The following is a 144,179-nucleotide window of genomic DNA, read 5'->3' as shown; positions in this document are numbered from 1 at the left end:
GATGGGGCCCAGTGTTCTGTTTATGGGGCCCAGTGGTCTGTTGATGGGGCCCAGTGTCATGTTGATGGGTTCAGTGTTCTGTAGATGGGGCCCAGTGTTGCGTTGATGGGGCCCAATGTTCTATTGATGGGGCTCAGTATTCTGTTGATGGGCACAGTGTTCTGTTGATGGGCCCAGTGTTCTGTTGATGGGGCCCAGTGTTCTGTTGATGGGGCCCAGTGGTCTGTTGATGGGGCCCAGTGGTCTGTTGATGGGGCCCAGTGTTCTGTTGATGGGGCCCAGTGTTCTGTTGATGGGGCCCAGTGTTCTGTTGATGGGGCCCAGTGACCTGTTGATGGGGCCCAGTGTTCTGTTGATGGAGCCCAGTGTTCTGTTGATGGGCCCAGTGTTCTGTTGATGGGCCCAGTGTTCTGTTGATGGGGCCCAGTGTTCTGTTGATGGGCCCAGTGGTCTGTGTATGGGGCCCAGTGTTCTGTTGATGGGGCCCAGTGACCTATTGATGGGCCCAGTGTTCTGTTGATGGGGCCCAGTGGTCTGTTGATGGGGCTCATTGTTCTGTTGATGGGCCCAGAGGTCTGTTGATGGGCCCAGTGTTCTGTTGATGGGGCCCAGTGTTCTGTTGATGGGCCCAGTGTTCTGTTGATGGGGCCCAGTGTTCTGTTGATGGGGCCCAGTGTTCTGTTGATGGGGCCCAGAGTTCTGTTGATGGGGTCCAGTGTTCTGTTGATGGGTCCAGTGTTCTGTAGATGGGGCCCAGTGTTGCGTTGATGGGGCCCAATGTTCTATTGATGGTGCTCAGTATTCTGTTGATGGGGCCAGTGTTCTGTTGATGGGGCCCAGTGTTCTGTTGATGGGGCCCAGTGTTCTGTTGATGGGTCCAGTGTTCTGTAGATGGGGCCCAGTGTTGCGTTGATGGGGCCCAATGTTCTATTGATGGGGCTCAGTATTCTGTTGATGGGCACAGTGTTCTGTTGAAGGGCCCAGTGTTCTGTTGATGGGGCCCAGTGTTCTGTTGATGGGGCCCAGTGGTCTGTTGATGGGGCCCAGTGGTCTGTTGATGGGGCCCAGTGTTCTGTTGATGGGGCCCAGTGTTCTGTTGATGGGGCCCAGTGTTCTGTTGATGGGGCCCAGTGACCTGTTGATGGGGCCCAGTGTTCTTTTGATGGAGCCCAGTGTTCTGTTGATGGGCCCAGTGTTCTGTTGATGGGCCCAGTGTTCTGTTGATGGGGCCCAGTGTTCTGTTGATGGGCCCAGTGTTCTGTTAATGGGGCCCAGTGTTCTGTTGATGGGGCCCAGTGTTCTGTTGATGGGGCCCAGTGTTCTGTTGATGGGGCCCAGAGTTCTGTTGATGGGCCCAGTGTTCTGTTGATGGGGCCCAGTGTTCTGTTGATGGGCCCAGTGTTCCGTTGATGGGCCCAGTGTTCTGTTGATGGGCCCAGTGTTCTGTTGATGGGGCCCAGTGTTCTGTTGATGGGGCCCAGTGTTCTGTTGATGGGGCCCAGTGTTCTGTTGATGGGGCCCAGCGTTCTGTTGATGGGGCCCAGTGGTCTGTTGATGGGGCCAGCGTTCTGTGTATGGGGCCCAGTGTTCTGTTGATGAGGCCCAGTATTCTGTTGATGGGCTCAGTGTTCTGTTGATGGGCTCAGTGTTCTGTTTATGGGGCCCAGTGTTCTGTTGATGGGCCCAGTGGTCTGTTGATGGGGCCCAGTGTTATGTTGATGGGGCCCAGTGTTCTGTTGATGGGCCCAGTGTTCTGTTGATGGGCCCAGTGGTCTGTTGATGGGGCCCAGTGTTCTGTTGATGGGTCCAGTGGTCTGTTGATGGGGCCCAGTGTTATGTTGATGGGGCCCAGTGACCTGTTGATGGGCCCAGTGTTCTGTTGATGGGCCCAGTGTTCTGTTGATGGGCCCAGTGTTCTGTTGATGGGACCAGTGTTCTGTTGATGAGGCCCAGTGTTCTGTTGATGGGGCCCAGTGATCTGTTGATGGGGCCCAGTGTTCTGTTGATGGGACCAGTGTTCTGTTGATGGGGCCCAATGGTCTGTTGATGGGGCCCAGTGTTCTGTTGATGGGCTCAGTGTTCTGTTGATGGGCCCAGTGTTCTGTTTATGGGGCCCGGTGGTCTGTTGATGGGGCCCAGTGTCATGATGGGCCCAGTGTTCTGTTGATGGGGCCCAGTGTTCTGTTGATGGGGCCCAGTGTTCTGTTGATGGGGCCCAGTGTTCTGTTGATGGGCCCAGTGTCCTGTTGATGGGGCCAGCATTCTGTTTATGGGGCCCAGTGTTCTGTTGATGGGGCCCAGTGTTCTGTTGATGGGGCCCAGTGGTCTGTTGATGGGGCCAGCGTTCTGTTTATGGGGCCCAGTGTTCTGTTGATGAGGCCCAGTGTTCTGTTGATTGGCTCAGTGTTCTGTTGATGGGCCCAGTGTTCTGTTTATGGGGCCCAGTGTTCTGTTGATGGGCCCAGTGTTCTGTTGATGGGCCCAGTGGTCTGTTGATGGGGCCCAGTGTTATGTTGATGGGGCCCAGTGACCTGTTGATGGGCCCAGTGTTCTGTTGATGGGCCCAGTGTTCTGTTGATGGGCCCAGTGGTCTGTTGATGGGACCAGCGTTCTGTTGATGGGACCAGTGTTCTGTTGATGGGGCCCAGTGTTCTGTTGATGGGGCCCAGTGGCCTGTTGATGGGGCCCAGTGACCTGTTGATGGGGCCCAGTGACCTGTTGATGGGACCCAGTGACCTGTTGATGGGGCCCAGTGACCTGGTGATGGGCCCAGTGTTCTGTTGATGGGGCCCAGTGGTCTGTTGATGGGGCTCATTGTTCTGTTGATGGGCCCAGAGGTCTGTTGATGGGCCCAGTGTTCTGTTGATGGGGCCCAGTGTTCTGTTGATGGGCCCAGTGTTCTGTTGATGGGGCCCAGTGTTCTGTTGATGGGACCAGTGTTCTGTTGATGGGGCCCAGTGATCTGTTGATGGGCCCAATGTTCTATTGATGGGGCCCAGTGTTCTGTTGATGGGGCCCAGTGGCCTGTTGATGGGCCCAGTGTTCTGTTGATGGGCCCAGTGTTCTGTTGATGGGCCCACTGGTCTGTTGATGGGGCCCAGTGTTCTGTTGATGGGCCCAGTGGTCTTTTGATGGGGCCCAGTGTTATGTTGATGGGGCCCAGTGACCTGTTGATGGGCCCAGTGTTCTGTTGATGGGCCCAGTGTTCTGTTGATGGGCCCAGTGTTCTGTTGATGGGACCAGTGTTCTGTTGATGAGGCCCAGTGTTCTGTTGATGGGGCCCAGTGATCTGTTGATGGGGCCCAGTGTTCTGTTGATGGGACCAGTGTTCTGTTGATGGGGCCCAATGGTCTGTTGATGGGGCCCAGTGTTCTGTTGATGGGCTCAGTGTTCTGTTGATGGGCCCAGTGTTCTGTTTATGGGGCCCAGTGGTCTGTTGATGGGGCCCAGTGTCATGTTGATGGGACCAGTGTTCTGTTGATGGGGCCCAGTGATCTGTTGATGGGCCCAATGTTCTATTGATGGGGCCCAGTGTTCTGTTGATGGGGCCCAGTGGCCTGTTGATGGGCCCAGTGTTCTGTTGATGGGCCCAGTGTTCTGTTGATGGGCCCACTGGTCTGTTGATGGGGCCCAGTGTTCTGTTGATGGGCCCAGTGGTCTTTTGATGGGGCCCAGTGTTATGTTGATGGGGCCCAGTGACCTGTTGATGGGCCCAGTGTTCTGTTGATGGGCCCAGTGTTCTGTTGATGGGCCCAGTGTTCTGTTGATGGGACCAGTGTTCTGTTGATGAGGCCCAGTGTTCTGTTGATGGGGCCCAGTGATCTGTTGATGGGGCCCAGTGTTCTGTTGATGGGACCAGTGTTCTGTTGATGGGGCCCAATGGTCTGTTGATGGGGCCCAGTGTTCTGTTGATGGGCTCAGTGTTCTGTTGATGGGCCCAGTGTTCTGTTTATGGGGCCCAGTGGTCTGTTGATGGGGCCCAGTGTCATGTTGATGGGTCCCGTGTTCTGTAGATGGGGCCCAGTGTTGCGTTGATGGGGCCCAATGTTCTATTGATGGGGCTCAGTATTCTGTTGATGGGCACAGTGTTCTGTTGATGGGCCCAGTGTTCTGTTGATGGGGCCCAGTGTTCTGTTGATGGGGCCCAGTGGTCTGTTGATGGGGCCCAGTGGTCTGTTGATGGGGCCCAGTGTTCTGTTGATGGGGCCCAGTGTTCTGTTGATGGGGCCCAGTGTTCTGTTGATGGGGCCCAGTGACCTGTTGATGGGGCCCAGTGTTCTGTTGATGGAGCCCAGTGTTCTGTTGATGGGCCCAGTGTTCTGTTGATGGGCCCAGTGTTCTGTTGATGGGGCCCAGTGTTCTGTTGATGGGCCCAGTGTTCTGTTGATGGGGCCCAGTGTTCTGTTGATGGGGCCCAGTGTTCTGTTGATGGGGCCCAGTGTTCTGTTGATGGGGCCCAGAGTTCTGTTGATGGGCCCAGTGTTCTGTTGATGGGGCCCAGTGTTCTGTTGATGGGCCTCAGTGTTCCGTTGATGGGCCCAGTGTTCTGTTGATGGGCCCAGTGTTCTGTTGATGGGGCCCAGTGTTCTGTTGATGGTGCCCAGTGTTCTGTTGATGGGGCCCAGTGTTCTGTTGATGGGGCCCAGTGTTCTGTTGATGGGGCCCAATGGTCTGTTGATGGGGCCAGCGTTCTGTGTATGGGGCCCAGTGTTCTGTTGATGGGGCCCAGTGACCTGTTGATGGGCCCAGTGTTCTGTTGATGGGGCCCAGTGGTCTGTTGATGGGGCTCATTGTTCTGTTGATGGGCCCAGAGGTCTGTTGATGGGCCCAGTGTTCTGTTGATAGGGCCCAGTGTTCTGTTGATGGGCCCAGTGTTCTGTTGATGGGGCCCAGTGTTCTGTTGATGGGGCCCAGTGTTCTGTTGATGGGGCCCAGAGTTCTGTTGATGGGCCCAGTGTTCTGTTGATGGGGCCCAGTGTTCTGTTGATGGGCCCAGTGTTCTGTTGATGGGGCCCAGTGTTCTGTTGATGGGGCCCAGTGTTCTGTTGATGGGGCCCAGTGTTCTGTTGATGGGGCCCAGTGTTCTGTTGATGGGGCCCAGAGTTCTGTTGATGGGCCCAGTGTTCTGTTGATGGGGCCCAGTGTTCTGTTGATGGGCCTCAGTGTTCCGTTGATGGGCCCAGTGTTCTGTTGATGGGCCCAGTGTTCTGTTGATGGGGCCCAGTGTTCTGTTGATGGTGCCCAGTGTTCTGTTGATGGGGCCCAGTGTTCTGTTGATGGGGCCCAGTGTTCTGTTGATGGGGCCCAGTGGTCTGTTGATGGGGCCAGCGTTCTGTGTATGGGGCCCAGTGTTCTGTTGATGGGGCCCAGTGACCTGTTGATGGGCCCAGTGTTCTGTTGATGGGGCCCAGTGGTCTGTTGATGGGGCTCATTGTTCTGTTGATGGGCCCAGAGGTCTGTTGATGGGCCCAGTGTTCTGTTGATGGGGCCCAGTGTTCTGTTGATGGGCCCAGTGTTCTGTTGATGGGGCCCAGTGTTCTGTTGATGGGGCCCAGTGTTCTGTTGATGGGGCCCAGAGTTCTGTTGATGGGCCCAGTGTTCTGTTGATGGGGCCCAGTGTTCTGTTGATGGGCCCAGTGTTCTGTTGATGGGGCCCAGTGTTCTGTTGATGGGGCCCAGTGTTCTGTTGATGGGGCCCAGAGTTCTGTTGATGGGCCCAGTGTTCTGTTGATGGGGCCCAGTGTTCTGTTGATGGGGCCAGTGTTCTGTTGATGGGGCCCAGTGTTCTGTTGATGGGGCCCAGTGTTCTGTTGATGGGGCCCAGTGTTCTGTTGATGGGGCCCAGTGTTCTGTTGATGGGGCCCAGTGTTCTGTTGATGGGGCCCAGTGTTCTGTTGATGGGGCCCAGTGTTCTGTTGATGGGGCCCAGTGTTCTGTTGATGGGGCCCAGTGTTCTGTTGATGGGGCCTAGTGGTGTGTGGGTCACTCCTGGAATAGCCTTATCTGAAAACTGGCCTATTTGATGGTTGAGTCTTGTGCAAGCTATCCAAATGTCTCCCACGACCCCTACCTGTCACTGCCTTAATTTGGTGCCTTAAACAAAGAGCTCAATATGTTATGGGAGTCAGTGAGATAACGCAGGCCTACTCTCAAAAGGGATATGAGATATTAGAAACACCAGAGATCAGCACTGCTGTCGAGAAGAAGGGAAACCGACCGAGTATCTGAAGAGAAGCTACAAACAGAAGAAGCTGGCCACCTCAGGGTGATTGTACCGAAAAATATATTTGAACATTTCAGTGCATTCTATTGATAGGTACTGTTAGAGCAGTCTAGTGCTTGGAGAAGAGGCGTTAATCTATCATCATGAGTTCAAATTTAAAAATGCAAACCTTTTGCTGTTGTTAATTTATTCTCTTGTAATTTGTGGGTCAAAATGAACTCGAGGTTTGGGTATAAAATGCATACAGAACCCATTTATAAATGACAATATTTATAAGGAAGTTCAATTCTGACACTTCTTGCCCACCATCCAACTTGTCTGCGATCCTGGCCAAACTCCCAGCTTGCCCCTTCTGCACCTTGAATCGATCCAGAACTCTGCTGTCTCTGCTAACTCATACCAAGGCTCATTTATCAGTCTCCCCAGTGCTTCTTGACCCACGCTGATTCCTGATAGAGCAGTGCATCAATTAAAAAACTCTCATCCTCCCTTTAAATAACCCTCATGTCCCCACCCCACCCATGCCCTGAACCCTGTGGTGTTATGTATCACTGTAAATACAATACACAAGGGGTTAATGTAAATATACTAAGACTAAGTAAACACTAGAGGGAGCACCAGAGACACCATGACATGCAGACATACAGCTAATGAACACATAAAATAGGACACGACCAATGGGCAGTCAAGGCACCCAGAGGTGACACTACCACAAGGGGGCATTACACAACCCATATATAACGACAGGGCACACATGCTCTTTCTCTTTCCACAGGCGACACTTAGCGAGAAGGACAGGGGCAGATCAGAAGCATCACACCCACCACGTGGCTTGGAGCAGACTGGTTAGTTAAACTGAGTTACTATAGCAAGATTAGCAGGAGAGTCGAACTCAAGTAGGAGAATTTTTAACTGTTCAATAAATGTGTTAAACCTATCTCCAAGTCTGAACCTTCCTTTGTCAGAGTATACATCAAGGAAGCAGCTTATGCGACATGAAGAAGCATGACACAACAGAGCCTTTCAAGATTTCATCGCCTCTCCAATTCTGGGCTCTTGAGCATCCCTGGTTTTCATTGCCTCATTATTGTCGACCTTTCCTCCGGCTGCCTAGATCCCAAGCACTGGAATTCCCTCCGTGGACCTGTCTGCCTCTCGAACACCGGCTCTTTGACCAAGCTTTTTTGGTTACTTCCCTAACTTCGCCGAATGTTACTAGGTGTTAAATTTTGTTTGAGAGAGCTCCTGAGAAGCTTCTTGCCATGTCTCGATATATTAACGTCACCTTACAAATACAAGTTGCTGTGAGCATTTGGCTCAAAGGAGGAAGAGATCGCAGTGCTGAAAACATTCTCACCATTGGAAGGCTACCAATTTTCCCAGGGTTAAATTAACTCTTGTGTCAATCAGGCGCCTTTTTCTTTCTGTATTACCTCAGTAATGGAAATGTTTTCCCATAATCAGTAAAAAAAAATTACCAGGAGGGAAAGCAGTGTAACCATCTGAGCAATTGATGTGCTTCACCCTCCCTGGGCGACACAGCAGGAAGGCGATAGGAGATGGAGACTGTGGAGGTGAGCCGCTGATAGCAGGTTGTTGAAGGCAAGGACTGTCTACAGAAGCTTGAGTAGTCACAGCTGTTCACCTGAGTTGCATTCTCGTCTTGCTCAATTATTTATTCCAAGTCACGTGGCAGTCTCTTCGTGGCCCCTCAAGTGCACAGCCTAATGTCGTTCGCTCAGGAATGCAGCCCAGAGCGAATGCTCCTGCACCAGCCTCACCCTCTCCTTAAACTCAAACCCAGATGTGCCCACTTGCAATGAATTAATAGCAATACTGCAGCCTACAGCACCTCCGGTACTGGTCTTGTGACCGATGGGTTTAAATCCCAGAATGACACGTTGTGAAACTGATTTCAATAAATGCTGTCACTTGTGGGCTGACCCCAACGAAACAAATAATGATGAAAGCTGTCAGCTTGTCAAAACAATCCAACTGGTTCAACAAAGAGAGGCTGGTATTCAAGGAGAGAATATAACATGTTAGAAAGTGTCTGTATGTTTCTGACAGGGATTATCCCCAACCTGCATCTACACTACCATGCAGGAAATACGCCAGCCTTTGTTGCCCATCCCTAAGTGCTCCTTGAGAAGTGCCCTATCAGGGAAAGCTGTCTGAGGACAGTAGGAACAATTACCTGTGCTTTCAGAAGTGTAGTGTGTACAGCTTTAACAATATAATTTCCCAAGGAACCTAGGTGTAATGTTCTTGCCGGATGGCTTGTATTGTATTACAAGAACACTTGTAGCCAAAGCTATATATGATTTATTAACATTAACTATTGGTCAGGCTGGAGGAGTGCCTCCTGAAGGTGATAGGTGAAGATCAGACAGGGTTCGTGAGAATGAGGCAGCTCTTTTCAAACGTTAGAAGGGCACTGATCGTCGTTATGGCACCGGCAGAGGGAAGGAAACAGAGGTGGTTGTGGCATTGGATGCTGAGAAGGCGTTTGACCGGGTAGAATGGGGGTACTTGATGGCAGTGCTGGAGTGGTTTGGGATTGGACCAAGATTTGTGAATTGGGTAAAGCTATTATATAAGGAGCCAAGGGCGAGTATCCGCACAAACAACATCAGCTCGAGATACTTTTCTCCCCACCATGGGACTAGGCAGGGATGCCCCATGTCCCCCTGGCTGTTTGCACTTGCGATTGAGCCATTGGCCATCGCATTAAGAAGTTTGGGAGTATGGAAAGGAATAGCGCGGTGGGGGGTAGAGCATAGGGTGTCCTTATATGCCGATGACTTGTTATTATACGTGTCGGAACTGAGTGTGTCGATAGGGGGAATATTGGAGCTGCTTTGAGTGTTTGGGCCTTTCTCGGGGTACAAACTAAATCTAGATAAGAGTGAGTATTTTGTGGTGTCTCGGCCGGGAGTGGGGGCAGGGGTGGGGTGGCTGCCATTCCGTGGGGGTGCAGGTTGCCCGGGAGTGGGGGTGGGCTCCAAATGTACAACATTTCTAGTTTGGTGGGGAGAGTGAAAGCTAATCTGGCAAGGTGGGATGGTCTCCCTCTGTCACTGGCAGGTCGGGTACAGGCGGTTAAATAGAATGTGTTGCCACAATTTCTGTTTATTTTTCAATGCCTGCCAATTTTCCTGCCAAAGGCTTATTTCAGAGAGATTGAGGGAAGGATTACGTCGTTCATATGGGGAGGGAAGGTGGCCAGAGTGAGGAAGGTGCTGCTACAGAGGGGAAGGCAGGCAGGGGGTTTGGGTCTCCCGAACCTGATGTACTACTACTGGGCAGCGAATGTGGAGAAGGTGCGGGGCTGGGTCAGAGGGGTTATTCCCAGTGGGTCAGAATGGAGGATAGTTTGTGCAGGGGGTCAGGATTGAAAGCACTTGCAACAGCGCCGCTCCCAATAGCCCCAGGGAAATACTCAGGGAGTCCGGTAATAATAGCTTCATTGAGAATTTGGGGGCAGTTTCGCCAACACTTCGGTCAAGGGAAATGCCGATTCGGGGGAACCACAGATTTGATCCAGGGAGGTGGGATGGAAATTTTCAGAAATGGGAGGAGAAGGGGATTAAGACACTAAAAGATTTGTTTCTTAGGGGTCGGTTTGCAGGATTGAAGGAGCTGGAAGCGAAGTATGGGCTGGAGCAGGGGGAAATGTTCAGCTAATGCAGTTTCGCGATTTTGCCAGAAAGGAGATACAGAGCTTCCCGGTTGAGCCAGCCTCAACATTGCTGGAGGAGGTGCTGACGACAGGGGGACTAGAGAAAGGGGTAGTGTCAGCGGTTTACGGAGCTATTTTGGAAGAGGAGAAGGCACCGCTAGAAGGGATCAAATCAAAGTGGGAGAAAGAGTTGGGAAAGGTTACAGAGGAGGGGGTCTGGTGTGGAGTAAATGCCTCCACCTCGTACGCGAGGTTGGGGCTGATACAGCTGAAGGTGGTAGACAGAGCACACCTCACAAGGGTGAGGATGAGCCGATTCTTTGAAGGTGTTGAAGATGTGTGTGAGCGTTGCGGGGGAGGGGGAGGGGGGGGTTCTAATCATGTTCATATGTTTTGGTCCTGTCCAAAGCTAGAGGATTACGGGAAGAATGTTTTTAGGGTAATTTCTAAAGTGGTGCACGTGAAACTGGACCCGGGCCCCCGGGAGGCCATATTCGGGGTGTCGGATCAGCCAGGGTTGGAAACGGGGGCGGAAGCAGATATCGTAGCTTTCGTCTCGTTGATCGCCTGAAGACGGATCCTGTTGGGATGGAGAGCAGCCTCTCCACCCTGTGCCCTGGCATGGCGGGGGGACCTGTTGGAATTCTTGACTCCTGAGAAGGTTAAGTTTGAACTGAGGGGAAGGACGGAGGGGGTCTGCAAATCATGGGCATTATTCATTAAGCACTTTCAAGAACTGGATAACATCGAACATTAGTTGGGAGGGCTGGGGGGAGGGTGGCGGTGGGTGTTAATGGGGGCTATGGGGATTCCTGATTCCTTTTTGTCAGTTGTTTATGTGAACATGTGGGCGAATGGTTTGGGTTTGGTTATTGATATGGGGATTGACATACTTGTTACTGATTATTGTTTATTGTTGGTGGGTGTAAATTTGGGAGAAAATGCCAAAAAGGAGGAGAATAAAGAAATATTTTAAAAACATTAACTGTGGGTCAAATATGTACAAAACAACAGGTGAATAATAGTATGAACATGCACGAGTGACCTCTCTCCCAGCTCCCTAGTCAGTCTCAGGTCACTTGGCTCTAACATTCACTTATATACTACTGAGACACCTAGTGGTCAGTCATGAATTACAACACAACTACGATATTACGACACCAGGTTTCAACTGGGACTAATATACTAATAATAATCTTTATTGTCACAAGTAGGCTTACATTAACACTGCAGTGACGTTACTGTGAAAAGCCGTGAGTCGCCCAGGTACACGGAGGGAGAATTCAGAATGTCCAAATTACCTAATAGCGCGTCTTTTGGGACTTGTGGGAGGAAACCCACGCAGACACTGGGAAAACGTGCAGACTCCTCACAGACAGTGACCCAAGCCGAGAATCAAACCTGGGACCCTGGGGCTGTGAAGCAATAGTGCTAACCTCTGTGCTACTGTGACAGTGACTCTTTGAAAGGTTGAGCCCATTCTCTGCACCAGTTGTGCTCAGGATACTGATAATGAGGCCACTTCATTCCAGCCCCCCTGTAACGCTTACACTAAGGAAACTTGAAAAGGCTAATTCTCTGTACCAGTGCGGTTTGAGTTTTCCAAGGGCCTTACTGTATCTGTACTGTGCTGCTAACCTTGGCTGCCAGTTGGCCAGAGCTACAGGATGAATCCTGGATCTCCCATGAACCAGCCTTGGTGCAATGTTCTTGCTCAGCAACGCTGATATAATTGACTGCATGGATTATGGAAGCGTCCTGAGTTCCATGCAATGGCATACAAAATTAAGATATGGAGATACAAGATCAGGGATGTACTTCTGAGGCTGTATAAGACCCCATTTGGAATATTGTGAGCAGTTTTGGGCCCTGTATCTAAGGAACGATGTGCTTGCCTTGGAAAGGGTCCAGAGGAGCTGGTTTAGCTCAGTGGGCTAGACAGCTGGTTTGTGATGCAGAACAAGGCCAGCAGTGCAGGTTCAATTCCCTTACCAGTTTACCTGAACAGGTGCTGGAATGTGGAGACTTGGTCTAGGATCTGGCAGATGGAATACAATGTTGACAAATGTGAGGTTATCCATTTTGGTAGGAATAACAGCAAAAGTGATTATTATTTAAATGATAAAATATTAAGACATGCTGCTCTGCAGAGGGACCTGGGTGTGCTAGTGCATGAGTCACAAAAAGTTGGTTTACAGTTACAACAGGTAATTAAGAAGGCAAATGGAGTTTTGTCCTTCATTGCTAGAGGGATGGAGTTTAAGACTAGGGAGGTTATGCTGCAATTGTATAAAGTGTTCGTGAGGCCACACCTGGAGTATTGTGTTCAGTTTTGGTCTCCTTACTTGAGAAAGGACGTACTGGCGCTAGAGGGTGTGCAGAGGAGATTCACTAGGTTAATCCCAGAGCTGAAGGGGTTGGATTATGAGGAGAGGTTGAGTAGACTGGGACTGTACTCGTTGGAATTTAGAAGGATGAGGGGGGATCTTATAGAAACATTTAAAATTATGAAGGGAATAGATAGGATAGATGCGGGCAGGTTGTTTCCACTGGCGGGTAAAAGCAGAACTAGGGGACATAGCCTCAAAATAAGGGGAAGTAGATTTAGGACTGAGTTTAGGAAGAACGTCTTCACCCAAAGGGTTGTGAATCTATGGAATTCCTTGCCCAGTTAAGCAGTTGAGGCTCCTTCATTAAATGTTTTTAAGATAAAGATAGATAGTTTTTTGAAGAATAAAGGAATTAAGGGTTATGGTGTTCGGGCCGGAAAGTGGAGCTGAGTCCACAAAAGATCAGCCATGATCTCATTGAATGGCGGAGCAGGCTCGAGGGGCCAGATGACCTACTCCTGCTCCCAGTTCTTATGTTCTTATGTTCTTTTCACAGTAACTTCATACTTGTGACAATAAGAACATAAGAACATAAGAACTAGGAGCAGGAGTAGGCCATCTGGCCCCTCGAGCCTGCTCCGCCATTCAATGAGATCATGGCTGATCTTTTGTGGACTCAGCTCCACTTTCCGGCCCGAACACCATAACCCTTAATCCCTTTATTCTTCAAAAAACTATCTATCTTTACATTAAAAACATGTAATGAAGGAGCCTCAACTGCTTCACTGGGCAAGGAATTCCATAGATTCACAACCCTTTGGGTGAAGAAGTTCCTCCTAAACTCAGTTCTAAATCTACTTCCCCTTATTTTGAGGCTATGCCCCCTAGTTCTGCTGTCACCCGCCAGTGGAAACAACCTGCCCGCATCTATCCTATCTATTCCCTTCATAATTTTAAATGTTTCTATAAGATCCCCCCTCATCCTTCTAAATTCCAACGAGTACAGTCCCAGTCTACTCAACCTCTCCTCATAATCCAACCCCTTCAGCTCTGGGATTAACCTAGTGAATCTCCTCTGCACACTCTCCAGCGCCAGTACGTCCTTTCTCAAGTAAGGAGACCAAAACTGAACACAATACTCCAGGTGTGGCCGCACTAACACCTTATACAATTGCAACATAACCTCCCTAGTCTTAAACTCCATCCCTCTAGCAATGAAGGACAAAATTCCATTTGCCTTCTTAATCACCTGTTGCACTTGTAAACCAACCTTCTGTGACTCATGCACTAGCACACCCAAGTCTCTCTGAACAGCGGCATGCTTTAATATTTTATCGTTTAAATAATAATCCCGTTTGCTGTTATTCCTACCAAAATGGATAACCTCACATTTGTCAACATTGTATTCCATCTGCCAGACCCGAGCCCATTCACTTAACCTATCCAAATCCCTCTGCAGACTTCCAGTATCCTCTGCACTTTTCGCTTTACCACTCATCTTAGTGTCATCTGCAAACTTGGACACATTGCCCTTGGTCCCCAACTCCAAATCATCAATGTAAATTGTGAACAATTGTGGACCCAACACGGATCCCTGAGGGACACCACTAGCTACTGATTGCCAACCAGAGAAACACCCATTTATCCCAACTCTTTGCTTTCTATTAATTAACCAATCCTCTATCCATGCTACTACTTTACCCTTAATGTCATGCATCTTTATCTTATGCAGCAACCTTTTGTGTGGCACCTTGTCAAAGGCTTTCTGGAAATCCAGATATACCACATCCATCGGCTCCCCGTTATCTACTGCACTGGTAATGTCCTCAAAAAATTCCACTAAATTAGTTAGGCACGACCTGCCTTTTACGAACCCATGCTGCGTCTGCCCAATGGGACAATTTCTATCCAGATGCCTCGCAATTTCTTCCTTGATGATAGATTCCAGCATCTTCCCTATTACCGAAGTTAAACTCACTGGCCTATAATTTCCTGCTTTCTGCCTACCTCCTTTTTTAAACAGTGGCGTGACGTTTGCTAATTTCCAATCCACCGGGACCACCCCAGAGTCTAGTGAATTTCGGTAAATTATCACTAGTGCATCTGCAATTTCCCTAGCCATCTCTTTTAGCACTCTGGGATGCATTCCATCAGGGCCAGGAGACTTGTCTACCTTTAGCCCCATTAGCTTGCCCATCACTCCCTCCTTAGTGATAACAATCGTCTCAAGGTCCTCACCTGTCATAGCCTCATTTCTATCAGTCACTGGCATGTTATTTGTGTCTTCCACTGTATAGACCGACCCAAAAAACCTGTTCAGTTCCTCAGCCATTTCCTCATTTCCCATTATTAAAACTCCCTTCTCATCCTCTAAAGGACCAATATTTACCTTAGCCACTCTTTTTTGTCTTATATATTTGTAAAAACTATTACTGTCTGTTTTTATATTCTGAGCAAGTTTACTCTCATACTCTATCTTACTCTTCTTTATAGCTTTTTTAGTAGCTTTCTGTTGCCCCCTAAAGATTTCCCAGTCCTCTAATCTCCCACCAATCTTTGCCACTTTATATGCTTTTTCCTTCAATTTGATACTCTCCCTTATTTCCTTAGATATCCACGGTCGATTTTCCCTCTTTCTTCCGTCCTTCCTTTTTGTTGGTATAAACCTTTGCTGAGCACTGTGAAAAATCGCTTGGAAGGTTCTCCACTGTTCCTCAACTGTTCCACCATAAAGTCTTAGCTCCCAGTCTACCTTAGCTAGTTCTTCTCTCATCCCCTTGTAATCTCCTTTGTTTAAACACAAAACACTAGTATTTGATTTTACTTTCTCACCCTCCATCTGTATTTTAAATTCCACCATATTGTGATCGCTCCTTCCGAGAGGATCCCTAACTATGAGATCATGAATCAATCCTGTCTCATTACACAGGACAAGATCTAGGACCGCTTGTTCCCTCGTAGGTTCCATTACATACTGTTCTAGGAAACTATCGCGGATACATTCTATAAACTCCTCCTCACGGTTGCCTTGACCGACCTGGTTAAACCAATCGACATGTAGATTAAAATCCCCCATGATAACTGCTGTACCATTTCTACATGCATCAGTTATTTCTTTGTTTATTGCCTGCCCCACCATCTCGTTACTATTTGGTGGCCGATAGACTACTCCTATCAGTGACTTTTTCGCCTTACTATTCCTGATTTCCACCCAAATGGATTCAACCTTATCCTCCATAGCACCGATGTCATCCCTTACTATTGCCCGGATGTCATCCTTAAATAACAGAGCAACACCACCTCCCTTACCATCCACTCTGTCCTTCCGAATAGTTTGATACCCTCGGATATTTAACTCCCAGTCGTGACCATCCTTTAACCATGTTTCAGTAATGGCCACTAAATCATAGTCCTTCACGATGATTTGTGCCACCAACTCATTTACTTTATTCCGAATACTACGAGCATTCAGGTAAAGTACACTTATGTTGGTTTTTTTACCTCTGTTTTGAATCTTAACATCTCCAGTTTTATTCCTTTTGTTATTACTGGGCCTATTCACTGTGCTCCCCTCAGTCACTGTACCTTGTACTGTCGCCCTTATGGATTTCTGACTATGTCTTCTCTGCCTTGCACTTTTCCCCTTACTTCCTTTTGTTTCTGTCCCTGTTTTACTACCTTCCAACTTCCAGCATTGGTTCCCATCCCCCTGCCACATTAGTTTAAACCCTCCCCAACAGCTCTAGAAAACACCCCCCCTAGGACATCGGTTCCAGTCCTGCCCAAGTGCAGACCGTCCGGTTTGTACTGGTCCCACCTCCCCCAGAACCGGTCCCAATGCCCCAGGAATTTGAATCCCTCCCTCTTGCACCATCTCTCGAGCCACGCATTCATCCTATCTATCCTGACATTCCTACTCTGACTAGCTCGTGGCACTGGTAGCAATCCTGAGATTATTACCTTTGAGGTCCTACTTTTTAGTTTAACTCCTAACTCCCTGAATTCCGCTTGTAGGACCTCATCCCGTTTTTTACCTATATCGTTGGTGCCTATGTGCACCACGACAGCTGGCTGTTCACCCTCCCCCCCTAGAATGTCCTGCAGCCGCTCCGAGACATCCTTGACCCTTGCACCAGGGAGGCAACATACCATCCTGGAGTCTCGATTGCGTCCACAGAACCGCCTGTCTATTCCCCTTACGATCGAGTCCCCTATCACTATAGCCCTGCCCTGACAATAAAAGGTTATTATTATTATTATTATTCGAGGAGGTGCACAAGAATGATCCCCAGGCTGAACAGCTTGGCGTAAAAGAAACGGTTGAGGACTCCTCATCAGTTTGGCTCAGGTGTTTTGAAGGATGAGGGAGGATCTTATTGAAACTTACAGATAACGCGAGGCCTAAATAGAGTGGATGTAGAGAGGATGTTTCCACTTGTAGGAAAAACCAGAACCAGAGCACACCATCTCAGACTGAAAGGATGATCCTTTAAATCAGAGATGAGGAGGAATTTCTTCAGCCAGAGGGTGGTGAATCTGTGGAACACTTTGCAGCAGAAGTCTGTGGAGGCCAAATGACTGAGTGTCTTTAAAACTAAGATAGATTGGTTCTTAATTAATAAGGGATCAAGGGTAATGGGGAGAAGGCAGGAGAATGGGGATGAGAAAAATATCAGCCATGATTGAATGGTGGAGCAGACTCGATGGGCCGAGTGGCCTAATTCTGCTCCTATGTCTTATGGTCTTATGTTCTTATGCCAGCGCTGGACTGGGGTGGGCACATTAAGAATTCACTTCACCTTACGAAGGAGCTGAGCTCCGAAAGCTTGTAAGTTCAAATAAACATTTTGGAGTTCAACTTGGTATTGCGAGACTACTTACTGTACAAAATTAAGGCCACGATATTTCAGGCCCCTTCATCGCAGGCGCAAATCCCGTAATGACTGCTAACTCTAGTGGCAGACCAAAAACAGGATGAGTGTCAGCAAGGACTCAGAAATTGATATTCCCGAACCTTCCCCGCTGATAATTAGGCTTGCATCCAATGAGGGTGTGACCCTGATTATCAGAAATTTGAATAATTTAAAGATGTTTAAACAGCTTAACCCCCTTGCTTCTGGTGAAGTCAAATTTCACCCCTCCCCTATCTCCAAAAAAATGGTACACAGTCATGATGACCAGGCCGGGAGGAGGCCATTCGGCCCATCGACTCTGCACCGACTCTCCAGGAGAACACTCGACCTAGGCCCAATCCCCTGCCCTATTCCCATAATCCCCACCTAACATTTGGACACTGAGGGGCAATTTAGCACGGTCAATCCACCTCACCTGCGCACCTTTGCACTGTGGGAGGAAACCGGAACACCAGGAGGAAACCCATGCAAACACAGGGAAAATGTGCAGACTCCACACAGACAGTCACCCAAGATTGGAATCGAACCCGGGTTCCCTGGTGCCATGCTAACCACTGTGCTACCGTGCTGCCCCACTTGCGCACAATTCGACTGGCATGTGTGGGAGACAGAAGCACGCCCGCTGAAAATTAAATGGGCAATTGCGTCCATTAACAACCTAATTAATTTGACTTGATGTTATAACAGGACTTGAAGACCCCAAAATGGAACCCAGGCTCAAAAGACCTTACGTACTTTTTTTAATCAAATGTGGAGAAACAGGGTCACAGGACTGCTAATTAGTATTAACAACAAGATAAAGACATTTATTGATCATTAAAAAATAGATAATAATACAATACTCATTTAGCTTAACAAATACACACAAGTTTTCCAAAAGACTCTTATGAGCAGAACTTCCTCTCCGCCTTTACCAGCGAATCCAGTCCCGGATTTAACACCAACTCTTTCCAGGATTCCTTTCTCTCAACTGCTCAACTCTTTTTTCTAAACGATAGTGGCGTTTAAGGGGCAGCTTGACAAATACATGAATAGGATGGGAATAGAGGGATATGGACCCCGGAAGTGTAGAAGATTTTAGTTTAGATGGGCAGCATGGTCAGCACAGGCTTGGAGGGCTGAAGGGCCTGTTCCTGTGCTGTACTTTTCTTTGTTCTTTGTTCTGCCTTCCAATATCACACATAACACTGACATCCAGCCAATATTGTCTTGTCAATTACTTTATATTTGTTTAATAGGATTTCCAAATTTATGGGTTGCTTTAGTAACTTTTAGGATTACTTTAGGAACCTTTAGAAGCCTTGCTTCTCTCCAGCCAATTCCTTCTCAATTTTCTCTGTAATGCCCATGAACAGTTCTATTTCCATGTGTCTAGAACCAACCGTCCTTTAGTTTCTCTGGAGTTTGTTTTCACGCAGATTATTCCATTGTACTGCTTCGCTTGCCTCAAGCAGAGCTGAGAGATGTTTCCTCTTCAGCTCCCTATCTTCGATTTAAATTGTTTTTTATCTTAACAAGGCCCAGTTGCTAAGCAACCACTTCTCCTCTAAGATTCGATTTATTTTTCACACCTTAGTCCGCTCTAAGTACAGTAGAATCCCAGTTGGAATTGAAACTAATGCCCACATACAAACAACTTTGTCCACCATAAATCTAACTGTAGGTCTCTTCCAGGGACAGGAACATTAAATTAAACTCACCCAAAATAATACCTTATTTCCAATGTTTACCCATACATATATAAATCCCTTAAAACTACCTTTGGCTTCCTAATAATCCTACGCTGCCAGTTCGATTTGGCACTCATCCCACTTTCCATCTCGTTTTCCCCTTACCCCAGTCTCCCCTCCCCTCACTCAACCCCACTAGTGCCATCTATTCCCTGTTACAGGTTATCCTTTGACACACGGCTTACCTTTCTTCTGCCGTTAACACATTCTGATCTCATAATGTGCCACTATCCGCACCCTTCTTAGCCTTGAACACCACCATTTACATTCCCTTTGTATTTTTATTCATGATGTGGAGATGTCGGCTTTGGACTGGGGTGGGCACAGTAAGAAGTCTTACAGTACCAGGTTAACGCCCAACAGGTGTGTTTCGAATCACTAGCTTTCGGAGTGCAGCTCCTTCCTCAGGTGAATGAAGAGAAGGGTTCCAGAAACATATATGTAGACATAGTCAATGATGCAAGACGATACTTTGAATGTGAGTCTTTGTAGGTAATTAAGTCTTTACAGGTCCAGATGGAGCGACTGGCGATGGGATAATCACAAGTTAAAGAGGTATGAATTGTCTCAAGCCAGGACAGTTGGCAGGATTTTGCAATAGTCGCTCGCATTGTCATGGTCTGCTGTGCGCTGCACAACATCGCGATGCAGAGGGGAGATGGCCTGGTGGAGGAGTCGGAGGGAGAAGCCACTGGCAGTGGTACCAACAAGGGATCTCCCATTTAAGAGAAGGGGAGGAATTTCTTCTCTCAGAGGATCATTGGTCTTTGGAATTCTCTACCCCAGACATCAGTTGAGTCTGCGTCATTGAATATGTTCAAGGCTGAGTTAGACAGCTTTTGATCTAAATGGGAGCCAAGGCTCACGGGTGGCAGGTGGGAAAGTAGAGTTGAGCCCATAATGAGAGCAGCCATGATCATATCAAATGATAGAGCAGGCCCGAGGGGCTGAATGGCCTACCCCTGCTCCAAAATCTTAAAATATGGTTGGCGTGCCAGGTTTAAACTTGAAGAAGAAAGGTTTGCCAAGCTTCTTTGGAAAATCCATTCAAGAGCAGATGCTTTTTGATAGCCAGAAGAAAGAAAGCCTCCCAAAATATTTTAACGCAGAAAATGTGCCTGACGAGGCTGTGACTGAGGATGACAACTCAAGCGACAGCTGAAGACTGTGTGCGGCATCCATCATGATGAAAGCTGAAACCATCAAGATGGGGACAAAGTGCTTATTCAGTTTAAACCTAGACTTGTCATCAATAGAAAGATTATTAACATTGCTACTGAAGTAAATGTTAAACAGCGTCATTGATTTTTCTTCAAGGGATGTTAACTCACAAATTTCACATTTTCAGCTGAAGACTTGTAAAACCGTGGTTCAGAAAATATTTATCGACATGAACTCAATTGAGTTTATGTTAAGCATTGATGCGACCATCAATTCACGTGAAACAGAGAATGGATGTAGCTGTGGCTTTAATCGACTAGAACAGTGCCTGCCTGTGACTGATCCACCATTCGGTCCCGTTTGTGACGCCGAAGGGACCCGGAGGAAGTGGAAGAGGCGGCCGTCTGCCTCAAAGGCCGTGTAGTGGGGGTCCCCTGGGCGGATTGGGAGCTGGTGGTACGCAGACTTCAGATCCACCGTGGGGAACACCCGGTAGTGTGCGATCTGGTTAACCATGTCCGCTATCCGGGAAGGGGGTACGTAGTGAGGTGTGTGTACTGGTTTACGGTTTGGCTGTAGTCTACAACCATCTGGTTCTTTTCCCCGGTCCTGACGACCTCCACCTGAGCTCTCCAGGGGCTATTACTGGCCTTGATGATCCCCTCCCGCAAGAGTCGCTGGACCTCGGACCTTATAAAAGTGCTGTCCTGAATGCTATACCGCCTGCTTCTGGTGGCGACTGGCTTACAGTCGGCGGTGAGATTTACGAAGAGCGGGGGAGGGTCGACCTTCAGGGTCGCGAGGCTACATATGGTGAGTGGGTGTAGGGGCCCGCCGAACATCAGGGACAGGCTCCTGAGGTTACACTGGAAGTCCAGTCCCAACAGGAGAGGAGTGCAGGGGTCGGGGAGTACATATAATTTAAAATTGGCCTACTCTGCGCCCTGTATTGCGAGGGTTGTGGTAGTGCAACCCCGGATCTGCAACGAGTGCGACCCGGAAGCGAGGGAGATGGTTTGATGCGCCGGGAAGATTGGGATGGAGCAGCGTCTTACCATGTCTAGATGAATGAAGCTCTCCGTGCTCCTGGAGTCGAACAGGCAAGGCGTTTCGTGTCCATTTACCCGGACGGTCATCATGGAGCTCCGGAGGTGTTTGGGTTGCGACTGGTCCAGTGTGACCGCGCTGAGTTGCGGGTAGCCAGCGTAGTCGGAGGTGCTGGGGTGGTCCCACGATGGCTGCACCCGTCGGTCACACGTGTCGTGCGGCATTGCTGATGGTGGCCAAGGTAGCGGCCCCCGTCGGTCACACATGTCGGACGGCGAGGAAGATGGCATCTAAGATGGCGGCCCCCGTGAGTCGCACACTTTGTGCGGGCTTGAAGATGGCTGCCCCCACGGACAACCCGAGGCCGATGACGTGTCAGGGGGGGAGGGGAGGTGGAGCCGGCAGGCAAGCTGCCACCCTGAGGGGTCTGCGGGTCTGTGAGTCTGAGAGTCGGGCCTGCGATTTTGAAGATTTGGACCTGGCCAGGCAAACTTTAGCGAGATGTCCTTTCTTACCTCAGTCACTGCAATACGCATTCCGAGCCGGGCAGTGCTGCCTGGGGTGTTGATGCTGGTCACATAAATAGCAGGGTAGCCCCTCCGTGTTGGGCGGGCAGCCGCGTGGCACAGGACTGGGGTACTCTCTGGTCGGGAGGCCACGGGGGGGTCGCATGATCAGATGGGAACACGTTGAAGCTTTGGAGTGCTACTTCAAGGGAGCAGGCTAGCTTTACCGTCTCTTCCAGGTCGAGGGCACCTCTCTCGAGTAGGCGCTGTCTCACGTAGTTGGACCTGACTCCAGCCACCTAGGCGTCCCGGACGGCGAGGTCCATATGTTGATTGGCGGAATGGCCTGGTAGTTGCAACTTTGCGCAAGGACCTTGAGGTCGCGTAGGTACTCCTCCAGCGATTCCCCGGGGCATTGGCGGCGAGTAGTGAGGAGATGCCGCGCGTACACCTCGTTCACTGGTCTTACGTATAGGTGCTTCAGCATTGTGAGAGCATCTGCCTAGGTGGAGGCTTCCGTGAGTTGTACAGAGATTCAATGGCTCACCTGGACGTGGAGGAGGCTCAACTTCTGGTCGTTGGAGATGGAAGGCAAGGAGGAGGTGGCCAGGTAGGCCTCGAAACAACGGAGCTAGTGCGAAAAAAATCCTTTTCGCCTCCGCGGCTAGCGGGTCGAGTTCCAGTCGGTCAGGTTTGAAAGCCGATTCCATTCTGGTGTTGTAGTCGATTAAATTGATGTGACCATCAATTCACGCGAAACAGAGTGTAGATGTAAACTGCAGCTTTAATCGACTAGAACAGTTCCTGCCTGCGACTGCTCTGATACTGAGAGCTACCTACAGGGCTCCTGCTCTTTATACCTCCCCTCAAGGGGGCGGAGCCACGGGCAGAGCCCACAAGGGCACCAACATGATACATTCCAGGTAATACCTTTCAATGGTCCATAGGTGGAGCCCAGATGCACAACAGCGTGATACAGTGACATACATGGTGAATGGTTAATGCAATGCGTTCACCACAAGCATATGTTCTTTTTCCTCAGGAACAATGGTCATTTTTGGCCTTGAATGATTTTTTTTATCTGGGAGCAAAACCGGTCTTCACTCAAAAGCAGAAACTCAACGGGTGAAATTCTCCGCAACGGCCGACGCCTATTCCCCCCCCCCCCCCCCCCCCCCCCCCCCCCCCCCGGGGGGGGCTAGTAGCGGCATTGCGGGGAACTCGGCCGTCGGGTCTTGACGCTTGCGTCAAAGCGGTGCGCCGATAATGACGCGGCCGGCGGCGCCTAAGTGACGTCAGCTGCGCATGCGCAGGTTGGCCGGCACCAACCCGCACATGCGCGGTTGCCGTCTTCCCCTCCGCTGCCCCGCAAGATGTGGCGGCTTGATCTTGCGGAGGGGAAAGAGTGGGGAAAGAGTGCGTCTCTTAGAGACGCCGGCCCGACGATCGATAAAGGTCTACAAGATTATGAGAGGCATGGATAGAGAGGATAGGCAGGCACTCTTTCCCAGGGTAGAGGGGTCAGTCACTAGGGGCCATTGGTTTAAGGTCCATGGGACAAAGTTTAGAGGAGATACGCGTGACAGGTCTTTTACACGGAGAACACGTTGCCAGGGGTGGTTGCGGAAGCAGATACATTAACAGCGTTCAAAAGGCATCTTGACAAATACATGGATGAAATGAAAAATGAAAATCGTTTATTGTCACGAGTAGGCTTCAAATGAAGTTACTGTGACAAGCCCCTAGTTGCCACATTGCACCTGTTCGGGGAGGCTGGTACAGGAATCGAACTGTGCTGCTGGCCTGCCTTGGTCTGCTTTAAAAGCCAGTGATTTAGTCCAGTGTGCTTAACCAGCCCCTAGGATGGGTATAGAGGGATACATCACTAGGAAGTGGCCATGTATGGTATCATGACCAGTACAGGCTTGGAGGGCCGAAAGGCCTGTTTCTGAGCTGTATTGTACTTTGGGCGCGATTCTCTGCAAATCCGGCGTGCCGTGAAGGCTGGCGTGAAACTGGCCGTGTTTCATGCCAGCCTCGGAGCTCCGTCCCGGGACCCGATTCTCCCCCCCCGGGCGGGGCTAGTATCGGGGCCGGGGGAATCACGGCGACGCGGAGTTAGCGAACGTCGCTAACTCCGCCCGCCAAGAGTCACGGCGGCTGACGCGCACGATGACGTCAGCCGCGCATGCGCGAGTTGGACGGCCGTGCCAATCGGTGCCATGGTTGTCCGGGACGGGCAGTTTGCGGCTGTTTTCACGAACGCTGAAAGCAGGTGTGATCACGGCCGTGAAAACGGCCGTAAACTCCGCGGTATTCGGCCCATCGGCCTGCGGAGAATCGCTGTTCGCCGTAAAAAACGGCGAGCAGCAATTCGTGTCGGGGGGCGGCCGGAGGGGGGGGAGAATAGCGGGAGGCTGTGAAAATTGTCAGGAAGGCCCTCCCGCTATTCTCCTACCCGTCGTGGGCAGCGGAGAATCGGGCCCTTTGTTCTTTGATTCTCCCTCAGAACTGAGTTTTATAGCATTCTGTTCTCATTTCAGATTTTCAGCATCCGCAGTATTTTGCTTTTATTTGTGTCATCCACCTGATGTGGGGAAATGTGAAATTGTCCATTCTGGAATAAAAAAGAGCTGTAAATGGTGAGAGATTGCTAAGCACTGAGATGCAGAGGGATCGGAGTGTCTCAGTGCATGAATCACAAAAGGCTGGGGTACATGTGCAGCAAGTAATTAAGAAAGCTATTGTCTTATTGAACGTTATTGCTTATTATGAGGGGAATTGATTGCAAAAGTAGGGAAGCTATGCTTCGGATGCACGGGGATTGGCTAGAGCAGATGTGGAGGATTGTGTACAGTATTGGTCTCCATATATAAGGAAAAATGTGAGTACGTTAGAAGCAGTTTAAGGTTTATGAGACTAATACCAGGAACAGATGGGTTGTCTTATGAGTAAAGTTTGGCGAGCTTTGTACGCACTAGAGTTGAGAAGAGCAAGAGTCAACTTGATCGAAACCTTTAAAAACATGAAGAGGGTGGATGTGGAGCAGGTGCTTTCTCTTGTGGGAGAATCTAGAACTGGGGGTCACTCATTTAAAATGGAGATGAGGAGAAATCTTCTCTTAGAGAGTCATCAGTCTCTGGGAACCCTTTTTAAAAAGGCAGTGGAAGCAGAGCCTTTGAGCATTTTTAAGGCAGAGCTGGATAGATTGTTGATTAAGAAATGGTTGAAAGATTATTGGGGTAGGGCAGGAATGTGGGGTTGAAGTTACATTCAGATCAGCCATTGTCTTTTTCAATGGAGGAGCAGGCTCAAGAGCTGATGGGCCTACTCCTGTTCCGTGTTCATATGTTGAAATGAATGTGTAGTTTTCCTGCTGGCAATAGTCATTTAGATATGAAAATATAGAATAGGGTAATTGGGGAAATAAGGGGCGGGATTCTCTCAGCGCAGGCCGGGCCAGAGAATCGATAGGACGGGCACGAATCACACGATGCCGCCCCGACGCCAGTCTGCCGATTCTCCAGAGAGCGGAGAATTGGTGCCATTGGTGTCGGCGCGGTCGGCGCGGTCGGCGCGGCGCTGGTCGGGGGCCACTCTACGCGGTCCCTCCGGTGATTTTCCGCACGGGATGGGCTGAGCGGCCGCGAAGAAAATCCGAGGCCCGCCGGCATCGTGCACGTGTGGTCATACCCGGTGGGACCTCGGCGTGCATGCATTCAGAGGTGGCCTGGTGGGGGGGGGTCTGACCCCACTGGGAGCCTCCGCTATGGCCTGGCCCGCGATCGGGGCCTACTGATCGGCGGCCGGCCTCTCGGGCTGGGCACAATCGCACAATCGTGCCGGATCCACTGCGCATGCGCGCATTGGTGCCAGTCACACTGCGCATGTGCAGACCCGCGGCGCTCATTTGATGCCAGAATCAGCGGCTGAAGTGGCATGGATCGCTCCAGTGCCGTGCTGGCCCCCTGTAGGGTCAGAATCACTGCCCCTGAGGGCATGTTAATGCCACAGAGAAACGCGACGGCGTTTACAACGGCGTGAACACTTAGCCTCAGGATCAGAGAATGCCGCCCAAGATACTTGTTGATCCATTTTCCAATTTGGAAGCATTAGTGGACAACAGTAAAGCTAGTTGGATGGATGTGGATTTTAACTAATAAACAATGATGCAAGAAAAAGACTTTCACTTGTACTTCACTTTTCATGTTTGCCAATCATCCCAGAGGTCTTTCCGGCCAATGGAATACCGTTGCCGTGCAGTCACTGTTATAATGTGGCAAACATGGCAGTGAATTTGTACACAGCAAACTGCCACAAACAGCAACACAATAATACATACGGATGAAGGGCAGCATGGTGGCGCAGTGGCTTAGCCCTGTTGCCACACGGCGCCAAGGTCCCAGGTTCGATCCCGGCTCTAGGTCACTGTCCCTGCGGAGTTTGCACATTCTCCCCGTGTTTGTGTGGGTTTCACCCCCACAACCCAAAGATGGGCCTCACGGTAGCATGGTGGTTAGCATCAATGCTTCACAGCTCCAGGGTCCCAGGTTCGATTCCCGGCTGGGTCACTGTCTGTGTGGAGTCTGCACGTCCTCCCCGTGTGCGCGTGGGTTTCCTCCGGGTGCTCCGGTTTCCTCCCACAGTCCAAAGATGTGCGGGTTAGGTGGATTGGCCATGCTAAATTGCCCGTAGTGTAAGGTTAATGGGGGGATTGTTGGGTAACGGGTATACCGGTTACGTGGGTTAAGTAGGGTGATCATTGCTCGGCACAACATCGAGGGCCGAAGGGCCTGTTCTGTGCTGTACTGTTCTATGTTCTATGTGCAGGCTAGGTGGATTGGCCATGTTAAATTGCCCGCTTAATTAGAAAAAATGATTTGGGTACTCTGAATTTATTTTTTTAAAATACATACAGATGAAAAAGGATAGGTCATTCGGCTCCTCGAGCCTGTTCTAGCATTCATGAAGATCACAGCTGATCTGTTTGAGTTTCGAATTCCACATTCCCATCTACCCTGATAGCATTTGATTTCCATGGCAACAAGAATCTGTTAAGCTCTGCCTTAAAACTACTCAATGACCCCGCCTCCACCTCCTTCTGAGGCAGATAGTTCCAAAGTCACAGAACCCTCTGAGAGAAAAACCTTTCTCCTCATCTCTGCCTTATAACGGCGACCCCTAATTTTAAAACAGTGCCCCTAGTTCTGCACTCACCCACTAGAGGGAATATCTATTCAACATCCACCATTTCAAGACCATTCTGGAGGTTATATCCCTTCAATCGACTCATAAGACCATAAGACATATGAGCAGAATTAGGCCACTCGGCTCTTTGCGTCTGCTCCACCATTCAATTATGGCTGATATTTCTCTCACCCCATTCTCCTGCCTTCTCCACACAACCCCTGGTTCCTTATTAATCAAGAACCTATCTACCCCTGTCTTAAAGGCACTCAGTGATTTGGCCTCCACAGCCTTCTGCGGCAAAGAGTTTCATAGATTCACCACCCTCTGGCTGAAGAAATTCCTCCTCATCTCTGTTTCGAAGAATCGTCCCTTTAGTCTGAGATGGTGTCCTCTGGTTCTAGTTTATCCTACAAGTGGAAACATCCTCTCCATGTTCACTCTATCCAGGCCTTGCAGTATCCTGTAAGTTCCTAACAGTGGTTAGCACTGCTGCCTCACAGCGCCAAGGACCCGGGTTCAATTGCGAACTTGGGTGACAATGTGGAATTTGCACATTCTCCCAGTGTCTGCGTGGGTTTCCTTCGGGAGCTCCGGTTTCCTCCCACAGTCCAAAGATGTGCAAGGTAGGTGGGGCTACAGGGATGTGGCCAGGCGGTGGGCCAAGGTAGGGTGCTGTTTCAGACGGTCAGTACATGCTCGATGGGCCAAATGGCCTCCTTCTGCGTTGCAGGCATTCAATGAATTACCAGTGTCCTACCATTCATAGTGTAACCCTTTACCTCCTTAGCCCTGCTAAAGTGCATTACCACACACTTTTCCAGGTTGAATTCCATTTGCCACTGCCTTGCCCTCCTGACTAGTCCAAGTCTGCCAGGACATTTCTTCCCGAGGTGGGTCTGCTGAGTAGAAATCTTTCCGACTGGCGGTACCTATCAAGGTAGCTAAAATCCAGCCCTATGTTTCTGCCTTTGAACGAATCGCTGAGGGTATAAGAGACACTTGAATTTTTATTCTACAGTCATGGAGGCTCCCTGAAAATAGAACACAGCTGTCAGAATATTTTGCTTCTGCATTTGCCAAGTGGCCGAGACATGCAGAAGCCTATTCACAAGTCTTCAAACCAACCTTCTGGGAACACTGTGCTGGTAGAGTTCCTATTTATTTATTATGGATTAAACCCTTTCTCAGTAACTCATTTGCATCACACCAATTCATTCCAGAGAGCTGAGATGCGTGCTGGCATAGGCCCAGAACTACTGACTTCAAAGTTATGCAGAGGAACTGCTCAAGGACTTAAGATAACATGAGTTTATTATTTAAACCTGCGTGGTGAGACACTCGTTCATGCAATGAACTAATTAATTTCAAATTATTCATTTAATAAAGGCTGCATTCAATCTTGAGCTTTGCGTAAAATTGAAGTCATGATGTGGAGATGCCGGTCTTGGACTGGGGTGAGCACAGTAAGAAGTCTTACAACACCAGGTTAAAGTCCAATAGGTTTGTTTCAAACCACCAGCTTTCGGTGAAACCTGAGGAAGGGGCAGTGCTCCGAAAGCTAGTGATTTGAAGCAAACCTGTTGGACTTTAACCTGGTGTTGTAAGACTTCTTACTAAATTATTTTTTTTTAACTTAGAGTACCCAATTCATTTTTTTCCAATGAAGGGGCAATTTAGCGTGGCCAATCCACCTAGTCTGCACATTGTTGGATTGTGGGGCGAAACCCACGCAAACACGGGGAGAATGTGCAAACTCCACACAGATAATGACCCAGGCCGGAATCGAACCTGGGACCTCGGCGCCATGTGGCCGCAGTTCTAACCCACTGCGCCACCGTGCTGCCCACTTCTTACTAAAATTGAAGTGGCATCAGTAGAAGACAATATTTTTGAGAATCGCGTGTCTCGGTACACAGCATGCATTTTCCTGTACAAAACAGGGGAGGCAGTGACACAGTGATATAGTCACTGGGCTAGTAATCCAGTCCAGAGACCCAGAATAATGCTCTGGGGACCTGGGTTCAAATCCCACCATGGTAGATGGTGAAATTTAAATTGAATGAAAATCAAATTAAGTGCCTACTGATGACCATATCACCATTGCTTGGCCCAAAACCGCAAGAGAAGTCAGAGTCGTGAATACAGCCCAGTCCATCACACAAACCTGTCTCCCGTCCATTGACTCCATCTACACCTCCCGCTGCCTTGGGAAAGCGGGCAGCATAATCAAAGACATGTCCCACCCGGCTTACTCACTCTTCCAACTTCTTCCATTGGGCAGGAGATACAGAAGTCTGAGAACACGTATGAACTGACTCAAAAACAGCTTCTTCCCCGCTGTTACCAGACTCCTAAATGACCCTCTTATGGACTGACCTGATTAATACTACACTCCTGTGTGCTTCATCCGATGCCAGTGTCTATGTATTTACACTGTGTACCTTGTGTTGCCCTATTATGTATTTTCTTTTTATTTTCATGTACTAAATGATCTGTTTGAGCTGCTCACAAAAATATTATTCACTGTATCTCGGGACATGTGACAATAAACAAATCCATCCATGGTTTGTAAAATGTAACAGGACTGGCAGCAACTGTGGAGAAAGCTGAAGGAGAGTCATCCAGACTCGAAACATTAACTCTGTTCCTCTCTTCGCAGATGCTGCCAGACCTGCTGAGTTTTCCCAGCATTTATCTGTTTTTATTTCGTATTTCCAGCATCCGCAGTATTTTGCTTTAATGAAACCCTTGTCGATTGTAAGAACAACCCACCTGTTTCACGAATGAAGGAAATCTGCCACGCTTGTGCAGCCTGGCCGAAATGTGACTCCAGACGCAGAGCAACATGATTGACTTTGAAATGGCCGAGCAAGCCACTCAGTTTATATCAAACCGCTAAAAAGTCAAAAAGAAACGTAAGTGAAGGACCACCCGGCATTGACGTAAGCCCCAGAAATGCCAATCGCAAATTCAGTCTGTCAACACTGCAAAGTCCTCCTTATCAACATCTGGGGCTTATACTCAAATTGGGAGAGCTGTCCCTCAGACTAGTATTCTGGGCCAGGGTTTAGAGAACCCCAAAGTATATCATGGAGTTCACCTGACCCTCAATTTTAAATAGATTTTGGTTATGGGAGCACAATGGCCCACTTTACAGGTGTGATGCAACAGAGATCTAGGGCGGAATTCTCTGCAAGGCCCGACGCCGTTGTGAAACCTGGAGAGGTTCACGACGGCGTCGGAAGCCTCTCCCGGCCCCCTATTCTCCCCTACCCGAGGGGATAGGCGGGCAGTACCAGGACACTCGGCGGCCGGGCCTTGTCCCTGGCTTCAAAGCCCGGCGCGCCAAGAATGACACCGCAGCGGTGCCTAATGACATCAGCCGCACATGCACGGGTTGGACAGCTCAAACCCGCGCATGCGCGGTTGCCCTCTTTCCCCTCAGCCGCCCTGCAAGACGTGGCAGCTTGATCTTGCGGGGCGGCAGAGGGGAAAGAGTGCGTCCCCTTGAGACGCCGGCCCGACGATTGGTGGGCACCGATCACGGGCCAGTCCCCTCCCGAGCACGGTCGTGGTGCTCAATCCCTGATCCGCCCCCCCGAGGCCCCACACTTACCTGGCGCGCCATGTTCACGACGGCAGCGACCAGGTGTGGTTGCCGCCGTCGTGAACAGGTCAGGAATGGCAGGCCGCTCGGCCCATCTGGGCCAGAGAATCGGTAAACCGGACACCCCATTTTGGGGGGGGGGGGTGGGGGAAGAATAGCGGGAGAGGACCTCCCGCTATTCTCCCACCCATCGTGGTTGCGGAGAATCGCGGCACTAAAGTATGTTTAAAACAAAACAATGTATATTCTATGAATCCAGTTAACATTTTATAAACACACTAAACAGTTTATCAACTTCCAACCCTGACCACCCCCCAAAAGATGCAGTACACGATAGATTACATAGATTACATAGAATTTACAGTGCAGAAGGAGGCCATTCGGCCCATCGAGTCTGCACCGGCTCCTGGAAAGAGCACCCTACCCAAGGTTAACACCTCCACCCTATTCCCATAACCCAGTAACCCCACCCAACACTAAGGGCAATTTATCATGGCCAATCCACCTAACCTGCACACCTTTGGACTGTGGGAGGAAACCGGAGCACACGGAGGAAACCCACGCACACACGGGGAGGATGTGCACACTCCGCACAGACAGTGACCCAAGCCGGAATCAAACCTGGGACCCTGGAGCTGTGAAGCGATTGTGCTATCCACAATGCTACCGTGCTGCCCTTAATAACCCTTAATAACTTTCCAAACAACATCCATAAGTTAAATCTTTTTTAAAATAATGACAGCAGGTTTAAATGCTCTACAGAAACAGGTATTACTTTGAAATCATCAATGATCTTGTGACATTCCTTAGCATGTAGAGAGAGAGAGAGATCATTATACAGCTGCTTGCTTTGAATGCAGCTATCCACCTCTGAAAACGAAACCAAACACAGACTGCCGCTGGCAGCTCAAAAATTAAAGTGAAAGACAGACAGCCCAACTCCACCCACACACTGACATCATTGCAGCTATTTGATAAACACCCATTTCTTAAAGCTACATCCACCTGACACGAGTCAAGCAACACCTTGACAGAGTCATACTCATGGAATCATACCTTACAGACAATGTCCCAGACCAGGAGTGTAGGAGGGCATTTTTGTTTTCTATTTGTTCATGGGACGTGGGCATTGCAGGCTCTGCCAGCATTTATTGCCCATCCCTAATTGCCCTTGAGGGGTCAGTTAAGAGTCAACCACATTGCTATGGGTCTGGAGTCACATGTAGGCCAGACCTGGTAAGGATGGCAGATTTCCTTCCCTGAAGGACACGAGTGAACCAGATGGGTTTTTATGACAATCAGCAATGATTTCATGGTCATCATTATACTTTGAATTCCAAATTTTCATTGAATTCAAATTTCAGCATCTGCCATGGTGGGATTTGAACCTGGGACTTCAGCGCATTACCCTGGGTCTCTGGGTTATTAGTCGAGTGACAGTACCACTAGTTGAGTGACAATACCACGATACCACCGCCTCCGCTACTCTTGATCATCGCTAAGGCGATGGAAGGGGTCATCAACAGTGCAATCAAACGGCAATAACCTGCTCACTGATGCTAGGCTTGGCATCTGCCAGGGCCACTCAGCTCCTGACCTCATTACAGCCTTGCTTCAAACATGGACAAAAGAGCTGAACTCCAGAGGTGAGATGAGAATGACTGCCTTTGACATCAAGGCAGCCCTAGTTAAACTGGAGTCAATGGGAATCAGGGGGAAACTGTCTGCTGGTTGGTGTCATGCCTGGCACAAAGGAAAATGGTTGTGGTGGCTGGAGGTCACCATCTCGGTTCTAGGACATCACTGCAGGAGTTCCACGGGACAGTGTCCGAGGACCAACCATCTTCAACTACTTCACCAATGACCTTCGTTCCATCACAAGGTCAGAAGTGGGATAGTCACTGCTGATCACAGCACCATTTACAACTCCTCAAATTTTGAAATTGTGCATGTGGAAATGCAGCAAGACCTGGACAAGTGATAAGTAGGTAACGTTCTCACCACGCAAGTGGCAGGCAATGACCATCTCTAAAAAGGGAGAATCTAACCATCTCCCCTTGACATTAAATGAATTACCATTGATGAATCTCTCACTATCAACATCATGGGAGTTACCACTGACCAGAAATTGATGGACTATCTTAGAAATACTATGGCTACAAGAGCAGTTCCAAAACGAGGAATTGTGCAGCAAGAATAGAATCATCACAGAATCATAGAATTTACAGTGCAGAAGGAGGCCATTCGGCTCATTGAGTCTGCACCAGCCCCTGGAAAGAGCACCCTACTTAAGTCCTCCTCCATCCCCCCCTTCCCCATAACCCAGTACCCCCACCTAACCTTTAATAATAATAATCTTTTTTTTCACAAGTAGGTTTACATTAACATTGCAATAAAGTTGCTGTGAAAAGCCCCTAGTCACCACACTCCGGCACCTGTTCGGGTGCACAGAGGGAGAATTCAGAATGTCCAATTCACCTAACAAGCATGTCTTTCAGGACTTGTGGGAGGAAACCGGAGCACCCGGAGGAAACCCACGCAGACACAGGGAGAAAGTGCAAACTCCACACAGACAGTCACCCGAGGCCGGAATTGAACCAGGTCTCTGGAGCTGTGAGGCAGCAGTGCTAACCATTTTGCCACCTCGCCGTCCCTCCTGTAATTCCCCTCCTGACTCTCCAAAGTGTGTCCAAAATCTACAAGTCAGGAGTATGATGGATTACTTGTTTGGAGGGGTGTAGCTCCAAAAGCAATGAAGAAGCTTGACACCATACAGGACAAATAACCTCACTGATTGACACCCAAACATTTCTATGGGAATCAATGTAGCCAGAGAGAAATTAGTTTAATGTGTCAAGGAAAGGTCATAGTGTTAGAATTAGAGCCAAGTCTTACAGGAGTGAAATTAGGATACATTTCTGCACAGGAAGGATTGGAGACGTTTGGAACTCTTTTGCAAAAGGAAATTATTTTAATTTATAATTTCATGGGATGCAACCATCACTGGCAAGGCCAGAATTTGTTACCCAAATGAGCAGCTTATTAGACTATTCCAGAGGGAAGTTAAGAATCAACCATATTGCTGCAGGTCCGAAGTCACATGTAGGTCAGACCAGGTAAGGATGGCAGATTTCTTTCCCAAAAGGGAATGAGAGAACCAGTTGAGGATTTTACACCAATCGATGATAGCTACATGATCACCATTACTTTCAATTCCAGATTAATTAATATAGCTTATATTCCACCAGCTGCTGTTGTGAGGTTTGAAACTCATGTCCCCAGTGCACTTTTCAGGTTAAGCAGCGGTTCACCTGCGCCTCTTTCAACCTGCTCTGCTGTATTTGCTGCTCCCTACATTGGGGGAGACTAAATGCAGACTGGGTGAGCGCTTTGCTGAACGTCTTCACTCCATCCTCAAGGATGATCCCAACCTTACGGTTGCTTCCCATTTCAACTCAGCATCTTGCTCTCAGGCCCACATGTCCATCTTAGGCCTGATGAAATGCTCCAGTGATGTTCAATGCAACCTGGAAGAACAATACCTCCTCTTCCGAGTAGGCATGGTGCAGCCTTCTGGACTCAACATTGAGTTAAACAACTTTCGACTTTGACCTTTCCCCTACATCTTGGTTCCCCCCTTTTGTACTTTATTGTTTTTTAAAGAATCATAGAATTTACAGTGCAGAAGGAGGCCATTCGGCCCATCGAGTCTGCACCGGTTCTTGGAAAGAGCACTCACGTAATCCCACACCTCCACCCCATCCCCGTGACCCAGTAACCACACCTAATCAAACCTCAGGGCAACGTAGCATAGCCAATCCACCTAACCTGCCCTTGTTTGGACTGTGGGAGGAAACCGGAGTACCCGGAGGAAACCCACGCAGACACGGGGAGAATGTGCAGACTCCGCACAGACACTGACCCAAGCCGGGAATCGAACCTGGGACCCTGGCGCTGTGAAGCAACAGTGCTACCACTGTGCTACTGTGCCACCCTTAGTTCCCTTGGCCTTCCCGAACATAACCCAGCCCTTCCCCCACATGGCCACCTGTTCCTTGTTCAGATTTTCTCCCATTAAGACATTCTGCTGTCACACATTTTGCCATTATTAGCATTCTCCATCCCTTAATTGCACCATTGACACTCTCCTTTGTTTTGTGCCCATGACAAATTTGTCATTATTTCCTTTGCCCGACCTATCCTTGTTCTTTTATTCGGTCCCACCTCTTCACCCGCTTCTGTGTTAATGTAATTCATTACGCTTCTACCTTTCTGTAGAAGGGTCATTTGGACGCTAAACGTTAACTCTGATTCTCTCTCCACAGACGCTGTCAGACCTGCTGAATTTATCCAGCATTCTCTGTTTTTATTTCAGATTTCCAGCATCCGCAGTATTTTGCTTTTATCCCCAGAGTATCAGCCTGGGCCTCCTAATTTCTAATCTAGTGACATTACAACGACATCATCTCCCCTTAAGGTGATCAATTATTAATTTTAACCGTGAGATTGATTGATTATTTTGTAAAGTGAAGGGTGTTAAGAGGCATGGGACAAAGGTGGCATGCAGAGTTAGATCGCAGATCAGCCACAATCTCATTGAATGGCGGGAGAAAAAGCTCAAGGAAATAAAGCACCCACTCTTGTTCCTATGTTGACAGGCCCATTGGGCTTTCTTTGAAAGAGGGCATCCAATTAGTTCCTTTATATGCGGCAGCACTGCTGTCAGAATCACTCCACAAGGTTAATTATGAGGAGATGTTCTGCTTTGATTGTGCAAAAAGTACACATTTTCAGATACTACCAAACCACAGTCCATAGACATTAGCTCACCCCACTTCATCCACTAACTAATGAATCTGAGTTTCAGGCTAATCAGTTCCATTGACTGGAATGAAGCTTGTATCTGTCTCTCCTCAGGTTTGAATGGGTAATTTAGCTCATGGAGGTTCCCTGCCTGAGGAATCATCGTTCTTATTGCGTGGAAAACTGAGGCAAACAGTTAGGATCACCACAGGTCAGAAAGGTTTGCACATTTACACAATATTTGATACCTCACTGCTTGTCCATTTCTATGTCTTACCCTGGAGAAAAAGTTGAACCCTTTTTCAATTTAAAAGCAAAATACTGCAGATGCTGAAAATCTGAAATAAAAATGCTGGAAAATCTCATCAGATCTGTCGGTGTCTGTGGAGAGAGGAACAGAGTTAACGTTTCGAGTCGGCATGACTCTTTTCAGACCTCTGTCCCAAAGTGTTTTACACTCAATGAAGTACTTTTAAAGTATAGTTCCTGTTGTAATCACAGAATTGTTACAGTGCAAAAGTAGACCACTCTGCCCATCCTGTCTACACCAGCTCACCGAATGAGCAATTCTCCCACCTTCTCCCTGTATATTGTTCCTTTTCAGAAAGCAGTCTAATTTCCCTTTTGCTCATATTGCTCTTGTTTCTTTTGCCAATCATTTTCCTTTTAAATTCTCGAACAGTTTCTCATACCTACTCTGTCCAGCCCCCCCCCCCCCCCCCCCCCCCCCCCACCTCATGAGTTCGAATATCTCTATTGTCATAATATACACCAGTATATCATGGTGCAGACACACACTGATGGACACACACAGGGACCAATCAACATGTCCAAACACCGCAGCCAATCACCAGTTAGAATACACACACTATAAAGGCAGAGGGCACCACGGTTCCCGTTCATTCTGGGTGCTGTCTCTGAGTGTAACAAGAAGTTATCCAGCCCAGCACGGACTCACACCACGTGCTGAGAGAATCAACTGGTTCAGACAAGGCTTAGGTTTCTAGTTTAAGTTAGCATCATTTAGACCCACAGTCGTCGTGTGTTAGTTAGTTAGAAGTAGTTAATAAAATTGAGTTGAACCTTCATCAGTGTTGGAAGTGTCTGTTGATCTCTCAAGTCTACACTAGCCAACACTCCTTTCAGCCTTCTTTTCTCAAAGGAAAACAGTCTGAACTTCTCCGCGAACCGGCGGGGCAGGCAACTCCGGCGCGAAGGAGTGGCGTGACATTAGCTCACCCCACTTCATCCACTAACTAATGAATCGGAGTTTCAGGCTAATCAGTTCCACTGACTAGAATGAAGCTTGTATCTGTCTCTCCTCAGGTTTAAAAAAGCTGAATGAGTAATTTAGCTGAATTCCGGCCGGTGCGGAAGGGGCTTGGCGCCACACCAACCGGCGGCGAAGGGCTTCCGCCGGCCGGTGTGAGTTGGCGAATGCGCGGGAGCGCCAGGTTCTCACCAGGTTGTAACACAGAAATGTGATAATTTCCAGATAATCTGAATTAGGGATAAATATTGGCCAGGACACTGGGGATAATTCCCCAGATGGTTTTTGAGTGTGCCGTGAATGGGATCTTTGCGTCCAGCTGAGAGGGGGAGGTGAACCAGGTGTAGCCTCTTACTTGAAAGACTGCACCAGCCAACAGTGGAGCATTCCCTCAGTACAGCACTGAAATGCCAGCCTCAATTTTGTCCTGGAGGTAAACCCACAATGTTTGGAGTCAATTGCCAGAATGCTCTCACTGGGACACAGCTGATCGCTAGGTAGCACGTAGATCGGGAACTCCAAGATATATTGGCCCTGTGACGATGAAGGTACAGCGATATTTATCCAGGGCTGGAAAATATGTGACATTGGGGACAATATGCGGTCAATGATTTCCCCACAATGTTGCTGCTCTGGTCCTCTTCAGCAGTAGCAGTTGGCCGGGGGGGGAGGTGATGTTGAAGTAACCTTGCTGGAGCCACTGTGAGCCAAGGAGAGGTCCACTGGTAAGGGGAGTAAATCGAGTGGACTGCTTTCTCCTGATTGGTATCAAGATTGCCAAGTATTTTTTCTTTCATATTTGCCCAGGGGATGTGGGCATCATTGGCTCAGCCAGCAGTTACTCCCCATCCCTAATTGCACATGACACGGTGGTGGTGAGCTGTTGGTGAGAGAGTTTCAGAATGGACCCAACTGTGAGTGTGAGTACAGACAGTGAGGAACTTTCTCAACTTCCTGAGCATTAGTTGACAATCCCTTAGAAATGGTGTTTGAACCAAAGTATTTTTAACAGAAGGGCTCCGCAAAGATAAAATGGAGCCTCTGGCAGTGGATAACCATCCATCGGTATTAGTGTCAACGACCTGGCCTTCTATCAGTTCCTATTGACATTACGCTTGTGATCTACCCCTTGGTGAAGCAGCCTGCTGTTTGCCCTTTTCATTTCTACCTCAATCAAGATTGCGCCTAAAGCAACATCTGTGCTGCATTGTCTTTCACTGTTCCAATAATAATAATAATGCAAATCATTTTTGCATTACGGTGGCTATTTCATCCAGGCAGGCACAACAGCTACTCTGGGACACCAACGTTGCACACAGATCAATGTGATGAATAATAATTTTGTATATTTTTGATGCTGTTGATTGTTCAGCTGTTAATGACGGTGGTTGGAAAACTCTCTACTCTGCAAATAGTGCCATACAATTAGCAGATCGTTACAAGCCATTGAAGCCAAGAAGTTTTGGAACAGAATTAACTGCCAAACTGGATTATGCATAATCACACAAAGTTTACATGCATTCCACTAACATGGGATTTACAGCACAGAAATAGGCCATTTGGCCCAAGGGCGTGCTTCACATCTGCACACAGATCTGCTTACCTCTTTGAGAATGTGTTGGAAGGGATTGCAGGCTGATTGTGAACCAGTTGAATCCAGTCATGAACACACTCTGTAGATGGAAACGGGGGCTTCTGGCTCAAAGGCAGAGACAATACCTACGGAGTCACAAGAATGCCTAAGGCCAACTGGTCTGTCCCCATGTTTATGCTCCATTTGACCCTCCTCCCAACCTACTTCGTCGCACCCGATCCAACATTTCCTCCTACTCCCTCACCCTCATGGGCTTCCTCATAAATATAATAATAATAATCACTTATTGTCACAAGTAGGCTTCAATGAAGTTACTGTGAAAAGCCCCTAGTCGCCACATTCCGACGCCTGTTCGGGGAGGCCGGTACAGGAATTGAACCCGCGCTGCTGGCCTTGTTTTGCTTTACAAGCTAGCTGCTTAGCCCACTGTGCTAAACCAGCCCCAAATGTGTCCATGTATTACCTCAAAGTTCCTCATTCACACCACTCTCTGAGTAAAGACGTTGGGCGGGATTCTCCGATCACCGACGCCGAAATCGCCTTAGGCGATCAGCCGAAGAATCTCCGTTTGTGTCGAAATCGGGGGTGACGGCGCTTTTGCAATGCTCCGCCCCTTCAAAAATGGCGTACATACGCCGCATCCCGTCGGGACAGCCTCAGGACGTCACCTGAGGCCCTCCCCCAGTGCTCCACCCCGATGGCCGAGTTCCCAACTGCGTGGAACACTTATGGTCTTTTTTTTTCAATAGAGCCTGCATGGCGGCTGCGGACTGTGTCCAACGCTGCCACAGTTGGGGGGGAGTCCTGCCGCTGGTCGGGGGTGGGGGGGGGCTTCAGCGAGGGCTGGGGGTCTGGTGGGGGGGTGACCCGGGGGGTGGCGAAGGGGGTTACTGGGGGTCATTATTTGGCAGGTCGGGTCCGCGTGCGGCTGACGCCATGTTGCACAGCGCGGCTGCCACAGGCCGCCGCCGTGCTCATACGCGGCCACGGACCCGGCCATTCCCCAGCCGTTTTTGACGTGGAGCCGGGAGCTTTACCCAGCATGGCTGCAAGCCCCCCAACAGTGCCGGAACCGTTGCGCCGTTTTTCTGGCGTAAAATGCCACTGTTCCCAGCCGGCGTCAGCACTTAGTCTGCAAATCGGAGAATCCAGCCCGTTACTTCTGAATTCCAATTTCTTATTGAATTCATAAATCCACCTTATGCCCGTCAGATATTTATGGCCCCTTAATTTTGGGCGACCCCACAAGTATACACATCTGCTCAATCTCTACTCTAACGAGCCCTTACACAGTCTTAAAGAACACCATCAGATCACATCTCAGACTTCTCGTTTCTAGAGTAAAGACCCCCAGCCTGTTCAGTCTTTCCATACAGACACGGTCCCAGCTTCATAGCACCCCCCTCAATCTTGCACTGGTGTGCTAAAGTTCTGGCATGCCACTTAAACCCACAATATACTCTCCCAGCGGCAACTAACGGAGGTTACCAAATAGTAGTCATGCTCAGTTACATCTTTGATTAACCAATTCCTCTGACCAACTAATACTACCCAGCGTGACTGCCCACCCAGTCTATGTCCAAGCAACCTTACTTTGATATCTTGAAGAGAATAATGAGTGGCTGTACGACAAGATGATTCAAGTAGGAAAATGATACCTCAGGCAGACACATGAACTACCTGTCAAAGAATCTGAACACATTCCGTCCAAGCAGATTATATCTTGTGGATGTTACATCTTTTCAAACAGCAATATATTTGGATGTTAACTTGTAGTTTGATGGATGACTTGTTGCTGCCTTAGTTAAATCCTTCAGGAAGATGGATGAATCAGGCAATCAAAGATAGGGGAATGAAAAGGACAAAGTGCACCTTCAATTAGAAAAGACTTGAATGTAAGTATCACAGAGCAAAGAGATGCTCCAATGTTCAACGATGAGTAAGATTGGTTCCAATAGATAATCTAATCCACCCACCTCCTTAAGCATTGCTGTTTCTCTCTCACATTCATCCCAGTTAGGTACAGGAGTCGGCAATGTTTATTCACCACGTAAAATTAAAAACAGAAAGTGCTGGAAAAACTCAACAGCTCTGGCAGTAGAGAGATAAGCAGAGTTCATGGGGTGGGATTCTCCGTTGCCTGATGCCGAAATCGTGTTCGGCGATCGGGCGGAGAATGGGCTCCAACGCCGAAATCGGAGCCAGCGCTGGTTTGACGTCGGTCCACCATGCTCTCCAAAATGGCATCACGTGTCGTGCGCGCCATTTCAGCGCCATTGCCGTGTCATCGGCCGGCCCACCAGCGATGCTCCACCCCCGATGGACTGAGTTCCCGATGGCTCGGGGTACATGTGGTTTCAGCTGGCGTGCTGGCTGCACACTGTGTCCAGCGCCGCCACACTCGGCCGGGATCCATGCTGCTGGCTGGGGGGGGGCATCTGTTAGGGCTGGCGGGACTGGTGAGGGGTGGCCAGGGGATGGGCTGTGGGGTTGCGGTTTGCGGGTTAGGTTACGCACATAGCCGGCGCCATGTTGTACGGTGCGACCGGTGCAGGTCATCAGCCTGTGCGTATGCGCGGCCCGGGACCCAGCAATTCTCCAGCCGTTTTTGGCATGTGCGGTGAGAGTTTCAGTTGGCATCGGTGCTAGCCCCTCACTGGTACTGCAATTGGTGAGGGGCAGGCGGCAAATTTCCTGTCATGAAAGTCGACACATGCTGGTGTCAGCACTTAGTCTCCAGAACGGAGAATCCAGCCCCAGGTTTTGAGCACAAAATGACTTCTTCAGGACTCAGACCAATTTATCTTGCAGTTACAATTGAATAATAGGAGATAAATGGCCTATTCCTGTCCCTGTGCTCACAAGCACAAAAGAAGGAGCAGGAATAACAGATAAGACCTTATGGCTGATGTCCTACCTCAACATCACTTTCCTGCTTGCTACTCTATGTCATCGCGATGGCATTCCCACAATGTTATTGGATAGAGAATTACAGGATGTTGATCCAGTCAGGATGGTGGGTGACATAAAGGACTGGATATTAGGCATGTAAAATATGGTCGGTGGCCTGCCCCATGCTATCCCCCATAATGTGCTAGTTAGGCGGGCACGGAAATCAGTAACCTGCCCCCTAATTTTTAAAAAGATCATTAATGGGCAATTGGACTTGTGAACAACCCAATCAACCCAAAGAATACACTGCCCACTCCATAAGACATTTGGCATGGGCAGGCAGGTGAGATAATTAGGCTGTTTTTAAATAACTTTTTGGTAAAGGTTGGAGCAAAGGGGAGGGGTGCATTTATGTGTGGTGCTTTATGCACACCAATGGCATCTTTGTTCCTCCCCACCTGGCCTTCAAAGTCCCGCTCCGCCATCTAACCTAAGGGGCAATGTTACCATGGCCAATCCACCTGACCTGCACATCTTTGGACTGTGGGAGGAAACTGGAGCATCTGGAGGAAACCCACGCAGAAACGGGGAGAATGTACAAACTCCACACAGTCACCTTAGCTCGGAATCGAATCCGGGTCCCTGGCGCTGTGAGGCAGCAGTGCTAACCACTGTGCCACTGTGCTACCCTCATACAAACCTGTTTTATGTTTGAAAAGCAATTCCGACTTCCATTTATCTGATATCTTTTCACTAATTAAATAATCTTTATAATCACAAGTAGGCTTACATTAACACTGCAATGGAGTTACTGTGAAAAGCCCCTAGTCGCCACATTCCGGCACCTGTTCGGGAACAAAGAGGGAGAATTCAGAATGTCCAATTCATCTAACAGCACGTCTTTCGGGGCTGGAGGGAGGAAACTGGAGCACCCGGAGGAAACCCACGCAGACACGGGAGAACGTGCAGACTCCACACAGACAGTCACCCAAGCCAGGAATCGAACCTGGACCCTGGAGCTGTGAAGCAACTGTGCTGACCACTGTGCTACCGTGCAGGAAATGCTATTGAGTTATTTAAGAATTTGACCGGGTAGGAAGAAAGTATTCCTCTGGTGGCGAGGTTGGAACAAGGGGACATAACCCTGCCATTAGAGCTCGCCCGTTCAAGGGTGATGCCAGGAAAGAATCTGCAGAACGGGTGGTGGCCAGTGCGGTCGTAAGTCTCCTTTCAAAATTCAGCCTGAAGGGGAAGTTGTAGGAGATGCTGTTATTCTTGCATCACTGCTCTCATTGCTTCCAAGGATGGAAGGAGCCGCTGAAGTAATTTCGATAAGTTGCAGTGCGGCATCTGTCGAGGCTCGTGGTCAATTAAAACTTTCAAAATTGAAACTGATGGATTTTTTTTTCTCGGCAAGTGATTGAGGGTTACGGAACCAAGGTGAGCGGATGGAGTTGTGATACAGAATCACCTTCTTGAATAATGTAATTAAATGGAGGAGCAGGTTCAAGGGCTGAATGACTTGCCCTTGATCCCTGCGCTACTCTATTCCTAAAAAGGCAAGGTTATTTAATTTAATATGAGCAATTGATCAGTGCTGTGCATGTGCCCAGCACTATCCATAATCATACTCGGATCTTTACTGACAGATCAAGTATTGCCCAGTGGAGCTCTGATTCAAATGTGTTGTACATTCAGCGTCAGCTTCCTGTTATCCTCAGAAATCTGAGACACTGCAGTTTATAAACAGGTATAGGAAAAAAAGACATGATTCGCAATTGACAAGACAACTTGCATCAGCAAAATTGAAAGAGATGAGTTAACTTGTTTGCACTCATGACAATGTCAGCACAGTTTTAGACATGGTGGTGTTCAATATGAATTTTATTGGAGCAGAATGTCTAGATCAGATCAGGGGGAGATGGTCGCGGTAATGGGGTGAATTCTCCGCCGGAGGCATTCTCCATTCCGCCAGCAGCACACTGATGTACCATCAATTGAAAGCGAGACGAGTTGCTGAACAAAAGTATGGCTTTAATCTACTAGATGTTAGCCCTAGATGTTACAGTAGAAAGGACGACCGCCGGGAGTACTGGGTATTTATACCCCGCCCTGGAGGCGGGGTTAACTTAGCCTCTCGACCAATCGGGGAGCCGTCACATGACTGGTCTCAACCAACCGGTCGAGAGGCACACGACCGACCAGGGCCAATGGTAAGCCGGTGTTCTGCACCAATGGCAGGCAACTATGCTAATCATACCACCACACACACCCCCACCCGTGGGTTTCCCAGTGGCATGGGGTGGCTACAATGGGAAGTCCCATTGGCTGGCGACTGGAACGGAGAATCCCGTTGTCAGTGATGGCACGCCGCTGAGGAACATGCATCTGGGGAGGCGGAGAATGTCACTGAACTTGTAACGCAGAGGCCCAGGCTAATTCTCTAGGAATGTGGTTTTAAATCCCATGACAGCAGCTGGTGGAGTATATATTCCTTGAATAAATGTCGGATTATAAAGCTAGTCTCCTTAACGGTCATCATGAAACTATCATCAATTGTTGTAAAAATCCATCTGGTTCACGAACGTCCTTTAGGAAAGGAAATCTGCCGCCCTTACCTGGTCTGGCCTATCTGTGACTCCAGACCCACAGCAATATGGTTTACTCATAACTGTTCCTGAAATAGCCTTGCTTCACTTCAAGGGTAAATAGCGATGGGTATCAAATGCTGGCCTGCGATCGATGCCAAATGCCATGAAAGAATGATAATTGTTAGGATAACTATAATGATCAACTCTGAGTGAGGAGTCTTGCCAGTCAGGAGCAAGGATGTAGATATGCTGAAGAAACAGGGCTTGTCAAGACCTGCACCAACTCTCGCCCATGTGATTCCCGGCCCAGAGGACCGGAGAATCACGATGGCCTGGAGAATATGGGGCGGGATTCCCTCACCCCGGGGCCAGGCCGGAGAATCGCCGGGACCGGCACGAATCGCACCATGCAGTCCCGACGCCGGTCTGCTGATTCTCCGGATAGCGGAGAATCGCCGCCATTGGTGCCGCCGCGGTTGGTGCGCACCGGTCGGGGGCCGCTCTACGGGCCCCCCCCCAGTGATTCTCGGCCCAGGATAGGCCGAGCGGCCAAGCAAAAAAAGCCAAGTCCCACCGCTGCCGTTCACACCTGCTCTTACCCGGCGGGACCTCGGCGTGAATGCATCCGGGGGAGGCCTGGTGGGGGGGTCCGACCCCGGGGGGGGGGCCTCCGCTGTGGCCTGGCCCGCAATTGAGGCCTATCGATCGGCGGGCCTGCCTCTCGGGCTGGGGGCCTTTTGTGTTCCGTGCCGGGCCCTGTAGCCCTACGCCATGTTGCATTAGGGCCGGCGCGGAGAAGGGAGCCATTGCACATGCGTGCATTGTGCCAGTCCCATTGCGCATGCGCAGACCCAAGGCGCCGTCAACACTTAGTCTCAGGATCACAGAATCCCGCCCACGGTGTCCGTTAACAGGATGAAAATGGGTCTTGATGACCCAACTGCATCCTCCCACTGGTGCGGGGCGCGAACCTCGATCCCGAAGCCAGGAGGGGACTGGAGCATCGGAATGAAATCGACGCTGGGTGCCAGTCCTGTTGTCTGCCCAATGTTGGATTCTCCGCCAGCTGCCGCCGATAGCGGAGTTCCCGATGAGGCGGAGAATCCCGCTGTTTGTGATCAGCAGATTATGGACTGGAAGGCTTACAGTGCTCTGGATTGTTGCAAAAAGCCACCTGGTTCACTAGCAAAGGAAATCCGCCGGCCATTACATGGTCTGGCCTATATGTGACTGCAGACACAGCAAAGTGGTTGACTCTTAACTTCCATCTGAAATGGCCCAGAAAACCATTCAATTGCCAAGAATGTGGTTCACCAGCAACCTCTGAAGGACAACAAAAAAAACAGGTAATCAACACTACCCTTGCCAGTGAAGCCCATTCTCTCAGTATTAATTTTAAAAATATACATAATCAATGGTGGTTTCAATGATTGCCACAATTAACCTCCAACAGCGTATTGGGTATGGTTACGAGCTAGCAATCTGAAGGTTCTGAGTTCAAATCGCACCCACCATCAAGGTCCAAAGTTGAAATGTGGGCTGGGAACAGGAAAATTACCACAAAAACAGGTCAGCTATGAGGAAAATCAAATTGGTTAAGTCATGTCCTCAGAGGGAAGGAAAAATACCACCCTTGCCTAATCTGGCCTACACTGAGATCCAACTCTCACGTTAAATCATCACCCCTAAATGACAAGAGATTAGAGATCAAGCAACAAATGGTCAGAAATAAATGTTGCCTCGTCAGTGTTCCCTTGTCTCAAGGTCAAACTTTAGAAATATTTACATCCCCAAAGAATGAAACAATCCTCAATTTTATTTATTTAATTTGCGACCCGCGAATAGGGTGAGAAGAGAAACCAAAGAATAGAGCTGGCTTTGAGGAGGGAACCAATTGGAGGGCCTTCTCCAGAGAAGCTGGTTCAGGGGTGGCCAAGGAAGAGGGACTCCATTTAAGTGAGTGGAATACTGAGGAGAGGTGAAGGGGGGAGGGGGTGGTTGTTAGTGAGGGGGTGGGAAGAGGAAGAATAAAACATCCTGTTGTTGGGATGAGAGGGGTCAGAGTCAAAGAATCTGCTCAGGAGGGAAAATGCCATTCATGAAGGAGCAAAGTCACCCTGTAAGATGATAGGAACATAAGGATCAGGAACTTTCCTGCCTGCCCCACTGTGGTGATTGTCTCACAACATTCTCCCACAACAACCATGTGAAGTCCTCTCAGAATCTTATAGTTTTGAATAAGATCACCTCTCATTCTTCTCATCTCCAGTGTTTATGGTCCCAACCTACTCAAACTTTCCTCACAAGACAACACCTGGTTTAGGGTATAGAGGGATTGTTCAGGAGGAAAGACCACATTGTAGGAAGAGTAATTGAGAAGCGCCTTCTTGAATAGAGGTTGGAAGAGACAGGAAGTGATGCTGTATTGAAGTTCTGGGAAGCATCTATGACTTAGCCACCTGGAGGAACCATTTTAGAAAACAGCATCTACCATGCAGAAGGCCAAACAAGAACCTGACATAACTATTTCAAAGTATAGAATAGCTTTGTTGGAGCAAATGATAAAGAAGCCTCATTAACTGGCAGTGTGTTGGAAAAAAGCTTCACATATACAGTTGTAGCTATAATCCCTGTATTTTAAGGGAGGAGAAATGGTGAAGTACCAGCATCCAAAAGAAATGCTGTAAACCCTTTGGGCTAAGCTGCACTAACTAATCGTCCGTCAAGGCACCATGGCAACTATGTTTATTTATTCTCAGAAAAATATGAATTGTAGTTAATCCAACAAGATTCTACGTCAGTCTGTGCACAACAGCCCAAACACAGACTGACATAAGCAGGCTTTTTCATTCACACCTCTTCATATTATGAGTGACTAAGCTTGATAGTCCTATTTAGTTTCGTGTAGCACATCAGGACGTGTGAAATTTATACAGATAAAGCTACATTGCTCCACACAATGGCGTATCTCTGCTTAAGTTTAATATTTTCAGTGCCTAGGTGTCATTTTTGTACCATTTCCGCAAAACCATTTGTTCTCATATTAACGAGGCAGTGATTGAAATTTGGATGTTACCGAAAGCTACCTAGATCAAAGTTAACTTGATCCATGTTAACGAGATCAATTCAAATATTCTTTCCGAGGACTTGACGCTAACGTTTTGAATATTGTCTTTGGATGAGTGCCCACAGGCAGAATGTTATGCTTGCCCCCAAGGTGGGTTCTGAGGCAGGGGAGAAGCGTCAAATTGAATGGACGGGTTCCTTCCCCCCCCCCCCCCCCCACCCCCGGCCCAAACCCAGGTGCAATTTTGCACTTGGGCGGGCAGAGTCTCAGGTGGAAAACCCGCCCATTCACTTATTAAGGCCCTTAAATGACCACTTAATGGTCACTTTGGGCCTTATCCCCCCCAACCTGAATTTTTAGGCTGGTGGGAGCGGGTGCGGGTCGGGTGGAAAAGTGACATTTACACTTTTCCCCATCCCGGGCGGGAAAAGGGGGCTTACCTCACTCTGAAGTTCCCTCAGAGTTGGGGTGCCCTCCCTCATGGGATGTCAGAGTTCTGGAACCCCTCCCCCCAGGCTAGCCCCCTCCAACCAACCCGTCCAACACCTCCCCTCCCCCAAGCGTTCCCTACACACGGCACTGGGACCCAGGCACTCACCTTTTCGGGACTTAGTGCCAGGTACCACACCACTGGGTCAGGCTGGATTGAAGAACTGTTGGACAATCTGATTGGCCAACAGATCTCATGTCCTTCCAAAGGTGGATGGAACCTCCAACAGATACAAGCCTGTCCAACCTTTCCTCCTAAGATAACCTGTTCATTCCAGGTATTAGCTGACAAAACCTTCTCTGAACTGCTTCTGACGCATTTGCATCCTTCTTTAAATAAAGTCAACAATACTGTACGCAGTTTTCCAGTGTGGTCGTGCCAATGTAAAGTAAGGGAAAGTCACCATAGCCCCAAATGACCGCAGGCTGCTTTCCACTTTGAGGGAGAGAGCTGACTGGTGCTGATTTAAGCTGAGGGTCACCATACCTCAGGCGAGGGGCAAAGTTGAGAAGGCCTTCATGGATAACCTCAGCCGGTAAGGGATTTTAACCCACGTTGCTGGCCTCGCTCTGCATCATGAACCATCTGTCTGGCCAACAGAGCTAAACCAGCCCCTGGTCTCACCAACGCACTGTACAACTGAAGCTTAACCTCCCTACCTTTGTGTTCAATCCTCCTCGCAATAAACAATAACACTCTCTTAGCTTTCTTAATTACTTATGCCCTATTCATAACTTACAACATCTATCTTTGTGTCATCAGCAAATTTAAGAACCACATCCAAAGTCATTTATATCAATTTGTAAAAAGATGAGGCCCCACCACAAATCTCTGTGACACACCACTCGTCACATCCTGCTGTCCAATGGATTCCTATTTATGCCTACACTGCTTCCTGTTAGTCAATCTTCTATCCATGCCAATAACTTACCACTAAACCATGAGGTTTTATTTCCTGCAATAGTGTTTGATGTGGCACCTTATCAAATGCCTTCTGAAAATCCGAGTGCAGTACATCCACCTGTTCCCCTTTATCCACAGCACATGTGATTCCTTCAAAGAACTCCAATAAATTGGTTAAACATGCATGATTTCCTCTCACAAAACCATGTAGGCCCTGCCTGATTACCATCCTTGATGGGCAGAGTCTCAGGTGGAAAACGCACCCATTCACTTATCAAGGCCCTTAAATGACCATTTAATGGTCAATTCGGGCCTTATCCCTCCCCCCCCCCCCCCCCCCCCCCCCCACCTGAACTTTTAAGCTGGTGGGAGAGGGTATGGGTAGGGTGGAAAAGTGACATTTACACTTGTCCCCATCCTGGGCAGGAAAGGGGAGCCTTCTTAAACTGTTGCAGCCCGCATACATTCACAGTGCTGTTAAAAAGGGAATTCCAGCAGTAAAGAATTTTCTTTCAATAATTTCCATTTATGTCCTCAGCTTCTACTTTCTTTCGCCTATTTGCCCGTTTTCTTATTGCACCAAATCATATTTCACATTTTCTGATGTGGTCGCCTGCTTTCTTGTAGAACTGTCTTTTCGCTAAATTGTGAAATGTAAATGTTCCTGATCTGTTCTCATAGCTCACCACCTCGTTCAGGCTTGCTTCTCACATCCGTATCCTCTCTGACGCATCCATAGCTTATGCTGTGGTGACCAGAATTGAATCAGGTTTTGAAGTATTCTAAATGTGCTCTCCCCAGTGCATCGCAGAACCTTGGCATTATATCTGTACGACATGTCATCCGGTGTTCTGACTTTATATACACTAACGTTTGCCAGCATTTTAATTGCTCCATTCCCTTTGCCAAGACATTGAAAGTAATGGGAGTAATTTTGGTGATAGACTGAAAACAGGCATTAAATGAGTGCTGTGTTAATAAGGCACACTGTGTTAGAAAATGAGGATTCAGCACATAATTTTGGTCCTAATTGCTGATTACCATAATTTGAACTTGCCTGAAGACACTAAAATAGAAACGCCCACAGGTTCAGTCCACAAACGCTGATCATACAGATTTTCTCATGCGGCAGTGTATGTAGGTGACAGATGTGAATGATGTTGTCTGACAGCGTGGCTCATTTCAGGATACTGGAGTGAATAAGAGGGTCCACAGGTTCTTACAGAAGACACTAGAGCTCTTGGTAAAGGACACCTAGAGAAGAATGGATGTAATGTGCTCAGAGACATGCTCTTCAACCCCCTATATCCATCGTGTCCCTCTCTCTCCTGCAGCAGCCGCTGTGCCTGGCATCTTGTCCTCCTCCTATTCCTCCTGCATACCAATGGGGGCACAAAGCCAGATGCCCATATTCAAGCACTCCCTTTCTCCTGGTGTGCCCCGTAAGGAGTCCGGTAAGGTGGTAGAGCACAACATTCACTCTTTTCAGTTGAAGTTCTCAAACAATTTCACGGAAAACCTTGATAGAGTGTTGGTCAAATCCTGATGAGTGGAGCTTGCGACCTTGTAGATCCCTAGGAGTTTGGTGCGTGGGAGAGTTTAAAGTGATAATCCTTATTCTTGACAAAATCTGGGGCACAATTTAATGGAATGAAACAGAGTTCCGTGTGGAGCATGTTTAGCCGGGTGTCTCCCCACACTCAGAGCGTTGAGAAAGGCCCCACTGTCTAACATGACTCTGTTCTAATTTGGGGCCTCAGCGGGAAATGCCGAGGCCGCATTTAGTCCCATTAAAAAATGGCGTCCGATCTCGAGATCCTCCAACATGACCCCTGAGTCCCCCCTAATGCCCCCACTCACCTATAAGGAGTCATCAAACCGCCCCCACACCCCACATCCTACTTAATAATGGACTGGGAGTTCCTATTAACCCCAGGCTGGGACACTGGGTGTGGCTTTACTTTTGAGTTAAAATAAATTTGTTGAAACATTTATCTCTGTGTCTCCTGAATTACTACAAACACTGTCAACTTTAAACATTTTGAATTCGATAATAGTGTTTTCCATGTAACATGGTAGAGTTTGGGCTTCAGGAGCACTGGGTGGTGGAACATATAGGCGGGGCAGGGAATTTCTCCCAAAGTTACGCTAATTTTGAGAAGAGTGTAGCTTTCAACTAAAAATCTCTGCTCAAACCTATTTGCGAATTGCCAATGGCAAATTCTACGATGATTCAAAGCAATCAGTCAGCATTTTAGAGCTTAATTCAAGAAAAAAAAATTAACCTTGAAACAGATTGCTTGATATCTTGAAGAGCTGTAACTGTGTGGTTTGATTCGCACAGCTGAAAATGGGTTTATCACAAAAATAAGCATTTAAATCTGTGCCCAGTCCATTAACTATGAGTTAATCCAATTTTAAAGAACTGAAAATGACTTTAAAAATGCATGCAGAAGCATTTCTAGTCTTATCGGGATATAATAACTTCTCAGCTCATTTTCAAAAGATTGAAAAGCTTTCAGAATGTACCTATTAATGTCCGCGTGTCTATAGAAAGCTTAATATTAAGAGCCTTGTCCCATGAATTAAGTTTACTTAGCGAAAAAGCTCACTGGGGATTCTTTTAAAAATTCATTCATAGGCCAGCACCTGTTGCCCTTGAGGATATGGTGGCGAGCTGCCTTCGTGAACTGCTGCAGTCGCTAAGGCGTACATACACCCACAGTGCTGTAATGGAGGATTTTGACTCAGCAGCAGTGAAGGAACGGCCATAGATTTCCAAGTCAGGATGGTGAGTGGCTTGGTGGGCAACTTGCAGTGATGGTGTTCCTGTGTACCTACTGCTCTTGTCCACTCAGATGGCAGAGGTTGTGGCTTTGGAAGGTTCTGCTGAAACAATCTTGGTGGGTTGCTGCAGTGCATCTTGTGGGTGGTACACACTGCTGCCACTGTGTGCTGATGGTGAAGGGGGTGGATATTTAAGGAGGAGGGCGTAAGCTGCTTCTGGAAGTCTGCAATCTCCTTCACTAGATGTTCTGAGAAGCAGTGCAACTGAGCAGAATCTCTAAGCCAAAGGTTTTTCCCACTTCATCAAGCATCTGATCTTATTAATATCCATCTCAGCACCTTTACATTTTGTACTTTAACCTTTAATGCTTTTGTTGGTAATGGTTAGAGCAAGATTGGAGTTTAGAAATGTTTGTCTGCCTGTGGTGAATGCTTTATTTCCTTTGTTATTAAATAGACACGTGAAGTATCCATATTAGAACATAGAACATAGAACATAGAACGATACAGCGCAGTACAGGCCCTTCGGCCCTCGATGTTGCACCGACATGGAAAAAATCTAAAGGCCATCTAACCTACACTATGCCCTTATCATCCATATGCTTATCCAATAAATTTTTAAATGCCCTCAATGTTGGTGTGTTCACTACTGTTGCAGGTAGGGCATTCCACGGCCTCACCACTCTTTGCGTAAAAAACCCACCTCTGACCTCTGTCCTATATCTATTACCCCTCAATTTAAGGCTATGTCCCCTCGTGCTAGCCACCTCCATCCGCGGGAGAAGGCTCTCGCTGTCCACCCTATCTAACCCTCTGATCATTTTGTATGCCTCTATTAAGTCACCTCTTAACCTTCTTCTTTCTAACGAAAACAACCTCAAGTCCATCAGCCTTTCCTCATAAGATTTTCCCTCCATACCAGGCAACATCCTGGTAAATCTCCTCTGCACCCGTTCCAAAGCTTCCACGTCCTTCCTGTAATGAGGCGACCAGAACTGTACGCAATACTCCAAATGCGGCCGTACTAGAGTTCTGTACAACTGCAACATGACCTCATGGCTCCGGAACTCAATCACTCTACCAATAAAGGCCAACACACCATAGGCCTTCTTCACAACCCTATCAACCTGGGTGGCAACTTTCAGGGATCTATGTACATGGACACCGAGATCCCTCTGCTCATCTACACTACCAAGAATTTTACCATTAGCCAAATATTCCGCATTTCTGTTATTCTTTCCAAAGTGAATCACCTCACACTTCTCCACATTAAACTCCATTTGCCACCTCTCAGCCCAGCTCTGCAGCTTATCTATGTCCCTCTGTAACCTGCAACATCCTTCCGCACTGTCTACAACTCCACCGACTTTAGTGTCGTCTGCAAATTTACTCACCCATCCTTCTGCGCCCTCCTCTAGGTCATTTATAAAAATGACAAACAGCAACGGCCCCAGAACAGATCCTTGTGGTACGCCACTCGTAACTGAACTCCATTCTGAACATTTCCCATCAACTACCACTCTCTGTCTTCTTTCAACTAGCCAATTTCTGATCCACATCTCTAAATCACCCTCAATCCCCAGCCTCCGTATTTTCTGCAATAGCCGACCGTGGGGAACCTTATCAAACGCTTTACTGAAATCCATATACACCACATCAACTGCTCTACCCTCGTCTACCTGTTCAGTCACCTTCTCAAAGAACTCGATAAGGTTTGTGAGGCATGACCTAACCTTCACAAACCCATGCTGACTGTCCCTAATCATATTATTCCTATCTAGATGATTATAAATCATATCTTTTATAATCCTCTCCAAGACTTTACCCACCACAGACGTGAGGCTCACCGGCCTATAGTTACCGGGGTTATCTCTACTCCCCTTCTTGAACAAAGGGACCACATTTGCTATCCTCCAGTCCTCTGGCACTATTCCTGTAGCCAATGATGACCTAAAAATCAAAGCCAAAGGCTCAGCAATCTCTTCCCTGGCTTCCCAGAGAATCCTAGGATAAATCCCATCCGGCCCCGGGGACTTATCTATTTTCACCTTGTCCAGAATTGCCAACACTTCTTCCCTACGCACCTCAATGCCATCTATTCTAATAGCCTGGGTCTCAGCATTCTCCTCCACAATATTATCTTTTTCTTGAGTGAATACTGACGAAAAGTATTCATTTAGTATCTCGCTTATCTCCTCAGCCTCCACACACAACTTCCCACCACTGTCCTTGACTGGCCCTACTCTTACCCTAGTCATTCTTTTATTCCTGACATACCTATAGAAAGCTTTTGGGTTTTCCTTGATCCTACCTGCCAAAGACTTCTCATGACCCCTCCTTGCTCGTCTCAGCTCTCTCTTTAGATCCTTCCTCGCTTCCTTGTAACTATCAAGCGCCCCAACTGAAACTTCACGCCTCATCTTCACATAGGCCTCCTTCTTCCTCTTAACAAGAGATTCCACTTCTTTGGTAAACCACGGTTCCCTCGCTTGACCCCTTCCTCCCTGCCTGACTGGTACGTACTTATCAAGAACATGCAATAGCTGTTCCTTGAACAAGCTCCACATATCCAGTGTGCCCAACCTTTGCAGCCTACTTCTCCAACCAACACATCCTAAGTCATGTCTAATGGCATCATAATTGCCCTTCCCCCAGCTATAACTCTTGCCCTGCGGGGTATACTTATCCCTTTCCATCACTAACGTAAAGGTCACCGAATTGTGGTCACTGTTTCCAAAGTGCTCACCTACCTCCAGATCTAACACCTGGCCTGGTTCATTACCCAAAACCAAATCCAATGTGGCCTCGCCTCTTGTTGGCCTGTCAACATATTGTGTCAGGAAACCCTCCTGCACACATTGTACAAAGAATGACCCATCTAATGTACTCGAACTATATCTTTTCCAGTCAATATTTGGAAAGTTAAAGTCTCCCATAACAACTACCCTGTTACTTTCGCTCTTTTCCAGAATCATCTTCGCCATCCTTTCCTCTACATCCCTAGAACTATTAGGTGGCCTATAGAAAACTCCCAACAGGGTGACCTCTCCTTTCCTGTTTCTAACCTCAGCCCATACTACCTCAGAAGAAGAGTCCCCATCTAGCATCCTTTCCTCCACCGTAATACTGTCCTTGACTAGCAGCGCCACACCTCCCCCTCTTTTGCCCCCTTCTCTGAGCTTACTAAAACACCTAAACCCCGGAACCTGCAACAACCATTCCTGTCCCTGCTCTATCCATGTCTCTGAAATGGCCACAACATCGAAGTCCCAGGTACCAACCCATGCTGCCAGTTCCCCTACCTTATTTCGTATACTCCTGGCATTGAAGTAGACACACTTCAAACCACCTACCTGAACACTGGCACCCTCCTGCGAAGTCAAATCTGTGCTCCTGACCTCTATACTCTCAATCTCCCGTACCCCAAAACTACAATCCAGGTTCCCATGCCCCTGCTGAATTAGTTTAAACCCCCCCAAAGAGCACTAACAAATCTCCCCCCCAGGATATTGGTGCCCCTCGGGTTCAGATGTAGACCATCCTGTCTATAGAGGTCCCACCTTCCCCAGAAAGAGCCCCAGTTATCCAGAAATCTGAATCCCTCCCGCCTGCACCATCCCTGTAGCCACGTGTTTAATTGCTCTCTCTCCCTATTCCTCATCTCACTATCACGTGGCACGGGCAACAACCCAGAGATAACAACTCTGTTTGTTCTCGCTCTGAGCTTCCATCCTAGTCTCCTAAAGGCCTGCCTGACATCCTTGTCCCCTTTCCTACCTATGTCGTTAGTGCCAATGTGGACTACGACTTGGGGCTGCTCCCCCTCCCCCTTAAGGACCCGGAAAACACGATCCGAGAGATATTGTGTGAGAATATGTAACACGGGTAATGCTAAAATCAGTCAGTGTAGCTAAAAGCACTTTGGCACAATATCTTGCGCTCGTCTGAAATTTCTATTGGACAACAGTGCTCCATATGATCAACAATTGTCAATATACATAATCTCCCACCAGTTTCTCGTCTTAAGATACAGCATGATGGGGTATTATTCTGACTTGTATTTCTTATGGGGGAACTTCACCTATACATCAGTGTCGTGGAAATTATAATAAAGCCACATTCTTCGAGGTTCGATTGAAGGAAATGTATTTGACACAAATATTTGCGGAGAGGGGAGTGGTCTGGCTGCATAGCCATTCCACAGCGCTCTGAGTTATACACTTGAAAACCAATATATTTATAGTGTGAAATAAGCAACTTTGAAGAGATAAACCTTGGGAACAAACGCAAGAGGAAACATGAATGTTTTGCCCTTGGTTGAAAAACAATTCAAGTACGCATTTTGTTGTCCTTCAGAAGAACAAATTATTATCATAATAGGGCCGAGTCCAAAATACTAAGCAGTATTTTGTTTACATTGTCTGACCTACTTATTTTTGTTCAAAAGCAGTGTTAAACTATAGTCAAGCATTCCCAGCATGCTTTAGAAAGTGCCTTTCTTATAAAATATAGCCACGCATCTAGATAAGCGGGCAATTAATCCGCACACTAAAGTCCCTTCTGCAATCAGAAAAGTAAGTGTTCCATATTGTTTGCTGATGATCTCAGAAACCTTCTGTCCTATCCCCCCACCTCCCACCCCTCACCACCCCCGACGCACCACCACCCACCTGCCCCAGCCAAACGTATGTTGTTGGAACATTACTCCTTCATTGTATATTGTACATCTGAAGGAAACAAGTTTTGGTCAGATTTCCGTCCCCAGGTTGGATGCAGAGAGACGGGAAACATCCCAGATCCTTGACCCCGACCTTTAAAGATGTCCACCTGCAGGTTGGACGAGTTGGACAGGGAGGGCAGAGTGTTGGCTGAAATGGGGGTCAGGATGGGCAACCCCAAAATTAATGCCACGGCTGCTGGGCAGAATGCCTGCCTCTGTGCTCCGACACTGTGCTGAACTCAACAAATAAAAATAATGAGAACAGGAATCCTTCTCCCCCACCCTCTCTGTGCCCCATCCATGCCAACCTATGCCAGACACCAGACACCCCTGTGATCTTTCATATCCACTATGCTAATTTAGTAATAACTCAAGCTAATCCTTGCCCCTCATCCACTGCATATTGCCCTTATTCCACTCCATGCCCATGTACCTAGTATCCCAGGACATTTCCTGAAGAGTTTTGATGCTTTCTTGTCATCCTGTCTGTTCTTTAATATGTATTTGACAGCTGGACAGATCTTTGACAGCTGGACAGGGCTTTGACATCTGGACAGTTCTTTGCCAGCTGGACAGTTCCAAGTAGTTCATTTTACAATCTGGTAGGGTGCCTTACCTGTCCTGGGACCAAATCTAAAGGGGTATTTTATCTCTCCAGGGAGTGTACCCTGGCTGTTGAAATGAACATGAGAACTATGGGCAATTCAGCCCCTCGAGCTCTGCCATTGACTGATCTCTTCTTGCCCGCAATTCCACTTTCCTGCCTGTCCTCCATAACACTAATTAAAAATCTGTCTATCTCCTCCTTAGATTTACTCAATGAATCCACCACGTTCTAACCTATTTCCTACAGAGTGTGGGGGAGAGTAGGAGGACTGTTTCCTGTTCTAATCCGCACAGCCTGGGTTTCACACAGCTGCCCCTGTGAATCACACAAGCGTGAACCCATCCATCTCCAGGCCTGCTGCCGTGGAGATGGCAAATGTCAGGTTCACAGGAATTAGGAGCAATAGTAGGTGAATCAACCTCTCACATCTTCTCCGCTGATCTGATTGTAATGTCGACTCCACATTCCCGCCGACTCGGATAACCTTTCACCCCCTTGTTAATCGGAATCTATCCAGCTCTGCCTTAAAAATATTCAACGACTCTGGGCACGATTTTACCACTGTGTTGCGACCACCGCCTATCTGGGAGCACCGGGTAAATAGCGGGAATGACCAGAATCGAGATTCGCGCCGGGCACGAACCAGTTTGCAACTCACCCGGCCCTCTCCTGATGGCAAGTTGCGGATCTCGCCCAATGATGGCATAAATATCATTAACCCTCATTTGCTTTCATTTCAATCTCATTAGCGAGATGCAGAGGCCTCCCAGGATCCCGAGTGAGAAACCACGTGGACGTCGTTTAGTACTCATTTTTTAAAACGTGAAGGTGGCGCAATGGCTACCGAGGGTAAGTGAGGAGGTGAGTAGCCATTTCAATTTTCCGGCATGCAGCCCAAGGGCACTGGAGTTGTTACCCCAGTGCTGGGGGGGGGGGGGGGGGAGAGGCGTTTTTGCATCTGTGAGGCCTTCAAGCCATCTTTAAATATTGTGGAGAACCATAACAAGGACAACCAGAGCTGCAGCCTGTCAGTACTACCAAACACTTCCAGGACAAAGCCCTGCCGTGGCTTCTATCCTGAAAGTTAATTTCACTCCCTTTGACTGTGAGCAGCCTCTAGCTTCATAGCTGAAGGCTATTTCAAATGCGGAATTAGCCTGGTTAGTTGTGATAGCACTTCACACTCCTGAACTGTCAGCGGCCTGCTCGAGGACACACACGCCATGTCTCAGAGGATGATTAGTGCATAGCACGTTAAGCAAGCTTTGACGCCTGAAGAGTGCGCCTGGAATCTAGCCGCATCAGCACCATAGAGGCAGCTGCCAACAATCAAACACTAAAGAGATGGGCTTCAGCACTGAAGCTCCTTTCATGATCAAAGGGTAAGTGTGTGGGTAAGGGGAGAACACCTGAGAACGGTCTCCCTAATGTTCCTGGCTGAGGTCTGGGGCCTGGGACCGGGGGGGCTCAGAGCAAGGTTTGCCAGCACAATTGGCTCGCCTGATGGCACTCTTAGAGATAAGGAGGGACAAGTAAGCGTGGGGGAGGCTTGTGGGATTTGAGAGTCCCGGGATGGAAGCCATAACTAATTGTTGGTCTGTCTCCTTCTCCAATTCCTTATAGATATAAGAATAGTTGCTGGTGTCAACCCCACAGTGGCTGCCTCACGGTGCTGGGTGCAGCCGGGTCTGCCAGGCACCGTAGAAGGCAGCAGTGATAATGCAGGTTGGAGGTGAAGACCCGGCCGTTCATCAGATTGAGGAGGGACCCAGAGGGGGAGGTCACTGACAGCCCAAGGTGTACAGGCGTCGTTGGTCATTCTATGACCTGACGGGCAGCCTATGCTGTAGACGCCTGCGTCTCAACAGAGAGACAGTGTGGCACAGGCTTGGCACCCCGTGGAGGACACCCGCTCCCGGTGGGCCTGAGGGTCACCACAGCCCTCAACATTTATGTAACGGGTCATTCCAGGCCTTGAGTGGGGACCTGTGTGGCATTTCCCAATCTAGAACCCACAGGCGCATCCGGGAGGTCAGGGATGCTCTGTATGTGCGGGCATCAGACTTTGAGCTGGACCAGGCCACCAAGAAGCCCGGCTCCCCATTGTCTGAACCATGGTGTCAACACCCTTAGCAATGGTCCTCATTGACTGGACTCATGTTCTGCAGAGCCTCGGCAATGTCCACCTGCATCTGGGACATGTCCCTCAGTGACTGGGGCATGATGTTGAGGTCCTCAGGCATGATAGTCACAGACTGAGCCATGCCTAGGGCACCACCACTCAAGCCGCTGACCTTGTGCTCCAGCCTTTCCATTCCGGTCACCACCCTAGCAGTGTTGGCCTCAGTGCCACGCATTTTCAGCATCATCTCCTGCATCTAAAGCCTTTGGGACACCTGAATGCCATGACTGTGTCCTATCATGTAGAGCAGCTCAAGGAGAACCTTGTCCAGAGGCTCGGCATCTGATTGGGACGCGGCTGAGTCTTGGCATCCAACAGACCTCCGACTGCTGTTTCCCTGAATGTTCCTGCCTCCACCTGATGTGCTTCAGCAACTATGCGGTGCTCACCAGAAGCAGGTCCACTAATTGTGCCCATCGATGTGTGTGTTTTGGTGCTGGTGGAAGGTGGGGGTTATAGCTGCAATGCCTTGATGGTGGTCTCCTCAGAGCTCTCCTCTGAGATGAAGTCTTTGGTGGCAGGGGAGGGGGAACAACTCTGAATGGTCCGGCTTCATCAGGTGGATATTCTGTGAGAGAATTGAAAGGAACATCTTTTAAATCCCTGTCTTACCCTTGTCTCCCTTTGAATTTCAATCTTGCTGACTGTTATCATTCTGCAGATTGTGCTTTTAACTTTTTTATCTGGCTGATTACTGAAAACACCCCAGCTTAATGTGCTATCAGTCAAATGAAAGTGATTCCCTAGAGGAAACTCTACAGCCTGTGGGTTCTAATTGAAGGCACAAACTAGGAGATCTGATCCAACCAATGGATTTTAACACTCACTGCCTACAAAGACCACAACCTCAGCAGTGAAGATACTCATCTCTCACTCCCCCTTTAATCCCCATTACTTTCATCCTTCCCTACCTCCACTGTGTGTCTGTCTTGTGTGGGTGGAGAGTGGGATGTGTTAGTGGAATAATTAAGTGAACGGACTGTTGTTCTATTATTACCATTACATGTTTCACTCTTCTCTTGTTATAAATAAACAGCTTTTTCATGTTTTACTTACAAATCTGGTGCCTGTTAGTTACTGGAGCAATCAAGGGTCTAAGATCTCCGAAAAAATATTCAAATTATTGGTTAGTTCACTCGTGTCGGGACACGGGAGCCTGTGGGGCTGTAATTGACTGTGCACTAGCCCAGGGTGTCATAACAGAATGGACATGTGGACAATGGGAGGGAAGGATAATTTTGTATGACATGAACAACTCACTTGAGACAGGTCAGCTCTGCTGCTGATGTGTCTTCAAGCTTTATCCTATGTATAACGGTTCCTTTAAAGAACAGTAGCATGACATCACGAGAAGGGAAGTGTGCCAGCGATCCAGTTTCAGTTTTGTTCTTCCAGGTTGGCACCTCCTATGGGTAACCATGGTATGCCCTCTCTCTGTCCCTGTGTCACTCTTTTATTTCTCAGTGTCTAGAATGCTTACCAGATCGGTGACAAAGGATAAGAGAATTTACCAGCTTCCCATCATGCGTACCCCCACCCCCTATACTAGTATCACTCACCACTTCTGATAATATTTTTCATTTTGGCAGCAGTCAGGAAATACCTGCACACATCTTGTGGGTAGAGACCTGGCTTCTCCACTTCATGTTCAAACCTGACGATTTTTGGGCTCATGCCATGCGATGTCATGAGAAACAGTTGAGAGTGGGCATATTCTCTGACTTCCTGTGTGCATCGCCAAAAGTGATTGGCCAACAGGAATAGAATTGGCTGAGCTATTGAATGTTTCACTAAAGGTAAAGCAAAACAACAAAATGTTAAATGGTGCCACAGCAAAGAGCAAGGGAGCTTATTTTAACTATCATGTGAGAGTACCTTTAAGGAATGGGTGTTTATAAACTAGTTGTAGTGGATGTACCTTTAAGAAATGGATGTTTATCAGTGATGTCAGAGTGTGGGTGGAGCTGGGCTGTCTGTCTGCTTTTACTTTCGCTTTGGGCTCACAGGTACAGGGTGTGTTTAGTTTTGTTTTAGATTTGGAGAAGCTGCAGTCACAGCAAAATGTGTATGAATCTCTGCAAGCTAAAGAATGTTCATTTGGTGATTTCAAAGTGGTAACTGTTCTCAGTAGTGAAGTTAAACCTGATGTCTTTCTGTGAAAAGGATTATTTTTTGTCTTATAGATGTTGCAAGGAAAGATTAAGAGTTACTTAGAGAGTACTGTATTCTTTGGGGGATTTATTGGTGTTGATAGTTGCTAAGATGCTTGCTGTGGGTTTATAAAGTGTTAACTGGTTTCATGAATAAACATTGTTTTAATTTAAAAGTACTTTAACTCTCTGTCGCACTACACCTGTAAGGTAGGCCCATGTGTCCCCCATAACCACAATCTATTAAAAGTTGTGGGTCAGGTGAACTCCATGATACACTTTGGGGTTCTCTCAACCCTGGCCCATAACATAACCCAACGCTGCCTCACGCTGCAATGTTCTTCTGCAAAAGAGGGAAATCTGATTGGAGAAAGCAATCTGGTGTGGCGGTAAATTCTCTTCTCCTCCATCTTCAACCTGCTAAGCGTTCCAGACAGAAGGATATAGAACAGTGACACATTGTCGGAGCAGTATAATTTGAAGAGATTTAATCTCATACATCAAGATGAATTCCTTCTAAATTCTTAGGTTATGCAAGATTGTGTAACAAAAGACATTTGAATTCAAGATTGAAATTCACTTGAAGCTACAAAATGGGCACATTGATCAGATAAATTGCGGAAACGGTTTTACCGAGGCAAATTATCAAAAGTCCCAATCCTAATAACAAGAGCATGTATGTGCCTCATCTCATAACGAAGAAGAGATACAATCTGCACCCTCAGTCATCTATCCCAATTTATTTTAATGTCCTGAGGTGGAAGAGGAGTAAATGTGTTTTCTATAGTCAGAGAGATGAATTGCGTGTTTGGAACTTGACCAAATATTTCCTCAGATCACAAGCAAATTAGACATACTCATCACCTCCACAAGGGAACTGCACTAAATCTGTGATATCGAAATCCGCTGCTTCTCAACCCACGCTGACTGCTCTTTAAAGCTTCCACGGGATTAATTTTCCGACTGATTTTTATATTACTGACAAATTACTCTTCAGATTATTTCGAAAACAAATCACAGCTGCGGCGCAGGACCAGCAAGATCATTCGGCGTGTAGACAGAATCAACTCCCCAGAGCAATCAGATAGGTCAAAGAGCACCTCCAAGGTCAAAGGACAGCCTGAAATGAGAAACCAGCAATTAATGTTCATACCTAAAATAGCGTTGGCTTTTGGCGTCATGTACAGTGCATGCGAGTTTCCAAAGCGATGATGCAGCAGTCGGCAATTAACACTGGTGCTCTGTCCACCTTGGAGGACACAAGTTCAAATCGAATATTCTGCCCTTTAATTCTATTTTGGAACATTGACCTCATCCAAAATGATGGCTGCTTCAATTGCTGCCAGAAATTTGAGCACATTTCCAGCCTGCCACATTTTTGTTGTTCGTTTCTACGATGTGAACCTCACTGTCCCGGCCGGCATCACTTATCAACAATTGCCCTTAAAACCCAGTGGTAATGGGGCAGTTGAGGGTCAGCCACATTGCTGTAGGTCTGAAGCATTTGTGTAGGCCAGAGTGGGTAATGGCCGATTTCACGCCCCCCTCCCCCCCATCCCACACCCAAAAAAGCAGCAGATATATTTTACGGACACTCCAGTGATCTCATGGGCCTTATTAAATGAGGTGAGCATTTCACTCAAGATTTATTGAATTGAAATCCCTCCCAGCTGCTATGATGGGATTGGAACTCATATCACCAGAGCGTTCATCTGGATTGATCTCTGGACTACGCCGTATTTCAATAATAATATAGCCGACTACCGTTTCCATACTGGACACTTGATAAGCAGCTTAGCAAGTGGAGAATAGGTGCTGCATGGATGAATTTCCAGGGCAGGGCCTGAGATGTTCTGGGTGATGAAACTGATTTCCAATGTCTCCAAAAGCGTGCTCCTTGCCATTGATCCCCAACTTGTCACCAAACCCACTTCAGCACATTCGCAACAATCTTCAGCCAGAAGTGCCGTGTGGATGATCCATCTCTCTCTCCTCCGGAGGTTTCCAGCATCACAGATGTCAGTCTTTAGCCAATACGGTTCATCCCACGTGATTCCACAGGGCTGGTTTAGCACAGGGCTAAATAGCTGGCTTTTAAAGCAGACCAAGAAGGCCAGCAGCACGGTTCAATTCCTGTACCAGCCTCCCCGAACAGGTGCCGGAATGTGGCGACTAGGGGCTTTTCACAGTAACTTCATTTGAAGCCGACTTGTGACAGTGAGCGATTTTCATTTCATTTAATTTCATATCAAGAAACAGCTGAAGGCACTGGATCCTGCAAAGACTCTGTGCCCTGACAATATTCGGGCAATAGTGTTGAAGACTTGTGTTCCAGAACTTGTCGCACCCCTAGCCAAACAGTTCCAGTACAGTTCCAACACCAGCATCCACCCGGCAACGTGGAAAATTGCCCAGGTGTGTCATGTACACAAGAAACTGGACAAATCCAATCCCAGCCAATTACAGCCCTATCCATCTACTCTCCATTTAACAGTAAAATGATGGGAAGGGTCATCAGCAGTGCTGTCAAGCAGCACTTACCCAGCAATAACCTGCTCACTGATGCTCAGTTTGGTTTCTGCAAAGGTCACTCAGCTCGTTACCTCATTGCAGCCTTGGTTCAAACATGGACAAAAGAGCTGAATGCCAGGTGAGAGTGACTGCCCTTGACATCAAAGCAGCATTTGACTAAATTATGACATCAAGAAGCCCTCGCAAAACTGGAGCCAATGGGAATCAGGGGGAAAACTCTCCATTGGTTGGAGTCATACCTGGCACAAAGGAAGATGGTTGTGGAGGTTGGAGGTCAATCGTCTCAGCTCCAGGACATCACTGCAGGAGTTCCTCAGGGTAGTGTCCTCGGCCAAACCACCTTCAGCTGCTTCATCAATGGTTTCCCATATATATCACCGCTCCTTCACTGTCGCTGGGTCAAAATCCTGGAACTCCCTGACAGCACAGTGGGTGTACCTACACCACAGGGACTTCAGCGGTTCAAGAAGGTAACTCATCACCACCTTCTGAACGGCAACTAGGGGTGGGCAATAAATGCTGGTGCAACCACTGATAGCCACATCCGTAAATTAATTTTTTAAAATGTTTTAAATTCAGGGGTATCCCCGAGCTGGATGGCTCGCATGTATTGGCACCATTTTTCAAAATCCCTGGTCATCAACTGACCCACAATTGAACAGAGAAGATCTACTTCTTGGAAGCTGCCCACCTGTTGTTGTAGATGGTGTCCAAATGGACAGTCCCTGGGAATCTCTGTCATAATATACATCCATGTATGTGATGGAGTGCAGACAGGCAGTGATTGACACACAAGATGACCAGTAAGCACGCAGAACACAGCAGCCAATCACCAGACAGGACACGACCACTATAAAGCCAGAGGGCACAGTTTTCCCGCTCTCTTGGGATCCAGCCTCTGAGACAGTCGGAGCTCGTGAGCAGCAGCCAGTGCAAACACCATGTGGTAGTCAGTTAGTCCTGTCAGGCTAGCCTCAGGTCTCCAGTCAAGTTAGCATAGTGTCAACCCACAGTTCAGCATGTAATATAGTTAGATGTTAAATAAAATCGTGTTGCATCTCATCAAGTGTTGGAAGCCTGTCTCTCTCTACATTTCATCAAACGCAGTCCACAGAGACCCAGCTTACCCAACACATCATGGTACCCGGTATGGATGTTGAGAATTGACGGACTCACCTTGAGATAATCTGCCTTGACCAGCGATCAGCCATCCGGTAACATGGACAGCGTCCGCCCTCCTCCGCAGCTCCGCATCGCCGGCAACCTCGTTGCAAACCGGAAGATTTTCAAACAGAAGTTCCAGCTCTATCTTGAAGCCACCAACCTCGAGGCCACATCGGATGCCAGGAAGATCGCTCTATTCCTTTCTACAGCCGGTGACCACGCTATCCACATCTACAACTCCCTCACATTCGCTGAAGGCAAAGACAAGATGAAGTTTAAAACAGTCCTGCTCAAGTTCGACAGTCACTGCGACATTGAGGTGAATGAGAGCTTTGGACGGTACATTTTCCAGCAGAGGCTTCAGGGTAAGGATGAACCTTTTCAATCCTTTTCAACCCATCTCCACATCCTCGCGCACTCATGCAACTATGACTCGACAACTGATTCCATGATCCGGGATCAGATCATTTTCGGGGTCCACTCCGATTCCCTTCGCCAGCAGCTCCTTAAAGTTAAGCAGCTCACCCTCACCATCGCCATCAAAACCTGCGTTCTCCACAAGCACGCTAACAACCGGTACTCCCACATCAGGGCGGCAGAAACGGCAAGGCTAAACCCCCACGAGGCAGAACGGGTGCAGGCCATCAAACAAATGCAGGGCCTGAGTCTTGATGAGAGTGGCCATTTTGTGCGCTTTCCCCGGGCTCCAGCGCATGCGCACCACGACCGAGGGGATGGCGAGACCGACGACCAGCCTGCGCAGGTGTGCACGTCATTCGACTGCACTGTGCATGAGGTTGGCGCACGGAACGTGCTGACGTCGGCGTCATGACGTGTCCGAATTGTGGCTCCACCCATTTAAAGCGGCTATGTCCGGCAAAGTCACAATGCTGTCTCCAGTGTGGCAAGCTTGGCCAGTACGCAGCCCTTTACAGATCTGCTCCACTGCCCAGCACACAGTGATCCCAGCCACAGCGCAGGAGCGTCCATTCGATTAAGCAGGCCGCGACAGACTCCGACACCGACAGCCCACCAGATCCCGATGCTGAGTGCCTCAAATTCCCATTCCCCAAGAGTCCAGAGAGACCACATCAATAGAAACCATGAAGATTTTGACTCAAGAATAGGAGCACCAAGAAAGCAAAGACGAGGAATCAAATCCATTACAAATGACTGCTGTCACTAGCATCAATGCAACATCAGATCATTCTCACCATTCTTGAGACGAAACGTTCAATGTAACAGATTCCACAAAGGACACTCGCACCAATAACTGTGAAAATGGCTCAAATTATCCACAAGGGACAATTGAGCATAACAAGAAAAACAAAAGCCACAAGAAGCACAGCAGAAACAAGAAGAACAACAGCAAGAACAAAAGCAACATGAAGCGCGATAAGAACAACAAAAATCGCAAGAAGCACTGCAGAAACAAGAACAACAACAGCACCAACAAAAACTACAAGCACAACGACAAAAACTACAAGAAGAACAACAAAACCAACAAGAAGCATAACAAAGATAGCGACAACAATAAAGACAGAAATGACAAAAACAGCAAGAAGAACGGCAACGAAAACAACAAAGACTGGAACGACAGAAACAACAGCAATGAAACAACGACTTGTACAAAATGGTACAACTCTGCACATGAAGGACAATGCCACAGCACACGGCAAAGCAATGACAAGACTACAAACATGCATGGGATGACAACGAATCGCACAAACTCACATCTGCTCCAGAACAAGCAAGCACACCAGCTTTCAAGGCAGATGACATACTAAATCGATACCACAAACACAGAAAAAAGTCCATGTCAGTCAACATCAGTGGTTCGACCATGCAAACACCATGGGATGACGTCTTGGTTACTTAAAATAACAAGAACGCCGACAACATTCACAACGGAGTTGCAATATCAATATCACCATGTCAACAACAAAAAAAGAAAAAACTCAGTGAACAAATTCATCAAGTTTGGACTCATAAATGTTTTTATTAAGATTCGACTCATAAATATAAATTGGCTTTGTAAAATATGCAATAGCACCATCACTTGTATAGATACACATATCATAAGTAACTGTATTGTACAATTTTCTTTAACGATGTACAGAAAATATGTAAAGAAAAAGGGGGGGATGTGGTGATTGTGTACCAGTGTAGATACAATACAACTGAGCAAGCACTAGAGGGAGCACGGGAGAGCTATAAATACAGAGGGACAAGAAGTGAGGACACACTTCACAGAAGGGAGAACTGGGAGCAGGACAAGCAGGCAGCATTTGAGGTAGCTGTAAGTTAAGCTCTGAAGACAGAACAAATTCACAATAAAGCATCTTCTCCACCTTTGAGACTACGAGCTTTATTAAGACACAAGGAACAACACAACCTCGACACCATCCGCGTCAGACCAAGCATTCTTCCACCAGCCTGCCAACTCCTCGACTACAATGGCAATGCCATTGCTGCCAGTGGCTCATGCCAGCTTGCGGTGTCCAGTAGGTCATTGAAAGCGACGCTGCAATTTGAAATCGTAGGACCCGACAGAGCTTCCCTGCTCGGTGCTCGGCCCTGCAAACTCCTGAACCTAGTACAACTGGTCCACACCATGTCATCCACACAGGCACCAGCCTCACCAGATGATAACTTCCAGGCTCAACTCGATGACATCATAGCACAATACCATAGCGTGTTCGAAGGTATGGGCACACTCCCATACCGATACAAAATCCTACTGAAGCCAAACGCCACCACTGTGGTCACGCACCGCATCGGGTGCCGGCACCCCTCAAGGACCGCCTCAAACAGCAGCTGCAAGACCTCCAGGACCAGGGCGTCATATCAAAGGTCACGGAACCCATGGACTGGGTTAGCTCCATGGTTTGCGTCAAGAAGCCGTCAGGGGAGCTTCGAATCTGTATCGACCCCAAAGATTTAAACCGCAACATCATGAGGGAACGCTACCCTTAGGGGCAGCAGGGTAGCATGGTGGTTAGCATAAATGCTTCACAGCTCCAGGGTCCCAGGTTCGATTCCCGGCTGGGTCTCTGTCTGTGTGGAGTCTGCACGTCCTCCTCCTGTGTGCGTGGGTTTCCTCCGGGTGCTCCGGTTTCCTCCCACAGTCCAAAGATGTGCGGGTTAGGTGGATTGGCCATGCTAAATTGCCCGTAGTGTCCTAATAAAAGTAAGGTTAAGGGGGGGGGGTTGTTGGGTTACGGGTATAGGGTGGATACATGGGTTTTGAGTAGGGTGATCATGGCTCGGCGCAACATTGAGGGCCGAAGGGCCTGTTCGGTGCTGTACTGTTCTATGTTCTATGTTCTATGTAATACCTAAATGAGAAAAATTAACCAGCGAGATGGCTCATGCCAAATTCTTCACGAAGCTGGACACCTCCAAGGGGTTCTGGGAAATACAGCTGGACGCGTCCAGTCGCAAGCTGTGCACATTCAATACCCCGTTTGGTCGCTACTGCTACAACCAAATGCCCTTTGACATCATCTCTGCCTCAGAGGTATTTCACCGCATAATGGAACAAATGATGGAGGGTATCGAGGGGGTGCGAGTGTACGTCGACAATGTCATAATCTGGTTCACAACTCCTCAAGGACACATCGATTCCCTCAAGCGGGTGTTCCACAGGATCCACGAGCATGGCCTCTGACTCAACAGGGCCAAATGCTCATTCGGTCAATCAGAAATCAAATTCCTTGGCGACCACATTTCGCAGCAAGGCGTGCAGCCGGATGCTGACAAGGTTTCGGCGATCAACGCCATGAAGACCCCGGAGGACAAGAAGGCGGTCCTCCGCTTTCTAGGGATGGTCAACTTCCTTGGGAAGTTCAATCCCAAGATGGCATCACACACCACAGCTACACACTCATGAGAAAGAGTGGCGGGAGCTGAGGGCGAAACTCACCAAGGACCTGGTGCTGGCGTTTTTCGACCCCACCAAGGAAACAAAAATATGCACTGACGCGAGCCAGGATGGCATTGGGGCAGTGCTCCTCCAACGGGATGACTCCTCCTCCTGGGCCCCGGTTGCATATGCCTCTAGAGCCATGATGCCCACTGAACAATGATACGCTCTGATTGAGAAGGAATGCCTGGGCCTCCTTACAGGGATCGACAAGTTCTACGATTATGTATATGGCCTCCCCAAATTCACGGTCGAGACGGACCACAGGCCATTGGTTCACATCATCCAAAAAGACCTCAATGACATGATGCCATGGTTACTACGCATCCTTCTCAAGCTTGGCCGCTACGATTTCGACCTGGTTTACACCCCGGGCAAAGAACTCATTGTTGCCAATGCACTCTCCAGGTCTATCACCACATCGTGTGAGCAGACTGACTTTGTCTGTCAAATAGATGCACAGGTGCAATTCTCTGCCTCCAACTTTCCGGCCTCTGATGAGAGGGTCATTCAAATTCATGAGGAGATGGCCAGGGATCCTCTGCTCCAGCGGGTGATGCAGCAACTCATGAATGGCTGGAAAAAGGGGCAATGTCCCCAGTTTTACAATGTCAAGGACGACCTAACGGTGGTAAACGGCATCCTCATGAAGCTTGACAGAATTGTGATCCCACAGAGCATGCGAGATTTGGTTCTCGGCCAAATCCATGAGGGTCCCCTGGGGTCGGAAAATGTCGCCGTCGAGCCAGAGAGGCAGTCTACTGGCCGGGCATCAGCCAAGACGTCGCCAACATGGTCCTCAATTGCTCGACGTGTCAAAAATTCCAGCCGGCCCAGCCTAAAGAAACTCTACAGCAACATGAGATGGTGACCTCCCCATGGTCGAAAGTCGGTGTTGACCTGTTCCATGCCAAGGGGCGTGACTATGTCCTCCTAATGGGCTACTTTTCCAGTTACCCTGAAGTGGTCAGACTGTGTGACCTCACGTCGGCAGCGGTGATCAAGGAATGCAAGGAAGCTTTTGCCCGACATGGGATTCCACTCACGGTGATGAGTGACAACGGCCACTGCTTTTTCAGCCAGGAGTGGCCACATTTTGCCCGGCTGTACAACGTTCGGCATGTCACATCCAGCCCCCACTACCCCCAGTCGAATGGGAAGGCCGAAAAAGGGGTCCACATCGTAAAGAGATTATTGTGTAAGGCTGCTGACTTGGGCTCCGGTTTCAACCTGGCGCTGTTGGCATATAGAGCGACCCGTCTGTCCACTGGGCTGTCCCCAGCGCAGCTCCTCATGAACCGCACACTGTGAACAACGGTTCCAGCCATCCACATTCCGGACCGTGACAACTTCCCGGTCATACAGAGGATGCAGCAGTCTCGAGCCCAATGCAAGTCGGCATACGACGCCCATGCCACAGATCTTCCCGACCTGGTCCCTGCTGACAGAGTTCATGTTTAGCTGCCTGATGGTGGCTGATCCGCCACGGCTCTGGTGGTCAAGCAAGTGGCCCCGAGATCGTTCCTCGTTCGCATGCCTGATGGCTCTTTTCTCCGGCGCAACAGGCGGGCACTGCGCAGACTTCCACGCCTGCCACCCGACCGTGATGTCCCGCCTTGCACACTGCTTCCTCCGGACGCGCCCTGCCACGAGGCCACCGATGTACCAGATATTCTACTGAAGTCTACGACCACCGCATTGTAGGCAGTCCCGCCCGTCTATGGTGCAGGCGGCCCCTGACCCACCCTTGAGGCGGTCAACCAGAATTTGTCGTCCGCCACAGAGACTAAATTTATAGACCGACTGTTGCATTACCTTGTTATCTCATCGTTTTGTCCTCTGTACATATTGTTTTTCTCATGTGTTATCTGCCCTCTATTTGCACTAGACACCTTCCCATGTATATAAGTTAGCATGTTCTGTATATAGTCAAGTGCCTGTACACATATTCATTATTTATTGACCTGCACACATATGTTTTAGAAAAGAAAGGGGGGGGAGATGTCATAATATACATCCATGTATATGATGGAGTGCAGACAGGCAGTAATTGCCACACAGGATGACCAGTAAACACACAGAATACAGCAGCCAATCACCAGACAGGACACGACCACTATAAAGCCAGAGGGCACCAGTTTTCCCGCTCTTTTGGGATCCAGCCTCTGAGACAGTCAGAGCTCGTGAGCAGTAGCCAGTGCAAACACCATGTGGCAGTCAGTTAGTCTGGTCAGGCTAGCCTCAGGTCTCCAATCAAGTCAGCATAGTGTCAACCCACAGTTAAGCATGTAATATAGTTAGATGTTAAATAAAATCGTGTTGCATCTCATCAAGTGTTGGAAGTGTGTCTCTCTCTACACTGCATCAAACACAGTCCACATAGACCCAGCTTACTCAACACATCAGTCTCCATATTACCTTCCGGTCTCTACCCCTCCACCCCGCCGGTCAACCATTAAATCTGCTGCGGGTGGGGGGAGGCGGGGGTCGGGGGATGGGAAAATGTTGCCGCAGTCCTGAGAGAGCTGAAGTAGCTGATCATAGAATCATTGAAAGTCTATGGCCCAGAATCGTGTTTACATCGGCTGATAAACAAGCCACCCAGCCAAATCCCACTTCCCGGCATTTGGTCCTCAGCTCTGCAGGTTATGGTGTGAGACATGCTTATCCAGACACCTTTTCAATGAGCTGAGTGTTTCTGGGCCTATTGTCCTTTCAGCAGTGAGTTACAGACCCCCACTATCCTCTCAGTGAAAATAAATCTTTCTGCCATTCCCTTTACATCCATGTCGCTGAGTCAGTGACCTACCCGTTGTGGTAGTATGACTAGGGGTATGAGGGTACCTGGGAGTGTGAGCTGCTATTGGTGTAGAAGGCTCGCTGCCCATTGTCCCAAGTGTTGTCTTCTCATTGGCCGAGAGGAAGGTAGCTCCGCCTACGAGGCGGAGTATAAGAACCCATGTTTCCCAGCAGCCAGGTCATTTCTGTACTCCTGCTGCTGGGCACACTTCTTGTCGATTAAAGCCTTCGATTCAGACTACTCCTTTGTTTCTGTGTTCATTAATCGCGCATCACCCGTTAAAGTAAATAGGTCCGTCCCATCGATCTCGGTTCCTCACAATTTTGTACATCTCAATCAAATTCTCCCTCAGCCTCCTCTATTCCCAGGAGAATACCTCCAGCCTTTTCAAAGATTCCTCATAGCTATGATTTTGATAAAGGGAGACCTTACTTGGAACATTGGCAAAAGGAATACATTATTCAGCACATAAATTAAATGCTGGAAACTTCTGTTCTGAACTGTGGTTCGGCTCAACCAATTGACCCAAAGGTGTCACAGCTGATATGAAAATCTCAATGATCGGACATTCTATCCCACCCAAACATCCAGACGATTAGACACAAAGTGCAAGAAATAATTACACATTCAACGTAATCTTCCCCGGGAAGTTCAATTGAAAGCTTCCCTGTTGTAGAGTTTACAAAAAAGCCAAAGTATGGCTCCCCTAAAATCCACGGCTCTTTCACCCCCCCCCCCCCCACTCCCCTGACACCTGTAGTTGCTGACCTCCCCTCTCAAATCAGCGCTGTAAGATTTTATAAACACACTGCAGTGATATCATGGTTGTGTTGTAATTCACCGACTGACCACTAGGCGTCTTACTAGTATAAAGAACCTAAGAACATAAGAACTAGGCGCAGGAGTAGGCCATCTGGCCCCTCGAGCCTGCTCCGCCATTCAATGAGATCATGGCTGATCTTTTGTGGACTCAGCTCCACTTTCCGGCCCAAACACCATAACCCTTAATCCCTTTATTCTTCAAAAAACTATCTATCTTTACCTTAAAAACATTTAATGAAGGAGCCTCAACTGCTTCACTGGGCAAGGAATTCCATAGATTCACAACCCTTTGGGTGAAGAAGTTCCTCCTAAACTCAGTCCTAAATCTACTTCCCCTTATTTTGAGGCTATGTCCCCTAGTTCTGCTTTCACCCGCCAGTGGAAACAACCTGCCCGCATCTATCCTATCTATTCCCTTCATAATTTTAAATGTTTCTATAAGATCCCCCCTCATCCTTCTAAATTCCAATGAGTACTTTCTAGCTTTTTTAGTAGCTTTCTGTTGCCCCCTAAAGATTTCCCAGTCCTCTAGTCTCCCACCAATCTTTGCCACTTTATATGCTTTTTCCTTCAATTTGATACTCTCCCTTATTTCCTTAGATATCCACGGTCGATTTTCCCTCTTTCTACCGTCCTTCCTTTTTGTTGCTATAAACCTTTGCTGAGCACTGTGAAAAATCGCTTGGAAGGTTCTCCACTGTTCCTCAACTGTTCCACCATAAAGTCTTTGCTCCCAGTCTACCTTAGCTAGTTCTTCTCTCACCCCATTATATAAGTGAATGTGAATGTTAAAGTCAGCTGACCTCAGACTGGCTGGAGGAAGCTAAACAGAGAGGTTGCTTGTGCATAATTTTACTGTTATTTATCTGTTGTCTTGTACATAGTTTACCCGCAGTTAATCTTAATAAATCATTTATAGTTTTAACTACAAATGTTCTTGTACTAAATCAGGCCATCCTACAAGAACATTACGCACACCAGGAAGAGTAACCCCTACATTCTAGACCCAGTTCTGCTCTGCAATGTGGTGTAAGGCCAAAGATCTTCGTATTCTCGCAAACACCAGTGCCTATCCATTTCAAGTGCAAAGCCTGAGGTGATCACCCAAGTGTTACCAACCTCTCCAAAGTTTTGCACGATCCCTGGAGCACCCCTTCCCCCCATCACTGTATAGCCAAGGCCCAGGACTGCTTCCAGTGCAACATAATTTGGCAATTTTACAGTCAAGTACTGCTGCATGTCTACTACACCATGCTATATGCTGTAATGAAAATGATAAGGAATAATAATTAAATACATATATATGGTAGATAGTGACATAATTATATATCTATGTGTATAAACACATGCACCATATATATAAACATATCCTATATGTAATGTAATTGAGGCAGCACGGTAGTACAGTGGTTAGCACTGCTGCCTCACAGGCCAAGGGTCCAGGTTCAATTCCAGCATTGGGTGACTGTGTGGAGTTTGAATTTTTTCCCCGTTTCTGAGTGGGTTTCCTCAGGGTGCTCCGGTTTCTTCCCACAGTCCAAATATGCGCAGGGTAGGTGGATTGGCCTTGCTAAATTGCCCTTTAGTTACCAAAGATGTGCAGATTAAGTGGGGTTACAGGGTTTTGGTGAGTGGGCCTAGGGGGTGTGCTCTTTCAGGGGGTCGGTGGAGACCTGATGGGCCGAATGGCCTCCTGCTGCACTGTAGAGTTCTCTGATTCTACGAATGTATGTACCTGTATAAGTAGAGCGTGTGTCCATTGTACAAGGCATTTTTCATAATCATGCACGTAACCAGTTTGACAGTATTTCCTTCCTTTGCATTTCCTTTATTCAGGAGGTCTTAGAGCGACTCCTCCTGAAGTCACACCTATCCTCTTTGGGGTGCTCCTCTACCAACACCAGAGTGGGCCAGAAGGGTGATCTACTGGAATGTCTCCCAGCTGTCAAGAATATTCGTGCTGTTCCTAAAATATTGACAAAACAAAAATGGGGTGTGCACTCTGCTGTTGTAACAAAAGGATTGAGATTTTGAAGAAAAACATACCAGCATTTCCCTCTCATTTAATATTGCAATTCATTTTGATATTCCCTGGAGCTGGTGCCAAGTCACTGCTTTCTGAAGATCCGCCCCATTGATTTAACTTGGCAGTGTATCCATTTGTGATGATTGCCTTTACTCAGGGCCTTGTCATTACAGCCCAACCTTAATAACTTTGATCATAAAACTATATACATGCTGCAATTAATTCCAGAGGCTGCATCTCCCCTGGCTTCTAGATAACAAATAAAGCTCAGCAAATAAAAACTGTAAAAATGTCCCCCATTGCATTTTCCTGAGATGTTGTAAAATTTGATTGCAAAGTGGCAGTGGGATGGTACATTGGAACTTGACGTGTACAGCGGCATAGTTATGCCGATACTGGAAATAATGTGCAACATGTCATTGGTCCCTGGTATCAATATGGGCTGGGAGAGCAAGGATCTCGTCTGGATTAACTGGTGGCCTTCTGTGTAGACAATGGGAGCGCTGTACTGGCCATGTCCTGCTGGAACCAGGTGTGACGCGGTCTGTAGATCCTGGGGGAGGCCTCCCCCGAGATTCCCGATGGCCGTTACGCCTCGCAGATCTGACCAGATAGCGCGAGTCATTGTGATCTGGATGGGACCCAGTCTTTCACGGCTAAGTGAGTTTAAGAACACACTCAGCCACGTGCTCGTACCGGATCTACCAGCAAACATTCAATTCTCATGTCCACAAACGGGGACCAGGTAGAATGGAGGGGTCTTACAGGTGTTCGGAGGCCCCCGGGTGGTCAGCCTCCGGGCAAGGTTGCACCCTGGCATTGCTGGTGCCAACCTGGCAGTGCCATTCTGACACCTTGGCAGTGCTTCCCAATTGCCAGCCTGGGACTGCCAGGGTGCCCAGGTGGCACTACCAGGCTGCCACAGGCATTGTCAGGGTGCCAGGATGGCAGTGCCAAGGTGCCAGGCTGGCATTTTGCCCACGCCGGGTTCAGGCCTGGGGTGCCCTTCCCATGTGAGGAGGGGTGCGGGGAAGACCCCCTTACAGGTGAGTTAGGGCACTGGGGAGGATCCAGGGGTTGCGATGGGGGTTCGGGAGATCGAGACGCCATTTAAGAATGGCATTCCGATTTCATCCTGCATGGAGGTGCTCTGCCCACTGGAGCTCCTCTGTGCAGGATTGCAGCCTCGATGGGGCATTCCCTATCAGGGTGAAAAACACAGCAGAGTGCCATTAGATTGCAGGGTCATTTCCCGCACCATAATTACCAGGAAAGGCCTGGTAAACCTGCCCAGAACGGACTCAATTCTTTCTTTAGTCAGATTGTGCCCAATAACTTTGGATGTATGCCATTTGGACCCATCTAGTCCGAATGCTATCAACATCATTTCCCCAATAGGTGGAGTTGATGTGCGGATCAGCTATGTTCTAATTCACCAGAGGGGCCTGCTCCTGTTGCTAAGCCCCTAGCTCCGTGAGTCCATCTTCCTGAGAGTAAATTTTAACAACAGGGCAGCAAGTTACCTTTTTCTCTGCTCACCCAAACACCTGATAATGCTGGCGAGGCCCCACCCGCCCTCATAGTTGCAGTGGGTCCGGGGTGCCACTGCACATTCCAACGTGTCTCATTGGCTGGAGGTTCAGTCCGGGAGCTGCCCAAATGATTTCCATGGAATCTCCCGGCCTCTCAACAATATTTTCAACACCTCCCTTTGATTTTATTTGTTCATGGGAGGTGGGCATCGCTGGCTGGTTCAGCATTTATTGCCTATCCCCAATTGCCCTTGAACTGAGTGGCTCACATGGCCATTTCAGAGGGCATTTAAGAGTCAACCACATTGCTGTGGGTCTAGAGTCACATGTCGGTCAGACCAGGTCAGGGCAGCAGATTTCCTTCCCTGAAGGACATCAGGTGGGCTTTTACAACAATTGACAATGGTTTCACGGTCATTTTAATTCCAGATTTCGGGCTTCTTCTGCTGTTCCTGTGATTTTTATTCATGAATGCAGCGATCATAGTGGCCGCTCTGTCCAGTAGACAGTTAAAATGGTGGCCATGTCCTATGCCAGTCGCAAGACGAGGGCAGTTTCAACTTTACAATTCCACTGCTATCCCACTTCCCCAAACTGAGGTAGTTCTCCCTATGTCAGCTATCTGTCTGTGTCAACACAGAAAGCACGGTAGCACAGTGGTTAGCACAGTTGCTTCACAGCTCCAGGGTCCCAAGTTTGATTCCTGACTTGGATCGCTGTCTGTGCGGTGTCTTCACATTCTCCCCGTGTCTGCGTGGGCTTCCTCCTGGTGCTCCGGTTTTCTCCTGCAGTCCAAAGAAATGAAATTAAATGAAAATCGCTTATTGTCACAAGTGAACCATGCTGCTGGCCTGCCTTGGTCTGCTTTAAAAGCCAGCGATTTAGCCCAGTGTGCTAAACCAGCCCCATTTGCAAAGCTGTGCAGATTAGGTGGATTGGCCATGATAAATTGCCCCTAGTGTTCAAAAAGGTTAGGTGGGGTTACTGGGTTACAAGGATAGGGTGGAGGCATGGGGTTAAGTAGGGTGCTCTTTCCAAGTGCCGGTGCAGACTCCATGGGCTGAATGGCCTCCTTCTGCACTGTTAATTCTATGATATCTATGATAACCACATTCGTCGACTGAGCTGCCAGTAAACCAAACATAGGTGAACGGTGGACAGGTGAAGACAGTCGGTCCATCAATACTGCCCCACTCTCACAATAGTTGGAGCATCAAGGATAGACACATCCTACCTTCATAAATCATAAAATCATAGAATTAACAGTGCAGAAGGTGGCCATTCAGCCCATTGATAGACACATCCTACTCCCATAAAGCAACTATCCTCCTCCAACCCCTCCCCCGGGTACAGCCAATTAAGCTCCATCGGGAAGGCAAAGAAACAGAGACAAACTCAGGGACAAAAAAGGAGGAAGGAGCTGTGGAAAACTGACCCCCAAATCCAGTCAGGGGTTGAACTGGACCTCATATTATCAGCAGAGCAACACACTTTCTATAAACCGCAACATAAAAAAATTCCAATACTGAATTCAAAAGTAGCTTCTGAAGGACTAAAGTAAAAAAACGGTTGGCTACTTTATGTAACACATTTGTTTACACCAACTTATTCTCTATTCCCTGAGCCTCTCAAAATACAAATATGTTTGAGAGCTAATTAAATATCTAATGGAGTATGATGCTCGCCAACTAATTTCCCCCAAAAAACCTTTACCTTTTCAGACCTTTCTTTCGCAATCAGGCTTGAAATGTTCTATTGCTAAGACTTCCTATGTACTTATTGTTCTGATTGCTAAAATACATATCGTTAAATTACAGATTTAGTATTTCACAAAGGTGAAACGTGACCTTGCATAAACAGAATCGACCAGTAAGGCACCGGACCAGCGAAGACCCAGTAGGGAGCTACTGGAGCCATACATGATAGTTAAGTGCAAAATAAAATAAGTTTCACTTTCTCCACTCACTCAGTGTGGATTCTTTGTTGCCCCTTCCAAAAGTTAGTGTGGTACATAACAGCTCTAAAAGTTTAACCTGCAACCTGTGCCAAAACCAGTACAAAGAAAATGAAAAAATGAAATGAAAATCGGTCATTGTCACGAGTAGGCTTCAAATGAAGTTACTGTGAAAAGCTCCTAGTCGCCACATTCCGGCGCCTGTTCGGGAAGGCTGTTACGGGAAGAGGGGGCGGCACGGTGGCTCAGTGGTTAGCATTGCTGCCTATGGCGCTGAGGACTCAGGTTCGACCCCGGCCCTGGTTCACTGTCCGTGTGGAGTTTGCACATTCTCCCCATGTCTGCATGTGTTTCACCCCCACAACCCAAAGATGTGCATGATAGGTGGATTGGCCATGCTAAATTGCTCGACCCAAGACCATAAGAAAGTACAGAGACTCGTGAACACTGCCCAGTCCATCACACGGACCCGCCTCCCATCCATTGACTCCGTCTACACCTCCCGCTGCCTTGGGAAAGCGGGTAGCATAATCAAAGACCCCTCCCACCCAGCTTATTCACTCTTCCAACTGTTTACATCAGGCAGGGTATACAAAAGTCTGAGAACACGCACTAACAGATTCAAATACAGCTTCTTCCCCACTGTTACCAGATTCCTAAACGGCTTTCTTATGGACTGAGCTGATCTCTTCACACATCTTCTCTACTGAGCAGCACTACACGCTGTATGCTTCATCCAATACCTGTGTCTATGTATTTATGATGTGGAGATGCCGGCGTTGGACTGGGGTGAGCACAGTAAGAAGTCTTACAACACCAGGTTAAAGTCCAACAGGTTTGTTTCAAACACTAGCTTTCGGAGCACTGCTCCTTCCTCAAGTGAATGAGGAATCATTCATCTGAGGAAGGAGCAGCGCTCCAAAAGCTAGTGTTTGAAACAAATCTGTTGGACTTTAACCTGGTGTTGTAAGACTTCTTTCTATGTATTTACTGTGGTGAATGTAATATATGAATGTATATAATAATTCACACTGTGATTGTAAGCGCAGTAGCGTCATCCTACCACTAGGGGGAGTAGCGCTGGGAGCACTGAGGAACTTGTACTGGGGCTCCACCTTTGATTCCGCCCACGACTCCTCCCCCTAGTGCAGCTGTATAAGTATCCGTGTCCAGAGTCAGCCTGGGTCACTTCGAGTTCATCAACAGGTAACAGGCTGGCTCTGAAGTAAGTCGATTAAAGCCTAGATTCACTTCGGAAACACGTGTCTGATGAATTGGTGGTTCCATCAATTTAATCGACTTAAGAACAGTAAAGATCGATTATGGAATCGGCCCTCAAGCCTGGAAGCCTGGAACTCAATCCGCAGGATGCAGAGGCTAAAGAAATCTTCTCCCACTGGATCCGGTGGTTCAAGGCCTACCTGGCCGAAGCGAGCACAGCCGAAACGACAGAGGATCAGAAGCTAAGTCTACTGCACGCGAGGGTGAGCCTTAGAATCTCAACACAACTAAACTCGGCCAGTTCATATACTGCGGCGCTAGTAGTTCTCGAAAAAATGCATGTAAGGCCAATTAAGTTTACGCTCGCCATGTGTCGTCAGCGGCCTACGGAATCGATCGCAGAATTCCTAAGAGAACTTAACAATTTATCAAATGACTGTAATTACCAAGCGGTTACCGCGGCTGAACACAGGGAATTGGCGGTACGCGATTTTTTTGTAGCGGGCCTCAGGTCTAACTATGTGCGCCAACGACTGCTGGAAAAGGGGGCCTAGGACTTAGAAAAGACTGTGGAAGCAGCGACCACGATGGAGGTCTCTTTCCGCAGCCTTAACTCGTTCCCCGCGGACCCCGCGACCCCATCATGGGCCCCCGACCAGCGACTCCCCCAGGCCTGTGCTACGCGGCCGCTCAGCCACCATGCTGCCCCAGCCAGCCACTATGCGGTTCCAGCCAGCCACTATGCTCCAGCCTGCCATTTCTGTGGCCAGAACCAGCAGCCGCGACAGCACTGCCCGGCCCGCAACGCGACCTGCAGCAGCTGCGGGCGAAAAGGGCACTACGCTAGAGTGTGCCTCGCAAAAAGGGCCCCAGCTTCCAACTCCCCAGCGACTCGCAGTAACCGCTCCCCGCACTCTCAGCCCTGCGGGGCCCGAAACGCTGCGGCCTATGCCCCGACTCCGCCCCCTCCAGCCACGTGCGACTCATGGGGGCCGCCATCTTGGAAAACCTCCACCACGCGGCCAGCCACGTTCGACTCATGGGGGCCGCCATCTTGGATGCCATCTTCCTCGCCGCCCGCCACGTGCTACTCATGGGGCCGCCATCTTGGATGCCATCCTCCGTCACGTGCGATCCACGGGCCCGATCGGCATCTCCGCGCTCGGACAACTCAGCGGAGGAATTCGAACAAGACTACGAACTCAGAGGGCAGTCATCATGGGGCCACTCCAGCACAGCTGATTGAGCCGCCGACTACCCGCAACTCAGCGCGGTCATCCTAGACCAATCCAGACCAAAGAACCTAGAAACTCGACGGCAGAGGTCCATATCAACGGGTACAAAACGCCATGCCTCTTCGACTCCGGGAGCACAGAGAACTTCATACACCCAGACCTGGTAAGACGCTGTTCGCACTCCGTTTTCCCCGCACAGCAAACTATCGCGCTGGCTTCAGGCTCCCACTCGGTCCAGATCCAGGGGCGCACCGCCGCGACACTCACAATCTGAGGCACTAATTACTCGAAGTTTAAACTCTACGTTTTGCCCGAACTCTGCGCGCCGCTCTTTTTAGGCCTAGACTTCCAATGCAACCTCAAGAGCCTCACCCTCAGCTTTGGAGGGCCCCTGCCCCCACTCACTATCTGCAGCCTCGCTATGCTGCGAATCCCCCCCCCCCTCTCTTTGCCAATCTCACTAAGGACTGTAAACCCGTAGCCACTCGTAGCAGGCGGTATAGCCTGCGGGATAGGGTATTTATCCGAGCAGAGGTCCGATGGCTACTCAGTGAGGGGATTATAGAGGCCAGCAATAGTCCCTGGAGAGCTCAGGTGGTGGTCGTTAAGACCGGGGAAAAATTCCGTATGGTGGTCGACTACAGTCAGACTATAAATAGATTCACGCTCCTCGACATGTATCCCCTCCCCAGGATTGCAGACATGGTAAACCAGATCGCCCAGTATCGGATTTTTTCCACGGTGGATCTGAAGTCTGCATACCACCAGCTCCCAATCTGCTCGGAGGACCGCCACTACACAGCATTCGAGGCCGATGGCCGCCTCTTCCATTTCCTCCGGGTCCCCTTCGGCGTCAGTAATGGGGCCTCGGTGTTCCAACGAGCAATGGACCGAATGGTGGACCAGTACGGGCTGCGGGCCACGTTTCCGTACTTGAACAATGTCACCATCTGCGGCTATGACCAGCAGGACCACGACGCCAACCTCCACCGTTTTCTCCAGACGGCACAGAAACTCAACCTAACGTACAGCAAGGAGAAATGCGTTTTCCGCACATCCAGACTAGCCATCCTCGGCTATGTCGTGGAAAATTGTCCCAAGGCCCTCAAACAGCGCTTAGGATTTTTCTCTTACTACGCCCAGTGGGTCCCTCAATATGCGGACAAAGCCCGCCCACTCTTTAGGACTACACGATTTCCCCTGTCAGCCGAGGCACGCCAGGCCTTCGACGGCATCAAGGAGGACATCGCCAAAGCGGCCATGCGGGCGGTGGATGAATCCACCCCATTCCAGGTAGAGAGCGACGCCTCAGAGGTAGCTCTTGCAGCCACGTTAAACCAGGCAGGGAGACCCGTTGCATTTTTCTCCCGTACCCTCTCCATTTCAGAACTCCGACACTCCTCTGTCGAGAAAGAAGCACAAGCCATTGTGGAGGCTATCCGTCACTGGAGGCACTACCTCGCAGGAAGGCGGTTCACCCTCATCACCGACCAAAGATCGGTTGCCTTCATGTTCGACAACTCGCAAAGGGGCAAAATTAAAAAACGCTAAAATTCTGAGGTGGAGGATCGAACTCTCCACCTGCAATTACGATATCAAATATCGACCCGGGAAGCTCAACGAGCCTCCGGATGCCCTATCACGCGGGACATGCGCAAGCGCGCAGATCAACCGATTAAAAAGTATCCACAATGACCTCTGCCACCCGGGGGTCACCCGGCTCGCCCACTACATCAGGGCCCGAAACCTGCCTTTCTCCAACGAGGAGGTAAAAGCGGTCACCAGGGACTGCCCGATCTGTGCGGAGTGCAAACCGCACTTCTATAGACCAGACAGGGCCCACCTCGTCATGGCTTCTAGGCCCTTTGAACGCCTCGCGATCGATTTCAAAGGGCCACTCCCCTCAACTAACAAAAACATCTACTTCTTTTTAAAAAAGATTTTTATTGAAATATTTTGAATTTATACAACAACATCAAACCATACTAAAATACCAACAATAACAATAATGACAACAATCATGAACCTTCGCCCCTCCTCAATGAACAACCCAACATATTAACAACAACTTAAATTAACACAATGTTAAGTTACATAACCATAGCGAGAAAAACAAAATAGAAACTATAATAAGGAACACCCCCCCTTGCCCGCCTCAGCGCCAGCCCGCCTCTATCCCTCCCTCTCTCCAGGAAAACCCTCTTCACTCTCGGAGTCCCATGTGCCCACACAAAGCTCAAGATACTGCTAGTCACTCTCCTAAAGAAGGCCCTGGGGATGAAGATGGGCAGGCACTGAAAGAGGAACAAGAACCTCGGAAGCACCGTCATTTTGACGGACTGCACCCTCCCCGCCAACAACAATGGCAGCATGTCCCACCTCTTGAACTCCTCCTCCATTTGATCTACAAGCCTGGTGAAATTATGTTTGTGAAGAGTCCCCCAGTCCCTGGCCACCTGCACCCCCAGGTACCTAAAACTCTCCCCTGCCCGCCTAATCGGGAGCCTACCAATTCCTTCCTCCTGATCTCCAGCGTGCACCACAAACACCTCACTCTTGCCTAAATTTAGTTTATAACCTGAAAAGGTTCCAAACTCAGCTAGCAGCTCCATCACCCCCGGCATCCCTCCCACCGGGTCCGCCACATTCAGTAACAGGTCATCGGCATACAACGACACCCTATGTTCCTCCCCACCTTGCACAAAACCTCTCCGCCTCTCTGAAACCCTCAACGCCATCGCCAGCGGCTCGATTGCCAATGCAAACAATAAGGGGGACAGGGGGCAACCCTGCCTGGTCCCTCGGTAAAGCCGGATGTACTCCGACCTCCTCCCATTCGTGGCCACAGACGCCATCGGGGCCTCACCCATCTAATAAACCCTTCACCAAATCCAAACCTCCCCAACACCTCCCATAAGTACCCCCACTCCACTCTATCAAAGGCCTTCTCCGCATCCAGCGCCACCACTACCTCAGCCTCCCCCTCAATACAACCCCTGGCACACAGTACTCTATCCTGGTGGCCAGGATTTTTGCCAGCACCTTGGCATCTACGTTGAGGAGAGATATGGGCCTGTATGAACCACACTGCTGGGGGTCCTTGTCCCTCTTTAAGATTAATGAGATCAGCGCCCGCGACATCGTCGGGGGCAAAGTCCCCCTTTCCCACGTTTCATTAAGTGTCCGCACCAGCAAGGGGCCCACTAGGTCCACAAACATTTTATAAAACTCCACCGGGAACCCATCCGGCCCCGGTGCCTTCCCTGACTGCATCTGCCCGATCCCCTTAACTAGCTCCTCCAGCTCAATCGTGGCTGATGAATAGATGGTTTCATCATTTACATTGTGTATTTTATGTTTGTCCAATGTATTTTCTTTTCATGTACGGTATGGTCTGTCTGAACTGTAAGCAGAACAATACTTTTCACTGTACCTCTGTACACGTGACAATAAACAAATACAATTTTGGACTTTGTATGGGCGGGGAGGGTGCCGAGGGTGGGGGGGGGGGCATTTAAGTGTTGATTCTAAAGGCCTCCACCCATTAGTGAGGGAGCTCATATTCCACTAGTTCCACAAGGATATCAATAAGGTCGTTCCCGTGGGTCTTGTGAGGGTTATTACATTATGTAAGGAATAAAACTTTAAAGAAGAATAAATGACCTAAACCAGAGCACAGAGAGGATATTTGTGTGTCATTCCTGCAAGGCGCTAGAGTCTCCACAACCAGCTGTTGGCTTGGGTGAAAACATCTGTGGCAAGTATCACCAACTCACATTGCCAAGGCTCAAAACCTCAGACCATGGGCAGCACGGTACCACAGTGGTTAGCACAGTTGCTTCACAGATCCAGGGTCCCAGGTTCAATTTGCGGCTTGGGTCACTCTCTGTGCGGAGTCTGCACGTTCTCCCCGTGTCTGCATGGGTTTCCTCCGGGTGCTCCGGTTTCCTCCCACAGTCCAAAGATGTACAGGTTGGTGGATTGGCCATGATAAATTGTCCTTAGTGTCCAAGAAGGTGGGTTGGGGTTACTGGGTTACGGGAATAGGGTGGAGGTGCGGGCTTGGGTAGGATGCTCTTTCCAAGGGCCGGTGCAGACCCGGTGGACTGAATGGCAGCCTTCTGCACTGTAAATTCTATGATTCTATGAGAAGGAGTGAGAGCCACCTCAGTGATGGAGTGCTGATTTTGAGTAGGAATTTGAGAGTGGGTGAGGGAAATGGACGATCATGAAGTGATAGGCCGGTACGGTAACACAGTGGTTAGCACTGTTGCTTCACAGCACCAGGGACCCGGGTTCGATTCGCGACTTGGCCGCCGTCTGTGCCGAGTTTGCACGTTCTCCCCGTGTCTGCGTGGGTTTCCTCCGGGTGCTCCGGTTTCCTCACACAGCCCCAAAAGACATGCTTGTTAGATGGCGACTAGGGGATTTTCACGGTAACGTCAATGCAGTGTTAGCGTAAGTCTAGAACATAGAACATTACAGCGCAGTACAGGCCCTTCGGCCCTCGATGTCACACCGACCTGTGAAACCACTCTAAAGCCCATCTACACTATTCCCTTATCGTCCATGTGTCTATCCAATGACCATTTGAATGCCCTTAGTGTTGGCGAGTCCACTACTGAGCCTACTTCTGACAATAAAGATTATTATTATTAAAGATAGGAATGGTTTGAGCAGGATCAGCCAGAGCAACCGATTCTCTCAGCGTGTTTTGAAGCTCTGGTTTCCTATATTGAAAGTGAAGGCTGTGAGCAGAGTAATTAACTACCTATCAATGGGATCAAGAAACAAAGGGTGGCAAAGGGCTGGGCGGGTGTGGGGTGTGGTGGGGGGATTTTACACTTGTGTTTTCAGGGGGGAGGGGATAATCCAGTCGGAGTTTCAAAACTGCTTTTACGCCAGCGGGATTCCCTGCATCGATTGTCCCCGCCAATGATGTAATTGATGTGTTGGACAGGCTGGGTCAATGTGGACTGCACTTGATGCAGTGTCGCGAGAGACAGACTTCCAACACTTGATGAGATGCAACACGATTTTATTTAATATCTAAACTATTATACACGTTCAACTGTGGGTTGACACTATGCTGACTTGACTGGAGACCTAGTACTAGCCTGACCAGACTTACTAGCTACCACATGGTGTTTGCACTGGCTAGCTCACGAACTCTGACTGCCTCAGTGGCTGGATCCCGAGAGAGCGAGGAAACTGGTGCCCTCTGGCTTTATAGTGGTCATGCCCTGTCTAGTGATTGGCTGCTCTGTTCTGTGTGATTACTGGTCATCCTGTGCGTCAATCACTGCCTGTCTACACTCCATTATATACATAGATGTATGTTGTGACAGTAATGGTAGAGTTCAGGGGAGGTAGTGTCTGGGAAGTGCTGGGGTGGGTGTTCCATGGAGGTGGGTGTGGGGGGGGGGGGGGGGGGGGGGTCTGTGGCAGTTCTGTGAAGGGCACGTTGTGGAGGTATGGGGGATTCTATTTTTATTATTAAAATTCGACGTTCCCCTTTTTGAATGGCGGGGGAGCCCCAGTCTTTCGAAAACTTAGGTTGCTGCCAGCGTGGCGCCATGGTATCCACCCCTTAACCTCTTTTGGCCTAAGCATCTAAAAGTACGACAGAGGAAGCTGTCCTCAGGGCCCTACAGCTTCCACCCTGCTTTTCGCACACACTGAACTGTTCGTCAGAAAGAAAGAGTGAATTCCAGCTGGGAAATTGCAGCCACCCAGAAATACAGTCGCAGTAAATGTTAAGGAGAGATTTAATAGAGGTGTTCAAAACTGTGAAGGGTTTTGATAGAGTAGACAGACAAAAACTGTGTCCACAAATTGAATTAATAACCAGAGGACACAGATTTACGATAAGTGGCAATAAATCCAGATGGGAAATTAGGTTTATTTTGATGTCGTGAGTTGAAAGGCGATGAAAGGAAATTTTATGATATTTTTCAAAAGGGATTTGGACATATTTATCTTGAAAGTGGATGATTTTTTCTTTATTCTTTCATGGGATGTGGGTGTCGCTGGCTAGGCCACCATTTGTTGCCCATCCCTAATTGCCCTTGAACTGAGTGGCTTGTGAGGCCTTCTCAGAGGCAGTGAAGAATCAACCACATTGCTGTGGGTATGGAGTCACGTGTAGGCCAGACCAGGTAAGGACGGCAGATTTCTCTCCCTGAAGGACATTAGTGAACCAGAGGGTTTTTTTTTATAACAACTGACAACGGCTTCATGGTCACCACTACTGAGTCTAGCTTTTAATTGCAGATTTATTATTTGAATTTAAATTCCACCAGCTTCCATGGTAGGATTTGAACCTGTGTCATTAGTCTGCGCCTCTGGATTACTGATCAACGAAGAATGTAGGTGGACATTCCAGCAGCAACACCAGGCGTACCTACAAATGAGGTGTCAGCCTGGTGAATCTACAACACAGGACCGCCTGCATGCCAAACAGTACAAACAGAGTGATAGACAGAGCTAAGTGATTCCACAACTAACTGATCAGATCTAAGCTCCGCAGTACTGCCACATCCAATCATGAATGCATAATTAAACTGTTCACAGGAGAAGGATGAGGAGGCCCCATAAGTATCCCCATCCTCAATGACGACAGAGCCCAGCACATCAGTGAAAAAGATAAGGCTGAGGCATTTGCCAGGATAGATTTGATTTGATTTGATTTATTATTGTCACATGTATTAGTATACAGTGAAAAGTATTGTTTCTTGCATGCAGTACAAACAATGCATCCCGTACATAGGGAAGGAAGGAGAGACTGCAGAATATAATGTTACAGTTATAGCTAGGGTGTAGAGAAAAGATCAACTTAATACGAGGTAGGTCCATTCAAAAGTCTGATGGCAGCAGGGAAGAAGCTGTTCTTGAGTCGGTTGGTACATGACAGAAAACGTCTGTATCTTTTTCCTGAAGGAAGAGGGTGGACGATAGTCATTAAGGCACGTGCTTGCCTTTTCTTTGGTACAGGGATGATGGTCTTCTTCCTGAAGCAGATAGGGACCTCAGATTGTTGTAAAGAGAGGTTGAAGATGCCTGCGAATACCTCCACCAGCTGATCCGCGCAAGACCTGATCCTACTCAGCCTCTTCCGGAAGTTCCCAGTATCACAGATGTCAGTCTTCAGCCAAATCGATTCACTCCACATGATATCAAGAAACGGCTGAAGACACTGAATACAGAAAAGGCTATGGGCCCTGACAATATTCTGGCAATAGTGCTGAAGACATGTGCTCAAAAATGTGACACACGTCTATAGTACAGTTATAACACTGGCAACTATGAGGCAATGTTGAAAATTGCCCAGGTATATTCTGCACACAAAAAGCCGGACAAATTCAACCCGGCCACTTACCACCCTATCAGTCTACTTGCAATCATCAGTAAAATGATAGAAGGGGTCATCATCAGTGCTATCAAACAGCACTTACTCAGCAAGAAACTGCTCATGGACGGTCAGTTTGGTTCCACTCGGGTCACATGGGTGGAATGCTCACTTGAAGTGTCGGTGCAGACTCGATGGGCCGAATGGCCTCCTTCTCCACTTCTATTCTAGTCTATTCTTCCCCTTACTTGTGCCTTGTAGATTATAGACAGAATTTGGGGAGTCAGGAGGTGAGTTAATCACTGCAGAATTTCTCTGACCTGCTTATGTAGCCATGGAATTTATATAGCTAGGCTAGTTGAGTCATCAAGGATCACTCCCATGATGTTGATAGTAGGGGATTCAGCGATGGTAATGTCATTGAATGTCAAGGGTTGATGGTTGGAGTCTTTCTTGTTGGAGATGGTCACTACTTCGCACTTGCGTGCCATGAATGTTATTTGTTGGCCCAAGCCTGGATATTGTCCATGACTTGCTGCATTTGGGCAAGGACTATTTCAATATCCTAGGAGTCGCGAATGGTCCTGAACTCGTGCAATCATCAGTGAACATCTCCATTTCTCACCTTATGATGGATGGAAGCAGCTGAAGATGGTTGGGCCTAGAACACTACCCTGAGTAACTCCTGAAGTAATGTCTTGGAACTGCGCTGGTTGACCCCAACCGTCACAACCAGCTTCCTTTGTGCCAGGTCCAATCAGCAGAGGGTTTCTCCCCCTGATTCCCATTGACTCCAGTTTCATTAGGGCTTCCTGTTTCCACTCAGTCAAATTCTGCCTTGATTTTAGGGGCTGTTATCCTCACCTCACCTCGGGCATTCAGCACTTTCAGCAGCATGGAACATAGAAGCATAGAAAGTAGAAGCAGGAAGAGGCCATTCAGCCCTTCAAGCCTGCTCCGCCATTCATTATGATCATTGCTGATCATCAAGTTCAAAACCCTGATCCGCCTTCCCCCCACATCCCTTGATCAATTTAGCCAAAAGAGCTAGATCTAATTCCATCCTGGAATTACACAATGTTTTGGCCTCAACTACTTCCTGTGGTAGTGAATTCAACAGATTCACTACTCTCTGGGAGAAGAAATTTCTCCTCACCTCAGTCCTCAAGCATTTCTTTTATTCGTTCATGGGATGTGGGCGTTGCAGGCTGGGCCAGCATTTATTGCCCATCCCTAATTGCCCTTGAGGGGGCAGTTAAGAGTCAATCTCTTAATTGAGATTGCCAATCACATTGCTGTGGGTCTGGAGTCACATGTAGGCCAGACCAGGTAAGGGTGGCAGATTTCCTTCCCAAAAGGACATTAGTGAACCGGGATGGGTTTTTATGACAATTGCCAATGGTTTCATGGTCATCATTAGACATTTAATTCCAGATTTTTATTGAATTCGAATTCCACCATCTGCCGTGGCGGGGTTTGAACCTGTGTCCCCAGAGTATTACCCTGTGTTTCTGGTTTCCTAGTCCAGTGACAATACCACTACGCCACCGCCTCCCTAGTGACCCCTAGTTCTGGATTCCCCCATCATCGGGAACATTCTTTCTGAATCTACCCTGTCTAGTCCTGTTAGAATTTTATAAGATTCTAGCAGATCCCCTCTCACTCTTCTGAACCTCAATGAATATAATCCTAACCGATTTAGTCTCTTCTCATGTGACAGTCCCGCCACCCCAGGAATCAGCTTGGTAAACTGTCACTGCACTCCCTCCATAGCAAGAACATCCTTCCTCAGATAAGGACACCAGTACCCGGATCAGCCTAGTGAACCTTCTCTGGTCTGCCTCCAATGGCAGTATATCTTAACTGAGGTGAAGGGACCAAGACAGTATTCCAGATGTGATATAAACAGTGCCTTGTATAGTTTTACCAAGATTTCCCTTTCTTATACTCCATTCCCTTTGAAATAAAGGTCAACACTGTGTGAAGTTTGCATGTTATCCCTGTTTCTGCGTGGGTTTCCTCCGGGTGCTCCGGTTTGCTCCCACAGTCCAAAGATGTGCAGGTTAGGTGGATTGACCATGCTAAATTATCTCCTAGCATTCAAAGATGTGCAGGTTAATTGGGGTTACGGGGACAAGGTGGTGGAGTCGGCCTCGGTGGAGCGTTCCTTCAGAAGGCCGGTGTAGACTCGATGGGCCAAATAGCCTCCTTCTGCGCTGTAGGTATCCTATCCATTTGCCTTCCCAATTACATGCTGAACTTGCATGCGATCTTTTTGTGCTTTATGCACGAGGACTCCCAAATCCCTCTGTGCTGCAGTCTCCTGCAGTCTTTCTTCATTTAAAAAGTACACAGCTCCTTTATTCTTCCTACCAAAGTGCATAACTTCACTTTTTTCTACATTATATTACATCTGCCAAGTTTTTGCCCATTCACCTAACCTGTGTGCATTCCTCTGTGGACTCTTTGTGTTATCTTCACCAGTTGCCACTGGCGGCATGGGAGCACAGTGGTTAGCACTGTTGCTTCACTGCACCAGGAACTGGCTTGAGTCAGGAATGATAGAAGAGCATTCATAGCTTGTATGGGTAGACAAATGGAACAAAAGGTAGGCTGAAGATCACAGGGTTTGGGTCTTTCTTCCAATCAGATGCGTCATACATACAACATTAGTGTTGAGCCACTTTTTTGTTTTATTCATTCTTGGGATGTGGGTGCCGCTGGCTGGGATGTTGCCCATCCCTGATTGCCCTTGAACTGAGTGGCTTTCTAGGCCTTTGCAGTGGGGGTTAGTTAAGAGTCAACCACATCACTGTGTGGGTCTGAAGTCACATGTTGGCCAGGTGGGGTTAGGTTGGCAGATTTTCTCCTGTGAACATCAGTGAACCACATGGATTTTTCCAACAATCAGAATGGCATCTGGTGATTAGATTTTTATTGAATTCAAATTTCACCATCTGCCATGGTGGGATTCGAATCTGGGACTCCATTGCATTATCCTGGGTCACTGATTAATAGTCCAGTGACAATACCACAAAGCCACCGCCTTGTCTGCATCAGTTTCAATGCATGATCAGGCCTTCAGGTCAAGAACGAAGACTTGGAACAAACATTTCCACTGCACAGAGCAACTGAAAGATTTCGGATTTAATTCGAGGTGATCCCCAAGGGGAGATACCAAACATGCACCACCAAGCTGTCAAAATGGTTGATTTAAACCTGTTCAACGCCGCAGTAAAGTCAAGCTCCAACTGACTGTGACAACGTGTCCGTGCTTCTTCAGGTGGAGCAGGCTACACTCTCTTCTGTAGGTATTCACAGAATTCATTCACACGTTCCCAACTTTGTGACCGAGTAGTTGAGCCGAATAGCAAGTACATTGGTAACAGCTGTAACCCTCTGCTCCACTTTGAACAGCCCCATGACCAGTGGGAGTAAATAATAAATGAACTTCAGCGAATGGTGGTGAGCTCTTCAAATCCTCTCTGGATATTAAGGGGAGGGTTAGAGGTTGGGGGTGGGGGGGGGGAACTTCCAGAGGACTGGGAAGTTGTACATGTTACAGCCCTGCTTTAAAAAATAGGTAACGGAGGAAGAAACACAGAAAAAAACGAGTCAGTCAGCCCAGTGTCAGTGATGGGAACATTTTGGAGATTTTAATCCAGTACAAAATTAATTAGAATTTGGAAAAACATGGGTCATGAATGCCAATCAGTATAGTTTAGTTGAAGATAAATTGCACTAGAGTAAATTGATTGATTTCCTTTTACACTGGGTATATGCCAGAGAGTCAGGCCCAACCACCCCATGCCAGAGTTTACATTCCACTCGAGCCTCCTGTCACCTTTCCTCATTCACATCATAACCCTTCTTCCTCAAATGCTTTTCCTTTATTCTTTCACAGTCATCCCTAATTGTTGCCACACCCTAATTGTCCTTTACTGAATGGCTCACTCGGCCATTGCAGATGGCGGTAAAGAACCAACCACATTTCTGTAGGTCTGGAGTCACATGTAGGCCAGACCAGGTAAGGACGGCCGATTTCCTTCCCTAATATTGGGTTGAAGGATTTTTACGACAAACAACGATGGTTTCATGGTCATCATCACTGAGACAGGCTTCATGTTCCTGATTTTTTAACTGAATTCAAATCCCATGAACTCCCGCAGTGGGATTTGAATCAATGTTCCCAGTGCATTAGCCTGGGACTCTGGATTCGGAGTGCGGTGACATTTCCACTACGCCACCATCTCCCATAACCTGTCCAGCTTCCCGCTAAATGCATCTATGCCAACCACTCCCTATGGTGGTGAGTTCCCTTTTGATGAAGAAATGGAAAAGGTTGATGAGGTTAGCGTTGTTGGTAACGTAGTAAATGTAAAGAGTATACCTACTTCATTCCTAACTCCGGGAACCAGTAAATAGGGGAAATGGAGAGGCAACACCAGTAGAGGCTGGTTTAGCACACTGGGCTAAATCGCTGGCTTTTAAAGCAGACCAAGGCAGGCCAGCAGCACGGTTCAATTCCTGTACCAGCCTCCCCGAACAGACGGCGGAATGAGGCGACTAGGGGCTTTTCACAGTAACTTCATTTGAAGCCTACTTGTGACAATAAGTGATTTTCATTTTCATTTTTCATTTTCAGTAAGTAGGGATTGGGGGAGGATAATACTGGGTGAATGACAGATCTTGGATGAGCAGGAATATGTGTGGTACCAATGGAAGAGAAGCAGCCTGCTGGCTCAAACATTACTCTCTATCCACAGAACACTGTGGCCCAGGCCATAAAGAACTTGCATATAAAAGAAGGTAATATCTTTCATGTGGTCATTGGAGAAAATGGCAACTGATGGATTGATTGATTTATTGTCACATGTATCGAAGTACAGTGAAAACTATTTTTCTGCAGCCAAGGGAACATACACAGTGCGTGCACAGTAGATAAAAAGAATAATTAACAAAGTATATCGACAAATGGCAGCACGGTGGCTCAGTAGGTTAGCACTGCAGTCTCACGGCGCTGAGGTCCCAGGTTCGATCCCGGCTCTGGGTCACTGTCCGTGTGGAGTTTGCACATTCTCCCCGTGTTTGCGTGGGTTTCGCTCCCACAACCCAAAGATGTGCAAGGTAGGTGGATTGAACACGCTAAATTGCCCCTTAATTAGAAAAAAAAAATTAATTGGGTACTCTAAATTTAAAAAAAAGTATATCGACAAATAAATAATCGGTTACAGTGCGGAACAAAGGCCAAACAAATCACATATATCATGAACAAGAGCAACATAGGGCATCATGAATACCGTCTTACAGGGAACAGATCAGTCCGAGAGAGAGTTGTCTGTGCGGAGTCTGCGTGGTCTTCCCGTGTCTGTGTGGGTTTCCTCCGGGTGCTCCGGTTTCCTCCCACAAGTCCCGAAAGACGTGCTTGTTAGGTAAATTGGACATCCTGAATTCCCCCTCTGTGTACCCGAACAGGCGCCAGAGTGTGGTGACTAAGGTTTCACAGTAACGTCAATGCAGTGTTAATGTAAGCCTACTTTTGACAATAATAAAGATAATTGCAATCCTCAGTCGAGCACATGACAATCCCATAGCATTTACAGTACGGCTTCTGGTGCCAGAATTCCTTTCCAAGTTGGCCTGTGACTGCTTTGAGGCTCAGCCATCGAGACACACCCATCTGGCTTCCAAATGCTTGCAATTGAATTGGGGGAATCATTCCTCACGACTTCACAAACTGGGCGGAAATATCTCGACCACAGCACCCAACGCAACCCCTGTGGGTTAATTGGCAGGAAAGGGAAACAATGCAGCAGGAGCCAGAAAATCGGTAAAGTGACTGCAGGAACGTGTGCTCCCGCCTGTCATCCCCAGCGTGAAACCTGTTTTAATGGGATATGGATGAAGGCCCAACCAGAATTGCACCCCTGCTGCCCAGTTATCCATACTGCCAGAGTCTGGATATGTCAGGCTTCCCTGCAGTTAGGCCTGGGGCAACTTGCAGAGATTGGAAGGGAAGATGGAGTCCTCCAGAAGCCAGACCCTGGAACACCACGTGCAACAGTGCATTGCCGGAGCATCTATGATGTGGATCTTCTAACTACAGGACCTTTTTTTTATTCGTTTATGGGATGTAGGCATCACTGGCTAGGCCAGAATTTATTGTCCATCCCTTGATCTGAGTGGCTTGCTTGGCCATTCCAGAGGGCATTTTAACAGACAACCACACTGCTGTGGGTTTGGAGCCACATGTAGGCCAGAGCAGGTAAGGATGGCAGATTTCCTTCCTTAAAAGACATTAGTGAAGCAGATGGCTTTTCACAACAATGGACAATGGTTTCATGGTCAGTATTACACTTGAATTCAGACTTTATTTTGATACTTCTACAGATGTGCCAAAGAGACCATCCTATCTGGCTGCATCACAGCCTGGTATTGCAACTGCTTGGCCCAAGATCGCAAGAAACTGCAGAGTGTGGTGAACTCAGCCCAACACATCACACAAGCTTGCCACCCCCACATTGGTTCTGTCTATACCTCCCGCTGCCTCAGGAAGGCAGACAGCATTGCCTGAGACCCCTCAAACCCAAGCTTTGCCCTCTGCCAGACCCTTCCATTAAGCAGAAGATACAGAAGTCTGAAGACCCGCACATCCAGACATAGGAACAGCTTCTTCCCCACAGCTACAAGACTCCTCAACGACTCCCCCTCGGACTGATCTGTTCCCTGTAAGAACACTATTCACGACGCCCTGTGCTGCTCTTGTTTGGGCCTTGTTCCGCACTGTGACCAATCACTATTTGTTGCTGTACCATTTGTCAATGTACTCTGTTGATTATTCTTTTGTCTACTATGAACATACGGTATACATTCCCTTGGCTGCAGAAAAATACTTTTCACTGTACTTCGGTACATGTGACAAAAATATCAATCAATCAATCATGAATTGAAATTTCACCATCTGCTGCGATGAGATTCAAACGAAGGTCCCCAGGCCAATCCCTTAGATTACTATCCAGTAACAATACCACTATGCCACCACTTGCCTAACCTCCCAGCAGCTGAATCTGCTCATGTCAATGGTAGGTCATTTGATGTGTGGGAAACTTTAAAATATGGCGCCGGCATGCCCTAACTATTGGGAACGCCCCGACTGCATAGTTAATTAGCGTTGACCGATTCAGCTCAAATTCCCAGTGGAGCCCTTGACGGGGAACTCTCCCGTTCCCGCCTCCATCACGGGAGTTCGTGTACTCCGGCCTATGTTTCTGTGCCCGCCTAGGTGTAATGTAGCGGGATTGCCCTGCAATGTAGAGACCACTGAAAAGACTCTGCTGGTAAAATGCTTTAATATATCCTCAATCAGCCCAGGCAGCTGAAAATCTGCTTCAAAATTCCTGCAGGTGTTCAATAATTATTCTCTCAGCTGTGGGAGACTAATTATAGTTCTGGGAAACAGGCAGTTATAGTATCTACTGCAAGACTGTCATAAACCAGAGTGGTTTACACTTTATTGACCTTCAAATAACAAATCAACAAAAAGTTGTCTTTGAAGGGTATAATCATAACTGCTGCTTCGTCTTGTGATGGTGACTGATGGTTGAGTGCAAAACTTGGGCCGGATTCTCAATTCCTGAGACTAAGTGTTGATGCCGGGCCAGGATCCATGGACTTTTATGATAGAAAAACTGATGCCGCACCTGGACCGATTCAGCGACCATTAAGGGGCTAACATCAGCGCCACACAGAAAACGATCGATGCCAATGAGAAACGGTGCCGGATTCGCCGGGTCTGCGATTGACACTCAGGAGGCTGACAGGCCGCAGCCGCATATACACACTGCACTCCCCACATACACCATCCCAGCCAACAAGATGGCAGCGAGGAGAGCAGCCTCAAGGTTCATAGATACAGAACTGGAGACCCTGCTGGACGCCATGCAGGAGAGGCAAGCGACCCTGTACCCTGGCCCGGGAACAAGGCTGCCAGCCACCGCCGTTCGCCGTGCCTGGACGCAGGTGGCAGAGGTGCTCAGCGCAGTGATGCAAAACCATCTGGACCGGCCAGCAGTGCAGGAAGAAACTGCATGACTGATGCGACCGTTAATTCACACGAGACGGAGAGTTGATTTGATCAGCTAGAACTGTGCCTGCCTGCGACTGCTCTGCACTGAGAGCCACCTGCAGGGCAGCAGATCGATATACCTCCCCTGAGGGGGCGGAGCCAGGGGCGGAGCGCATAAGGGCACCAACCTGATACAAAGTGGTGTAATACAATACAATGGTCCATAGGTGGAGCCCGCAAGGGCAACAGCATACTACAATACAATACAGTGGTGAATGGCTGTCATAATACATTCACCACATTCACCCCCTGTTAAAAAAATTGAAGTCCAGCGGGGGTGAAGTGGCTCGCAGGTTGAGTCTGTCCGGTGCCCTGATCGTGCGCTGTGATTGCCTGAGTTCTGGTTTTGCAGTGGGCACGGGTGTTGAATTCATCGGTGCGGGCACGGGTGTTGAACTCTTCGATGCGGGCACAGGTGTGGACTCCGGGAGCATGTGGGGTGGGGGGGGGGTGGAGGACATGTAGGGGCGGGGGCGCTGTTTGGTGTAGGTTGGGGGGGATAGGTGGTGGTCATAGGGGATCCTGCAGGTGCCAGATCCCGGAGGGAGACTGTATCTTGACGGCCGTCGTGGTGTGCCACGTAGGCATACTGGGGGTTGGCGTGAAGGAGCTGGATCCTCTCGACCAGGGGGTCGGATGTATGGCTCCTCACATGTTTTCGGAAGAGTACGGGCTCCGGTGTCTTCAGCCAGGATGGAAGCGAGACCCCGGAGGTGGATTTCCAGGGAAAACAAATAGGCAGTCATGAGGGGTCTCATTCGTGGCTGTGCAAAGAAGTGACCTAATGGAGTAGAGTGCGTCGGGGAGGACTTCCTGCCAGCAGGAAACTGTGAGATTCCTAGACCGCAGGGCCAGGAGGACGGCGTTCCATACCATCGCGTTCTCCCTCTCCACCTGTCCGTTTCCCCGGAGGTTGTAACTGGTAGTCCTGCTTGAGACGATGCCCTTACCGAGCAGGTACTGATGCAGTTCGTTGCTCATAAACGAGGAGCACCGATCACTGTGGACGTAAGTGGGGAACCGAACAAGGTGAAGATACTATGTAAGGTCTTAATGACGGTGGCCGCGGTCATGTCAGGGCAGGGGATTGCAAAAGGGAAGCGGGAGTACTCGTCAACGACGTTAAGAAAATACGCCATGCGATTGGAAGAGGGGTGGGGCCCTTTGAAGTCGATACTGAGGCGCTCGAAGGGCTGGGATGCCTTCACCAGGTGAGCCTTATCTGGTCGATAGAAGTGCGGCTTGCACTCCGCGCAGATTTGGCAGTCCCTGGTCATGGCCCTGACCTCCTCAGTGGTGTAGGGCAGGTTGCGGGCCTTGACGTAGTGGAGAAGCCGGGTGACCGCCGGGTGGCAGAGGTCGTTGTGGATGGCCCGGAGTCGGTCATCTTGCGCACTGGTGCATGCGCCATGGGACAGGGCATCTGGGGGCTCGTTGAGTTTCCCAGGACGATACACTACATTGTAATTATAGGTAGAGAACTCGATCAACCACCTCAAGATTTTATCATTCTTGATCTTGCCCCGCTGTGTGTTGTCAAACATGAAGGCTACCGACCGTTGGTCAGTGACAAGGGTAAACCTCCTACCAGCGAGGTCGTGCCTCCAGTGCCATACAGCTTCCACAATGGCTTGAGCTTCTTTTTTGACTGAGGAGTGTCGAATCTAGGAGGCGTTGAGGGGTCTGGAGAAAAAGGCTAAGGGCCTGCCTGCCTGATTAAGGGGAGCGGCGAGGGCGACTTCTGACGTGTCGCTCTCCACCTGGAAAGGGATGGCCTCGTCTACCGCGTGCATTGCGGATTTGGCAATATTGGTCTTGATGCGGCTGAAGGCCTGGCGGGCCTCAGCCGCCAGTGGGAAGATTGTATCTTTGATCAGTGGGCGGGCTTTGTCCTCATAGTTGGGGACCCACTGGGCATAATAGGAAAATCTCTTCAGGGCCTTGGGGCAGTGGGGGAGGGGGAGTTGCAAGTGGGGGCGCATACGGTCGGGGTTGGGTCCTAGAACTCCGTTTTCCACGACGTAGCCGAGGATGGCTAGTCTGGTTGTGCGGAAAATGCATTTCTCCTTGTTATAAGTGAGGTTGAGGGCTTGGGCGGTTTGGAGAAACTTCTGAAGGTTGTCTTCATGGTCTTGCTGGTCATGGCCACAGGTGGTGACGTTGCCCAAGTATGGAAATATAGCCCGCAGCCCATACTGGTCCATCATTCGGTCCATCGTTCTTTGGAAGAACGAGACCCCGTTTGTGACGCCGAAGGGGACCCGGAAGAAGTGGAATGGGCGACCGTCTGCCTCAAAAGCCGTGTAGTGGCGGTCCTCCGGCCGGATTGGGAGCTGGTGGTATGCAGACTTCAGATCTACCATGGAGAAAACCCGGTAGTGTGCAATCTGAAATGAAATGAAATGAAAATCGCTTATTGTCACGAGTAGGCTTCAATGAAGCTACTGTGAAAAGCCCCTAGTCGCCACATTCCGGCGCCTGTCCGGGGAGGCTGGTACGGGAATCAAACCGTGCTGCTGGCCTGCATGGTCTGCTTTAAAAGCCAGCGATTTAGCTGAGTGAGCTAAAGCAGCCCAATCTGATTCACCGTGTCCGCTATCCAGGGGAGGGAGTAAGCATCGAGGTGCGTGTACCGGTTTATGGTTTGGCTGTAGTCTACAACCATCCGGTTCATTTCCCCGGTCCTGACAACCACCACCTGAGCTCTCCAGGGGCTATTACTGGCCTCGGTGATTCCCTCCCGCAAGAGTCGCTGGACCTCGGACCTGATAAAAGTCCTGTCCTGGATGCTGTAGCGCCTGCTTCTGGTGGCGACGGGTTTACAGTCGGCGGTGAGATTTGCGAAGACTGGGGGAGGGTCAACTGTTAGGGTCGCGAAGCTACAAATGATGAGAGGGGATAGGGGCCCGCCGAGCTTCAGGGTCAGGCTCCTGGGGTTGCACTGGAAGTCCAGTCCCAACAGAAGAGGAGCGCAGAGATCGGGGAGTACATATAGCTTAAAGTTTGCGTATTCGATGCCTTGTATCGCGAGGTTCACGACAGTGTACCCCCGGATCTGCGCTGAGTGCGATCCGGAAGTGAGGGAGATTGTTTGAAGTGCAGGGGAGATTTGGAGTGAACAGTTCCTTACCGTGTCTGGGTGTACAAAGTTCTCCGTGCTCCCGGAGTCAAACAAGCAAGGCGTTTTGTGTCCATTGCCCCGGACGGACATTATGGAGTTCCGGAGGTGCTTCGGGCGTGACTGGTTGAGGGTGACCGCTCCGAGTTGAGGGTAGCCAGCGTGGTCAGAGGTGGTGGTGTGGTCCCAAGGTGGAGGCCCCCGTCGGTCGCACGTGTCGGGCGGCGTTGCAGATGGCGGCCAAGATGGCGGCCCCCATGAATCGCACATGGTGGGCTGCATGGGAGACGGCAGCCTAGATGGCGGCCCCTGTGAGTTGCACATGTTGTGCAGAGTCGAAGATGGCTACCCCCACGGACAACATGAGGCAGGTGACGCATCCAAAGGGGGCGGAGCCGGCAAGCACGCAGCTATGCTGCGGGGTCTGCGGGCCTGTGAGTCTGAGAGTCAGGCCTGCGATTTAGAGGTTTTGGACCCGGCCAGGCAAACTTTGGCAAAGTGTCCTTTCTTACCACAGTCGCTACAGTTCGCGTTCCGAGCCGGGCAACGCTGCCTGGGGTGCTGGTGCTGGCTGTAGAAATAGCAGGGTAGCCCCCCCCCCCGGGTTGGGCGGGCAGCCGTGGTGCGGCACACGCCTGGGGTACTCTCTGGTCGGGTGTCCATGAGGGGGGTCACGTGGTCAGAGGGGAAAGCGTTGAGGCTTTGGAAAGCTACTTCTAGAGAGGTGGCTAGTTTCACCGTTTCTTCTAGGTCGAGGGTGCCTTTCTCGAGCAGGCGCTGTTTGACATAGTTGGACCAGACTCCAGCCACCTAGGTGACCCGGATGGCGAGTTCCATGTGTTGTGAGGCCGTGATGGCCTTGTAATTACAGTCTCGCACGAGTACTTTCAGGTCGCGTAGGTACTCCTCCAGCGATTCCCCAGGGCGTTGGCAGCGAGTGGTAAGGAGGTGCCGTGTGTACACTTCGTTCACCGGCCTCATGTATTGCCGCTTCAGGATAGCGACCGCTTCCTCAATTTCCACGGAGATTCGATGGCTCACCCGGGCGTGGAGGAGGCTCAACTTCTGTTCGTCGGTGATGGAGGGCGAGGAGGAGGCGGTGAGGTAGGCCTCGAAACATCGGAGCCAGTGCGAAAAATTCCCTTTGGCTTCAGATGCCTGCGGGTCGAGTTCTAGTTGGTCAGGTTTGAGGGCTGCTTCCATCGCGATGTTGTAGCTGATTAAATCGATGCGACCATCAATCCACACGAGACGGAGAGTTGAAGTGAACAGTGGCTTTAATCAGCTAGAACTGTGCCTGCCTGCGACTGCTCTGTACTGAGAGCTGCCTGCAGGGCAGCAGCTCTATATTCCTGCCCTCAAGGGGGCGGAGCCCACAAGGGCACCAACATGATACAAAGTGGTGTAATACAATACAATGGTCCATAGGTGGAGCCCGCAAGGGCAACAACATAGTACAATGTATGTGAATGGCTGTCACAATACATTCACCACAATGACCTCCTTAGGGCGGCCAGGCAGAGTAGGCAGCACTGTGCCCCTTGCACCAACCCCCATCCAACACACCCTTTACGCCACCCCCCCCCCCCCCCCCTCAGCCGGAGAGTACCGGCCGCCATGGACGGTACCCTGCCCACTGAAAAGGTTTTGAATTCTTCCCTCAAAATTGTGGGATGATATTTTACCCATGTTAGCCGTGCGTGCAAGAGCAACGTTGGCGCAATGTTTTGTGAGATACAGTAATTGCCAAGGGCGGAATCCTCATTTAAATGTCTTCTAATAAATTTTTATATAATCAGCGAGCTTCTCTGCAATATGATCCCTCACACTTAGAATTCCACCCCCCCCCCCCCCCCCCCTCCCACCCCCCCCCCCCCACCCCCCGCCTTGCCAACACGACACCACGTCAGCGAGGTTTACAACTGCTTTTTAAAAACGTGAACCAGTCAAAGGGGAACCCACGGGGGCCTCACATTTAAGCAGAACCACCCCCAATGGGAGAGGGACATGTCTGGACAGAACGCGTGCATTATCTCCTGGCATTGCCATGGTGGCACAATCAAGAACAAAGAACAAAGAAAAGTACAGCATAGGAACAGGCCCTTCGGCCCTCCAAGTCTGCGCCGACCATGCTGCCCGTCTGAACTAAAATCTTCCACACTTCCGGGGTCCGTATCCCTCTATTATCATCCAATTCATATATTTGTCAAGATGCCCCTTAAACGTTGCTATCATCCCTGCTTCCACCACCTCCTCCGGCAGCGAGTTCCAGGCACCCACTACCCTCTGTGTAAAAAACTTGCCTCGTACATCTCCTCTAAACCTTGCCCCTCACACCTTAAACCCATTCCCCTGAGTAATTGACCCTCTACCCTGGGAAAAAGTCTCTGACTATCCACTCTGTCTATGCCCCTCGTAATTTTGTAGACCTCTGCTCATGGGATCAGAGGTCAGTGCCATGCGCAGGCCCCGCATGGCATTTCCATGGCATTTCTGTTCCCCTCATGTGTGGTGGGCGTTGCCCCTTATTGGGAGGGGGGTTCTTTCCCTGATGTGCCTGCGGGTCGGGTTCCCCATGTTCAAGGCGGAGTCGGGGGGAGGGGGGAATTTTTTAAAGTCCAGATGGGGATGCCCTGCCCGCCAGTGTGACGGGAAAATCCACGCTTCCAGATTTTCTGTCTACTGATGCCAAGATAGCTGGGTAGAAAACTCAGCTGAGGAGCTACACGCCCCACCAACACTCTGTGTACAGAAGGCAAAATTCCACCTTTTGACCCCTCGGAGGGGAAAGGGAGGGGAGTATGGCCATAGTGCTGGGGCCTAAAATAACTTTCCTCTTTTTCAACCCAGTTTCAGGAGTCTCCACTATTCTTTTTAAATGCAAGTCAATGTCAAACCATTCTGCATCACTTCAGGCAACACTGGAATCACACCCACAGAACATCATCTCATGTTGTTACAGGATGACGTGTCCATGTCCTACAGCTGTTATTAACCTTCTGTCTAAATTTAAGGGGAGGCTTTATCAGCATGTTTTCGGCATTTTATTTGTTGCCTACTTGCTGAAGTGAATCTAGGCAATGGGTCTTCTCGTTTGGTACAGGTGCACAGGGAGGGCTGTTGCTGCAAAACGAGAATGTGCCTGAGGGGGAAGCAACTCCTCCCAGCCCCAAACATACTTTTCAGACCTTTAATGAGGATTGTTGAGCTCCAGTATCACAATCATTTCTAAAATTACCTGGTTAGAAAATGCTTGAGCTGTGAGCTCCCTGCGCCTTCTTGCCTCTCAAACTAGTCTCAGAACTTCCTGCGTCTTTCACTTCAGCATCATACAGCCCCCGCACGCCCTTCTGCCCAACCACCCCTTTCCCCCCCCCCCCCACCCACCCAAATTCCTGATGTACTGTCAACTTCCCTCGGGGTGTCAGGTTTGGGCTGCAGATTCTCAGCTATTGGAAGCTGACTTCGACTTCCAGTCTGATTTCACTTCCCAGCGTGGAAACGGTGGCGTTTTACGACTGTAAAACGGTGCAAAACTGCCACCGATCCTCTGTCTGGCAGTGGGGGCTAGCGGGCACGCAGCGTAGAGCCCCCGGCCGCAGAATTGCCGGGTCCCTGGCCACACACGCGCACGGTGGCGGCCTGCAGTGGCCGTGCCGTGCAACATGGCGCCAGCCGCTGGCGGACCCGGCCTGCCAAATAGTGACCCCCTTTGGCCAGGCCCTCCATGCCCCACCAGTAACCCCAGCCCCCACCAAAGCCCCTCCCTGCCCGCAGATTGGCTCCCCCACCGACTGTGGCAGAGTTGGACTTAGTCCGCAGCCACCACCCCCGAGTTCCGAAAAATAAATACCGCACGCGACCGACGCCATCGGGAACCCAGCCCATTGGGGGCGGAGCATTGGAGAGACGGCCTCAGCTAACGTTTTGGAGGCGGTGGAGCATCGCAAAGGTGGCACCGCCCCCGATTTCGTGCCAACGTGGATTCTCCGGCCGATTGCCGAACGCGATTTCAACCCCGCCCATAATCAACAATACAGAAATGAAAGAACAGTGTACTCATCCATTGACTCAACTCGTTTCTGCACAGCTATTTCAAATATTCTCATTGATTCTTTGAAAGGGTCTGGTAGACTGCTCCTGTCAACTATATTTAGCCGTAGATTTTTAGGCAGGGCATCTCATCACGTCTCTGGGCATTTAGTCTTGCCCTTGTCTACCTGATCTTGTGTATTTTGCTTGGCTGATTGCTGAAAGGACGGGATGATAATAGTGAAGTGAATTTGATCTTCAATTGAAAACTTTCCTGTGTCTGATTTTGTGAGTCTGGCCTTCCTGTGTTTGATTGGTTAAGGCTGGGTGTGGACTCAAAACAAAGTAAATAGACATCTCGGCCGGAATTCTCCGGGCGTTGGGATTCTCTCCCGAGAAACACACGACTGGGGGACTGGAGAAACCTGCCCCTAGAAGCTGAGTGCAGGCATTTTATGATTGCAAAGGTATTTAAAACTCTTGTAAGTAAACCTATTGCATGGCAACATCGCAGATAGGAGCAGGAGGAGGCCATTCAGCCCTTTGAGCCTGCTCCGCCATTCATTCTGATCATAGCTGATCATCCAGCTCAGTAGCCTAATGCCGCCTTCCCCCCATAACCTTTGATCCCCTTCGCCCAATATGCTAGATCTAACTGCTTCTTTAAGACATCCAATGTTTTAGCATAAACTAATTCCTGTGGAAATGAATTTCACAGGCTCACCACTCTTTGGGTAAAGAAATGCCTCCTCATCTCTGTCTGAAATGGTTCATCCTGAATCCTCAGACTATGATCCCTGGTTCTGGACACATCCATCATGAGGAATATCCTTCTTCCATCTACCCTGCATAGTTCTGTTAGAAATTTATAGGTTTTTATGACATTCCCCTCATTCTTCTGAACTTCAGCAAATACAATCCAAACCGACTCAATATCTCCTCATGTCACAATCCCGCCATCCCAGGAATCAGTCTGGTAAACCTTTGCTGCACTCCCTCTACAGCAATAACATCCTTCCTCAGATAAGGAGACCAAAACTGCACACAATATTCCAGGTGCATAATTGCAGCAAGACATCCCTGCTCCTGTACTTGAATCCTCTCCCTTTGAAGGCCAACATACTATTTGCCTTCTTTACCACCTGCTATACCTCCATGCTTACCTTCAGTGACTGGTGTACGAGGACACCCATGTCTCATTGCACATTCCTATCTCCTAACCTATGGCCATTCAAATAATAATCTGCCTTCATGTTTTTGCTACCAAAGTGGATAACCTCGCATTTATCCAAATTATACTGCATCTGCCATTCATTTGGCCACTCACTCAACTTGTTCAAATCACACTGATCGATCTCTGCATCCATCTCACAGCTCACCATCTCCCCTCCCCGCCACACTCAACTTTGTGTCATCTCCAAACTTGAAGATATAATAATTTTCTTCCCTCGTCTGATTCATTAATATATATTGTGAATAGTTGGGGTCACAGCACTGATCCCTGTGGTACTTCACTAGTCGCTGGCTGCCAATTTAAAAAAAACTTGTTAATTCCTACTCTTTGTTTCCTGTCTGCCAACCAGTTTTCTATCCATCTCAAGACACTACCTCTAATCCCATGCGCTTTAATTTTACACGCTAATCTCTGATGTGGGACATTGTCAAAAGACTTCTGAAAGTCCAAATAAACCACATCCACTGGCTCCCCCTCAAGCTGCAGCTAGGGGGGGTGTCCTGGGGGGACAAGTATGCGATCCGTTGCACTAAGTTCAGAGTGGGCTGTTGGTCGTGTGCACAGCTGCATGGCTGCCTTGCCGGCTGCAGCAATGGTGATCCATTTCCATACACGCCGACCCCCCAGCCCACCTCCTGACCAACCCCCGCTACTCCTCCAGCCCTGGCAAAACCCCCCCAGCCAACGGCACAACTGTTTGCAAACTATGGGTATGCTGGACACTTTTGGCATCCCATCATCTCCCTTAGCAGCCACAATGCCGATTTCACGATTTTTAAAAGCACAAGTGAACCACGCCGCCGGTAACTCGGCCCATCCGAGGTGGAGAATCGCGGAGGTCCCGGAGACAACCGGGTCAGGCCTGCTAATGATATGCAAACGGTGCCTACTGTAAGTCCATTCTGGAACACAAAGGGGCTGGTTTAGCACAGGGCTAAATCGCTGGCTTTGAAAGCAGACCAAGGCAGGCCAGCAGCACGGTTCAATTCCCGTACCAGCCTCCCTGAACAGGCGCCGGAATGTGGCGACTAGGGGCTTTTCACAGTAACTTCATTTGAAGCTGACTTGTGACAATAAGCAATTTTCATTTTCATTTTCATTTTATTTTTCATAAAACTGACACTGACCTACTCTTTCTTCAATCTGTGAGCCTAGTCCCGGCCACCACAAATAACTCCTTGCAAGCTCTTTCATCCGTATTCCGGGGTGTCCTTCACGGAGCTGATCCAGTATACGACCCCCCAAGCTTGAATCCCTCATAGAAGTATTCCATTGTATACCATTAATTCAAGTTCTCTTATTGGGTAAGCCTTGAATTCTGGATTCCTCCTCTGCTTATCCAGTGGTATACATTTCAAAATCATGTCCATGACCTTCCCCATCACTGGATCTTTACTAGGTACACTATCCACCTGGGAAAAGTACACGTAGTTCACATAGTTCTCCTGTGATTTGGCTTCATCCTACATTGGTAGACATGCTAGAGTGTCACCTTTCGCATGTTGCTCTGATCTTCTGTATTCAGTCTCATAATTATGTGCTGATAAGATGAGTTCTGCAAATGACTCGCAGCTAGAGATGGTATTCCTTTGTATAGACCAAAGATCGATGTTAATGCCCTGTGGTAGGTCCATAGAATTCCTACAGAGCGGAGGGAGGACATTTGGCCCATCAATTCTGCTCCTACCTGTGATAAAGCACGCTACCTGGGCCCACTCTCCCTTCCAATCATCCCAACCCTACCTGACCTGCACATCTTTGGACATTAAGGGACAATTTAGTATAGCCAATCCACCTGACCTGCACATCTTTGGACAGTAAGGGACAATTTAGTATAGCCAATCCAGCTAACCTGCACATCTTTGGACAATGGGAGAAAACCGGAGCATCCGGATGAAACCCACGGAGTCATGGGGAGAAAGTGCAAACTCCACAGAGACAGCCATCTAAGGTGTGAAGCAGCAGTGCTAACCATTGTGTCACCGATGCTACCTGTTAACAGGGTAAAATGTCTTCCATACATATGAAGTAATGAAAATGTTTGATTCCAAAAACTATGCTCAAGGCTTCCTTTTGCAGTTGAACATAATTCAGCGCTTGTCAATGTTTTTGAAGTGAAAGCTATTGATCTTTCATCTTGATTTGGTATTATGTGAGAGACAACTGCACCCACCCCAAAGGGCGATGGGTCACGTGCGAGTTGAATTTTTAATTGAGGGTCAAAATGAGCTCAAACTTCCAATTTCTTCAGCACATTTTTGACTTCATTATCTGCCACTTCACAGTCTTTTGTCCAAGTCCATTGATTCACAAATAATAATGTATAAAGTGGTTTTAATATAGTAGTGAGATTTGGAATAAATTTTCCAGACTAATCAATGAGTCCCAAAAAAGATCTTAGGTGCGATGCATTCTGGGGTCTAGGTGCATCTGAAATCATAGTCATTTTCTGAAGTTCATAGAGATCCTCTGGTGCAGAAGGAGTTTGCATCAGCCCTCTGAAAGGATGTCCACCATCCTGCCCTACCCCCACGACATCGTAACCTAACCTACGCACTAAGGGACAATTTATAATGGTCAGCTAACCTGCACATCTTTGGACTGTGGGAGGGAACCGGAGCACCCGGAGGACGCAAACAGAGGGAGAACGTACAAACTCCGCACAGGCAATCACCCAATGCCGGAATCAAACCCAGGTCCTTGGTACTGTGAGTCAGCAGTGCTAACCACTGTGCCACCGTACCGCCCTTGTGGAACCTGTCATTTTCAATTATGTGGCCTGTATAGCTTATTGACAATTGGAAAATTTTGAATTTCTCTCTCTGGGCTTGAAGATCGTGGGCTGGATTCTCCGGCCCGCCGCGCCACATTTCTGTTTCACCCTGCTGGCGGGATGCTCCGTTACATCAGCTAGTCAACGGGGTTTCCCATTGTGGGGCAGCCCCATACCTTCGGTAAACCCTCGGGCTGCCGGCAAAATGGAGCTTCCCACCCAGTGTCTTTGAAGACTCTCCAATGTATCTTCAAAATTCTTCAGGTGCTCCTGTTCTGTAATAAAGATGTCATCGAAACAACATTGAACATCATTGAGGCCACTAAAATTTGGTTTATGGACTTTTGGAATAGGGCCAATACTGATGTTATTCTGAATGGTAGGTGCTTATACCTGAACAGTCCTTTGTGTGTTAAAATTGTCGGAAGAGGTCGCGACTCTGCTGCTACCTTCATCTGGAGGAAACATCTACCTTATTGAACTTTTATCCACTGACAATCCAGAGAATAGGTCCTCTATTAATGGTAAGTGATACTGTTTGGCACACAATACTGGGCTAATCATAATTTTCATGTCACCACAGATTCTTACTGAGACAACCGGCTTGATAACTGCAACAATTGGGGTTGCCCAATCGCTCGTCGTCAGAGACTCAATGGGGGCGATTCTCCGCAAATGCGGAGAGTCGTGAAGGCTGCCGTTAAAACGGACGTTTTTCACGGCAGCCTCTGCACCCCCTCCTGGGACCCAATTCTGCTCCCCGGACGGGGCTAGCAGCGGGGCCCCGTGAACCTCGGCATCGCGGGCTTAGCGAATTTCGCTAAGCCCGCGCGCCAAAGTTAACGGCAGCTGACGCGCACGATGACGTCAGCCGCGCATGCGCGGATTGGACGGCTCCAACCCGCGCATGCGCGGATGACGTCATCACACATATGCGTGAAACCCGCGCATGCGCGGGCCATCATGCTCCTCAGCCGACCCGCGGACTGATCCAGCAGGGCGGCGGAGGAACAAAGAGTGCGCGGGGTTCGGACCCGCTGCCCGCGATCGGTGGGCACCGATCGCGGGCCCATGGCACCCTTGGCACGGCCGTGGTGCAGCCGTGCCAATCGGTGCCATGGTTCCCCAGAACAGCACTTTGCGGCCGTTTTCACGAATGGTGAGAGCATGTGTGTTGGAGTTCGTGAAAACGGCCGTAAAGGCCTGGGAAATCGGCCCATCGGCCAGGGGAGAATCGCTGCTCGCCGTAAAAAACGGCGAGCAGCGATTCGTGTCGGGGAGCGGCCGTTGGGGGGGGGAGAATAGAGGGAGGTCGGGAAAAATGTCGGGAAGGCCCTCCTGCTATTCTCCGACCCGTCGTGGGGGGCGGAGAATCGCGCCCAATAACTCCATCTTTGATCTACTTTCCAAGTTCCATTTCAACTTTTGGTTTGTTCGCATATGGCACAGTTAAGCATTTGGAATGCTGTCAAGTTTTGAGTCATTTCTCCTAAAATATTTCCAAATAGAATTTTTTAAGGGTTTCTCTAATGTGTTCTTTCCATCAACCAATTGTTTAAAAGCTTGACAATTTAGCTTGATTTTGTTCAACCATGCTCTTCTAAAAACTGCAGTAAAATGTCCTTTTACCACTTTGAGTAGCAATTTTTCGGATTGATCGTTTGCATCAACCTGCACCATGATTAAACCTTTCACTGTAAAACCCTTAGACTCTTCCGTGTAAGTTCAAGATTATATAAGGCAGCTTGAATGGTATGTTCTTTAGTTTTTGTTGATATAAATTCTCAGAGATGAGAGACACAGCAACTCCAGTATCTACTTCCATTTTAATTTCATTTCCATTCATTTTTGGATTGATTCAAATTCTCCGTGTATCGCGTTGCATCGATAGTACGACAGGTTTGAGTTTGTGTTTTCCTGGGAATTTTCATTGTCTTTGATCATTCCATAGACTTTGTGTGGATTTGGGTGTGTTTTTTTAAAATACATTTAGAGTACCCAATTCTTTTTTTACAAATTAAGGGGCAATTTAGCGCGGCCAATCCACCTAGCCTACACATCTTTTGGGTTGTGGGGGTGAGACCCACACAGACATGGAGAGAATGTGCAAACTCCGCATGGACAGTGCCCTGAGGCAGGGATCAAACCCGAGTCCTCAGTGCCATAAGGCAGCAGTGCTAATCACTCTGCTGCTCCTGGATTTGGACGTGTTCTTGTGTTTGCCCATCTTCGAGGTTTGAGAATTCTGTCTGGCCCAGCATGCCTTTGTTATTGGACTTTTCTAGCCACATTTATGACATTTCTTTTCTCGATGCCAACATTCCGGTGGAGAATGTTCTACCAGTGCACACACATAGCATGCTTGTACATTGAGAGATCTGGGGCTGGATTCTCCGCCGGCGTGATGCTCCGTTTTGCCGGCAGCCCGGGGGTTTCCTGATGGTGTGGGGCAGCCCCACAAGGGAAATCCCATTGATCGGCCGGTGTAAAGGAACATCCCACCGGTGGGGTGAAACAGAAATGTGGCGCGGCAGGGTGAAGAATCCAGCCCCTTCTTTTTTCAGAATTCAACTTATTTATTTTGGCACCAGATCTGATTTGGAAAGCTTCTTTAACTTCCAACTCCATAGACATTCTTTTTTGAGCAGCAAGTTTTAGTATCAGAGAACTTTCTGGTAGCAATCATCCCTGATTTGCCTCATTTCTCAATCCGCACACAAACCTGTCCCACAGCATGTCCTCAAGGGTCCATCCAAATTCACAATTCTTTGCTAGTTTCCGTAGTATTGCTCAAATTGTTGAATATTTTCATTTTCTCCTCGGCTATGTTGATGAAATCTGAAATCTGCAATGATCAGGTGATTTGGGGAAAAGTGTTCATCGAGGGGTTTCGTTGATTCTCGTAAGTTTTTGTTGCAGGCTTTGCAGAATGGACAAGACTTTGTAATAAGGTGAAGATTTTTATCGGTTATCAGTTTTTACATTGTAGTGCACTTTCTTTAACTTTTCATCCTCTCTAATATATTTTCCTAGTTGGACTGTGCCTTTAAAAAAGAATATTTTTTGCAAATACCAACCAGCCTCCCCGAACAGGTGCCGGAGTGTGGTGACTAGGGGCTTTTCACAGTAACTTCATTGAAGCTTACTTGTGACAATAAGCGATTTTCATTTCATTTCATTTCATATTGGTTAATTGTAACATGACATTAACTCTTTGTATACTGAACATTTCTATAATGTCACAAACGTCTGCACAACTCTCACAAACTTCTATAGAGGTGTGATAGAGAGCATCCTATCCGGCTGCATCACAGCCTGGTACGGCAACTGCTCAGTCCAAGATCGCAAGAAACTGCAGAGTGTGGTGAACTGAGCACAACATATCACACAATTGATTCTGTCTATACCTCCCACTGCCTTAGGAAGGCAGACCATATTATCAGAGACCCCTCCCACCCAAGCATTGCCTTCTTCCAGACCCTTCCATCAGGCAGAAGATACAGAAGTCTGAAGACCCACACATCCAGACATAGGAACAGCTTCTTCCCCACAGCTACAAGACTCCTCAACGATTCCCCCTTGGACTGATCTGTTCCCTGTAAGAACACTATCCACGACGTCCTATGCTGTTCTTGCTCATGTATTTGCTTTGTTTGGCCCCTTTTTCCGCACTGTAAACAATCATTATTTGTCAATGTACCATTTGTCAATGTTCTCTGTTGACTATTCTTTTTGTCTACTATGTACGTACTGTGTACATTCCCTCGGCCTCAGAAAAATACTTTTCACTGTACTTCGGTACCTGTGATAATAAATCAAATCAAATCAATCAGATTTCACATGCCTGATCACATGCTCCATCTTCAACTCCTAAAGCTTGATTAACATCAGCACAGAGGTTGCCCATTCATCCCCTATGCGATCATGCCTGTTTGTATCTTAAGTCAATCAATATCTTGTTTTAATATCCCACAATAAGATGACAAACATAAATTTTTCACTTTGAGTTTTAAAGATTTTACTTAGTCGAGCCAAAAGACAGCTTGTTGTTGGCGGGAGCTCCTGAATCCCATTGAGAGACAAAAGCTCCCTTGCATCACACCTCACCAATCTAACTCTAATTTTAAGAATATGCCCATTGTTTCAGACTCCCTAGCCAGAGGACATATTTAATCAAATCTATCATATTACCATGTCATGAATCTCAACCACCTCAGCTAGATAATCCCTTAATCTTCCAGACTCGGGGAATACAGATTTCATTTACGCAGCATGTTTTCATAATTTTACCCATTAATCCCTAATACCATCCTGGTGATTTTGGCTACATCTCCTTCAGGAACGGTATATCCTTCCTGAGAAGCGATGTATAGACTTAAACTCAATACTCCAGATGTGAACTGAACCAGAACACTTTACAACAGTAGCAAACCTTCCAACCATTATACTTCAGCCGCTGAGAAATGAAAATTAATATTTCATTTGCCTTTTCTTATATTCTTTACTTGTCTGTCCATTCCCAGAATCTCACCATTTGGAAGGTATTCTCATGATGCTTTCTTACGTCCGAAATGGATTTTCACACTTGTTCCATCAATCTTCATTTCCAACTTTCCATTCCCTCACACGCTGCTTACTGTGGCACCTCAGTGCGATCAGCAAAACCTGGAGATGCAGCTCTCTATTCTTCATCTCAGTCATTTAAAAACTTTTTTCCCAGGATAGAGGGGTCAATTACTAGGGGACATAGGTTTAAGGAGCGAGGGGCAAGGTTTAGAGGAGATGTACGAGTGATGTTTTTTTACACAGAGGGTAGTGGGTGCCTGGAATTCGCTGCCGGAGGAGGTAGTGGAAGCGGGGGCGATAGTGACATTTAAGGGGCATCTTGACAAATACATGAATAGGATGGGAATAGAGGGATACGGACCCCAGAAGCGCAGAACATTTTAGTTTAGATGGGCAGCATGGTCGGCACGGGCTTGTAGGGCCGAAGGGCCTGTTCCTGTGCTTTACTTTTCTTTGTTCTTTGTTCTTTGTGGTGCAAAGCTGAGGCCCCAGTGCCGGTCCCTGGGAATACCACTTTTCACAACTCCTAATCCTTATTCCAAAACCCTGGGTGGGATTCTCCGTCCTGTTCTTAATATTCTTAAAATTAGAGATAGATTGGTGAGGTGTGATTCTCGCACCCTCGCCGGCAGCGGACTCTCCGTTCCTGCAGCCCGCCAATGGGCTTTCCCATTGTGGGCCACCCCACGCCGCTGGGAAACACGCGGGCATGTGTGGGCTGTCGACGGGGCAGAGGATTCCCCGCAACTGAGAATCTCGCAGAATGTCTCTGATCTCCCAACCAATCACCCACCCATCCCACAAACGTATCTCCAATTCATTGAACTCTCAATTTTACTGTAATACTCTGTGTGAAAACTTAACAAAATGCACCTGGAAGTCTAAATGTACAACTTCTAAAGGTAAGGCCGGTAGCACAATGATTAGCATGGTTGCTTCACAGTGCCAGGGTCCCAGGTTCAATTCCCGGCTTGGGTCATTGTGCGGAGTCTGCACGTTCTCCCTATGTCTGCGTGGGTTTCCTCCCAAAAGTCCTGAAAGACGTGCTTGTTAGGTGAATTCTGAATTCTCCCTCAGTGCCCCTGAACAGGCGCCAGTGTGTGGCGATGAGGGGATTTTCACAGTAACTTCACTGCAGTATTGATGTATGCCTACTTGTGACACTAATAAAGATTATTATTAAGGTTAAGTCGCCATAGTCCCAGATGACAGGGAGAGCTGACTGGTAGTGATTTAACCTGAGGATCACCACACCTCAGCTGAGGGGCAAGGTTGAGAAAGTTGAGGTCACGAATAACCTCTGCCAGATACAGGAATTGAACCCACACTGCTGGCCTCGTTTTGCGTCGCAAACCAGCTCTCCATCCAATTGAGCTAAACCAGCCCCTATACTCATTCTATACTCATTTTCACACACCATATTAAGCAACCTTCCCAAACGTCTTATACCAGATGTGACTGGCCCTTCGAAAAGCTGTTCAGTTTACTGACCTATAAACAATGCTGTGGGATACTGCGCAATGATGTCAACTACAGGACAGGGGATGAGCACCAAATTCACAGAAAGGCAGTCTTTCTGAGGGCTGGCTTAGCTCAGTGGGCTAGACAGCTGGTTTGTGATGCAGAACAAGGCCAGAAGCGCAAATTCAATTCCCGTACCAGCTTACCCGACCCCAGGCTCCGGAATGTGGCGACTGGGGGCTTTTCACAGTAACTTTATACCTGTGACAATAAAAGATTATTATTATTAAATGGTGAAATAAAAACACCAAGGAAAGACCTGAGTGTGGGACTGATTCAGCATCAGAAATCAGGTCGCAGGCACCTGGCTACCCATGAACAATTGCATGGAAGGTATATACCTGTGACTCCAAATATAACTACCAAACTGACTCTGCAGCAGTATTACTGAATCTCCTTCAGAAAATGTGTTCAGACAAACCTTTCTCAGTCAACTGAATGTGCAGCCTCCTGCTTCAACTTTACCCAGTTGACAGTCTGATTTCACCGTGACACATACCATGAGGGTGAGACCTGGACTGTGATATCACTGTTCAAACTGTCACACTTAGATGAAATTGAGTTTGGGTGCAATAATTTATTGAGCTGCAATGCAGTAACAGGTTTCCACATGATCAGGTCCCAAAGAACAGTGAGTGCGCGTGATGTGCTGTAATGGGATTCTTTGCCTATTTCCAGTGATGTAGTGTAGCATTCTACATTTATTGTAACAGGAGTAGGCCATTAAACTCTTTTCACCATTCATTTAGATCATGCCTTACCTGTACCAACCAATTACCAACCCATCACACAAGCTTATCTCCATTTCGCTGAACTCTCATTTTTAGTGTAATCTGCAGAATAGCATCATAAAAATAAATGTATCTGGATGTCCAAATAAACAACATCTTAACACTGCACTGGAGTTTGTATTGGATTTCAGTAAGAGTGCAAAAGTTGGAATTTGGTGACTGAGGGAGTTTGGTGCACAGGGAGCCTTTTCTACCTTTCCTCAGAAAGAAGAGTTCTGGAAGGTCGGATCTGATAAGTATTTCTACAGTCCTCAATATACCCTAAATTAGAGGAAGCAAAGGGAGTAATTTAAGGGCAGGGCAGCCCGGCCATATGAAATGCTCCTCTTGTGCGATGTGGGAAGTCAGAGACACTTCCAGTGATCAGGATGATCACATTTGCGCTGCAACTACTCGAAATCAAGGTTTCGGAGCTGCAGTTGAGACTGGAGTCACTGTGGAGCATCCGCAAGGATGATACCTTCGAGGATAGCACCTACGGTGAGGCAGTCACACAGCAAGTAACAAGTGTACAGACAGAAAAGGAGTGGGTAATGGTCAGGCATAGAAAAAGCTCTTAGGTAGGTAGTGCAGGATTTCTCTGGGTCCTTCTCCCTCTCCAGCAGGTTTTCTGTTTTGGATGCTTTCGGGGGCGGGCGGGGGGGGGGGGGGGGGGAGTTCTTAGTTGCATACAGCAAGAGGCATGCCCGTGGCACTGTGAGGCTGAAGTGCTCAGGGTGGGTGAGAAATAAAAGCAGGAAGGCAATAGTGATAGGGAATTGTCTTGTAAGGGGAATAGGTAGACCTTTCAGTGGCCGAAAATATGAATCCAGGATAGTGCGTTGCATCCCTGGTGCCAGGATCAAGGATATCACTGAGTGCCTGCAGGACATTCTGAGGGTGAACAGCCAGATATTGTGGCCTATATCGCTACTAATGATGTGGGTATGAGTAGAATCCCTGCAGTGCAGAAGGAGGCCATTCGGCCCATAGAATCTCTGCACCGGCCCTTCGAAAGAGCACACCACCTCGGCCCACGTCCCCACCCTGTCCCCATACTCCTGTAACCACACCTAACCTTTTGGACACTAAGGGGAAATTCAGCATGGCCAATCCACCTAACCTGCACATATTTGGACCGCGGGAGGAAACCGGAGCGCTCGGAGGAAACCCATACAGACACAGAGAAAATGTGCAAACAGACAGTCACTTGAGGTCAGAATAGAACCCGGGTTTCTGGCGCTGTAAGGCAGCTGTGTCACCATGCCGCCGAAAAGGGGTGAGGTTCTGAAAGCAGAATATAGGGAGCTAGGAAATAAATTAAAAAGCAGGGTCTCAAAGATAGTAATCTCAGGATTACTCCCAACGCCAAATTCGAGCCGGAGCAGGAATTGGAAAATAGGCCAGATGTATGCATGGCTGCAGAGATGGTATGGGGGAAGGGATTTGGATTCCTGAGGCATTGGGATTGATTCTGTGGAATGTGCGACCTGTACAAGCTGGACGGATTGCACCCCAGCAGGACTAGGTCCAATATCCTGGTAGGGGTATTTGCCCGCACTATGGGCGGAGGATTTAAACTCAAGTGGCAGGGGGATGGGAACCTGCATGGGGAGACACAAGAGAATGAATAAAAGACATAAATGAAAGACAGAAAGAATGCTTAAGTGCAAGGTAGAGGGAACAATGGCTAGCAGCAAATTTGGCAATAGTACGAAAGGAAAATGTGGAAAAATGTGAAAAAGTTAAGTCTAAAGGAACTGTATCTGAATTAACAGCACAAATTGCGATACAGGGGTGCAGTAAGATTGCGATTACCAAGACATGGCTGCAAGGTGACCAAGGCTGGGAATTGAATATTGAGGATACTCAATATTGAAGCAGGAAAGGCAAAAAGGAAAAGGAGGTGCAATGAAATGAAAATCACTTATTGTCACAAGTAGGCTTCAAATGAAGTTACTGTGAAAAGCCCCTAGTCGCCACATTGCGGCACCTGTTCGGGGAGGCTGGTACGGGAATTGAACCCGTGCTGCTGGCCTTGTTCTGCTTTACAAGCCAGCTGTTTAGCCCACTGTGCTAAACCAGGCCCAGTGGTGGAGTGGTGTTGTTAGTTAAGAATGTAATTATTACAATAGTGAGAGAGGATATTGGCTCAGAAAATATAGATGTAAAATTGATGGAGCTAAGAAGTAACATGGGGTGGAAAATATTAGTGAGAGTTTCCTATAAGTCTCCAAACAGTAGTGGATGGTATTAAAAATTAGAGATACATGTAACAAGGGTGCAACAGTAATCATGGGAGACTTTAATCTACATATGTATTGGGCAAACCAAATTAGCAACAATACTGTGACGCAAGATTCTTGGAGTGTGTGTGAAATGGTTTTATCGACCAGTATGTTGAGAAACCAATTAGAGAACATGCTATCCTAGATTTGGTATTATATAATGAGAAGGGTTAATTAATAATCTTGTTGTGCGTGATCCTTCAGGGAACAATGATCATAATATGATAGGAATTCTTCATTTGGGTAGAGCGTGAAGTAGTCTGATCTGAAACTAGGATCCTAAGTCTAAACAAAGGAAACTACAAAGATATGAGGTGTGAGTTGACTAAGATAGATTGGGGAATTTCATTGAAAAGCATTATGGTGCATCAGCAAAGAATAATATTTAAAGAATGAATGTAGACATGGCAACAGTTATACATTCCGTTCTGATGGAAAAACAGAAAAGTGGCCCAATGGTGGCTTACAAAATAAATTAAGGACAGTATTAGATTCAAAGAGGAGTCATATATAAAGTACCACATCTAAATATTGGGAGCAGTTCAGAATTAAATGAAGGAAATGAAAATGAAAATGAAATGAAATGAAAATCACTTATTGTCACAAGTAGGCTTCTAATGAAGTTACTGCGAAAAGCCCCTAGTCGCCACATTCCGGCGCCTGTTCGGGGAGGCTGGTACGGTAATTGAACCGTGCTGCTGGCTTGCCTTGGTCTGCTTTCAAAGCCAGCGATTTAGCCCTGTGCTAAACAAGCCCGCTAGGAGGACCAAAACGTTGATTAAGAGGGGAAAGTAGAGTATGAGAGTAAACTTGCAAGTAACAAAAAAGTGGAGTGTAAAAGCTTCTACAAGTATATAAAAAAAGCATTAGTGAAGACAAATATATGTCTCTCACAGTCTGACTTGGGAGAATTTATAACAGAGAACAAGGAAATGGCAGAGCAATTAAACAAATGCTTTAGTCTGTCTTCATGGAAGAAGACACAAATAACTTCCCAGAAATACAAGGGAACCAAGATGCTACTGAGAAGGACAAATTGAAAGAAAATAGCATTACTTAAAAAAAGTGCTGGAGAAATTAATGGATTGAAAGCCAATAATCTCCAGGGCCTGATAATCTAGATCCCAGAGTACTAAAGGAGGTGGTTATGAAAATAATGAATGCATTGGCAAAGAGTGTGCTGACCTTCATCGTAAGAGGATTTGAGTGCAGGAGCAAGGATCTCTTAGTGCAGCTCTATAGGCCCCTGGTGAAACGGTGTTGGGGAAAATCACGATCGACACTGGGAGCTGACCTGATCGCAATGCTCCGACCCCAATAGCGGCAGGATCGAGGTCCATGAACGTGCATCGGCGGGAGATGTAAATAAATGCATATGGATCTTAATGACCCATTTGCATTCACGAGTGGGCCCGACACCCTATGCACCAGCCTTCTGTGGTTCTCTGGTCCCCGGGCCCAGAATCACGTGGACGCGGATCACCTGTGGTCTCCACTAGTGTGACCCTGGGGTGGTGGGCCTCACGGTGGGCCAAGGGGCCCACTCCCCTCAGGAGTCACATGCTTGAGTGATTGGAGTGCTTGGAATGCACTTCCTGTTCTTTGATGTGGTCACGTTTTGTAAACATTGGGGTTTCACCATTTAGAATCACTGATCCATGAAGGGAGATCAAGCCTGCAGCTGTTTTGCGGAAGATGCCAATCACAGCCCACTACTAGAAAGTTATGTATGGCTTGCAGCTCATGGGGTCTGCCAGGTTGAAACACAGGCCACAGCCGTTCTCCTTCGAGGAATGGACATGAAATGAAATGAAAATCGCTTATTGTCACGAGTAGGCTTCAAATAAAGTTACTGTGAAAAGCCACTAGTCGCCACATTCCGGCGCCTGTTCGGGGAGGCTGGTACGGTAATTGGACCGCGCTGCTGGCCTGCTTGGTCTGCTTTCAAAGTCAGCGGTTTAGCCCTGTGCTAAACAGCCCCTGTGGAGCATCAGCTAAGTGTTACAGCTGTAATTGTTTGCACTGCCCCTGTCTGGACTGCTCTCTATCTTCCAGTCAGGGGCCTCTTTTCTGGGACAGGAGGTTTGTGGGAGGGGGGGGTTCCTTCTAGTCAGGGGGTCCCTGTCGGGGTCCCTTTAATTAGAGTGGCCCTATGGGGTCCTTTTGTTGGGGGTCCCTGTGGGGAGTTCCTCCAGTTATCGGGTCCCTGTTGGGGCTACTTCAGTTAGGGGTCCCTTGGGAGGTAGGGGGGAGGTGGGTCCATCTAGTCAGGGGGTCTCTGTGGGGGTCTCTTTAGTTAGGAGGTTGCTGGGTGTGTCTCCCGATTACAGGTGTCCCTGGGCGTTTTTCCCCATTACAGGGGTCCCTGTGGGAGGGTGGGGTCTAACCATTAGAGAGATCCTGGGAGTGGTTGCCCCCATTACAGGAGTCCCTCAGGGTCAGACCAGGTCATACTTGGGGGTTGGGGGGCACCGAAGCAGTCCACGGGGGGGGGGGGGGGGGGGGGGGGGGGATTAGAGCTGCTTTTTTGTTTTGGCAGGGCGCACGACAGCTGGCCAGTAGACCTCGCTATCGGGCCGCCCGCACAAAATGGAGGCGCGACAGCGGGATTCCCTCGGAAGACTTGTATTCCATGCCACACATACATTTGCATGGTGGGGAACAGTGAATTGCTTGCCGGTTTCAGCTCTCAGGGGGATCGGAAACCAGTTGTAATTCACTTCCGGCAGAAGAACATGGGACTGGATCCTCTGTTTCAGTGGCTAAGTGTTGTCTCGAACGGAGGATTCCCGGGAGTTCTGCGCCTGAAATATCAGTGCCGACCGCTCACTGATTACCAATAAGGGGCTAGCAGCAGTGCCGGGTGAAACTCGTGGCTCCCGCGCCGAAAACAGCCGGAGAATGGACTGGTTCCTGGCTGCACATGTGTACGGCGACGACCTGCAGCGGTGACGCCACACAACATGAAGCCGGCCTTCCGCGGACCCAACCCGCCATCTGCAACCCCACTGGCCACCCCCTGGCCACCCCACTCCAGTACCCCCAGCCCTCACAGAAGTAACCCCCCCCGCCAGCGCCACCGATCCCGACCGCGTGTGGCAGCACTGAGACCACACGTGTCCCGCACGGTCAGGAATTCGGCCCTTTGGGGGCGGAGCATCGGGGGAGGGCCTGCTGATGACGCGCCAACGCTGTTGCAAGACGCGGTTAGACCATTCCGGAGGGGGCGGAGCTTGGCTGACCGGCGTCAAACCGGCGCCGGCCCCGATTTGGGCGTCGGAGTCGATCCTCCGCCTGATTCCTGACGACGATATTGGCATCGGGCAACGGAGAATTCCGCCCCTCGTCTCCCAAACAAAGAATCCCACCCCTGGAATCTGACAGCTGGTCACACTGGATGCAGGGATGTTGATTTATCTGGCTTAGGTGTCTAAACCAAGGAGCCACAGTCTCAGGGTCGGGGGTGGGCCATTTAAAATTTAGCCGTAGAAAAACCTCTTCGCTCAGAGGGTGGTGAATGGGGTTTGGTGTCTCCATGCCAACTGATGGGGCAATGGGCAGGAAATGCCCCACCAGCAGCCCAAACCCTCCACCGGAACAGCTTTTGCCTCTTGAACCTTTTTATATCCTGCGCACCTCCCTGGGTGCCTCCATGTTGAGGCGCTCTTTAAGTCTCCGATCTTCCTCAGCAGTGCCCACCTCTCCCAGAGAGGCTGACAAGACATGGAAGATTGCTAAGCCGGTCTCCCTGCTGGCTCAGGATCCGTGCTTGGTCCTCACATTAGGATTCACCTGAGGAAGGAGCCGTGCTCCGAAAGCTCGTGTTTGAAACAAACCTGTTGGACTTTAACCTGGTGTTGTGAGACTTCTTACTGTGCTCACCCCAGTCCAACGCCGGCATCTCCACATCATAGGATCCTGAAGCCCAAGGTAAAACCCAGACCATTATTTCCACAACAGCTCAATGAAATGTGATTCCAGCAGCAAACATTGCAAATAATGTGGAGCCTCGAGGCATCCCATTTTCGTTCTTTTCTGCCGTCAGAACAAGCCCACGTAATTTAATTTCAAATACCTTGAAGGCAGGAATCAATTACCATTCAACCTCTATCACTCAATAAACTAATTGAGAGACTCAATAAGCTCAACTTCCTTCAAAACGATTTTAGTCTTCAGTGTTCAATGTTGGATATTAGTCATGTGCGGATCCAGTGGGGGACGTTGTGGGTTGAGGGTTTCATGAGCATTTGTGAAAAAAAGAAATATGTTGAGTGTGCCTGTCAGTGGCTTTAATTTGGACAGCTCATTATCACTTTTCTTTCTTGTCCAACCAGCTTGATGTGGACCTATGTGATCTCAGTTCCAGTATTTAAAGGGACAATCCAAACATGCAAGTTGAAGGGGTTGGAGTTGCTGCGAGGGACTCCAAGCACTAAAGTGAAGGTCAGGCATGCGCTGTTTCATTCTGGGGCACCATGGTAGCACATTGGCTAGCACAGTTGCTTCACAGTGCCAGAGTCCCAAGTTCGATTCCCCACTGGGTCACTGTCTGTGCGGAGTCTGCACGTTCTCCCCGTGTCTGCGTGGTTTCCTCCGGGTGCTCCGGTTTCCTCCCTCAGTCCAAAGACGTGCAGGTTAGGTAGATTGGCCGTGATAAATTTCCCTTAGTGTCCAAAAAGGTTAGATGGGGTTACTGGGTTATGGGGATAGTAGAGGTTTGGGGCGATCGTTCTAAAGGGCTGCTGCAGACTTGGTGGGCTGAATGGCCTCCTTCTGCACTGTAAATTCTATGTTCTATGTTCTATTTGTGCCTCTTTAAAAGGAGCTGTGAGGAGCTGCAGGAAGAAAATCTTCCCTGTTATCTGGAGGAAGAAATCTGCAGCTGAGGTAAAGATGGTGTGGTTGGAGGTTGCCAAGGTGATGCTATGCTCCTGGGTGAAATGCAGAAAGTGGTTCAATGGTCCAAGCAGAACTGACACAAACCTGACACATTCACCTTTATCCTGGTCTGTGCATCCACCTCACTCTCCCTTCTCAAGCCCTCTCGATCACATCACTCTTCCAGCTGCCTTAATTCACACGTGCCCTCAGATTCACTGAATCACAAAATTGTTATGACACAGAAGGAGGCCATTGTGTCTGCGCCAGCTCGCCAAATGGGCAGGGCTTAGTGCCATTCCCCTTGCCCTTTCCCTGTGCCCCTGCATATTGTGATCATCTAATACCTGTCCTCTCACCAACTGAGGCCCTGAGCCCATAGTCTCATAGAACTTACAGTGCAGAAGGAGGCCATTCAGCCCATCGAGCCTGCACCGGCCCTTGGAAAGAGCACCCTACCCAAGCCCACACCATCACTCTATCCCTGTAACCCAATAACCCCACCAACTGGCCAGTTAATGACCACTTAAGAGCCTCATCCAACCTCCGCTGGTATGAAACCAGCTGCAGGCAGATATGTCTCAATGCAGCGTGCGTGACAGATAAACTTTGCTGGCAGTTTGCCACCTCTTGGAATGAGAGTTCCTCTATCAAAGGTACTCAGCGCCTGATTGAGGATCTGGATATTGGGAAGGGGGCTTGCTGAGAGCCACCCCACTGCCCTTGTTGCTGATCCCCTTGCACCCCTCTCTTTGTGGCCTCCCAATCCCGGGAAAGTCTCCCTCCCCACCCCACATTAGTATCTGTGGCCTGGATCGCTCCATAGCCCTGGCACTCCAGTGTCAACCTTCTGGCAGCAGCCACCACCTCCTTGCTGGTACTGCTGAGCACAAATCTGCCAGCCTCTGATTAGCCGGCAGCTCTCGGTAGTTCAGGCTTCTGCCCGCGGGTCTTGGTTCCAGTGGCAAGCCCACCAGGGGCCTCTCACCACTGCCTGATTGATGTGCTATTCAAAGGGCCTTTCTGAAAAGATGCAACGCGCGGATCTCTTGCTGGCACTGCAGCCACAAGGTGGATTCACTTCAACACGATTATTTCTGCCCATTGTATCCTCGGATATTATGGATGAAGAAGGGAATCAGTGAACAGCAGCGGACAATATGTGATGCACTTATGGGCCTTCAAAGCACACTCCCCCAATTGCAGAGTGACAGGAGGAGTCCATCCCAGTCACGAGGGAGGTGATGTCATGGGCCATTGAGATGGTGTCCTTTCCATGAATAGCTGATCAGCTCTGTGATCTGCGAGATGCTCCAATGAAATGGGTCCATGCAGACCTTCAACATCACCGTAAAGACTCTGTTTGACAGCACATCTGCTCCCTTTAACAGGTTGACAGGTCCCTTAGCTTCAGGCTTACCCTGACCTAGTCGCCCTGACCTGAAATATGCTCTCCTGCACATTTTTAATTGTGAAGAGTTGCGAAGTCATGAGAGGAATGATGATGAAAGGGTCAGTAGATGTAGAGACTCCACTCAAAACCCTTCCAAACAGCCTTCCGCTCAGTCTGTAGCTCATGTACTTCCTTATCTCCCCATGGCTGAATCTAACCTGCAGAATTAAAGGCAGCACAGTCCTCAAAAGGGCATTCATGGTCTCCAAAACCCAGAGGACATTGACCATGGGTGGTTGAGCAGTTAGAGCAGGGAATGTGAACAGCCTTTACCTCTACTGACACCATTTCTGGTTGCACTATATGGGAGCAGCAGTGAAAGGAAGAGGTTGGCTTTATAGTTGCACAAGAATGTGTGCGTGGATGCTTGGAAAAGATTGTTTTGATGTCTCTGTTCCTTATTTACATCACAGAAATGTTATTCTGTTTCACCCCTCTCACATCATGTCCATTCTAAGCTGTTTGATGATGGATGTGAGAAATGTTGAAGACGTTGTTGAAGGGTGAGCAGGGAAGTACATGGGCTGAGTGGCACCTTCATTTTCTTGCGATAAGGGTCCACAGGTGCAGCCTTAAGTGAACTTTGCATTGAGAAAGGAAGCTTGAACAGCAATTGGAGCAGCTCGGGGGTTTATGACCCTCAGCTTCCTCTTCCTCTTCTTCTTCCTCCCTCCGCTCCGAGTTATCTGGGCATCTGAATCTCTTCACCCTGTTCAAGCATTGTGCGATGTTGTGTAAACCACGACCATTCTGGAGACCCTGAGCTGGATTCTCTGATTCTGGGGCTATGTCCTCACGCCGGCATGGGAACGGTGGCGTTTCTCGGCAGAACAAACGGCGCACAATGGCCACCGATTTCCCAGTTTTGCTAGGGGCTAGCAGGACGGCAGCTTAGAGCATCTGGCTCTAGCTGCCAATACTCCCCGGAGAATTGTAGGGTCTGTGGACGCGTGTATTTCATGACGGACGCAGCCCGTGGACCCGGCCCAAGAAATAGTGCCCCCCTTTGGCCGGCTCATGCGCCCCAGCCCAAAATCATGTCCCCCCTGCCCGCGGATCAGCTCTCCCCTGACGTGACTGTGGCGGCTCTGGACTGAGTCCGCAGCCGCCACGCTGAGTTCCCGATGCATGAGACCATGAGAGACCCACGCCATCGGGAACGCGGCCATTCGGGGGCGGAGCATCAGGGGGCGGGCCTCAGGAAATGTCCTGAGGCCGTTGATATGTGGCATACTCTCCGAGTATGCCGCTCTGGAGAGCGGAGGGCATCGCGAAAGCGCCGCCGCCCGTGATTCTGTCGTAAACCTGGATTTTCTGGTCATTCGCCAAACGCGAATTCGCTGTCGACGACCGGAGAATCCAGCCCCCTGTCTGCTTGATGATCCTGATGTGAGAGACCAACTGAGGAATGTATAGGAGACAACCTCACAGTGGAGGTATTGTGGAAAAACCTTTCTCCTGCTGGCAAGGGGCATGATATAACGTGCAAAAAACGATTCCCGTTTTGGCCGCCTATAGCGGGGCCTTTCTCGTTGCTTGCAGCGCCGGGAATGACCTCGTTATCTAACGGGACTTTGGTGATTTTATTGGCCTCCGTCGGAAACATCCCGCTGAGGCCGCATTTACCTCACTTCCTGCACTGCCAAGTTCAGCTCGCCAGTGCAGGAAGAAATCGGGGCGCCATTTTCAAAAGTCGCCCCGATCATTCAAAGCACTTCGGAATCCCCAACGCAGCCTCCGGACCCGCTCCCCCTCCTCCCCTCTCCCACTGCCTCTTGGAGGATCCTCGAGCCCGCCCCTCATCCGACATATTAAGGGCCGCGCACGTCTGGGCTGATCACTGGCATGGGTGACCTAGCACCAGGGCACCTTGGTAGTGCTCTTGCCAGCCTGGGAGCGCCAGCCGGACACCCTGGCAGAACCAGCCAGGTGGCGGTGCTAAGGTGTCATGTTGCAGCTGTATAGAACCTTAGTTGGATCACACTTGGAATATAGTGTTCAATTCTGGTCGCCACACTACCAGAAGGTGGTGGAGGCTTTAGAGAGGTTGCAGAAGAGATTTACCAGGATGTTGCCTGGTATGGAGGGCATTACCTATGAGCAGAGATTGAATAAACTCGGTTTGTTCTCACTGGAACAACGGAGGTTGAGGGGCGACCTGATAGAGGTCTACAAAATTATGAGGGGCATAGACAGAATGGATAGTCAGAGGCTTTTTCCAGGGTAGAGGGGTCAATTACTAGGGGCCATAGGTTTAAGGTGCGAGGGGCAAAGTTTAGAGCAGATGTACGAGGCAAGTTTTTTACACAGAGGGTAGTGGGTGCCTGGAACTCGCTGCCGGAGGAGGTGATGGAAGCAAAGACAATAGTGACGTTTAAGGGGCATCTTGACAAATACATGAATAGGATGGGAATAGAGGGATACAGACCCTGGAAGTGTAGAAGATTTTAGTTTAGACGGGCAGCACGGACGGCATAGGCTTGGAGGGCCGAAGGGCCTGTTCCTGTGCTGTACTTTTCTTTGTTATTTGTTCTTTGTGTCAGGGGGCGAGCTGGAGAAGCAGGGTATCGTCTTGCCCATAATCCCACCACCGGGGACATCTGATGACCTGGACGACCCCTCCAGTTGCAATTACGTTTATGTGGACCATGTCATTTTGCGTTCTGCCAGGTGCGGGCGATAGTTGCGGGCCTCGGGAGAATTGAACACAGACTTATTTAAATGAGCCATTAAACATATTTTAATTTGGATCTCACTCAGCGAGGGTGAAATCCAGATCGCCAGGTCTCGCAAGGCATTCCGAGGGTTGTAAATCTCACGAGCAGCCTCTTGTGAGATTTAACGGCCTGAATCGGGCGCTACGAGGCCATTCAACCACGCCCGTGAATCCTGAGAGTTTATCTTTCCTACGATTGATTCAACACACCCCAAACCCTCCACCCACCTTGTGCCCCAGTGGCCCCCATCCACCCACCATGTACTCACCTTGCTTTCTGGTGACAAGTTTCAGGAAACTGGGAGACCTGTGGAACCAACAGTAAAGTTAACAGAATGTGTCAGTCATATTGAGCAGTTAGCATATAATTGGCAGCCCCACTCTGCTGGCAAGAGCTCATGCAGGCAGCCTAAGATACTCGAATTAAATGCAGAGGTTGATGGGTTGGAAGCCGAATTTCCGACAGCTCCAAATTTTTAATCCGCAAACCCATGCGCGCTCTTCCAGGTTAAAGTACAACCCCGCCACCATTCTCGTTCAATCCCTCTCTCTCTCTTGCAGCCAATCACAGACCTCCTTTTTGTCCTTGTCCCACAGATGCCTTGTTTAAAAAAAAACTACCATGACTACCTGCTGAGGTTTCTGTTTCGATTAAAACCCAGTCCTCTTGCTTTGCTTTCACGCTGCTATCCTTAAAAAGAACTGCCCTGAGGCAAGCATGTTCACGCATCAGTAACCATCGCGACACAGTTCAAATCACACGGGATGAAAAATGTTTGTCAAAACCGATCACTAATTTCTTCCAGCTCTGATGAAAGGTCAGCAACCTGGAGCATTAACGCTCCCCACAGAAGGTGCCAGGCCTGCTGAGAATTTCCACCGTTTTGTTTCTATTTCGGTAGATCAAAAAAGTTTGAAACAAGCCAATTAAAAAGTCAAGTGGAACAAGCCGAATTTGTTCAAATTCCCAGCATTCATAATCATAGAATTTACAGTGCAGAAGGAGGCCATTCGGGCCATCGAGTCTGCAGCGCCTCTTGGAAAGAGCACCCTACCCAAGCCCACACCTCCACCCTATCCCCATAACCCAGTAACCCTACCCAACACTAAGGGCAATTTTGGACACTTAAGGGCAATTTAGCATGGCCAATCCACCCTAACCTGCACATCTTTGGACGGTGGGAGGAAACCGGAACACCCAGAGTAAACCCACGCACACACGGGGAGAAACATGCAAACTCTGCACAGATAGTGACCCAAGCCGGGAATCGAACCTGGGAACCTGGAGCTGTGAAGCAATTGTGCTAAACACTATGCTACTGTGCTGCCGTGATGTTCAGGCTCATCAGCAGTACCCAAGATCAACCACAGCAAGTGAGTAAGAAATAATGTTTTGCAAATGTTTATGTCAAAGAGTCCAAATCAGTAACAGAAATAAAGGGAATCAAAAGCATCTAAAGGCCCAATTAGAAGATGGTGGAATATCAAAGGACAAAGGACCTCTGAGGAATGAAATTACCAAAATACTGCAGGTGTCCGAAATTCATAGAAGGCCTATAGTGCAAAAGCAGGCCATTCAACCCGTCGAGTCTGCACCGACCCTCCGATAAAGAACCCTATCGACTCCCACTTCCCCATCCCACCCACCGTAACCCCATCTAACCGGCACATCTTTGGGCTGTGGAAGGACACCGGAGCACCCGGAGGAAACCCACGCAGGCACGGGGAGAACGTGCAGATTCCGCACAGACAGTGATCCAAGGCCGGAATCGAACCCGGGTCCCTGGCATTGTGCGGCAGCAGTGCTAACCACTGTGCAACCAATGTGAGAGAAAAAAAATCAGAGAATGATCAGTCAGCCTGTCAGCATCTTTGGAGAGAGAAACACAGTTAACAGGTGGGATTTCCTGTCCAAAGTCCAGGGACATTTTGCAGGCCCACCAAATTGTCCAACCCACCCGCAAAAACTCCCACGGCAGGTGGGACCAGACAATTTAGGCCAAGGTTTCAGGTCAATGAGTTTAACTTCAAGCTAGCTCTAATTGGGGTAGATAACACAGGATGGACTGAAGAATGGAAAAAGCATATCTGCGAGTAGAGCCAATTTTGTACCTTGTTCAAAGGGAAGTCTTGTGGCATAGTGGGTACTGTCCTCACCTCTGAGCCGGTTCAAGTCTCACTTCAGGACTTGATGGTCAAGGCCATCTGGCCAAACATCATGAGTTTCAACCTGCAAAACCCTCCCAGTATATATCAATGGCAGAGAAGAAGTGGGGGAGATTGCAGGTCAGCCATGTGATGGAGCCTCTCCCATCATTAGCCATAGTTCCAGAGTAGAACATACATATAAAAGTGAATGTTGCCATGGCAAAATCAGACTCCCAGAGTGAACTGTAATGCAGCAGCACCTTGTTCCAAACTCCCAAATAGGTGGGGGGGGGGGGGGGGGGGGGGGAGAGCATTTCTGCGATGTTCTCCTGATCATCCATTGCAACCTTCATCAAAAAAAGGGCTTGGTTACCTCAGATGGTGAGTATATGATGCAGAATAACACAAACAGCTTGGGTTCAATCCCCGTACTGGCTGAGATAGTTCTTCAGGCCTATCCTCGCCTTACACCATAGTCATATCATATATTCCCTTATTTCCCCTTCCTTTATTTTTGCTGTTATCATTTTTGATCCATGGGTGTTGGATGGGCATGTATTTTTAAGCCAAGCATCAGAGAAAAGGGGGAATTCAAGAAGTTGCAATATTATGTATGGTGCTACTAGCTTTAGACAGCAAGAGCCAGACTTCTCAGCACCCAAGGGATGGGGTGGGACTCGGTTCGATTGATTCACTGGAGGCCAATGAATTGGCCAAAAGGCAGTACAGTATTCTGCCTGTTAACAGGTGGTGATTGGATCCTGCCTGAGCGGAATGATTTTCAAAGAACAAAGAACAAAGAAAAGTACAGCCCAGGAACAGGCCCTTCGGCCCTCCAAGCCCGTGCCGACCATGCTGCCCGTCGAAACTAAAACCTTCTACACTTCCTGGGTCCGTATCCCTCTATTCCCATCCTATTCATGTATTTGTCAAGATGTCCCTTAAATGTCGCTATCGTCCCTACTTCCACCACCTGCTCCGGCAGCGAGTTCCAGGCACCCACTACCCTTTGTGTACATCTCCTCTAAACCTTGCCCCTCACACCTTAAACCTATGCCCCCTAGTAATTGACCGCGCTACCCTGGGAAAATGTCTCTGACTATCCCCTCTGTCTATGCCACTCATAATCTATGCCCCTCAACCTCCGTCGTTCCAGTGAGAACAAACCGAGACTCGGAGCTCGGTTTGAACCCTGTACACTTAGGTAAGGAGCTGCTCCCCCTCTCCCTCTCTCTGTCCCTCTCTCCCTCTCCCTCGCTGTCCCTCTCCCTCTCTGTCCCTCTCCCTCCTTGAAGGAAGGTCTGCTTAAAGACGACCATCTGAAACAAAGACATTTGTTCCTCTATCTTATGATTTTCATAATCATAAACTTTAGAAAATAATAATACGACACAAAGAAGACGAGGGAGAGAATTGAGGGATCAGAGAAAAGACTGGCAGCCAACATAAAGGGCAATTCAAAAGTCTTCGACATGCACATAAATACTAAAAGGGTGGTGGTAAAAAGAGAAGTGCTGATTAAGGAACAAAAAGGATATTTACACACGGAGACTGGGGGCATAGCTTTGGTGTTGAATGAATGTTTTGCATCTGCCGTTACCAAGGAAGCAGGCGTCACCCAGGTCCTTGGTGATGAGAGGAGGAAACTGCCCCTCAAAGGATTCAAAATGTAGAAGGAGGAGGTATTGGAAAGTTTGTCAGTACTTAAAGTTGACAAGACACCGGGACCGGATGAAATGCATCCAAGGATATTGAAGGAAGAGAGAGTGGAAATTGCAGGGGAGCTGGTCATAATCTTCCAGTCTTCCCTAGACTCGGGGCGGGGGGAGGACTGAAGAATTCATTACACCCTTGTTTAGCCCAGCAATTTCAGATCAATCAATTTAAATTTGTTGGTGGGGCAGCTTCCAGAAACAATTATTCAGGGATAGAATTAATAAACACCATGAAAAATGTGGGTTTATTAGGAAGAGCCAGCATGGATTACTGAAGGGAACATTATCTTCAACTAACTTACTGGAGTTTTTTTTGAAGAGATGACAGAGGGTTAATGAGGGTAATGTTCTTGATGTGGTGTATGTGGTCTTTCAAAAGGCATTCAATATAGCGCTTACACAACAGGCTGGTGAGAAAAGGTACAACTCATGGAATAAAATGGACATATGGATACAGAACTGCTTGAATAATAGGAAGCAGAGATTAATGGCCGATGCATATTTTTGGGGCCAAAGGAAGGTTTGTAGTGACGTTCCCTAAGGGTTGGTATTGACGTCCTTACTTTTCCTGATATTCATTAATGATCTAGATCATGGTGTGCAGCGAATAATTTAAAAGTTTGCAGATCACTGAAAGCTTGGAAGCATTTTAAACTATGAAGAGGAAAATGTAGAAATGTAGAAACATAGACAAGTGAGTTAATGGGCAGACAGGTGGCAGATTAAGTTCAATGCACAGAAGTGTGAGGTGATGCATTTTGGTAGGAAGAACATGGGGAGACAATATGAAATAAGAGGTAATATTCTTAAAGGGGTGCAGGAGCAGAGGGGTCTGGGTGTTGATGTGCATCGATCATTGAAGGTGGTGGGAAAGATGGAGAAAGCAATTAATAAAGCATATAATATGCTGGGATTTATTAATAGGGACATTGAGTACAAGAGCAAGACTTATACAAGACACTAGTTAGACCTCAGCTGGAATATTGTCCAGTTCTGGGCTCCTCACTATAGGAAGGATGTGAACACATTGGAGAGAGTGCGGAAAAGGGTTCCAAGAATGGTTCAAGGGATGAGAAACATCTCTCTTGAGGATTGATTGGGGAGGTTTGGACTGTTCTTCTTGGAGAGAAGAAGGCTAAGTGGAGATTTAATGGAGATATTCAAAATCATGAGGGGGCCGGAGGGAGTAGATAGGGAGAAACTGTTCCCCCTTGTAAAAGGATCATGAACGAGAGGGCACAGATTTACAAAAGAAGCAAATGAGATGTGAGAAAAAACTTTAACATACAATGAGTAGTTTGGGTCAGGAATGCACGGCCTGGAAGTATGATGGAGGCAGGTTCGATTGAGGCATTCAAGAAGACATCAGATGATTATCTGAATAGAACCAATGTGCAGGAATGCGGCGAAAAGGCAGAAGAATGGCACTAAGTCATGATGCTCATTTGAAGAGCTGGCGCAGACACGATGGGCCGAATGGTCTCCTTCTGTGCAGTAACAATTCTGTGACTTTTTTTTAAAAATATAAATTTTGAGCACCCAATTCATTTTTTCCAATTAAAGGGGCAATTTAGCGTGGGCAATCCACCTACCCTGCACATCTTTGGGTTGTGGGGCGAAACCCACGCAAACACGGGGAGAATGTGCAAACTCCACACGGACAGTGACCCAGTGCCAGGATCGAACCTGGGACCTCGGCGCCGTGAGGCGAGTGCTAACCACTGCGCCACTGTGCTGCCCAATAATTCTGTGACCCTTTGATAAATATTGGCCAGGTCACGAGAGCTTGGCTGGCATTGTGCATGACCTACACGGGTTTTGGGTTTAAAACAATGCCTGAAGCTAACTGAGATGTCACCGGGCCAGCATCTTTGATACCAGTCAGTTAGAAAAGCTCTGGGTGCCAGTGCTCTCCACACCTCAACGGGTGCGAGGTCGGTTAAAACCACAATGTTTAGTATTCTATATATTGCTTTGAAAAAAAATGTAATGGAATGTTTCTTCACTCCTCTCTTGGTTTCCTCAGTTCTGATCAGGTTTGTTGCCCAGTGTTACACACACAGCGCTTTAAAGTGAAGGGAAGCTTGGAGCAGTCGGAGCTGCCAGGATTCATCAGCATCAGCAGGAGCGGAGCATGGAGCCGGGCCTTGGGGGCATCACAGCGAGAGAGGAGCAACTGAGATCTTAAGACGGAGAACCAGCGGGAGTGGAACGAAAATGCTAGATCCGTCACGACTGCGGGGTTGAGAAACAGTCAAAGCTGACGTGTCAGGCTGGCTTGTTATCAGTGTAATGCTCTGCAATTGCCTCGATTGGTACATTTTACCCGTCACGTAGCCTTGGCTTGTGGAGACATTTCCCCTTGAAGGCTGATCGTTTGAAAGGGGGCGCACATTGTACATAATCTCCTGTGAGACAGATAGCTCCACCGCTTGTGTGTTTTGCCAGTTAAGTGCAGTCAAAGTGATTTTTCCTGCAGACGCCTCTCAAATTCCTGGAACGATCACGGAAGCGACTGGGTCCAGTTTCTTTTTTTGAAAAGGTTCTGAAATTGTTACTCTACGCAAGAGCGTCATTAGTTCTGCTCTGAGGTTCAAAGCCAGCTTTATTTCTTCAAGCCAGCATCGCAACACACTGAGGTTTTCACACTCCTAATCCTTCCTGCGTCAGTGGAGGTTTGCAAGTGCTCTGGTGATGCTGTACTTATGCAACAAACTGAAACATGGCACAGTTCAGAATCACACAATCAAAGAGCAATATCAGCAAATAATGGGATAGAATAGATGCAGGCGGTGGGGCAAGGCCGCAGATTTCAAACCCCCACCATCTGAATGGTGAGGCAAGAGATGATCTGGGTGTCAGGTGGGGGGGGGGGGGATCAGGGGGGAATGAGTGGGGGGGGGGGCAAGGGTCAACCAGAGGCTGAGAGCGATCTAAAAGATTCAGAGGCCATGGCGACGAGTGTGAGTGATGGCGCGACAGAAATGGAATGGCGTATCTTGGACCATAAGACATAGGAGCAGAATTAGTCCATTCGGCCCATCGAGTCTGCTCCGCCATTCCATCATGGCTGATTTTCCTCCATCTAACTTCCAGGCGGGCCAGCCTCTCTACATTTTGTCAGCCCTCGGTCTCCTCTTCACATGAGAGAACTGAGCATTGATGCTGGGGGGGGGGGGGGGGGGGGGGGGGCGGGTTATATTACAATGGCAACCTATCTCTACCAGTGGCTAGGTTCATCCGTGCCTACTAAGTGCTTGTCGTTTCTTAATGTTCCTCACCCTCCCACTATCTAGGTGTATCCCCAGGATCCACAGCTGAGATTGAGGCGGCCTGTTGCCTTCCACGCCTTGGTGTCTGAGATAACCTTGGCGGACGACCACAGGGGCCCGGCCTGCTACCGGGCAGCATGGGCATTGCAGTGTTACCCACAGGGTGATGGGTGTCAGATGGGCTGAACACCCCCTGGTCCCCTGGGTGGAGGGCCCCGGGCTGCACTCCTGCCGATCCTCTTCCCTTTGGCTGCCCTAGAGCCCCTGTCCTCCTCCACGGGATGGAAAGGCAGCTGGAGTGAGAACTAGAAGTCCCGCCATCCTCTGGCGCTGCCACGCCATGTATTCACCACTAGTGCCTGCACCATGCAGTTGAAGCCCTGCTCATGGAGCTCATGCTCTCAGCCATGGAGATCATGAGATGAACCATGGAACGGGCATCTCCCGCCATGGCGTGCACGTCCTGTGCCAAGGTTTCCACTGCGGATGTCACCCTCGCAGTGTTGGCATTGTTGCATGGAGGAAGGGCATCATCTCCTTAGACAGAAGGCAATGGGACTCCTACAATTGATCTTGTAGTACGAGGAGGGATGCTGTTATCCCTTCCTAATACTTGTGTCTCTACCGTTGTAGCTCCATCAGTTCTGGGAGGACCGTACCTAGGAGCACATCATCGGCTTGGGGCTCAGCGGAGTCCTGGGCTCCGACATCCCTCCGTGCACCGAATTCATGGGATGTCCCTGCCTTTAACCTGCTGTGGATCACCAGCTGTGAGGTACTCACCAGCTGTGAGGTGCTCACCAGATGTGAGGTGCTTACCAGATTTGAGGTGCTCACCAGTGAGTGACCCAGAAGACTGCCTGCTACTTAATCCCATCAAAGTGTGAGTATCTACACAGAGGTGACGCCTCTACAATGCTGGCCTCCAGGTTGTCTCCTTCAGAGCTGCTCATGCCTGCGGTTACTAGAGCACAAGAGGATGGTCAAGTTGGTTGGTTCATAGCCCTGCAAGGGAAGAGAGATGGCATTGGTTCATCCTGGTTATAACTGATGGGTGAAAGGTTGCACACATCTTAATGGTTTTCACTTTTGTCTTGATGCCCCCACTTTGCCCTCTGCACAGTTGCGGCTTTGCGACTCTCTGGCCAGCTCAAGGGCTCTTTCCTCAAAGAGCGGGAGTGCAGCTTTGAGCTGGCAGTGCAACCATGATCATATTGAATGGCAGAAGAGCTTCGAAGGGCCGATTGGCCTACTTCGGCTGGTATTTTCTGTGTTTCTATGCTTAGCCCTATTTCTCCTGTGACTTGGCGTATGTAGCTATATAGAGCAGGCAAGGTGTTCGTATAAAATCCCTGTCTCTGATATCTCAGCACAAATCATCACCTGTTACGAAAATAAATGGACAAATCACCTGCACTGAAATAGAAGGGAGAGGAAATTAAACAGTTTGCGGTTTAATCTTGGGTCCAGTGTCTTTGAAGGGAATTTTTTCAAATTAAAATCAATGACCAGTTATGCCTAAAGAAAAGGATTTTTCAAGCTGTCGCTGACCTATTGCTACAATCTGCATACCTGCTGAAATGTACCTCTTTATAATCATCCTCTGTAATTAACAATTTGTAGTGGCTTCTAAACTCTTCAAACCAGAGGAGTTGAAGTATCAATTTGGAGAGACCATAAGGTAATAGAATTGAACAATTGATGGGGTAATTTCCGTGAGAAGAAATAAGAGACACTCTCAGGATCATTTTCCAACCCTCATTAGATACAGGCGAGGTCCCAGAGGATTGGAGGTCTGTGAGCGTTGTGCAATTATTTGAAAAGGACGCGCAGAAAGGTCAGAAAATTATCGGCCAGTCAGTCTGACATCGATGGTGGGAAAATTATTGGAAACAATTCTGAGAGAGAGGATAAACTATCACCAGAAAGGCATTGATTGATCTGGGATAGTCAGCATGGTTTTTCGGGGAAGACAGTGTCTTACTAATGTAATAGAATCTTTGAGGAAGTAACAAGAAGGATTGATGAGGATAGTGCAGTGGATGTTGGATTCCTTTAAGGTGTTTGACACAATCCAACGTAGCAGACTGGTCAGAAAAGTGAGATCTCATGGGATACAGGGGAATGTGGTAGGTTAGATCCAAAATTAGCTCAATCACTGGAAACAAAGGGTAATGGTTGATGGATGATTTGAGAATGGAGAACAGTTTCCAGTAATGTCCCACAGCGTGGGACCCTTGCTGTTAGTTGTATATATTAATGATTTAGGCGGGTGGAATGATTAGGAAATTTGTAGATTGCACTGAAGTTGACCGTAAAGTTGATAATGAAGAGGATAGCTGTCAACTACAGAATGATATCAGTGGTTTAGTTGAGTGGGTAGAGAATCGACAAATGGAATTAAATCCAGAACAGTGTGAGATAATGCATTTGAGGAGGTTAAACAAAGAAAGGGAATACTCAATAATTGGGAAGGTATTTTTTTTTAAAAATTTGTAAATAACCAAACAGCAAATTTATTAACCGTTCTTTGCCCTGGCCGATAAAAAACAAGAGGCAGTTTCAGAATTCAAACCCTACTCTAGATTTCTTTGCATGTTGACCTCTGACACCTCCCCAACCCACCTGCTTTGGGGGAGTTAAGGTTCAGTTCCATATTTAAAACATGGGACGAAAATACGTGCAAATGATATGTAGCTCGTGGTTCCAACTCGTAAAATAACCCAAAGAGCTTCTTGGGAGTATGTTGACATCTTTCTGGGCCATCATGATGGAGTGCAAATTAACTACCACCAAACGTGTGTAGACTGAGCTCAGAGGGTAAAAGGAATGCCCAAATCGACATGTATTCCCCACCAATCCATAGAAATCACAGTGTACGAAATGACAAGATGTACGTTTATAAATACCTAAAATTAAATGTGCGATTTATCAGGTCTGCGAAACAATAGAAGGCTGCCCCTCAAAGCTGCAGTCACAGTCGACAGAACATCCGAGATATGTACAAGAGTAATGAAGCAGCACCATTCGATCAGTCAGTCATTTGCTGAGTGTCACTTTTTCGCAACTTGCTTAGGCTGCAACAAAGATAAAATTGGAAAGTCCATGCAGATTGCAGGGGTTTGGTTTATGACTAATGTTTTTTTTTAAATGTTTTTTTATTGAGTTTTCATATTTTATATTGAACAAATAACAAATTATTAGAGAGAGAAAAAAAAACACGCAAAAATTAACATGTATATTTACAGGTAAGCATCTTCGTAATAATAACTGTGGCCGCCCCCTTTAGCCGGCATACATATTTTACATTCCCCAATATGGCCGAGGCACATGTTTATAGGCATTTATTTACAGTTTGGTTTTGGACCTTAGCTAGCCATCAAACCCCCATAACGAACCCGTAGCCCCCCCCCCCCCCCCCCCCCCCCCCCCCCCCCCCCCGGCTACCTTCCCCCGATTCCCGTCCATTTCCCCCTGATTCTTGGCCACCCGACTATTCTTCCTCTTGTACGTTGGCCACAAACGTACAATTGCATGAATGGCTCCCACGTTCTGTGGAAGCCGTTGTCCGACCCTCGGATGGCGAATTTGATTTTCTCCATTTGGAGAGATTCCGAGAGGTCGGACAGCCAGTCTGAAGCACTGGGCGGTGCTGCTGACCGCCAGCCAAACAGGATTCTACGGCGGGCGATCAGGGAGGCAAAGGCAAGGGTGTCCGCCCTCCTCCCCAGGAATAGATCTGGTTGGTCTGAAACCCCGAAGACCGCCACTATCGGGCATGGCTCCACCCTCACCCCCACCACTTTGGACATAGCCTCGAAGAAGGCTGTCCAGTACTCCATCAGTCTGGGGTAAGACCAGAACATGTGGGCGTGGTTGGCTGGGCCTCTTTGGCACCGTTCACATCTGTCCTCCACCTCCAGGAAGAACCTACTCATACGGTTTCTTGTTAAGTGGGCTCTATGTACCACTTTTAGTTGCGTCAGGCTGAGCCTTGCGCACGTGGAGGTGGAGTTGACCCTATGCAGTGCTTCGCTCCAGAGTCCCCACCCTATCTCAATCCCCAGGTCGTCCTCCCATTTCATTCTTGTTGCGTCCAGTACGGTGTCGTCCCTTTCTACCAGTCGGTCATACATGTCGCTACAGTTCCCTTTCTCTAGGATACTTGCGTCCAGTAGGTCTTCCAGTAGTGTCTGTCGTGGCGGTTGTGGGTACGTCCTTGTCTCGTTTCGTAGGAAGTTTTTGAGCTGCAGGTACCGTAGCTCGTTCCCCCCCCAGCTAGCCGAAATTTCTCTGTCAGTTCGTCCAGTGTAGCGATCCTGCCGTCCGTGTATAGGTCCCTGACTGTCAGTGTCCCCCCGTCCTGCCTCCACCTTTTGAAGGTGGCGTCAGTCGGTGCTGGTGTGAACCTATGGTTGTTGCAGATGGGAGCCTTGTCCGACATTTTGGTCAGGCCAAATTGCTGTCGCAGTTGGTTCCAGGATTGGAGGGTGGCTGTCACCACTGGGCTGCTGGAGTGTTTTTTGGGTGGGGATGGGAGTGCTGCCGTGGCGAGGGCCCGGAGGGAGGTCCCCATGCAGGAGGCCTCCTCCACACGCACCCACTCGGCTTCTGGCTCCTGGATCCATCCCCTTACTCGCTCGGCTGTTGCCGCCCAGTGGTAGAATTGTAGATTCGGGAGGGCTAGCCCCCCCCTGGATTTTGTTTTTTGTAGGACCTTCTTTGGGATCCTAGCATTTTTACCCCCCCCCCCCCCCCCCCATACGAACGGCATGATATGTTTGTCCAGCGCTTTGAAGAAGGCCTTGGGGATGTAGATCGGAATGGATCTAAACAGGAAGAGGAACCTGGGCAGTACGTTCATTTTGATCGTCTGGACTCTCCCCGCGAGGGAAAGTGGGAGCGTATTCCATCTTTGCAGGTCCTTTTTTACTTCCTCTGTCAGGCTGGTGAGGTTCCATTTGTGGATCCCTTTCCAGTCATGGGCTATTTGGATCCCCAGGTAGCGGAATTTGTGCCGGGTTTGTTTGAACGGCAGCCCCTTTAGTGCTGCCCCCCCCCCCCCCCCCCCCCCCTTGCGGGTGTACTGGGAAGATCTCGACTTTGCTCATGTTGAGTTTGTAGCCCGAGAAGGCTCCAAACTCTTTCAGGAGCGCGATGATTCCGTCCATGCTGCTTTGTGGGTCCGAGATGTAGAGGAGCAGATCATCTGCATAGAGTGAGACTCTGTGCTCTCTGCCTCCCCTTCGGATCCCCCTCCAATTTTTTGCTGCCCTGAGCGCGATTGCTAGCGGTTCGATTGCTAGCGCGAACAGCAGTGGGGACAGTGGGCATCCTTATCTGGTGCCCCTGTGCAGCTGGAAGTATTGGGAGTTGGTATTGTTGGTCCGTACACTCGCCATGGGAGCGTTGTATAGGAGCTTTACCCAAGCGGTGAAGCCTGTTCCAAGCCCAAACCGCTCCAGTACCTCTATGAGGTATTTCCAATCGACTCTGTCGAAGGCCTTTTCTACGTCCAGGGAGACGATCGCCTCTTGTGTTCTCTCCCCGGAGGGGGTCATTATCACGTTCAGCAGGCGCCTGATGTTCAAGGTAAGCTGCCTACCTTTGACGAAGCCCGTCTGGTCCTCTGTGACCACCTCAGGTACACAGTCTTCTAGCCTTTTGGCTAGGATTTTGGCCAGTATTTTGGCGTCTGCGTTCAGCAGAGATATGGGTCTGTATGACCCACATTCCGTTGGGTCTTTGTCTTTCTTAGGTATCAGCGATATTGAGGCCTGTGCTAACGTGGGTGGCAGTGTGCCCCTAGCTAGCGAGTCTGTGAACATCTCCCGCAGGTGCGGGGCCAGCGCTGTCGCAAATTTTTTGTAGAAGTCCGCCGGGAATCCGTCCGGTCCCGGCGCCTTCCCCGTCTGCATGGAGCTAATGCTCTCCATGATCTCTCCCAGTGCTAGTGGTGCTTCCAGGTCCCGTTTTCTGCCCTCTCCCACGACTGGTATGTCCAGTCCATCAAGGAACCGGTTCATCCCAGACTCCCCCCTTGGGGGCTCTGAGGTGTACAGCTCTTGGTAGAAGGCCTTGAAGGTTTTGTTAATCCTCTCTGGTTTTGTTTCCAACATGCCTCTGGTACCCCTGATTTGCGCAATTTCTCTGGTGGCTGCCTGCTTTCTCAGCTGGTGTGCCAACAGGCGGCTGGCTTTGTCTCCGTGTTCGTACAGGGTCCCGCGTGCCTGGCGGAGTTGGTGCACTGCTTTCCTGGCGGAGAGCAGGTCAAAGTTCCTTTGTAGTTCTTTTCTCTCCGCCAGGAGCTCCACGGTCGGGGCCTCGGAGTATTTACGGTCTACCTCCAGTATGGAGTCGACCAGCTGCTGCCTAGCCACCCTTTCCTCCCTATCTCTTTGCGCTTTGTCGGCAATGATTTCCCCTCTTAGTACGGCCTTAAGCGCTTCCCAGAACGTGGAGGATGAGACCTCCCCATTTTGGTTGTTCTCCGTGTATTCCGCTATGGCCCGCGCTATCCTTTCGCTGAAGGCCTTGTCAGCTAGTAAGGCACCGTCCAACCTCCATGTGGGGCGCTGGGCCCTTCCCGTCTCTAGCCGCATGTCCATGTAGTGTGGAGCGTGGTCTGACATCACAATTGCGGAGTATTCCACCTTGTCTATCCCTGGAAGCACCGTTTTCCCCACCACAAATAAGTCAATTCTGGTGTACACATTGTGTACTGGGGAGAAGAAGGAAAATTCTTTCTCCCCCGGGTGGGCGAACCTCCAGGGGTCCACTGCTCCCATCTGCTCCATAAAGTGACTGAGTTCCCTTGCCATGCTTGAGGTTTTCCCCGTTTTGGGGTTTGATCTGTCTGTCTTTGGATCCTGTACACAGTTGAAGTCCCCCCCCATGATTAGTCGGTGCATCACTATGTCCGGGATTTCTGCCATGGTCTTTTTGATGAAACTCGTGTCGTCCCAGTTGGATGCGTACACGTTGACTAGGACTACCGGCGCCCCATCCAGGGCCCCGCTGACCATGACATACCGCCCCCCTGGGTCTGTAACCGTCTTTGTCGCCCTAAACATTGTCCTCTTGCCAATCAGGATCGCCACCCCCCTGGCCCTTGTCCCATAGCAGGAATGGTAGGTTTGTCCCACCCAGCCCTTTCTTACCCGCAGTTGGTCCTGCTCCCTCAGGTGCGTCTCTTGGAGGAAGACTATGTCGGCCCTCATGTTTCTGAGGTGGGTGAGGACTCTGGATCTCTTCACTGGGCCGTTAAGTCCCCTTACGTTCCAGGTGATTATCCTGGTGGGGGGGCTTCTGCCCCCTCGTTCCTGTGGGATTAACCATACTTACCTGGTGGACGCGCCCCTGCCCTCCGGGGTTTCCCTTTGTTAGGGGGCCGTCCAGGATGGCCGCTATCGCTGCTCTCCCCATGCGGTCGGGTCTCTGCGCTCCGGGGTTTCCCCTTGTCCCGGGGGCACCCGCCATGGCCGTCCACTGTGTGTCCGCCACGCGGATAGTCCCCTGCACTCTGGGGTCTCCCTTCGCCCACAGACCTTACTGGGTGGGTGCTTGCAGCGGTTCCTTGTTTCGAGCCCTTGGTTGTGGCACTTTGTAGCCCTGTTCCTTTTCTGGCCTCTTTTGTCCCTTTGTCCCTGCATTTCCCCTCCCTGGTCTCTCGCACCCCGAGTGCCCCCCCCCACCCCGGTCTCTCCCTTTTCCCTCCTCCCCTGTATACCCCTCCTTTGCCCCTCTATCCCCTATTCCTGTCCCCGTTTGCTCTCCCGACTTTGATGGGTGATCCCCCCCTCCCCTGCCTGGCGCCTTCCCCCCTGTTGGGGGTGCGCTGCGGCCCTGCTTTGTTGCGTGCCCCCGGCGCTAGCTTTCCTGCTAGTACTGTGGCTCCCCTCTCGGAGGTTGCTGTCTCGCTTCTCCTCTACCTGGCCTCTACGGTTTTCTGCCCGCTCTTCCCCCATCCTACCCTGCACCCCTCTCGCCTGCTCTCCCTTCTCCAATACTCCCGTTCCCTCGTGCTGGGGCCTGGCCTCCCACCTGGAGCGGTCCCTTGGGCAGTGGGTTGTTTTTTGTTCTGGGTGTTCCTGCCGGGGGGGAGGGGGCTGGCTTTGCCTCGCCCCTCCCCACCCCCCCGTCGGCGTGTCGTTGCTCCTTGCCAGGGGTCCCTCGTCCCTACCTCCCCTGGTGTTTTTCCAGCCCGTGCTCCTCGACGAACCTATTCGCCTCAACAGGAGCTGTAAAGAAATATTCCTTGTTTTGGTATGTGACCCAGAGTTTTGCTGGGTACAGCATACCAAAACGCACTCTGCTCCTGTACAGAGCTGCTTTCGCTCTGTTGAACTCAGCCCGTCTCTTAGTTATGTCTGCTCCAAGATCCTCATAGATTCGGATGGCGTGCCCTTCCCATTTGCAGGCTCTATTTTCCTTGGCCCAGCGCAGGATTGTCTCCCTATCCCGGTACCGGTACAGTTTGGCTATGACTGCTCTCGGTTGTTCCCCTGCCTTGGGCTTCGGGCGCAGCGACCGATGTGCTCAGTCCATTTCCGGTGGGGTGGGGAAAGTGTTCCTCCCCACTAAGTTGCCCAGCATCGCAGCCACGTATGTTGTGGGGTTTCTACCCTCGGTCCCCTCTGGCAGGCCCACTATCCTAACATTTTGCCTTCTCGAGCTGTTTTCCTGGTCATCTACCCTGCCCTTCAGGCTCCCCTGTGTTGCACCCAGTCTCGCCACTTCCCTCTCCAGGTCCGTGACCCGGTCGCTCATGTCGGTCGCTGCTTTCTCCAGCTCTTTAATGGTTGCCTCATGGGCTTCCAGTTTCTCCCCTTGGGCTTCCAGTTTCTTCCCTTGGGCATCCACTTTCTCCTCCAATCTGGTCAGAGCCTGCTGCACCCCTGACATGGCCCTGGTCACTGCTGCCTGTACCTCGGCCTCTTCGTCTGCTTTCCCCTCTGCCTTGATTGCCTGCAGCTGCTCCCTCACCACCTTGGTAAAGGTTTCCTTCCAATTCCAGCCCCCATCTCGCCCCAGGGGAGAGGGCACCTGTCTGTCCAGCTCTTTTTGATGCGGCGATACATCCGTCCCGCCGCTTTGTGTGCTAATTCGCTCGCCTGAGCTGGCTTGCCGTTTGTCCCGTCTGCTTCTGGTGCCCCCTCTCCCTTGGCTCCCTTCTGGCGTTTTTTTCTCCCCATTCCCTTTCATTTTTTCTTCTCCCCTTGTTTTTCTTTTCCCCCCTTTTCCGCACCCTATTTTTATTTTATTTATTTATTATTATTATTTTTTAATACTTTTTTTTTGTCTCTTCCTTTTTTTTTCGTCTCCTCCCTTCTTTCCTTTACCACTTTATTTTATTTATTTATTTATTTATTATTTTCTCTCCCCCCCCCCCGCTTTTATGCAACTCCTCTCAGGTGGGCTTACTTTTGATGGGAGTGGGTGTAAAAAGAGAGAAAATAATATATATACCCCTCCCCTCTCTCTCTTTAACAGTTTTCTTTTGGGTTTTTTAAAATAAAAGTCCTCTTTTTTTTTTTCCCCCTCCTTTCTCCTCACTCACCCAGGCGAGACAGAGAGAGAGGCTTTTGCCCAGTTCCTTTGTCCTTGTTGCCTCGTGGTGGTCGCTGCCAGTTGGGGGTTGGGGGGGGGGGGGGTCGGTCCCCGCTTCTCGGTCCCCGCGTCCTCCCGGTGGGGGTGGTTAGGGTTGCCGGTCGCTGCCGCCGGCTGGGCCCCCCTTCGGTCCTGGCCACACCGCTCCTGGCCTGCGTTGGGGGGGGGGGGCCTTCCCTTCCCTGCTCTTTGCCGCTACGGGAGCCCCTCTCCTTGCGACCGCTCCGCTTGCCGACCGGAAGTCAAGTCAATTGGGAAGGTATTGGGAAGAGTTGAGGAAGTGAGAGACCTTGGAATGCATACCCACAGGTCCTTGAAGGTGGCAGGCAGGGGTGGACAAGGTGGTCAAAAATGCAAACGGAATTCTTTCTTTTATTGGGCGAATAATTGAAAAATGAATGAAAATGGCTTATTGTCACAAGTAGGCTTCAATGAAGTTACTGTGAAAAGCCTCTAGTCGCCACATTCCGGCACCTGTCCGGGGAGGCTGGTACGGGAATCGAACCGTGCTGCTGGCCTGCTTGGTCTGCTTTAAAAGCCAGCAATTTAGCTGAGTGTGCTAAACCAGCCCCAACCAGACTCGGCCAACGTTGTCTACCTCATACGCTGCAGTAAAGGATGTCCCGAAGCGTGGTACATTGGCGAGACCATGCAGATGCTGCGACAACGAATGAACGGACATCGCGTGAATTGAATATAAAAGCAGCGATATAATAGTGGAACTGGAGAAAATGCTGGTTAGGCCACAGCTGGAGTTTTGTGTACTGTTCAGGTCACCAAATTACAGGAAACATACAATTGCTCTGGAGAGAGAGTGCAGAGGAGAATTACAAGAATGTGGCTAGAGCTTGCAAATTGCAGCTATGTGGAGTGATTGTCTAGGGTAGGGTTCAGGGGAATAAGCAATACACTGGTAGTTACGAAGGTAAAACTTACCATCAATTTACACTGCTCTGCTGTTTGCATCATACAATAGAATCTCACCCTTCACCTCCCCATTACTTTTAAGAACTTTCTGGATTTGCACATTAAATGTCTATTAAACCCATCGCTGGCAGTTAAGTCTGATCATTGGCAGAGTAGATCCCTTTTTAAAGTAAGAAGTCTTACAACACCAGGTTAAAGTCCATGAGGTTTGTTTCGAATCACTGCATGGGGCATACGTGGTACATACTCGTACGACTCGGCCAACGTTGTCTACCTCATACGCTGCAGTAAAGGATGTCCCGAAGCGTGGTACATTGGCGAGACCATGCAGATGCTGCGACAACAAATGAACGGACATCGCGTGACAATCACCAGGCAGGAATGTTCCCTTCCAGTCGGGGAACACTTCAGCAGTCAAGGGCATTCAGCCTCTGATCTCCGGGAAGCGTTCTCCAAGGCGGCCTTCAGGACGCACGACAACGCAGAATCGCCGAGCAGAAACTTATAGCCAAGTTCCGCACACATGAGTAAGGCCTCAACCAGGACCTTGGATTCATGTCGCATTACATTCACCCCCCACCATCTGGCCTGGGCTTGCAAAATCCTATCAACTGTCCTGGCTTGAGACAATTCACACCTCTTTAACCTGTGATTATCCCTCTCTCTGGATCTGTAAAGACTTAATTACCTACAAAGGCTTCCATTAAAATATCGTCTTGCATCTCTGACTTTGTCTATATACATATATCTTTGGGCAGCATGGTAGCATGGTGGTTAGCATAAATGCTTCACAGCTCCAGGGTCCCAGGTTCGATTCCCGGCTGGGTCACTGTCTGTGTGGAGTCTGCACGTCCTCCCCGTGTGTGCGTGGGTTTCCTCTGGGTGCTCCGGTTTCCTCCCACAGTCCAAAGATGTGCGGGTTAGGTGGATTGGCCATGTTAAATTGCCCGTAGTGTCCTAATAGTAAGGTTAAGGGGGGGAGTTGTTGGGTTACGGGTATAGGGTGGATACGTGGGTTTGAGTAGGGTGATCATTGCTCGGCACAACATCGAGGGCCGAAGGGCCTGTTCTGTGCTGTACTGTTCTATGTTCTTCTATATGTTACTGGAATCTACCTCTTCATTCACCTGAGGAAGGAGCAGTGCTCTGAAAGCTAGTGTTTGAAACAAACCTGTTGGACTTTAACCAACACTGGCATCTCCCCAACATGGCCTTTTTAAAGTGGTCATTTCTGATACAATGTCAATCAGAGTCACAAACACACGGCTCACAAACCCAGAAATGGAGCAACCTAAACTGTCATTGGCAAGGGCAGCATTTGTTGCCCATCCCTAATTGCCCTTGAACTGAATGGCCATTTCAGAGGGAAGTTAAGAGTCAACCACATTGCTGTGGATCTGGAGTCACATGTAGGCCAGACCAGGTAAAGGCAGCAGATTTCCTTTGCTACAGGGCATTAGTGAAGCAGATAGGTTTTTAGCCACAATCAATAATAGTTCCACGCTCACCATTACTGAGGCTCTCTTTCAATTACAGATTTATTGATTGAACTTCTATTCCACCAGCTGCTGTGGTGGGATTTGAACTCATGTCACCAGAGCGTAAGTCTAGGTTTCTGTATTACTGGCACCTTGACATTACCACTACACCACCGCCTGCCCCATTACTTAAGTGATTCCATTTACATGCATACCTTTCAAGATTTATTATATTTGGGAGAGAAAGGTCCTTATTTTTGCTCAGAGTAGTGAAGGAATATCTTTCGCCATTTACCTTGATAGAGTTGCCCAGTGACCTTTCATTGGCTTCTCAAGAAATCACAGTACAGCGCCCACTACAGGAGATCTGTGGCATCTGTGATCAGGGAGGCTCTTCATCCAATCAGATTGAAAAATCTTCATTCAGATTCGGAATTTAACCCAAATAAGGAACATGAATTCCAGTTAAAGGAACATTTAAAGTACAAGAAGCAAAATAAAGACTTTGATGTTCAAGTGGGATTAAGAGAGGGGCATAACAGAGTAAAACGG

Source organism: Scyliorhinus canicula, chromosome 5, assembly GCF_902713615.1.
Source record: "Scyliorhinus canicula chromosome 5, sScyCan1.1, whole genome shotgun sequence".
Lineage (NCBI taxonomy): Eukaryota > Metazoa > Chordata > Chondrichthyes > Carcharhiniformes > Scyliorhinidae > Scyliorhinus > Scyliorhinus canicula.
Note: the sequence above shows the minus strand (reverse complement) of the source record.